Raw genomic sequence first — 144,179 nt, 5'->3', positions numbered from 1 at the left:
TGCCCTGAAGATACCTAAATAACACTCTTTTCGACTGGCCTCTAGTCACTGTAGGCAGCCCTCTGGAAAGAAAAGTTTTCTCTAAGGAAACACGGTGCTTCCATAGCATGGGTGGGAGCTCATCCTGTCATGCTCTAGAGCTACAGGGAAACTTGACGTGAGAACTTGCCCCAACCTAAGGCCTGAAGATTCCTGCTGAAGCGAAAGCGTGTAGCAGTTTCCATTAGGTCGTATTCGCAGTTCTGCTTTACTTTAACGTTTCTTCACTTACCCAATCACTTAGCACCCTCAAGTAGGCACCCTTTGCCTACAAATACAGTGAGTACCTGCAGGCTCCTCTGCCCTTCTAAGAAACATCCAGCCCCAGGAGCCTTTCCAAGGCACTGTATGTATTCAGAGATTAGGGTAACACACTGCACCCTTCCTTTGGAAAGCTAGATGTCCTCAGCACTCCAACAGCTCCAGGGATTCTGTTCTCTCACGTCCTACATGCCTTGGACGTCTGCCTCACTGCCCTTTATGGAGCCGGACATAGAAACACAATCTGCTTCGCCTTCCTTCTAGGAAGTCTTACCCAAGGACCCCATACCTACAGGAGAAAGGAAGCTTGCATTCCTACTGGAACCAAAGCACAGTTTTTAGTTTTACACTGCAGGATTTTACTATAGGCTTAGGATCGATAGCACACATAGAGCATTCCAAGGATGAGGGAATACGCTAAATGCAGAACACCCTGTGAAGAAAAGTTGATTCAGCAAGGGACCAGGATGTAGCTATAGTCTCTTTTGACTTGTTAGAAATCAGAAGGATTTTGGCCTCTTGCTCAACGGAAAAAAAGACCCGAAGGCACAAGCCTTGCTTTCCCATTTTAAAAGCCCTATCCATGCTGCCCTGAAGATACCTAAATAACACTCTTTTCGACTGGCCTCTTGTCACTGTAGGCAGCCCTCTGGAAAGAAAAGGAGTTGTCTCTAAGGAAACAAGGTGCTTCCATAGCATAGGTGGGACCTCATCCTGTTATGCTCTAGAGCTACAGGGAAACTTTACCTGAGAACTTGCCTCAAGCTAAGGCCTGAAAAGCCCTGTTGAAGCGAAAGCGTGTAGCAGCTTCCATTAGGTCGTATTCGCAGTTCTGCTTTACTTTAACGTTTCTTCACTTATCCAGACACTTAGCACCCTCGTGTAGGCATCCTTTTGCCTACAAATACAGTGAGCACCAGCAGGCTCCTCTGCCCTTCTAAGAAACATCCAAACCAAGAAGCCTTTCCCAGTCACTCTATATATTCAGAGATTAGGGAAACACACTGCACCCTTCCTTGAGAAAGCTAGATGTCCTCAGCTCTCCAACAGCTCCAGGGATTCTGTTCTCTCACGTCCTACATGCCATGGAAGTCTGCCTCATTGCCCTCATTGGAGCAGCACTTTGAAACACAATCGGCTTCGCCTTCCTTCTAGGAAGTCTTAGCCAAGGACCCCATACCTACAGGAGAAAGGAGGCTTGCATTCCCACTGGAACAAAAGCACAGTTTTTACTTTTACCCTGCAGGATTTTAGAATTGTCTTAGGACCGATAGCCCACATAGAGCATTCCAAGGAAGAGAGAATTCACTACATGCAGAACACCCTGTGAAGAAAACGATTCAGCAAGGGACCAGGATGTAGCTATAGTCTCTTTTGACTTTTTCGAAATCAGAAGGATTTTGGCCTCTTGTTCAACGGAAAAAAAGACCTGAAGGCACAAGCCTTGCTTTCCCATTTTAAAAGCCCTATCCATGCTGTCCTGAAGATACCTAAATAACACTGTTTTCGACTGGCCTCTACTCACTGTAGGCACCCTCTGGAAAGAAAAAGAGTTTTCTCTAAAGAAACACGGTGCTTCCATAGCATGGGTGGGAGCTTATCCTGTCATGCTCTAGAGCTACAGGGAAACTTGACGTGAGAACTTGCCTCAAGCTAAGGCCTGAAAACCCCTGCTGAAGCGACAGCGTGTAGCAGTTTCCATTAGGTCGTATTCGCAGTTCTGCTTTACTTTAACGTTTCTTCACTTTTCCAGACACTTAGCACCCTCGTCTAGGCACCCTTTTGCTTACAAATACAGTGAGTACCAGCAGGCTCCTCTGCCCTTCTAGGAAACATCCAGAGCCAGAAGCCTTTCCCAGTCAGTCTAAGTATTCAGAGATTAGGGCAACACACTGCACCCTTCCTTTGGAAAGCTAGATGTTCTCAGCTCTCCAACAGCTCCAGGGATTCTGTTCTCTCACGTCCTACATGCCACGGAAGTCTGCCTCATTGCACTCATTGGAGCAGCACTTAGAAACACAATCTGCTTCGCCTTCCTTCTAGGAACTCTTACCTTAGGACCCCATACCTACAGGAGAAAGGAGGCTTGCATTCCTACTGAAACCAAAGCACAGTTTTTCCTCTCACACTGCAGGAGTTTAGAATAAGATTACCCCGATAGCATACTCTGAGCGTTCCAAGGAAGAGGGAGTACGCTAAATGCAAAACAACCTGTGAAGGAAAGTTGATTCAGGCAAGGGACCAGGGTGTAGCTAGGGTCTCTTTTCACTTGTTAGAAGTCAGAAGGGTGTCGGCTGCAGGTTCACCGGAAAAGAAGACCTGATGGCACAAGCCTTGCTTTCCCAGTTTAAAAGATCTATCCATGCTGCCCTGAAGATACCTAAATAACACTGTTTTCGACTGGCTTCTAGTCACTGTAGGCAGCCCTCTGGAAAGAAAAGTTTTCTCTAAGGAAACACGGTGCTTCCATAGCATGGGTGGGGGCTCATTCTGTCATGCTCTAGAGCTACAGGGAAGCTTGACGTGAGAACATGCCCCAAGCTAAGGACTGAAGAGCCCTGCTGAAGCAAAAGCGTGTAGCAGTTTCCATTAGGTCGTATTCGCAGTTCTGCTTTACTTTAACGTTATTTCACTTATCCAACACTTAGCACCCTCGTGTAGGCACCCTTTTGCCTACAAATAGAGTGAGTACCAGCAGGCTCCTCTGCCCTTCTAAGAAACGTCCAGAGCCAGTAGCCTCTCCCAGTCACTCTATGTATTCAGACATTAGAGCAACACACTGCACCCTTCCTTTGGAAAGCTAGATGTCCTCACTCTCCAACAGTTCCAGGGTTTTTGTTCTCTCACGTCCTACATGCCATGGAAGTCTGCCTCATTGCCCTCATTGGAGCAGCACTTAGAAACACAATCTGCTTCGCCTTCCTTCTAGGAAGTCTTACCCAAGGACCCCGTACTTACAGGAGAATGGAGGCTTGCATTCCTACTGGAACGAAAGCACAGTTTTTCCTGTTACACTGGAGGACTGTAGAATAGGATTAGCCCGATAGCACACATAGAGCGTTCCAAGGAAGAGGGAATACACTAAATGCAGAACACCCTGTAAAGAAATGTTGATTCAGGCAAGGGACCAGGGTGTAGCTAGGGTCTTTTTTGACTTCTTAGAAATCAGAAGGGTTTCGGCTGGCAGGTTCACCGGAAAAGAAGACCTGATGGCACAAGCCTTGCTTTCCCATTTTAAAAGCTGTATCCATGCTGCCCTGAAGATACCTAAATCACACTCTTTTCGACTGGCCTCTAGTCACTCTAGGAAGCCCTCTGGAAAGAAAAGTTTTCTCTAAGGAAACACGGTGCTTCCATATCATGGGTGGGAGCTCATCCTGTCATGCTCTAGAGCTACAGGGAAACTTGACGTGAGAACTTGCCTCAAGCTAAGGCCTGAAGTTTCCTGCTGAAGCGAAAGCGTGTAGCAGTTTCCATTAGGTCGTATTCGCAGTTCTGCTTTACTTTAACGTTTCTTCACTTATCCAGACACTTAGCACCCTCGTGTAGGCATCCTTTTGCCTACAAATACAGTGAGTACCAGCAGGCTCCTCTGCCCTGCTAAGAAACATCCAGAGCCAGTAGCCTCTCCCAGTCACTCTATATATTCAGAGATTAGGGAAACACACTGCACCCTTCCTTGAGAAAGCTAGATGTCCTCAGCTCTCCAGCAGCTCCAGGGATTCTGTTCTCTCACGTCCTACATGCCACGGAAGTCTGCCTCATTGCCCTCATTGGAGCAGCACTTAGAAACACAATCTGCTTCGCCTTCCTTCTAGGAAGTCTTACCCAAGGACCCCGTACTTACAGGAAAAAGGAGGCTTGCATTCCTACTGGAACGAAAGCACAGTTTTTCCTGTTACACTGGAGGACTGTAGAATAGGATTAGCCCGATAGTACACATAGATCGTTCCAAGGAAGAGAGAATACGCTAAATGCAGAACACCCTGTGAAGAAAAGTTGATGCAGGCAAGGGACCAGGGTGTAGCTAGGGTCTTTTTTGACTTCTTAGAAATCAGAAGGGTTTCGGCTGCAGGTTCACCGGAAAAGAAGACCTGATGGCACAAGCCTTGCTTTCCCATTTTAAAAGCTGTATCCATGCTGCCCTGAAGATACCTAAATAACACTCTTTTCGACTGGCCTCTAGTCACTGTAGGCAGCCCTCTGGAAAGAAAAGTTTTCTCTAAGGAAACACGGTGCTTCCATAGCATGGGTGGGAGCTCATCCTGTCATGCTCTAGAGCTACAGGGAAACTTGACGTGAGAACTTGCCCCAACCTAAGGCCTGAAGATTCCTGCTGAAGCGAAAGCGTGTAGCAGTTTCCATTAGGTCGTATTCGCAGTTCTGCTTTACTTTAACGTTTCTTCACTTACCCAATCACTTAGCACCCTCAAGTAGGCACCCTTTGCCTACAAATACAGTGAGTACCAGCAGGCTCCTCTGCCCTTCTAAGAAACATCCAGCCCCAGGAGCCTTTCCAAGGCACTGTATGTATTCAGAGATTAGGGTAACACACTGCACCCTTCCTTTGGAAAGCTAGATGTCCTCAGCACTCCAACAGCTCCAGGGATTCTGTTCTCTCACGTCCTACATGCCTTGGACGTCTGCCTCACTGCCCTTTATGGAGCCGGACATAGAAACACAATCTGCTTCGCCTTCCTTCTAGGAAGTCTTACCCAAGGACCCCATACCTACAGGAGAAAGGAAGCTTGCATTCCTACTGGAACCAAAGCACAGTTTTTAGTTTTACACTGCAGGATTTTACTATAGGCTTAGGATCGATAGCACACATAGAGCATTCCAAGGATGAGGGAATACGCTAAATGCAGAACACCCTGTGAAGAAAAGTTGATTCAGCAAGGGACCAGGATGTAGCTATAGTCTCTTTTGACTTGTTAGAAATCAGAAGGATTTTGGCCTCTTGCTCAACGGAAAAAAAGACCCGAAGGCACAAGCCTTGCTTTCCCATTTTAAAAGCCCTATCCATGCTGCCCTGAAGATACCTAAATAACACTCTTTTCGACTGGCCTCTTGTCACTGTAGGCAGCCCTCTGGAAAGAAAAGGAGTTGTCTCTAAGGAAACAAGGTGCTTCCATAGCATAGGTGGGACCTCATCCTGTTATGCTCTAGAGCTACAGGGAAACTTTACCTGAGAACTTGCCTCAAGCTAAGGCCTGAAAAGCCCTGTTGAAGCGAAAGCGTGTAGCAGCTTCCATTAGGTCGTATTCGCAGTTCTGCTTTACTTTAACGTTTCTTCACTTATCCAGACACTTAGCACCCTCGTGTAGGCATCCTTTTGCCTACAAATACAGTGAGCACCAGCAGGCTCCTCTGCCCTTCTAAGAAACATCCAAACCAAGAAGCCTTTCCCAGTCACTCTATATATTCAGAGATTAGGGAAACACACTGCACCCTTCCTTGAGAAAGCTAGATGTCCTCAGCTCTCCAACAGCTCCAGGGATTCTGTTCTCTCACGTCCTACATGCCATGGAAGTCTGCCTCATTGCCCTCATTGGAGCAGCACTTTGAAACACAATCGGCTTCGCCTTCCTTCTAGGAAGTCTTAGCCAAGGACCCCATACCTACAGGAGAAAGGAGGCTTGCATTCCCACTGGAACAAAAGCACAGTTTTTACTTTTACCCTGCAGGATTTTAGAATTGTCTTAGGACCGATAGCCCACATAGAGCATTCCAAGGAAGAGGGAATTCACTACATGCAGAACACCCTGTGAAGAAAACGATTCAGCAAGGGACCAGGATGTAGCTATAGTCTCTTTTGACTTCTTAGAAATCAGAAGGATTTTGGCCTCTTGTTCAACGGAAAAAAAGACCCGAAGGCACAAGCCTTGCTTTCCCATTTTAAAAGCCCTATCCATGCTGTCCTGAAGATACCTAAATAACACTGTTTTCGACTGGCCTCTACTCACTGTAGGCACCCTCTGGAAAGAAAAAGAGTTTTCTCTAAAGAAACACGGTGCTTCCATAGCATGGGTGGGAGCTTATCCTGTCATGCTCTAGAGCTACAGGGAAACTTGACGTGAGAACTTGCCTCAAGCTAAGGCCTGAAAACCCCTGCTGAAGCGACAGCGTGTAGCAGTTTCCATTAGGTCGTATTCGCAGTTCTGCTTTACTTTAACGTTTCTTCAATTTTCCAGACACTTAGCACCCTCGTCTAGGCACCCTTTTGCTTACAAATACAGTGAGTACCAGCAGGCTCCTCTGCCCTTCTAGGAAACATCCAGAGCCAGAAGCCTTTCCCAGTCAGTCTAAGTATTCAGAGATTAGGGCAACACACTGCACCCTTCCTTTGGAAAGCTAGATGTTCTCAGCTCTCCAACAGCTCCAGGGATTCTGTTCTCTCACGTCCTACATGCCACGGAAGTCTGCCTCATTGCACTCATTGGAGCAGCACTTAGAAACACAATCTGCTTCGCCTTCCTTCTAGGAACTCTTACCTTAGGACCCCATACCTACAGGAGAAAGGAGGCTTGCATTCCTACTGAAACCAAAGCACAGTTTTTCCTCTTACACTGCAGGAGTTTAGAATAAGATTACCCCGATAGCATACTCTGAGCGTTCCAAGGAAGAGGGAGTACGCTAAATGCAAAACAACCTGTGAAGGAAAGTTGATTCAGGCAAGGGACCAGGGTGTAGCTAGGGTCTCTTTTCACTTGTTAGAAGTCAGAAGGGTGTCGGCTGCAGGTTCACCGGAAAAGAAGACCTGATGGCACAAGCCTTGCTTTCCCAGTTTAAAAGATCTATCCATGCTGCCCTGAAGATACCTAAATAACACTGTTTTCGACTGGCTTCTAGTCACTGTAGGCAGCCCTCTGGAAAGAAAAGTTTTCTCTAAGGAAACACGGTGCTTCCATAGCATGGGTGGGGGCTCATTCTGTCATGCTCTAGAGCTACAGGGAAGCTTGACGTGAGAACATGCCCCAAGCTAAGGACTGAAGAGCCCTGCTGAAGCAAAAGCGTGTAGCAGTTTCCATTAGGTCGTATTCGCAGTTCTGCTTTACTTTAACGTTATTTCACTTATCCAACACTTAGCACCCTCGTGTAGGCACCCTTTTGCCTACAAATAGAGTGAGTACCAGCAGGCTCCTCTGCCCTTCTAAGAAACATCCAGAGCCAGTAGCCTCTCCCAGTCACTCTATGTATTCAGACATTAGAGCAACACACTGCACCCTTCCTTTGGAAAGCTAGATGTCCTCACTCTCCAACAGTTCCAGGGTTTTTGTTCTCTCACGTCCTACATGCCATGGAAGTCTGCCTCATTGCCCTCATTGGAGCAGCACTTAGAAACACAATCTGCTTCGCCTTCCTTCTAGGAAGTCTTACCCAAGGACCCCGTACTTACAGGAGAATGGAGGCTTGCATTCCTACTGGAACGAAAGCACAGTTTTTCCTGTTACACTGGAGGACTGTAGAATAGGATTAGCCCGATAGCACACATAGAGCGTTCCAAGGAAGAGGGAATACACTAAATGCAGAACACCCTGTAAAGAAATGTTGATTCAGGCAAGGGACCAGGGTGTAGCTAGGGTCTTTTTTGACTTCTTAGAAATCAGAAGGGTTTCGGCTGGCAGGTTCACCGGAAAAGAAGACCTGATGGCACAAGCCTTGCTTTCCCATTTTAAAAGCTGTATCCATGCTGCCCTGAAGATACCTAAATCACACTCTTTTCGACTGGCCTCTAGTCACTCTAGGAAGCCCTCTGGAAAGAAAAGTTTTCTCTAAGGAAACACGGTGCTTCCATAGCATGGGTGGGAGCTCATCCTGTCATGCTCTAGAGCTACAGGGAAACTTGACGTGAGAACTTGCCTCAAGCTAAGGCCTGAAGTTTCCTGCTGAAGCGAAAGCGTGTAGCAGTTTCCATTAGGTCGTATTCGCAGTTCTGCTTTACTTTAACGTTTCTTCACTTATCCAGACACTTAGCACCCTCGTGTAGGCATCCTTTTGCCTACAAATACAGTGAGTACCAGCAGGCTCCTCTGCCCTGCTAAGAAACATCCAGAGCCAGTAGCCTCTCCCAGTCACTCTATATATTCAGAGATTAGGGAAACACACTGCACCCTTCCTTGAGAAAGCTAGATGTCCTCAGCTCTCCAGCAGCTCCAGGGATTCTGTTCTCTCACGTCCTACATGCCACGGAAGTCTGCCTCATTGCCCTCATTGGAGCAGCACTTAGAAACACAATCTGCTTCGCCTTCCTTCTAGGAAGTCTTACCCAAGGACCCCGTACTTACAGGAAAAAGGAGGCTTGCATTCCTACTGGAACAAAAGCACAGTTTTTCCTGTTACACTGGAGGACTGTAGAATAGGATTAGCCCGATAGTACACATAGATCGTTCCAAGGAAGAGAGAATACGCTAAATGCAGAACACCCTGTGAAGAAAAGTTGATTCAGGCAAGGGACCAGGGTGTAGCTAGGGTCTTTTTTGACTTCTTAGAAATCAGAAGGGTTTCGGCTGCAGGTTCACCGGAAAAGAAGACCTGATGGCACAAGCCTTGCTTTCCCATTTTAAAAGCTGTATCCATGCTGCCCTGAAGATACCTAAATAACACTCTTTTCGACTGGCCTCTAGTCACTGTAGGCAGCCCTCTGGAAAGAAAAGTTTTCTCTAAGGAAACACGGTGCTTCCATAGCATGGGTGGGAGCTCATCCTGTCATGCTCTAGAGCTACAGGGAAACTTGACGTGAGAACTTGCCCCAACCTAAGGCCTGAAGATTCCTGCTGAAGCGAAAGCGTGTAGCAGTTTCCATTAGGTCGTATTCGCAGTTCTGCTTTACTTTAACGTTTCTTCACTTACCCAATCACTTAGCACCCTCAAGTAGGCACCCTTTGCCTACAAATACAGTGAGTACCAGCAGGCTCCTCTGCCCTTCTAAGAAACATCCAGCCCCAGGAGCCTTTCCAAGGCACTGTATGTATTCAGAGATTAGGGTAACACACTGCACCCTTCCTTTGGAAAGCTAGATGTCCTCAGCACTCCAACAGCTCCAGGAATTCTGTTCTCTCACGTCCTACATGCCTTGGACGTCTGCCTCACTGCCCTTTATGGAGCCGGACATAGAAACACAATCTGCTTCGCCTTCCTTCTAGGAAGTCTTACCCAAGGACCCCATACCTACAGGAGAAAGGAAGCTTGCATTCCTACTGGAACCAAAGCACAGTTTTTAGTTTTACACTGCAGGATTTTACTATAGGCTTAGGATCGATAGCACACATAGAGCATTCCAAGGATGAGGGAATACGCTAAATGCAGAACACCCTGTGAAGAAAAGTTGATTCAGCAAGGGACCAGGATGTAGCTATAGTCTCTTTTGACTTGTTAGAAATCAGAAGGATTTTGGCCTCTTGCTCAACGGAAAAAAAGACCCGAAGGCACAAGCCTTGCTTTCCCATTTTAAAAGCCCTATCCATGCTGCCCTGAAGATACCTAAATAACACTCTTTTCGACTGGCCTCTTGTCACTGTAGGCAGCCCTCTGGAAAGAAAAGGAGTTGTCTCTAAGGAAACAAGGTGCTTCCATAGCATAGGTGGGACCTCATCCTGTTATGCTCTAGAGCTACAGGGAAACTTTACCTGAGAACTTGCCTCAAGCTAAGGCCTGAAAAGCCCTGTTGAAGCGAAAGCGTGTAGCAGCTTCCATTAGGTCGTATTCGCAGTTCTGCTTTACTTTAACGTTTCTTCACTTATCCAGACACTTAGCACCCTCGTGTAGGCATCCTTTTGCCTACAAATACAGTGAGCACCAGCAGGCTCCTCTGCCCTTCTAAGAAACATCCAAACCAAGAAGCCTTTCCCAGTCACTCTATATATTCAGAGATTAGGGAAACACACTGCACCCTTCCTTGAGAAAGCTAGATGTCCTCAGCTCTCCAACAGCTCCAGGGATTCTGTTCTCTCACGTCCTACATGCCATGGAAGTCTGCCTCATTGCCCTCATTGGAGCAGCATTTTGAAACACAATCGGCTTCGCCTTCCTTCTAGGAAGTCTTAGCCAAGGACCCCATACCTACAGGAGAAAGGAGGCTTGCATTCCCACTGGAACAAAAGCACAGTTTTTACTTTTACCCTGCAGGATTTTAGAATTGTCTTAGGACCGATAGCCCACATAGAGCATTCCAAGGAAGAGGGAATTCACTACATGCAGAACACCCTGTGAAGAAAACGATTCAGCAAGGGACCAGGATGTAGCTATAGTCTCTTTTGACTTCTTAGAAATCAGAAGGATTTTGGCCTCTTGTTCAACGGAAAAAAAGACCCGAAGGCACAAGCCTTGCTTTCCCATTTTAAAAGCCCTATCCATGCTGTCCTGAAGATACCTAAATAACACTGTTTTCGACTGGCCTCTACTCACTGTAGGCACCCTCTGGAAAGAAAAAGAGTTTTCTCTAAAGAAACACGGTGCTTCCATAGCATGGGTGGGAGCTTATCCTGTCATGCTCTAGAGCTACAGGGAAACTTGACGTGAGAACTTGCCTCAAGCTAAGGCCTGAAAACCCCTGCTGAAGCGACAGCGTGTAGCAGTTTCCATTAGGTCGTATTCGCAGTTCTGCTTTACTTTAACGTTTCTTCAATTTTCCAAACACTTAGCACCCTCGTCTAGGCACCCTTTTGCTTACAAATACAGTGAGTACCAGCAGGCTCCTCTGCCCTTCTAGGAAACATCCAGAGCCAGAAGCCTTTCCCAGTCAGTCTAAGTATTCAGAGATTAGGGCAACACACTGCACCCTTCCTTTGGAAAGCTAGATGTTCTCAGCTCTCCAACAGCTCCAGGGATTCTGTTCTCTCACGTCCTACATGCCACGGAAGTCTGCCTCATTGCACTCATTGGAGCAGCACTTAGAAACACAATCTGCTTCGCCTTCCTTCTAGGAACTCTTACCTTAGGACCCCATACCTACAGGAGAAAGGAGGCTTGCATTCCTACTGAAACCAAAGCACAGTTTTTCCTCTTACACTGCAGGAGTTTAGAATAAGATTACCCCGATAGCATACTCTGAGCGTTCCAAGGAAGAGGGAGTACGCTAAATGCAAAACAACCTGTGAAGGAAAGTTGATTCAGGCAAGGGACCAGGGTGTAGCTAGGGTCTCTTTTCACTTGTTAGAAGTCAGAAGGGTGTCGGCTGCAGGTTCACCGGAAAAGAAGACCTGATGGCACAAGCCTTGCTTTCCCAGTTTAAAAGATCTATCCATGCTGCCCTGAAGATACCTAAATAACACTGTTTTCGACTGGCTTCTAGTCACTGTAGGCAGCCCTCTGGAAAGAAAAGTTTTCTCTAAGGAAACACGGTGCTTCCATAGCATGGGTGGGGGCTCATTCTGTCATGCTCTAGAGCTACAGGGAAGCTTGACGTGAGAACATGCCCCAAGCTAAGGACTGAAGAGCCCTGCTGAAGCAAAAGCGTGTAGCAGTTTCCATTAGGTCGTATTCGCAGTTCTGCTTTACTTTAACGTTATTTCACTTATCCAACACTTAGCACCCTCGTGTAGGCACCCTTTTGCCTACAAATAGAGTGAGTACCAGCAGGCTCCTCTGCCCTTCTAAGAAACATCCAGAGCCAGTAGCCTCTCCCAGTCACTCTATGTATTCAGACATTAGAGCAACACACTGCACCCTTCCTTTGGAAAGCTAGATGTCCTCACTCTCCAACAGTTCCAGGGTTTTTGTTCTCTCACGTCCTACATGCCATGGAAGTCTGCCTCATTGCCCTCATTGGAGCAGCACTTAGAAACACAATCTGCTTCGCCTTCCTTCTAGGAAGTCTTACCCAAGGACCCCGTACTTACAGGAGAATGGAGGCTTGCATTCCTACTGGAACGAAAGCACAGTTTTTCCTGTTACACTGGAGGACTGTAGAATAGGATTAGCCCGATAGCACACATAGAGCGTTCCAAGGAAGAGGGAATACACTAAATGCAGAACACCCTGTAAAGAAATGTTGATTCAGGCAAGGGACCAGGGTGTAGCTAGGGTCTTTTTTGACTTCTTAGAAATCAGAAGGGTTTCGGCTGGCAGGTTCACCGGAAAAGAAGACCTGATGGCACAAGCCTTGCTTTCCCATTTTAAAAGCTGTATCCATGCTGCCCTGAAGATACCTAAATCACACTCTTTTCGACTGGCCTCTAGTCACTCTAGGAAGCCCTCTGGAAAGAAAAGTTTTCTCTAAGGAAACACGGTGCTTCCATAGCATGGGTGGGAGCTCATCCTGTCATGCTCTAGAGCTACAGGGAAACTTGACGTGAGAACTTGCCTCAAGCTAAGGCCTGAAGTTTCCTGCTGAAGCGAAAGCGTGTAGCAGTTTCCATTAGGTCGTATTCGCAGTTCTGCTTTACTTTAACGTTTCTTCACTTATCCAGACACTTAGCACCCTCGTGTAGGCATCCTTTTGCCTACAAATACAGTGAGTACCAGCAGGCTCCTCTGCCCTGCTAAGAAACATCCAGAGCCAGTAGCCTCTCCCAGTCACTCTATATATTCAGAGATTAGGGAAACACACTGCACCCTTCCTTGAGAAAGCTAGATGTCCTCAGCTCTCCAGCAGCTCCAGGGATTCTGTTCTCTCACGTCCTACATGCCACGGAAGTCTGCCTCATTGCCCTCATTGGAGCAGCACTTAGAAACACAATCTGCTTCGCCTTCCTTCTAGGAAGTCTTACCCAAGGACCCCGTACTTACAGGAAAAAGGAGGCTTGCATTCCTACTGGAACAAAAGCACAGTTTTTCCTGTTACACTGGAGGACTGTAGAATAGGATTAGCCCGATAGTACACATAGATCGTTCCAAGGAAGAGAGAATACGCTAAATGCAGAACACCCTGTGAAGAAAAGTTGATTCAGGCAAGGGACCAGGGTGTAGCTAGGGTCTTTTTTGACTTCTTAGAAATCAGAAGGGTTTCGGCTGCAGGTTCACCGGAAAAGAAGACCTGATGGCACAAGCCTTGCTTTCCCATTTTAAAAGCTGTATCCATGCTGCCCTGAAGATACCTAAATAACACTGTTTTCGACTGGCCTCTAGTCACTGTAGGCAGCCCTCTGGAAAGAAAAGTTTTCTCTAAGGAAACACGGTGCTTCCATAGCATGGGTGGGAGCTCATCCTGTCATGCTCTAGAGCTACAGGGAAACTTGACGTGAGAACTTGCCCCAACCTAAGGCCTGAAGATTCCTGCTGAAGCGAAAGCGTGTAGCAGTTTCCATTAGGTCGTATTCGCAGTTCTGCTTTACTTTAACGTTTCTTCACTTACCCAATCACTTAGCACCCTCAAGTAGGCACCCTTTGCCTACAAATACAGTGAGTACCTGCAGGCTCCTCTGCCCTTCTAAGAAACATCCAGCCCCAGGAGCCTTTCCAAGGCACTGTATGTATTCAGAGATTAGGGTAACACACTGCACCCTTCCTTTGGAAAGCTAGATGTCCTCAGCACTCCAACAGCTCCAGGGATTCTGTTCTCTCACGTCCTACATGCCTTGGACGTCTGCCTCACTGCCCTTTATGGAGCCGGACATAGAAACACAATCTGCTTCGCCTTCCTTCTAGGAAGTCTTACCCAAGGACCCCATACCTACAGGAGAAAGGAAGCTTGCATTCCTACTGGAACCAAAGCACAGTTTTTAGTTTTACACTGCAGGATTTTACTATAGGCTTAGGATCGATAGCACACATAGAGCATTCCAAGGATGAGGGAATACGCTAAATGCAGAACACCCTGTGAAGAAAAGTTGATTCAGCAAGGGACCAGGATGTAGCTATAGTCTCTTTTGACTTGTTAGAAATCAGAAGGATTTTGGCCTCTTGCTCAACGGAAAAAAAGACCCGAAGGCACAAGCCTTGCTTTCCCATTTTAAAAGCCCTATCCATGCTGCCCTGAAGATACCTAAATAACACTCTTTTCGACTGGCCTCTTGTCACTGTAGGCAGCCCTCTGGAAAGAAAAGGAGTTGTCTCTAAGGAAACAAGGTGCTTCCATAGCATAGGTGGGACCTCATCCTGTTATGCTCTAGAGCTACAGGGAAACTTTACCTGAGAACTTGCCTCAAGCTAAGGCCTGAAAAGCCCTGTTGAAGCGAAAGCGTGTAGCAGCTTCCATTAGGTCGTATTCGCAGTTCTGCTTTACTTTAACGTTTCTTCACTTATCCAGACACTTAGCACCCTCGTGTAGGCATCCTTTTGCCTACAAATACAGTGAGCACCAGCAGGCTCCTCTGCCCTTCTAAGAAACATCCAAACCAAGAAGCCTTTCCCAGTCACTCTATATATTCAGAGATTAGGGAAACACACTGCACCCTTCCTTGAGAAAGCTAGATGTCCTCAGCTCTCCAACAGCTCCAGGGATTCTGTTCTCTCACGTCCTACATGCCATGGAAGTCTGCCTCATTGCCCTCATTGGAGCAGCACTTTGAAACACAATCGGCTTCGCCTTCCTTCTAGGAAGTCTTAGCCAAGGACCCCATACCTACAGGAGAAAGGAGGCTTGCATTCCCACTGGAACAAAAGCACAGTTTTTACTTTTACCCTGCAGGATTTTAGAATTGTCTTAGGACCGATAGCCCACATAGAGCATTCCAAGGAAGAGGGAATTCACTACATGCAGAACACCCTGTGAAGAAAACGATTCAGCAAGGGACCAGGATGTAGCTATAGTCTCTTTTGACTTCTTAGAAATCAGAAGGATTTTGGCCTCTTGTTCAACGGAAAAAAAGACCCGAAGGCACAAGCCTTGCTTTCCCATTTTAAAAGCCCTATCCATGCTGTCCTGAAGATACCTAAATAACACTGTTTTCGACTGGCCTCTACTCACTGTAGGCACCCTCTGGAAAGAAAAAGAGTTTTCTCTAAAGAAACACGGTGCTTCCATAGCATGGGTGGGAGCTTATCCTGTCATGCTCTAGAGCTACAGGGAAACTTGACGTGAGAACTTGCCTCAAGCTAAGGCCTGAAAACCCCTGCTGAAGCGACAGCGTGTAGCAGTTTCCATTAGGTCGTATTCGCAGTTCTGCTTTACTTTAACGTTTCTTCACTTTTCCAGACACTTAGCACCCTCGTCTAGGCACCCTTTTGCTTACAAATACAGTGAGTACCAGCAGGCTCCTCTGCCCTTCTAGGAAACATCCAGAGCCAGAAGCCTTTCCCAGTCAGTCTAAGTATTCAGAGATTAGGGCAACACACTGCACCCTTCCTTTGGAAAGCTAGATGTTCTCAGCTCTCCAACAGCTCCAGGGATTCTGTTCTCTCACGTCCTACATGCCACGAAAGTCTGCCTCATTGCACTCATTGGAGCAGCACTTAGAAACACAATCTGCTTCGCCTTCCTTCTAGGAACTCTTACCTTAGGACCCCATACCTACAGGAGAAAGGAGGCTTGCATTCCTACTGAAACCAAAGCACAGTTTTTCCTCTTACACTGCAGGAGTTTAGAATAAGATTACCCCGATAGCATACTCTGAGCGTTCCAAGGAAGAGGGAGTACGCTAAATGCAAAACAACCTGTGAAGGAAAGTTGATTCAGGCAAGGGACCAGGGTGTAGCTAGGGTCTCTTTTCACTTGTTAGAAGTCAGAAGGGTGTCGGCTGCAGGTTCACCGGAAAAGAAGACCTGATGGCACAAGCCTTGCTTTCCCAGTTTAAAAGATCTATCCATGCTGCCCTGAAGATACCTAAATAACACTGTTTTCGACTGGCTTCTAGTCACTGTAGGCAGCCCTCTGGAAAGAAAAGTTTTCTCTAAGGAAACACGGTGCTTCCATAGCATGGGTGGGGGCTCATTCTGTCATGCTCTAGAGCTACAGGGAAGCTTGACGTGAGAACATGCCCCAAGCTAAGGACTGAAGAGCCCTGCTGAAGCAAAAGCGTGTAGCAGTTTCCATTAGGTCGTATTCGCAGTTCTGCTTTACTTTAACGTTATTTCACTTATCCAACACTTAGCACCCTCGTGTAGGCACCCTTTTGCCTACAAATAGAGTGAGTACCAGCAGGCTCCTCTGCCCTTCTAAGAAACATCCAGAGCCAGTAGCCTCTCCCAGTCACTCTATGTATTCAGACATTAGAGCAACACACTGCACCCTTCCTTTGGAAAGCTAGATGTCCTCACTCTCCAACAGCTCCAGGGTTTTTGTTCTCTCACGTCCTACATGCCATGGAAGTCTGCCTCATTGCCCTCATTGGAGCAGCACTTAGAAACACAATCTGCTTCGCCTTCCTTCTAGGAAGTCTTACCCAAGGACCCCGTACTTAGAGGAGAATGGAGGCTTGCATTCCTACTGGAACGAAAGCACAGTTTTTCCTGTTACACTGGAGGACTGTAGAATAGGATTAGCCCGATAGCACACATAGAGCGTTCCAAGGAAGAGGGAATACACTAAATGCAGAACACCCTGTAAAGAAATGTTGATTCAGGCAAGGGACCAGGGTGTAGCTAGGGTCTTTTTTGACTTCTTAGAAATCAGAAGGGTTTCGGCTGGCAGGTTCACCGGAAAAGCAGACCTGATGGCACAAGCCTTGCTTTCCCATTTTAAAAGCTGTATCCATGCTGCCCTGAAGATACCTAAATCACACTCTTTTCGACTGGCCTCTAGTCACTCTAGGAAGCCCTCTGGAAAGAAAAGTTTTCTCTAAGGAAACACGGTGCTTCCATAGCATGGGTGGGAGCTCATCCTGTCATGCTCTAGAGCTACAGGGAAACTTGACGTGAGAACTTGCCTCAAGCTAAGGCCTGAAGTTTCCTGCTGAAGCGAAAGCGTGTAGCAGTTTCCATTAGGTCGTATTCGCAGTTCTGCTTTACTTTAACGTTTCTTCACTTATCCAGACACTTAGCACCCTCGTGTAGGCATCCTTTTGCCTACAAATACAGTGAGTACCAGCAGGCTCCTCTGCCCTGCTAAGAAACATCCAGAGCCAGTAGCCTCTCCCAGTCACTCTATATATTCAGAGATTAGGGAAACACACTGCACCCTTCCTTGAGAAAGCTAGATGTCCTCAGCTCTCCAGCAGCTCCAGGGATTCTGTTCTCTCACGTCCTACATGCCACGGAAGTCTGCCTCATTGCCCTCATTGGAGCAGCACTTAGAAACACAATCTGCTTCGCCTTCCTTCTAGGAAGTCTTACCCAAGGACCCCGTACTTACAGGAAAAAGGAGGCTTGCATTCCTACTGGAACAAAAGCACAGTTTTTCCTGTTACACTGGAGGACTGTAGAATAGGATTAGCCCGATAGTACACATAGATCGTTCCAAGGAAGAGAGAATACGCTAAATGCAGAACACCCTGTGAAGAAAAGTTGATTCAGGCAAGGGACCAGGGTGTAGCTAGGGTCTTTTTTGACTTCTTAGAAATCAGAAGGGTTTCGGCTGCAGGTTCACCGGAAAAGAAGACCTGATGGCACAAGCCTTGCTTTCCCATTTTAAAAGCTGTATCCATGCTGCCCTGAAGATACCTAAATAACACTCTTTTCGACTGGCCTCTAGTCACTGTAGGCAGCCCTCTGGAAAGAAAAGTTTTCTCTAAGGAAACACGGTGCTTCCATAGCATGGGTGGGAGCTCATCCTGTCATGCTCTAGAGCTACAGGGAAACTTGACGTGAGAACTTGCCCCAACCTAAGGCCTGAAGATTCCTGCTGAAGCGAAAGCGTGTAGCAGTTTCCATTAGGTCGTATTCGCAGTTCTGCTTTACTTTAACGTTTCTTCACTTACCCAATCACTTAGCACCCTCAAGTAGGCACCCTTTGCCTACAAATACAGTGAGTACCAGCAGGCTCCTCTGCCCTTCTAAGAAACATCCAGCCCCAGGAGCCTTTCCAAGGCACTGTATGTATTCAGAGATTAGGGTAACACACTGCACCCTTCCTTTGGAAAGCTAGATGTCCTCAGCACTCCAACAGCTCCAGGGATTCTGTTCTCTCACGTCCTACATGCCTTGGACGTCTGCCTCACTGCCCTTTATGGAGCCGGACATAGAAACACAATCTGCTTCGCCTTCCTTCTAGGAAGTCTTACCCAAGGACCCCATACCTACAGGAGGAAGGAAGCTTGCATTCCTACTGGAACCAAAGCACAGTTTTTAGTTTTACACTGCAGGATTTTACTATAGGCTTAGGATCGATAGCACACATAGAGCATTCCAAGGATGAGGGAATACGCTAAATGCAGAACACCCTGTGAAGAAAAGTTGATTCAGCAAGGGACCAGGATGTAGCTATAGTCTCTTTTGACTTGTTAGAAATCAGAAGGATTTTGGCCTCTTGCTCAACGGAAAAAAAGACCCGAAGGCACAAGCCTTGCTTTCCCATTTTAAAAGCCCTATCCATGCTGCCCTGAAGATACCTAAATAACACTCTTTTCGACTGGCCTCTTGTCACTGTAGGCAGCCCTCTGGAAAGAAAAGGAGTTGTCTCTAAGGAAACAAGGTGCTTCCATAGCATAGGTGGGACCTCATCCTGTTATGCTCTAGAGCTACAGGGAAACTTTACCTGAGAACTTGCCTCAAGCTAAGGCCTGAAAAGCCCTGTTGAAGCGAAAGCGTGTAGCAGCTTCCATTAGGTCGTATTCGCAGTTCTGCTTTACTTTAACGTTTCTTCACTTATCCAGACACTTAGCACCCTCGTGTAGGCATCCTTTTGCCTACAAATACAGTGAGCACCAGCAGGCTCCTCTGCCCTTCTAAGAAACATCCAAACCAAGAAGCCTTTCCCAGTCACTCTATATATTCAGAGATTAGGGAAACACACTGCACCCTTCCTTGAGAAAGCTAGATGTCCTCAGCTCTCCAACAGCTCCAGGGATTCTGTTCTCTCACGTCCTACATGCCATGGAAGTCTGCCTCATTGCCCTCATTGGAGCAGCACTTAGAAACACAATCTGCTTCGCCTTCCTTCTAGGAAGTCTTAGCCAAGGACCCCATACCTACAGGAGAAAGGAGGCTTGCATTCCCACTGGAACAAAAGCACAGTTTTTACTTTTACCCTGCAGGATTTTAGAATTGTCTTAGGACCGATAGCCCACATAGAGCATTCCAAGGAAGAGGGAATTCACTACATGCAGAACACCCTGTGAAGAAAACGATTCAGCAAGGGACCAGGATGTAGCTATAGTCTCTTTTGACTTTTTAGAAATCAGAAGGATTTTGGCCTCTTGTTCAACGGAAAAAAAGACCCGAAGGCACAAGCCTTGCTTTCCCATTTTAAAAGCCCTATCCATGCTGTCCTGAAGATACCTAAATAACACTGTTTTCGACTGGCCTCTACTCACTGTAGGCACCCTCTGGAAAGAAAAAGAGTTTTCTCTAAAGAAACACGGTGCTTCCATAGCATGGGTGGGAGCTTATCCTGTCATGCTCTAGAGCTACAGGGAAACTTGACGTGAGAACTTGCCTCAAGCTAAGGCCTGAAAACCCCTGCTGAAGCGACAGCGTGTAGCAGTTTCCATTAGGTCGTATTCGCAGTTCTGCTTTACTTTAACGTTTCTTCACTTTTCCAGACACTTAGCACCCTCGTCTAGGCACCCTTTTGCTTACAAATACAGTGAGTACCAGCAGGCTCCTCTGCCCTTCTAGGAAACATCCAGAGCCAGAAGCCTTTCCCAGTCAGTCTAAGTATTCAGAGATTAGGGCAACACACTGCACCCTTCCTTTGGAAAGCTAGATGTTCTCAGCTCTCCAACAGCTCCAGGGATTCTGTTCTCTCACGTCCTACATGCCACGGAAGTCTGCCTCATTGCACTCATTGGAGCAGCACTTAGAAACACAATCTGCTTCGCCTTCCTTCTAGGAAGTCTTACCCAAGGACCCCGTACTTACAGGAGAATGGAGGCTTGCATTCCTACTGGAACGAAAGCACAGTTTTTCCTGTTACACTGGAGGACTGTAGAATAGGATTAGCCCGATAGCACACATAGAGCGTTCCAAGGAAGAGGGAATACACTAAATGCAGAACACCCTGTAAAGAAATGTTGATTCAGGCAAGGGACCAGGGTGTAGCTAGGGTCTTTTTTGACTTTTTAGAAATCAGAAGGGTTTCGGCTGGCAGGTTCACCGGAAAAGAAGACCTGATGGCACAAGCCTTGCTTTCCCATTTTAAAAGCTGTATCCATGCTGCCCTGAAGATACCTAAATCACACGCTTTTCGACTGGCCTCTAGTCACTCTAGGAAGCCCTCTGGAAAGAAAAGTTTTCTCTAAGGAAACACGGTGCTTCCATAGCATGGGTGGGAGCTCATCCTGTCATGCTCTAGAGCTACAGGGAAACTTGACGTGAGAACTTGCCTCAAGCTAAGGCCTGAAGTTTCCTGCTGAAGCGAAAGCGTGTAGCAGTTTCCATTAGGTCGTATTCGCAGTTCTGCTTTACTTTAACGTTTCTTCAATTTTCCAAACACTTAGCACCCTCGTCTAGGCACCCTTTTGCTTACAAATACAGTGAGTACCAGCAGGCTCCTCTGCCCTTCTAGGAAACATCCAGAGCCAGAAGCCTTTCCCAGTCAGTCTAAGTATTCAGAGATTAGGGCAACACACTGCACCCTTCCTTTGGAAAGCTAGATGTTCTCAGCTCTCCAACAGCTCCAGGGATTCTGTTCTCTCACGTCCTACATGCCACGGAAGTCTGCCTCATTGCACTCATTGGAGCAGCACTTAGAAACACAATCTGCTTCGCCTTCCTTCTAGGAACTCTTACCTTAGGACCCCATACCTACAGGAGAAAGGAGGCTTGCATTCCTACTGAAACCAAAGCACAGTTTTTCCTCTTACACTGCAGGAGTTTAGAATAAGATTACCCCGATAGCATACTCTGAGCGTTCCAAGGAAGAGGGAGTACGCTAAATGCAAAACAACCTGTGAAGGAAAGTTGATTCAGGCAAGGGACCAGGGTGTAGCTAGGGTCTCTTTTCACTTGTTAGAAGTCAGAAGGGTGTCGGCTGCAGGTTCACCGGAAAAGAAGACCTGATGGCACAAGCCTTGCTTTCCCAGTTTAAAAGATCTATCCATGCTGCCCTGAAGATACCTAAATAACACTGTTTTCGACTGGCTTCTAGTCACTGTAGGCAGCCCTCTGGAAAGAAAAGTTTTCTCTAAGGAAACACGGTGCTTCCATAGCATGGGTGGGGGCTCATTCTGTCATGCTCTAGAGCTACAGGGAAGCTTGACGTGAGAACATGCCCCAAGCTAAGGACTGAAGAGCCCTGCTGAAGCAAAAGCGTGTAGCAGTTTCCATTAGGTCGTATTCGCAGTTCTGCTTTACTTTAACGTTATTTCACTTATCCAACACTTAGCACCCTCGTGTAGGCACCCTTTTGCCTACAAATAGAGTGAGTACCAGCAGGCTCCTCTGCCCTTCTAAGAAACATCCAGAGCCAGTAGCCTCTCCCAGTCACTCTATGTATTCAGACATTAGAGCAACACACTGCACCCTTCCTATGGAAAGCTAGATGTCCTCACTCTCCAACAGCTCCAGGGTTTTTGTTCTCTCACGTCCTACATGCCATGGAAGTCTGCCTCATTGCCCTCATTGGAGCAGCACTTAGAAACACAATCTGCTTCGCCTTCCTTCTAGGAAGTCTTACCCAAGGACCCCGTACTTAGAGGAGAATGGAGGCTTGCATTCCTACTGGAACGAAAGCACAGTTTTTCCTGTTACACTGGAGGACTGTAGAATAGGATTAGCCCGATAGCACACATAGAGCGTTCCAAGGAAGAGGGAATACACTAAATGCAGAACACCCTGTAAAGAAATGTTGATTCAGGCAAGGGACCAGGGTGTAGCTAGGGTCTTTTTTGACTTCTTAGAAATCAGAAGGGTTTCGGCTGGCAGGTTCACCGGAAAAGCAGACCTGATGGCACAAGCCTTGCTTTCCCATTTTAAAAGCTGTATCCATGCTGCCCTGAAGATACCTAAATCACACTCTTTTCGACTGGCCTCTAGTCACTCTAGGAAGCCCTCTGGAAAGAAAAGTTTTCTCTAAGGAAACACGGTGCTTCCATAGCATGGGTGGGAGCTCATCCTGTCATGCTCTAGAGCTACAGGGAAACTTGACGTGAGAACTTGCCTCAAGCTAAGGCCTGAAGTTTCCTGCTGAAGCGAAAGCGTGTAGCAGTTTCCATTAGGTCGTATTCGCAGTTCTGCTTTACTTTAACGTTTCTTCACTTATCCAGACACTTAGCACCCTCGTGTAGGCATCCTTTTGCCTACAAATACAGTGAGTACCAGCAGGCTCCTCTGCCCTGCTAAGAAACATCCAGAGCCAGTAGCCTCTCCCAGTCACTCTATATATTCAGAGATTAGGGAAACACACTGCACCCTTCCTTGAGAAAGCTAGATGTCCTCAGCTCTCCAGCAGCTCCAGGGATTCTGTTCTCTCACGTCCTACATGCCACGGAAGTCTGCCTCATTGCCCTCATTGGAGCAGCACTTAGAAACACAATCTGCTTCGCCTTCCTTCTAGGAAGTCTTACCCAAGGACCCCGTACTTACAGGAAAAAGGAGGCTTGCATTCCTACTGGAACAAAAGCACAGTTTTTCCTGTTACACTGGAGGACTGTAGAATAGGATTAGCCCGATAGTACACATAGATCGTTCCAAGGAAGAGAGAATACGCTAAATGCAGAACACCCTGTGAAGAAAAGTTGATTCAGGCAAGGGACCAGGGTGTAGCTAGGGTCTTTTTTGACTTCTTAGAAATCAGAAGGGTTTCGGCTGCAGGTTCACCGGAAAAGAAGACCTGATGGCACAAGCCTTGCTTTCCCATTTTAAAAGCTGTATCCATGCTGCCCTGAAGATACCTAAATAACACTCTTTTCGACTGGCCTCTAGTCACTGTAGGCAGCCCTCTGGAAAGAAAAGTTTTCTCTAAGGAAACACGGTGCTTCCATAGCATGGGTGGGAGCTCATCCTGTCATGCTCTAGAGCTACAGGGAAACTTGACGTGAGAACTTGCCCCAACCTAAGGCCTGAAGATTCCTGCTGAAGCGAAAGCGTGTAGCAGTTTCCATTAGGTCGTATTCGCAGTTCTGCTTTACTTTAACGTTTCTTCACTTACCCAATCACTTAGCACCCTCAAGTAGGCACCCTTTGCCTACAAATACAGTGAGTACCAGCAGGCTCCTCTGCCCTTCTAAGAAACATCCAGCCCCAGGAGCCTTTCCAAGGCACTGTATGTATTCAGAGATTAGGGTAACACACTGCACCCTTCCTTTGGAAAGCTAGATGTCCTCAGCACTCCAACAGCTCCAGGGATTCTGTTCTCTCACGTCCTACATGCCTTGGACGTCTGCCTCACTGCCCTTTATGGAGCCGGACATAGAAACACAATCTGCTTCGCCTTCCTTCTAGGAAGTCTTACCCAAGGACCCCATACCTACAGGAGGAAGGAAGCTTGCATTCCTACTGGAACCAAAGCACAGTTTTTAGTTTTACACTGCAGGATTTTACTATAGGCTTAGGATCGATAGCACACATAGAGCATTCCAAGGATGAGGGAATACGCTAAATGCAGAACACCCTGTGAAGAAAAGTTGATTCAGCAAGGGACCAGGATGTAGCTATAGTCTCTTTTGACTTGTTAGAAATCAGAAGGATTTTGGCCTCTTGCTCAACGGAAAAAAAGACCCGAAGGCACAAGCCTTGCTTTCCCATTTTAAAAGCCCTATCCATGCTGCCCTGAAGATACCTAAATAACACTCTTTTCGACTGGCCTCTTGTCACTGTAGGCAGCCCTCTGGAAAGAAAAGGAGTTGTCTCTAAGGAAACAAGGTGCTTCCATAGCATAGGTGGGACCTCATCCTGTTATGCTCTAGAGCTACAGGGAAACTTTACCTGAGAACTTGCCTCAAGCTAAGGCCTGAAAAGCCCTGTTGAAGCGAAAGCGTGTAGCAGCTTCCATTAGGTCGTATTCGCAGTTCTGCTTTACTTTAACGTTTCTTCACTTATCCAGACACTTAGCACCCTCGTGTAGGCATCCTTTTGCCTACAAATACAGTGAGCACCAGCAGGCTCCTCTGCCCTTCTAAGAAACATCCAAACCAAGAAGCCTTTCCCAGTCACTCTATATATTCAGAGATTAGGGAAACACACTGCACCCTTCCTTGAGAAAGCTAGATGTCCTCAGCTCTCCAACAGCTCCAGGGATTCTGTTCTCTCACGTCCTACATGCCATGGAAGTCTGCCTCATTGCCCTCATTGGAGCAGCACTTAGAAACACAATCTGCTTCGCCTTCCTTCTAGGAAGTCTTAGCCAAGGACCCCATACCTACAGGAGAAAGGAGGCTTGCATTCCCACTGGAACAAAAGCACAGTTTTTACTTTTACCCTGCAGGATTTTAGAATTGTCTTAGGACCGATAGCCCACATAGAGCATTCCAAGGAAGAGGGAATTCACTACATGCAGAACACCCTGTGAAGAAAACGATTCAGCAAGGGACCAGGATGTAGCTATAGTCTCTTTTGACTTTTTAGAAATCAGAAGGATTTTGGCCTCTTGTTCAACGGAAAAAAAGACCCGAAGGCACAAGCCTTGCTTTCCCATTTTAAAAGCCCTATCCATGCTGTCCTGAAGATACCTAAATAACACTGTTTTCGACTGGCCTCTACTCACTGTAGGCACCCTCTGGAAAGAAAAAGAGTTTTCTCTAAAGAAACACGGTGCTTCCATAGCATGGGTGGGAGCTTATCCTGTCATGCTCTAGAGCTACAGGGAAACTTGACGTGAGAACTTGCCTCAAGCTAAGGCCTGAAAACCCCTGCTGAAGCGACAGCGTGTAGCAGTTTCCATTAGGTCGTATTCGCAGTTCTGCTTTACTTTAACGTTTCTTCACTTTTCCAGACACTTAGCACCCTCGTCTAGGCACCCTTTTGCTTACAAATACAGTGAGTACCAGCAGGCTCCTCTGCCCTTCTAGGAAACATCCAGAGCCAGAAGCCTTTCCCAGTCAGTCTAAGTATTCAGAGATTAGGGCAACACACTGCACCCTTCCTTTGGAAAGCTAGATGTTCTCAGCTCTCCAACAGCTCCAGGGATTCTGTTCTCTCACGTCCTACATGCCACGGAAGTCTGCCTCATTGCACTCATTGGAGCAGCACTTAGAAACACAATCTGCTTCGCCTTCCTTCTAGGAAGTCTTACCCAAGGACCCCGTACTTACAGGAGAATGGAGGCTTGCATTCCTACTGGAACGAAAGCACAGTTTTTCCTGTTACACTGGAGGACTGTAGAATAGGATTAGCCCGATAGCACACATAGAGCGTTCCAAGGAAGAGGGAATACACTAAATGCAGAACACCCTGTAAAGAAATGTTGATTCAGGCAAGGGACCAGGGTGTAGCTAGGGTCTTTTTTGACTTTTTAGAAATCAGAAGGGTTTCGGCTGGCAGGTTCACCGGAAAAGAAGACCTGATGGCACAAGCCTTGCTTTCCCATTTTAAAAGCTGTATCCATGCTGCCCTGAAGATACCTAAATCACACGCTTTTCGACTGGCCTCTAGTCACTCTAGGAAGCCCTCTGGAAAGAAAAGTTTTCTCTAAGGAAACACGGTGCTTCCATAGCATGGGTGGGAGCTCATCCTGTCATGCTCTAGAGCTACAGGGAAACTTGACGTGAGAACTTGCCTCAAGCTAAGGCCTGAAGTTTCCTGCTGAAGCGAAAGCGTGTAGCAGTTTCCATTAGGTCGTATTCGCAGTTCTGCTTTACTTTAACGTTTCTTCACTTATCCAGACACTTAGCACCCTCGTGTAGGCATCCTTTTGCCTACAAATACAGTGAGTACCAGCAGGCTCCTCTGCCCTGCTAAGAAACATCCAGAGCCAGTAGCCTCTCCCAGTCACTCTATATATTCAGAGATTAGGGAAACACACTGCACCCTTCCTTGAGAAAGCTAGATGTCCTCAGCTCTCCAGCAGCTCCAGGGATTCTGTTCTCTCACGTCCTACATGCCACGGAAGTCTGCCTCATTGCCCTCATTGGAGCAGCACTTAGAAACACAATCTGCTTCGCCTTCCTTCTAGGAAGTCTTACCCAAGGACCCCGTACTTACAGGAAAAAGGAGGCTTGCATTCCTACTGGAACGAAAGCACAGTTTTTCCTGTTACACTGGAGGACTGTAGAATAGGATTAGCCCGATAGTACACATAGATCGTTCCAAGGAAGAGAGAATACGCTAAATGCAGAACACCCTGTGAAGAAAAGTTGATGCAGGCAAGGGACCAGGGTGTAGCTAGGGTCTTTTTTGACTTCTTAGAAATCAGAAGGGTTTCGGCTGCAGGTTCACCGGAAAAGAAGACCTGATGGCACAAGCCTTGCTTTCCCATTTTAAAAGCTGTATCCATGCTGCCCTGAAGATACCTAAATAACACTCTTTTCGACTGGCCTCTAGTCACTGTAGGCAGCCCTCTGGAAAGAAAAGTTTTCTCTAAGGAAACACGGTGCTTCCATAGCATGGGTGGGAGCTCATCCTGTCATGCTCTAGAGCTACAGGGAAACTTGACGTGAGAACTTGCCCCAACCTAAGGCCTGAAGATTCCTGCTGAAGCGAAAGCGTGTAGCAGTTTCCATTAGGTCGTATTCGCAGTTCTGCTTTACTTTAACGTTTCTTCACTTACCCAATCACTTAGCACCCTCAAGTAGGCACCCTTTGCCTACAAATACAGTGAGTACCAGCAGGCTCCTCTGCCCTTCTAAGAAACATCCAGCCCCAGGAGCCTTTCCAAGGCACTGTATGTATTCAGAGATTAGGGTAACACACTGCACCCTTCCTTTGGAAAGCTAGATGTCCTCAGCACTCCAACAGCTCCAGGGATTCTGTTCTCTCACGTCCTACATGCCTTGGACGTCTGCCTCACTGCCCTTTATGGAGCCGGACATAGAAACACAATCTGCTTCGCCTTCCTTCTAGGAAGTCTTACCCAAGGACCCCATACCTACAGGAGAAAGGAAGCTTGCATTCCTACTGGAACCAAAGCACAGTTTTTAGTTTTACACTGCAGGATTTTACTATAGGCTTAGGATCGATAGCACACATAGAGCATTCCAAGGATGAGGGAATACGCTAAATGCAGAACACCCTGTGAAGAAAAGTTGATTCAGCAAGGGACCAGGATGTAGCTATAGTCTCTTTTGACTTGTTAGAAATCAGAAGGATTTTGGCCTCTTGCTCAACGGAAAAAAAGACCCGAAGGCACAAGCCTTGCTTTCCCATTTTAAAAGCCCTATCCATGCTGCCCTGAAGATACCTAAATAACACTCTTTTCGACTGGCCTCTTGTCACTGTAGGCAGCCCTCTGGAAAGAAAAGGAGTTGTCTCTAAGGAAACAAGGTGCTTCCATAGCATAGGTGGGACCTCATCCTGTTATGCTCTAGAGCTACAGGGAAACTTTACCTGAGAACTTGCCTCAAGCTAAGGCCTGAAAAGCCCTGTTGAAGCGAAAGCGTGTAGCAGCTTCCATTAGGTCGTATTCGCAGTTCTGCTTTACTTTAACGTTTCTTCACTTATCCAGACACTTAGCACCCTCGTGTAGGCATCCTTTTGCCTACAAATACAGTGAGCACCAGCAGGCTCCTCTGCCCTTCTAAGAAACATCCAAACCAAGAAGCCTTTCCCAGTCACTCTATATATTCAGAGATTAGGGAAACACACTGCACCCTTCCTTGAGAAAGCTAGATGTCCTCAGCTCTCCAACAGCTCCAGGGATTCTGTTCTCTCACGTCCTACATGCCATGGAAGTCTGCCTCATTGCCCTCATTGGAGCAGCACTTTGAAACACAATCGGCTTCGCCTTCCTTCTAGGAAGTCTTAGCCAAGGACCCCATACCTACAGGAGAAAGGGGGCTTGCATTCCCACTGGAACAAAAGCACAGTTTTTACTTTTACCCTGCAGGATTTTAGAATTGTCTTAGGACCGATAGCCCACATAGAGCATTCCAAGGAAGAGGGAATTCACTACATGCAGAACACCCTGTGAAGAAAACGATTCAGCAAGGGACCAGGATGTAGCTATAGTCTCTTTTGACTTTTTAGAAATCAGAAGGATTTTGGCCTCTTGTTCAACGGAAAAAAAGACCTGAAGGCACAAGCCTTGCTTTCCCATTTTAAAAGCCCTATCCATGCTGTCCTGAAGATACCTAAATAACACTGTTTTCGACTGGCCTCTACTCACTGTAGGCACCCTCTGGAAAGAAAAAGAGTTTTCTCTAAAGAAACACGGTGCTTCCATAGCATGGGTGGGAGCTTATCCTGTCATGCTCTAGAGCTACAGGGAAACTTGACGTGAGAACTTGCCTCAAGCTAAGGCCTGAAAACCCCTGCTGAAGCGACAGCGTGTAGCAGTTTCCATTAGGTCGTATTCGCAGTTCTGCTTTACTTTAACGTTTCTTCAATTTTCCAGACACTTAGCACCCTCGTCTAGGCACCCTTTTGCTTACAAATACAGTGAGTACCAGCAGGCTCCTCTGCCCTTCTAGGAAACATCCAGAGCCAGAAGCCTTTCCCAGTCAGTCTAAGTATTCAGAGATTAGGGCAACACACTGCACCCTTCCTTTGGAAAGCTAGATGTTCTCAGCTCTCCAACAGCTCCAGGGATTCTGTTCTCTCACGTCCTACATGCCACGGAAGTCTGCCTCATTGCACTCATTGGAGCAGCACTTAGAAACACAATCTGCTTCGCCTTCCTTCTAGGAACTCTTACCTTAGGACCCCATACCTACAGGAGAAAGGAGGCTTGCATTCCTACTGAAACCAAAGCACAGTTTTTCCTCTCACACTGCAGGAGTTTAGAATAAGATTACCCCGATAGCATACTCTGAGCGTTCCAAGGAAGAGGGAGTACGCTAAATGCAAAACAACCTGTGAAGGAAAGTTGATTCAGGCAAGGGACCAGGGTGTAGCTAGGGTCTCTTTTCACTTGTTAGAAGTCAGAAGGGTGTCGGCTGCAGGTTCACCGGAAAAGAAGACCTGATGGCACAAGCCTTGCTTTCCCAGTTTAAAAGATCTATCCATGCTGCCCTGAAGATACCTAAATAACACTGTTTTCGACTGGCTTCTAGTCACTGTAGGCAGCCCTCTGGAAAGAAAAGTTTTCTCTAAGGAAACACGGTGCTTCCATAGCATGGGTGGGGGCTCATTCTGTCATGCTCTAGAGCTACAGGGAAGCTTGACGTGAGAACATGCCCCAAGCTAAGGACTGAAGAGCCCTGCTGAAGCAAAAGCGTGTAGCAGTTTCCATTAGGTCGTATTCGCAGTTCTGCTTTACTTTAACGTTATTTCACTTATCCAACACTTAGCACCCTCGTGTAGGCACCCTTTTGCCTACAAATAGAGTGAGTACCAGCAGGCTCCTCTGCCCTTCTAAGAAACATCCAGAGCCAGTAGCCTCTCCCAGTCACTCTATGTATTCAGACATTAGAGCAACACACTGCACCCTTCCTTTGGAAAGCTAGATGTCCTCACTCTCCAACAGTTCCAGGGTTTTTGTTCTCTCACGTCCTACATGCCATGGAAGTCTGCCTCATTGCCCTCATTGGAGCAGCACTTAGAAACACAATCTGCTTCGCCTTCCTTCTAGGAAGTCTTACCCAAGGACCCCGTACTTACAGGAGAATGGAGGCTTGCATTCCTACTGGAACGAAAGCACAGTTTTTCCTGTTACACTGGAGGACTGTAGAATAGGATTAGCCCGATAGCACACATAGAGCGTTCCAAGGAAGAGGGAATACACTAAATGCAGAACACCCTGTAAAGAAATGTTGATTCAGGCAAGGGACCAGGGTGTAGCTAGGGTCTTTTTTGACTTCTTAGAAATCAGAAGGGTTTCGGCTGGCAGGTTCACCGGAAAAGAAGACCTGATGGCACAAGCCTTGCTTTCCCATTTTAAAAGCTGTATCCATGCTGCCCTGAAGATACCTAAATCACACTCTTTTCGACTGGCCTCTAGTCACTCTAGGAAGCCCTCTGGAAAGAAAAGTTTTCTCTAAGGAAACACGGTGCTTCCATAGCATGGGTGGGAGCTCATCCTGTCATGCTCTAGAGCTACAGGGAAACTTGACGTGAGAACTTGCCTCAAGCTAAGGCCTGAAGTTTCCTGCTGAAGCGAAAGCGTGTAGCAGTTTCCATTAGGTCGTATTCGCAGTTCTGCTTTACTTTAACGTTTCTTCACTTATCCAGACACTTAGCACCCTCGTGTAGGCATCCTTTTGCCTACAAATACAGTGAGTACCAGCAGGCTCCTCTGCCCTGCTAAGAAACATCCAGAGCCAGTAGCCTCTCCCAGTCACTCTATATATTCAGAGATTAGGGAAACACACTGCACCCTTCCTTGAGAAAGCTAGATGTCCTCAGCTCTCCAGCAGCTCCAGGGATTCTGTTCTCTCACGTCCTACATGCCACGGAAGTCTGCCTCATTGCCCTCATTGGAGCAGCACTTAGAAACACAATCTGCTTCGCCTTCCTTCTAGGAAGTCTTACCCAAGGACCCCGTACTTACAGGAAAAAGGAGGCTTGCATTCCTACTGGAACGAAAGCACAGTTTTTCCTGTTACACTGGAGGACTGTAGAATAGGATTAGCCCGATAGTACACATAGATCGTTCCAAGGAAGAGAGAATACGCTAAATGCAGAACACCCTGTGAAGAAAAGTTGATGCAGGCAAGGGACCAGGGTGTAGCTAGGGTCTTTTTTGACTTCTTAGAAATCAGAAGGGTTTCGGCTGCAGGTTCACCGGAAAAGAAGACCTGATGGCACAAGCCTTGCTTTCCCATTTTAAAAGCTGTATCCATGCTGCCCTGAAGATACCTAAATCACACTCTTTTCGACTGGCCTCTAGTCACTGTAGGCAGCCCTCTGGAAAGAAAAGTTTTCTCTAAGGAAACACGGTGCTTCCATAGCATGGGTGGGAGCTCATCCTGTCATGCTCTAGAGCTACAGGGAAACTTGACGTGAGAACTTGCCCCAACCTAAGGCCTGAAGATTCCTGCTGAAGCGAAAGCGTGTAGCAGTTTCCATTAGGTCGTATTCGCAGTTCTGCTTTACTTTAACGTTTCTTCACTTACCCAATCACTTAGCACCCTCAAGTAGGCACCCTTTGCCTACAAATACAGTGAGTACCAGCAGGCTCCTCTGCCCTTCTAAGAAACATCCAGCCCCAGGAGCCTTTCCAAGGCACTGTATGTATTCAGAGATTAGGGTAACACACTGCACCCTTCCTTTGGAAAGCTAGATGTCCTCAGCACTCCAACAGCTCCAGGGATTCTGTTCTCTCACGTCCTACATGCCTTGGACGTCTGCCTCACTGCCCTTTATGGAGCCGGACATAGAAACACAATCTGCTTCGCCTTCCTTCTAGGAAGTCTTACCCAAGGACCCCATACCTACAGGAGAAAGGAAGCTTGCATTCCTACTGGAACCAAAGCACAGTTTTTAGTTTTACACTGCAGGATTTTACTATAGGCTTAGGATCGATAGCACACATAGAGCATTCCAAGGATGAGGGAATACGCTAAATGCAGAACACCCTGTGAAGAAAAGTTGATTCAGCAAGGGACCAGGATGTAGCTATAGTCTCTTTTGACTTGTTAGAAATCAGAAGGATTTTGGCCTCTTGCTCAACGGAAAAAAAGACCCGAAGGCACAAGCCTTGCTTTCCCATTTTAAAAGCCCTATCCATGCTGCCCTGAAGATACCTAAATAACACTCTTTTCGACTGGCCTCTTGTCACTGTAGGCAGCCCTCTGGAAAGAAAAGGAGTTGTCTCTAAGGAAACAAGGTGCTTCCATAGCATAGGTGGGACCTCATCCTGTTATGCTCTAGAGCTACAGGGAAACTTTACCTGAGAACTTGCCTCAAGCTAAGGCCTGAAAAGCCCTGTTGAAGCGAAAGCGTGTAGCAGCTTCCATTAGGTCGTATTCGCAGTTCTGCTTTACTTTAACGTTTCTTCACTTATCCAGACACTTAGCACCCTCGTGTAGGCATCCTTTTGCCTACAAATACAGTGAGCACCAGCAGGCTCCTCTGCCCTTCTAAGAAACATCCAAACCAAGAAGCCTTTCCCAGTCACTCTATATATTCAGAGATTAGGGAAACACACTGCACCCTTCCTTGAGAAAGCTAGATGTCCTCAGCTCTCCAACAGCTCCAGGGATTCTGTTCTCTCACGTCCTACATGCCATGGAAGTCTGCCTCATTGCCCTCATTGGAGCAGCACTTTGAAACACAATCGGCTTCGCCTTCCTTCTAGGAAGTCTTAGCCAAGGACCCCATACCTACAGGAGAAAGGAGGCTTGCATTCCCACTGGAACAAAAGCACAGTTTTTACTTTTACCCTGCAGGATTTTAGAATTGTCTTAGGACCGATAGCCCACATAGAGCATTCCAAGGAAGAGGGAATTCACTACATGCAGAACACCCTGTGAAGAAAACGATTCAGCAAGGGACCAGGATGTAGCTATAGTCTCTTTTGACTTCTTAGAAATCAGAAGGATTTTGGCCTCTTGTTCAACGGAAAAAAAGACCCGAAGGCACAAGCCTTGCTTTCCCATTTTAAAAGCCCTATCCATGCTGTCCTGAAGATACCTAAATAACACTGTTTTCGACTGGCCTCTACTCACTGTAGGCACCCTCTGGAAAGAAAAAGAGTTTTCTCTAAAGAAACACGGTGCTTCCATAGCATGGGTGGGAGCTTATCCTGTCATGCTCTAGAGCTACAGGGAAACTTGACGTGAGAACTTGCCTCAAGCTAAGGCCTGAAAACCCCTGCTGAAGCGACAGCGTGTAGCAGTTTCCATTAGGTCGTATTCGCAGTTCTGCTTTACTTTAACGTTTCTTCACTTTTCCAAACACTTAGCACCCTCGTCTAGGCACCCTTTTGCTTACAAATACAGTGAGTACCAGCAGGCTCCTCTGCCCTTCTAGGAAACATCCAGAGCCAGAAGCCTTTCCCAGTCAGTCTAAGTATTCAGAGATTAGGGCAACACACTGCACCCTTCCTTTGGAAAGCTAGATGTTCTCAGCTCTCCAACAGCTCCAGGGATTCTGTTCTCTCACGTCCTACATGCCACGGAAGTCTGCCTCATTGCACTCATTGGAGCAGCACTTAGAAACACAATCTGCTTCGCCTTCCTTCTAGGAACTCTTACCTTAGGACCCCATACCTACAGGAGAAAGGAGGCTTGCATTCCTACTGAAACCAAAGCACAGTTTTTCCTCTTACACTGCAGGAGTTTAGAATAAGATTACCCCGATAGCATACTCTGAGCGTTCCAAGGAAGAGGGAGTACGCTAAATGCAAAACAACCTGTGAAGGAAAGTTGATTCAGGCAAGGGACCAGGGTGTAGCTAGGGTCTCTTTTCACTTGTTAGAAGTCAGAAGGGTGTCGGCTGCAGGTTCACCGGAAAAGAAGACCTGATGGCACAAGCCTTGCTTTCCCAGTTTAAAAGATCTATCCATGCTGCCCTGAAGATACCTAAATAACACTGTTTTCGACTGGCTTCTAGTCACTGTAGGCAGCCCTCTGGAAAGAAAAGTTTTCTCTAAGGAAACACGGTGCTTCCATAGCATGGGTGGGGGCTCATTCTGTCATGCTCTAGAGCTACAGGGAAGCTTGACGTGAGAACATGCCCCAAGCTAAGGACTGAAGAGCCCTGCTGAAGCAAAAGCGTGTAGCAGTTTCCATTAGGTCGTATTCGCAGTTCTGCTTTACTTTAACGTTATTTCACTTATCCAACACTTAGCACCCTCGTGTAGGCACCCTTTTGCCTACAAATAGAGTGAGTACCAGCAGGCTCCTCTGCCCTTCTAAGAAACATCCAGAGCCAGTAGCCTCTCCCAGTCACTCTATGTATTCAGACATTAGAGCAACACACTGCACCCTTCCTTTGGAAAGCTAGATGTCCTCACTCTCCAACAGTTCCAGGGTTTTTGTTCTCTCACGTCCTACATGCCATGGAAGTCTGCCTCATTGCCCTCATTGGAGCAGCACTTAGAAACACAATCTGCTTCGCCTTCCTTCTAGGAAGTCTTACCCAAGGACCCCGTACTTACAGGAGAATGGAGGCTTGCATTCCTACTGGAACGAAAGCACAGTTTTTCCTGTTACACTGGAGGACTGTAGAATAGGATTAGCCCGATAGCACACATAGAGCGTTCCAAGGAAGAGGGAATACACTAAATGCAGAACACCCTGTAAAGAAATGTTGATTCAGGCAAGGGACCAGGGTGTAGCTAGGGTCTTTTTTGACTTCTTAGAAATCAGAAGGGTTTCGGCTGGCAGGTTCACCGGAAAAGAAGACCTGATGGCACAAGCCTTGCTTTCCCATTTTAAAAGCTGTATCCATGCTGCCCTGAAGATACCTAAATCACACTCTTTTCGACTGGCCTCTAGTCACTCTAGGAAGCCCTCTGGAAAGAAAAGTTTTCTCTAAGGAAACACGGTGCTTCCATAGCATGGGTGGGAGCTCATCCTGTCATGCTCTAGAGCTACAGGGAAACTTGACGTGAGAACTTGCCTCAAGCTAAGGCCTGAAGTTTCCTGCTGAAGCGAAAGCGTGTAGCAGTTTCCATTAGGTCGTATTCGCAGTTCTGCTTTACTTTAACGTTTCTTCACTTATCCAGACACTTAGCACCCTCGTGTAGGCATCCTTTTGCCTACAAATACAGTGAGTACCAGCAGGCTCCTCTGCCCTGCTAAGAAACATCCAGAGCCAGTAGCCTCTCCCAGTCACTCTATATATTCAGAGATTAGGGAAACACACTGCACCCTTCCTTGAGAAAGCTAGATGTCCTCAGCTCTCCAGCAGCTCCAGGGATTCTGTTCTCTCACGTCCTACATGCCACGGAAGTCTGCCTCATTGCCCTCATTGGAGCAGCACTTAGAAACACAATCTGCTTCGCCTTCCTTCTAGGAAGTCTTACCCAAGGACCCCGTACTTACAGGAAAAAGGAGGCTTGCATTCCTACTGGAACAAAAGCACAGTTTTTCCTGTTACACTGGAGGACTGTAGAATAGGATTAGCCCGATAGTACACATAGATCGTTCCAAGGAAGAGAGAATACGCTAAATGCAGAACACCCTGTGAAGAAAAGTTGATTCAGGCAAGGGACCAGGGTGTAGCTAGGGTCTTTTTTGACTTCTTAGAAATCAGAAGGGTTTCGGCTGCAGGTTCACCGGAAAAGAAGACCTGATGGCACAAGCCTTGCTTTCCCATTTTAAAAGCTGTATCCATGCTGCCCTGAAGATACCTAAATAACACTCTTTTCGACTGGCCTCTAGTCACTGTAGGCAGCCCTCTGGAAAGAAAAGTTTTCTCTAAGGAAACACGGTGCTTCCATAGCATGGGTGGGAGCTCATCCTGTCATGCTCTAGAGCTACAGGGAAACTTGACGTGAGAACTTGCCCCAACCTAAGGCCTGAAGATTCCTGCTGAAGCGAAAGCGTGTAGCAGTTTCCATTAGGTCGTATTCGCAGTTCTGCTTTACTTTAACGTTTCTTCACTTACCCAATCACTTAGCACCCTCAAGTAGGCACCCTTTGCCTACAAATACAGTGAGTACCAGCAGGCTCCTCTGCCCTTCTAAGAAACATCCAGCCCCAGGAGCCTTTCCAAGGCACTGTATGTATTCAGAGATTAGGGTAACACACTGCACCCTTCCTTTGGAAAGCTAGATGTCCTCAGCACTCCAACAGCTCCAGGAATTCTGTTCTCTCACGTCCTACATGCCTTGGACGTCTGCCTCACTGCCCTTTATGGAGCCGGACATAGAAACACAATCTGCTTCGCCTTCCTTCTAGGAAGTCTTACCCAAGGACCCCATACCTACAGGAGAAAGGAAGCTTGCATTCCTACTGGAACCAAAGCACAGTTTTTAGTTTTACACTGCAGGATTTTACTATAGGCTTAGGATCGATAGCACACATAGAGCATTCCAAGGATGAGGGAATACGCTAAATGCAGAACACCCTGTGAAGAAAAGTTGATTCAGCAAGGGACCAGGATGTAGCTATAGTCTCTTTTGACTTGTTAGAAATCAGAAGGATTTTGGCCTCTTGCTCAACGGAAAAAAAGACCCGAAGGCACAAGCCTTGCTTTCCCATTTTAAAAGCCCTATCCATGCTGCCCTGAAGATACCTAAATAACACTCTTTTCGACTGGCCTCTTGTCACTGTAGGCAGCCCTCTGGAAAGAAAAGGAGTTGTCTCTAAGGAAACAAGGTGCTTCCATAGCATAGGTGGGACCTCATCCTGTTATGCTCTAGAGCTACAGGGAAACTTTACCTGAGAACTTGCCTCAAGCTAAGGCCTGAAAAGCCCTGTTGAAGCGAAAGCGTGTAGCAGCTTCCATTAGGTCGTATTCGCAGTTCTGCTTTACTTTAACGTTTCTTCACTTATCCAGACACTTAGCACCCTCGTGTAGGCATCCTTTTGCCTACAAATACAGTGAGCACCAGCAGGCTCCTCTGCCCTTCTAAGAAACATCCAAACCAAGAAGCCTTTCCCAGTCACTCTATATATTCAGAGATTAGGGAAACACACTGCACCCTTCCTTGAGAAAGCTAGATGTCCTCAGCTCTCCAACAGCTCCAGGGATTCTGTTCTCTCACGTCCTACATGCCATGGAAGTCTGCCTCATTGCCCTCATTGGAGCAGCACTTTGAAACACAATCGGCTTCGCCTTCCTTCTAGGAAGTCTTAGCCAAGGACCCCATACCTACAGGAGAAAGGAGGCTTGCATTCCCACTGGAACAAAAGCACAGTTTTTACTTTTACCCTGCAGGATTTTAGAATTGTCTTAGGACCGATAGCCCACATAGAGCATTCCAAGGAAGAGGGAATTCACTACATGCAGAACACCCTGTGAAGAAAACGATTCAGCAAGGGACCAGGATGTAGCTATAGTCTCTTTTGACTTCTTAGAAATCAGAAGGATTTTGGCCTCTTGTTCAACGGAAAAAAAGACCTGAAGGCACAAGCCTTGCTTTCCCATTTTAAAAGCCCTATCCATGCTGTCCTGAAGATACCTAAATAACACTGTTTTCGACTGGCCTCTACTCACTGTAGGCACCCTCTGGAAAGAAAAAGAGTTTTCTCTAAAGAAACACGGTGCTTCCATAGCATGGGTGGGAGCTTATCCTGTCATGCTCTAGAGCTACAGGGAAACTTGACGTGAGAACTTGCCTCAAGCTAAGGCCTGAAAACCCCTGCTGAAGCGACAGCGTGTAGCAGTTTCCATTAGGTCGTATTCGCAGTTCTGCTTTACTTTAACGTTTCTTCAATTTTCCAAACACTTAGCACCCTCGTCTAGGCACCCTTTTGCTTACAAATACAGTGAGTACCAGCAGGCTCCTCTGCCCTTCTAGGAAACATCCAGAGCCAGAAGCCTTTCCCAGTCAGTCTAAGTATTCAGAGATTAGGGCAACACACTGCACCCTTCCTTTGGAAAGCTAGATGTTCTCAGCTCTCCAACAGCTCCAGGGATTCTGTTCTCTCACGTCCTACATGCCACGGAAGTCTGCCTCATTGCACTCATTGGAGCAGCACTTAGAAACACAATCTGCTTCGCCTTCCTTCTAGGAACTCTTACCTTAGGACCCCATACCTACAGGAGAAAGGAGGCTTGCATTCCTACTGAAACCAAAGCACAGTTTTTCCTCTTACACTGCAGGAGTTTAGAATAAGATTACCCCGATAGCATACTCTGAGCGTTCCAAGGAAGAGGGAGTACGCTAAATGCAAAACAACCTGTGAAGGAAAGTTGATTCAGGCAAGGGACCAGGGTGTAGCTAGGGTCTCTTTTCACTTGTTAGAAGTCAGAAGGGTGTCGGCTGCAGGTTCACCGGAAAAGAAGACCTGATGGCACAAGCCTTGCTTTCCCAGTTTAAAAGATCTATCCATGCTGCCCTGAAGATACCTAAATAACACTGTTTTCGACTGGCTTCTAGTCACTGTAGGCAGCCCTCTGGAAAGAAAAGTTTTCTCTAAGGAAACACGGTGCTTCCATAGCATGGGTGGGGGCTCATTCTGTCATGCTCTAGAGCTACAGGGAAGCTTGACGTGAGAACATGCCCCAAGCTAAGGACTGAAGAGCCCTGCTGAAGCAAAAGCGTGTAGCAGTTTCCATTAGGTCGTATTCGCAGTTCTGCTTTACTTTAACGTTATTTCACTTATCCAACACTTAGCACCCTCGTGTAGGCACCCTTTTGCCTACAAATAGAGTGAGTACCAGCAGGCTCCTCTGCCCTTCTAAGAAACATCCAGAGCCAGTAGCCTCTCCCAGTCACTCTATGTATTCAGACATTAGAGCAACACACTGCACCCTTCCTTTGGAAAGCTAGATGTCCTCACTCTCCAACAGTTCCAGGGTTTTTGTTCTCTCACGTCCTACATGCCATGGAAGTCTGCCTCATTGCCCTCATTGGAGCAGCACTTAGAAACACAATCTGCTTCGCCTTCCTTCTAGGAAGTCTTACCCAAGGACCCCGTACTTACAGGAGAATGGAGGCTTGCATTCCTACTGGAACGAAAGCACAGTTTTTCCTGTTACACTGGAGGACTGTAGAATAGGATTAGCCCGATAGCACACATAGAGCGTTCCAAGGAAGAGGGAATACACTAAATGCAGAACACCCTGTAAAGAAATGTTGATTCAGGCAAGGGACCAGGGTGTAGCTAGGGTCTTTTTTGACTTCTTAGAAATCAGAAGGGTTTCGGCTGGCAGGTTCACCGGAAAAGAAGACCTGATGGCACAAGCCTTGCTTTCCCATTTTAAAAGCTGTATCCATGCTGCCCTGAAGATACCTAAATAACACTCTTTTCGACTGGCCTCTAGTCACTGTAGGCAGCCCTCTGGAAAGAAAAGTTTTCTCTAAGGAAACACGGTGCTTCCATAGCATGGGTGGGAGCTCATCCTGTCATGCTCTAGAGCTACAGGGAAACTTGACGTGAGAACTTGCCCCAACCTAAGGCCTGAAGATTCCTGCTGAAGCGAAAGCGTGTAGCAGTTTCCATTAGGTCGTATTCGCAGTTCTGCTTTACTTTAACGTTTCTTCACTTACCCAATCACTTAGCACCCTCAAGTAGGCACCCTTTGCCTACAAATACAGTGAGTACCAGCAGGCTCCTCTGCCCTTCTAAGAAACATCCAGCCCCAGGAGCCTTTCCAAGGCACTGTATGTATTCAGAGATTAGGGTAACACACTGCACCCTTCCTTTGGAAAGCTAGATGTCCTCAGCACTCCAACAGCTCCAGGGATTCTGTTCTCTCACGTCCTACATGCCTTGGACGTCTGCCTCACTGCCCTTTATGGAGCCGGACATAGAAACACAATCTGCTTCGCCTTCCTTCTAGGAAGTCTTACCCAAGGACCCCATACCTACAGGAGAAAGGAAGCTTGCATTCCTACTGGAACCAAAGCACAGTTTTTAGTTTTACACTGCAGGATTTTACTATAGGCTTAGGATCGATAGCACACATAGAGCATTCCAAGGATGAGGGAATACGCTAAATGCAGAACACCCTGTGAAGAAAAGTTGATTCAGCAAGGGACCAGGATGTAGCTATAGTCTCTTTTGACTTGTTAGAAATCAGAAGGATTTTGGCCTCTTGCTCAACGGAAAAAAAGACCCGAAGGCACAAGCCTTGCTTTCCCATTTTAAAAGCCCTATCCATGCTGCCCTGAAGATACCTAAATAACACTCTTTTCGACTGGCCTCTTGTCACTGTAGGCAGCCCTCTGGAAAGAAAAGGAGTTGTCTCTAAGGAAACAAGGTGCTTCCATAGCATAGGTGGGACCTCATCCTGTTATGCTCTAGAGCTACAGGGAAACTTTACCTGAGAACTTGCCTCAAGCTAAGGCCTGAAAAGCCCTGTTGAAGCGAAAGCGTGTAGCAGCTTCCATTAGGTCGTATTCGCAGTTCTGCTTTACTTTAACGTTTCTTCACTTATCCAGACACTTAGCACCCTCGTGTAGGCATCCTTTTGCCTACAAATACAGTGAGCACCAGCAGGCTCCTCTGCCCTTCTAAGAAACATCCAAACCAAGAAGCCTTTCCCAGTCACTCTATATATTCAGAGATTAGGGAAACACACTGCACCCTTCCTTGAGAAAGCTAGATGTCCTCAGCTCTCCAACAGCTCCAGGGATTCTGTTCTCTCACGTCCTACATGCCATGGAAGTCTGCCTCATTGCCCTCATTGGAGCAGCACTTTGAAACACAATCGGCTTCGCCTTCCTTCTAGGAAGTCTTAGCCAAGGACCCCATACCTACAGGAGAAAGGAGGCTTGCATTCCCACTGGAACAAAAGCACAGTTTTTACTTTTACCCTGCAGGATTTTAGAATTGTCTTAGGACCGATAGCCCACATAGAGCATTCCAAGGAAGAGGGAATTCACTACATGCAGAACACCCTGTGAAGAAAACGATTCAGCAAGGGACCAGGATGTAGCTATAGTCTCTTTTGACTTCTTAGAAATCAGAAGGATTTTGGCCTCTTGTTCAACGGAAAAAAAGACCCGAAGGCACAAGCCTTGCTTTCCCATTTTAAAAGCCCTATCCATGCTGTCCTGAAGATACCTAAATAACACTGTTTTCGACTGGCCTCTACTCACTGTAGGCACCCTCTGGAAAGAAAAAGAGTTTTCTCTAAAGAAACACGGTGCTTCCATAGCATGGGTGGGAGCTTATCCTGTCATGCTCTAGAGCTACAGGGAAACTTGACGTGAGAACTTGCCTCAAGCTAAGGCCTGAAAACCCCTGCTGAAGCGACAGCGTGTAGCAGTTTCCATTAGGTCGTATTCGCAGTTCTGCTTTACTTTAACGTTTCTTCAATTTTCCAAACACTTAGCACCCTCGTCTAGGCACCCTTTTGCTTACAAATACAGTGAGTACCAGCAGGCTCCTCTGCCCTTCTAGGAAACATCCAGAGCCAGAAGCCTTTCCCAGTCAGTCTAAGTATTCAGAGATTAGGGCAACACACTGCACCCTTCCTTTGGAAAGCTAGATGTTCTCAGCTCTCCAACAGCTCCAGGGATTCTGTTCTCTCACGTCCTACATGCCACGGAAGTCTGCCTCATTGCACTCATTGGAGCAGCACTTAGAAACACAATCTGCTTCGCCTTCCTTCTAGGAACTCTTACCTTAGGACCCCATACCTACAGGAGAAAGGAGGCTTGCATTCCTACTGAAACCAAAGCACAGTTTTTCCTCTTACACTGCAGGAGTTTAGAATAAGATTACCCCGATAGCATACTCTGAGCGTTCCAAGGAAGAGGGAGTACGCTAAATGCAAAACAACCTGTGAAGGAAAGTTGATTCAGGCAAGGGACCAGGGTGTAGCTAGGGTCTCTTTTCACTTGTTAGAAGTCAGAAGGGTGTCGGCTGCAGGTTCACCGGAAAAGAAGACCTGATGGCACAAGCCTTGCTTTCCCAGTTTAAAAGATCTATCCATGCTGCCCTGAAGATACCTAAATAACACTGTTTTCGACTGGCTTCTAGTCACTGTAGGCAGCCCTCTGGAAAGAAAAGTTTTCTCTAAGGAAACACGGTGCTTCCATAGCATGGGTGGGGGCTCATTCTGTCATGCTCTAGAGCTACAGGGAAGCTTGACGTGAGAACATGCCCCAAGCTAAGGACTGAAGAGCCCTGCTGAAGCAAAAGCGTGTAGCAGTTTCCATTAGGTCGTATTCGCAGTTCTGCTTTACTTTAACGTTATTTCACTTATCCAACACTTAGCACCCTCGTGTAGGCACCCTTTTGCCTACAAATAGAGTGAGTACCAGCAGGCTCCTCTGCCCTTCTAAGAAACATCCAGAGCCAGTAGCCTCTCCCAGTCACTCTATGTATTCAGACATTAGAGCAACACACTGCACCCTTCCTTTGGAAAGCTAGATGTCCTCACTCTCCAACAGTTCCAGGGTTTTTGTTCTCTCACGTCCTACATGCCATGGAAGTCTGCCTCATTGCCCTCATTGGAGCAGCACTTAGAAACACAATCTGCTTCGCCTTCCTTCTAGGAAGTCTTACCCAAGGACCCCGTACTTACAGGAGAATGGAGGCTTGCATTCCTACTGGAACGAAAGCACAGTTTTTCCTGTTACACTGGAGGACTGTAGAATAGGATTAGCCCGATAGCACACATAGAGCGTTCCAAGGAAGAGGGAATACACTAAATGCAGAACACCCTGTAAAGAAATGTTGATTCAGGCAAGGGACCAGGGTGTAGCTAGGGTCTTTTTTGACTTCTTAGAAATCAGAAGGGTTTCGGCTGGCAGGTTCACCGGAAAAGAAGACCTGATGGCACAAGCCTTGCTTTCCCATTTTAAAAGCTGTATCCATGCTGCCCTGAAGATACCTAAATCACACTCTTTTCGACTGGCCTCTAGTCACTCTAGGAAGCCCTCTGGAAAGAAAAGTTTTCTCTAAGGAAACACGGTGCTTCCATAGCATGGGTGGGAGCTCATCCTGTCATGCTCTAGAGCTACAGGGAAACTTGACGTGAGAACTTGCCTCAAGCTAAGGCCTGAAGTTTCCTGCTGAAGCGAAAGCGTGTAGCAGTTTCCATTAGGTCGTATTCGCAGTTCTGCTTTACTTTAACGTTTCTTCACTTATCCAGACACTTAGCACCCTCGTGTAGGCATCCTTTTGCCTACAAATACAGTGAGTACCAGCAGGCTCCTCTGCCCTGCTAAGAAACATCCAGAGCCAGTAGCCTCTCCCAGTCACTCTATATATTCAGAGATTAGGGAAACACACTGCACCCTTCCTTGAGAAAGCTAGATGTCCTCAGCTCTCCAGCAGCTCCAGGGATTCTGTTCTCTCACGTCCTACATGCCACGGAAGTCTGCCTCATTGCCCTCATTGGAGCAGCACTTAGAAACACAATCTGCTTCGCCTTCCTTCTAGGAAGTCTTACCCAAGGACCCCGTACTTACAGGAAAAAGGAGGCTTGCATTCCTACTGGAACAAAAGCACAGTTTTTCCTGTTACACTGGAGGACTGTAGAATAGGATTAGCCCGATAGTACACATAGATCGTTCCAAGGAAGAGAGAATACGCTAAATGCAGAACACCCTGTGAAGAAAAGTTGATTCAGGCAAGGGACCAGGGTGTAGCTAGGGTCTTTTTTGACTTCTTAGAAATCAGAAGGGTTTCGGCTGCAGGTTCACCGGAAAAGAAGACCTGATGGCACAAGCCTTGCTTTCCCATTTTAAAAGCTGTATCCATGCTGCCCTGAAGATACCTAAATAACACTCTTTTCGACTGGCCTCTAGTCACTGTAGGCAGCCCTCTGGAAAGAAAAGTTTTCTCTAAGGAAACACGGTGCTTCCATAGCATGGGTGGGAGCTCATCCTGTCATGCTCTAGAGCTACAGGGAAACTTGACGTGAGAACTTGCCCCAACCTAAGGCCTGAAGATTCCTGCTGAAGCGAAAGCGTGTAGCAGTTTCCATTAGGTCGTATTCGCAGTTCTGCTTTACTTTAACGTTTCTTCACTTACCCAATCACTTAGCACCCTCAAGTAGGCACCCTTTGCCTACAAATACAGTGAGTACCAGCAGGCTCCTCTGCCCTTCTAAGAAACATCCAGCCCCAGGAGCCTTTCCAAGGCACTGTATGTATTCAGAGATTAGGGTAACACACTGCACCCTTCCTTTGGAAAGCTAGATGTCCTCAGCACTCCAACAGCTCCAGGAATTCTGTTCTCTCACGTCCTACATGCCTTGGACGTCTGCCTCACTGCCCTTTATGGAGCCGGACATAGAAACACAATCTGCTTCGCCTTCCTTCTAGGAAGTCTTACCCAAGGACCCCATACCTACAGGAGAAAGGAAGCTTGCATTCCTACTGGAACCAAAGCACAGTTTTTAGTTTTACACTGCAGGATTTTACTATAGGCTTAGGATCGATAGCACACATAGAGCATTCCAAGGATGAGGGAATACGCTAAATGCAGAACACCCTGTGAAGAAAAGTTGATTCAGCAAGGGACCAGGATGTAGCTATAGTCTCTTTTGACTTGTTAGAAATCAGAAGGATTTTGGCCTCTTGCTCAACGGAAAAAAAGACCCGAAGGCACAAGCCTTGCTTTCCCATTTTAAAAGCCCTATCCATGCTGCCCTGAAGATACCTAAATAACACTCTTTTCGACTGGCCTCTTGTCACTGTAGGCAGCCCTCTGGAAAGAAAAGGAGTTGTCTCTAAGGAAACAAGGTGCTTCCATAGCATAGGTGGGACCTCATCCTGTTATGCTCTAGAGCTACAGGGAAACTTTACCTGAGAACTTGCCTCAAGCTAAGGCCTGAAAAGCCCTGTTGAAGCGAAAGCGTGTAGCAGCTTCCATTAGGTCGTATTCGCAGTTCTGCTTTACTTTAACGTTTCTTCACTTATCCAGACACTTAGCACCCTCGTGTAGGCATCCTTTTGCCTACAAATACAGTGAGCACCAGCAGGCTCCTCTGCCCTTCTAAGAAACATCCAAACCAAGAAGCCTTTCCCAGTCACTCTATATATTCAGAGATTAGGGAAACACACTGCACCCTTCCTTGAGAAAGCTAGATGTCCTCAGCTCTCCAACAGCTCCAGGGATTCTGTTCTCTCACGTCCTACATGCCATGGAAGTCTGCCTCATTGCCCTCATTGGAGCAGCACTTTGAAACACAATCGGCTTCGCCTTCCTTCTAGGAAGTCTTAGCCAAGGACCCCATACCTACAGGAGAAAGGAGGCTTGCATTCCCACTGGAACAAAAGCACAGTTTTTACTTTTACCCTGCAGGATTTTAGAATTGTCTTAGGACCGATAGCCCACATAGAGCATTCCAAGGAAGAGGGAATTCACTACATGCAGAACACCCTGTGAAGAAAACGATTCAGCAAGGGACCAGGATGTAGCTATAGTCTCTTTTGACTTCTTAGAAATCAGAAGGATTTTGGCCTCTTGTTCAACGGAAAAAAAGACCCGAAGGCACAAGCCTTGCTTTCCCATTTTAAAAGCCCTATCCATGCTGTCCTGAAGATACCTAAATAACACTGTTTTCGACTGGCCTCTACTCACTGTAGGCACCCTCTGGAAAGAAAAAGAGTTTTCTCTAAAGAAACACGGTGCTTCCATAGCATGGGTGGGAGCTTATCCTGTCATGCTCTAGAGCTACAGGGAAACTTGACGTGAGAACTTGCCTCAAGCTAAGGCCTGAAAACCCCTGCTGAAGCGACAGCGTGTAGCAGTTTCCATTAGGTCGTATTCGCAGTTCTGCTTTACTTTAACGTTTCTTCAATTTTCCAAACACTTAGCACCCTCGTCTAGGCACCCTTTTGCTTACAAATACAGTGAGTACCAGCAGGCTCCTCTGCCCTTCTAGGAAACATCCAGAGCCAGAAGCCTTTCCCAGTCAGTCTAAGTATTCAGAGATTAGGGCAACACACTGCACCCTTCCTTTGGAAAGCTAGATGTTCTCAGCTCTCCAACAGCTCCAGGGATTCTGTTCTCTCACGTCCTACATGCCACGGAAGTCTGCCTCATTGCACTCATTGGAGCAGCACTTAGAAACACAATCTGCTTCGCCTTCCTTCTAGGAACTCTTACCTTAGGACCCCATACCTACAGGAGAAAGGAGGCTTGCATTCCTACTGAAACCAAAGCACAGTTTTTCCTCTTACACTGCAGGAGTTTAGAATAAGATTACCCCGATAGCATACTCTGAGCGTTCCAAGGAAGAGGGAGTACGCTAAATGCAAAACAACCTGTGAAGGAAAGTTGATTCAGGCAAGGGACCAGGGTGTAGCTAGGGTCTCTTTTCACTTGTTAGAAGTCAGAAGGGTGTCGGCTGCAGGTTCACCGGAAAAGAAGACCTGATGGCACAAGCCTTGCTTTCCCAGTTTAAAAGATCTATCCATGCTGCCCTGAAGATACCTAAATAACACTGTTTTCGACTGGCTTCTAGTCACTGTAGGCAGCCCTCTGGAAAGAAAAGTTTTCTCTAAGGAAACACGGTGCTTCCATAGCATGGGTGGGGGCTCATTCTGTCATGCTCTAGAGCTACAGGGAAGCTTGACGTGAGAACATGCCCCAAGCTAAGGACTGAAGAGCCCTGCTGAAGCAAAAGCGTGTAGCAGTTTCCATTAGGTCGTATTCGCAGTTCTGCTTTACTTTAACGTTATTTCACTTATCCAACACTTAGCACCCTCGTGTAGGCACCCTTTTGCCTACAAATAGAGTGAGTACCAGCAGGCTCCTCTGCCCTTCTAAGAAACATCCAGAGCCAGTAGCCTCTCCCAGTCACTCTATGTATTCAGACATTAGAGCAACACACTGCACCCTTCCTTTGGAAAGCTAGATGTCCTCACTCTCCAACAGTTCCAGGGTTTTTGTTCTCTCACGTCCTACATGCCATGGAAGTCTGCCTCATTGCCCTCATTGGAGCAGCACTTAGAAACACAATCTGCTTCGCCTTCCTTCTAGGAAGTCTTACCCAAGGACCCCGTACTTACAGGAGAATGGAGGCTTGCATTCCTACTGGAACGAAAGCACAGTTTTTCCTGTTACACTGGAGGACTGTAGAATAGGATTAGCCCGATAGCACACATAGAGCGTTCCAAGGAAGAGGGAATACACTAAATGCAGAACACCCTGTAAAGAAATGTTGATTCAGGCAAGGGACCAGGGTGTAGCTAGGGTCTTTTTTGACTTCTTAGAAATCAGAAGGGTTTCGGCTGGCAGGTTCACCGGAAAAGAAGACCTGATGGCACAAGCCTTGCTTTCCCATTTTAAAAGCTGTATCCATGCTGCCCTGAAGATACCTAAATAACACTCTTTTCGACTGGCCTCTAGTCACTGTAGGCAGCCCTCTGGAAAGAAAAGTTTTCTCTAAGGAAACACGGTGCTTCCATAGCATGGGTGGGAGCTCATCCTGTCATGCTCTAGAGCTACAGGGAAACTTGACGTGAGAACTTGCCCCAACCTAAGGCCTGAAGATTCCTGCTGAAGCGAAAGCGTGTAGCAGTTTCCATTAGGTCGTATTCGCAGTTCTGCTTTACTTTAACGTTTCTTCACTTACCCAATCACTTAGCACCCTCAAGTAGGCACCCTTTGCCTACAAATACAGTGAGTACCAGCAGGCTCCTCTGCCCTTCTAAGAAACATCCAGCCCCAGGAGCCTTTCCAAGGCACTGTATGTATTCAGAGATTAGGGTAACACACTGCACCCTTCCTTTGGAAAGCTAGATGTCCTCAGCACTCCAACAGCTCCAGGGATTCTGTTCTCTCACGTCCTACATGCCTTGGACGTCTGCCTCACTGCCCTTTATGGAGCCGGACATAGAAACACAATCTGCTTCGCCTTCCTTCTAGGAAGTCTTACCCAAGGACCCCATACCTACAGGAGAAAGGAAGCTTGCATTCCTACTGGAACCAAAGCACAGTTTTTAGTTTTACACTGCAGGATTTTACTATAGGCTTAGGATCGATAGCACACATAGAGCATTCCAAGGATGAGGGAATACGCTAAATGCAGAACACCCTGTGAAGAAAAGTTGATTCAGCAAGGGACCAGGATGTAGCTATAGTCTCTTTTGACTTGTTAGAAATCAGAAGGATTTTGGCCTCTTGCTCAACGGAAAAAAAGACCCGAAGGCACAAGCCTTGCTTTCCCATTTTAAAAGCCCTATCCATGCTGCCCTGAAGATACCTAAATAACACTCTTTTCGACTGGCCTCTTGTCACTGTAGGCAGCCCTCTGGAAAGAAAAGGAGTTGTCTCTAAGGAAACAAGGTGCTTCCATAGCATAGGTGGGACCTCATCCTGTTATGCTCTAGAGCTACAGGGAAACTTTACCTGAGAACTTGCCTCAAGCTAAGGCCTGAAAAGCCCTGTTGAAGCGAAAGCGTGTAGCAGCTTCCATTAGGTCGTATTCGCAGTTCTGCTTTACTTTAACGTTTCTTCACTTATCCAGACACTTAGCACCCTCGTGTAGGCATCCTTTTGCCTACAAATACAGTGAGCACCAGCAGGCTCCTCTGCCCTTCTAAGAAACATCCAAACCAAGAAGCCTTTCCCAGTCACTCTATATATTCAGAGATTAGGGAAACACACTGCACCCTTCCTTGAGAAAGCTAGATGTCCTCAGCTCTCCAACAGCTCCAGGGATTCTGTTCTCTCACGTCCTACATGCCATGGAAGTCTGCCTCATTGCCCTCATTGGAGCAGCACTTTGAAACACAATCGGCTTCGCCTTCCTTCTAGGAAGTCTTAGCCAAGGACCCCATACCTACAGGAGAAAGGAGGCTTGCATTCCCACTGGAACAAAAGCACAGTTTTTACTTTTACCCTGCAGGATTTTAGAATTGTCTTAGGACCGATAGCCCACATAGAGCATTCCAAGGAAGAGGGAATTCACTACATGCAGAACACCCTGTGAAGAAAACGATTCAGCAAGGGACCAGGATGTAGCTATAGTCTCTTTTGACTTCTTAGAAATCAGAAGGATTTTGGCCTCTTGTTCAACGGAAAAAAAGACCCGAAGGCACAAGCCTTGCTTTCCCATTTTAAAAGCCCTATCCATGCTGTCCTGAAGATACCTAAATAACACTGTTTTCGACTGGCCTCTACTCACTGTAGGCACCCTCTGGAAAGAAAAAGAGTTTTCTCTAAAGAAACACGGTGCTTCCATAGCATGGGTGGGAGCTTATCCTGTCATGCTCTAGAGCTACAGGGAAACTTGACGTGAGAACTTGCCTCAAGCTAAGGCCTGAAAACCCCTGCTGAAGCGACAGCGTGTAGCAGTTTCCATTAGGTCGTATTCGCAGTTCTGCTTTACTTTAACGTTTCTTCAATTTTCCAAACACTTAGCACCCTCGTCTAGGCACCCTTTTGCTTACAAATACAGTGAGTACCAGCAGGCTCCTCTGCCCTTCTAGGAAACATCCAGAGCCAGAAGCCTTTCCCAGTCAGTCTAAGTATTCAGAGATTAGGGCAACACACTGCACCCTTCCTTTGGAAAGCTAGATGTTCTCAGCTCTCCAACAGCTCCAGGGATTCTGTTCTCTCACGTCCTACATGCCACGGAAGTCTGCCTCATTGCACTCATTGGAGCAGCACTTAGAAACACAATCTGCTTCGCCTTCCTTCTAGGAACTCTTACCTTAGGACCCCATACCTACAGGAGAAAGGAGGCTTGCATTCCTACTGAAACCAAAGCACAGTTTTTCCTCTTACACTGCAGGAGTTTAGAATAAGATTACCCCGATAGCATACTCTGAGCGTTCCAAGGAAGAGGGAGTACGCTAAATGCAAAACAACCTGTGAAGGAAAGTTGATTCAGGCAAGGGACCAGGGTGTAGCTAGGGTCTCTTTTCACTTGTTAGAAGTCAGAAGGGTGTCGGCTGCAGGTTCACCGGAAAAGAAGACCTGATGGCACAAGCCTTGCTTTCCCAGTTTAAAAGATCTATCCATGCTGCCCTGAAGATACCTAAATAACACTGTTTTCGACTGGCTTCTAGTCACTGTAGGCAGCCCTCTGGAAAGAAAAGTTTTCTCTAAGGAAACACGGTGCTTCCATAGCATGGGTGGGGGCTCATTCTGTCATGCTCTAGAGCTACAGGGAAGCTTGACGTGAGAACATGCCCCAAGCTAAGGACTGAAGAGCCCTGCTGAAGCAAAAGCGTGTAGCAGTTTCCATTAGGTCGTATTCGCAGTTCTGCTTTACTTTAACGTTATTTCACTTATCCAACACTTAGCACCCTCGTGTAGGCACCCTTTTGCCTACAAATAGAGTGAGTACCAGCAGGCTCCTCTGCCCTTCTAAGAAACATCCAGAGCCAGTAGCCTCTCCCAGTCACTCTATGTATTCAGACATTAGAGCAACACACTGCACCCTTCCTTTGGAAAGCTAGATGTCCTCACTCTCCAACAGTTCCAGGGTTTTTGTTCTCTCACGTCCTACATGCCATGGAAGTCTGCCTCATTGCCCTCATTGGAGCAGCACTTAGAAACACAATCTGCTTCGCCTTCCTTCTAGGAAGTCTTACCCAAGGACCCCGTACTTACAGGAGAATGGAGGCTTGCATTCCTACTGGAACGAAAGCACAGTTTTTCCTGTTACACTGGAGGACTGTAGAATAGGATTAGCCCGATAGCACACATAGAGCGTTCCAAGGAAGAGGGAATACACTAAATGCAGAACACCCTGTAAAGAAATGTTGATTCAGGCAAGGGACCAGGGTGTAGCTAGGGTCTTTTTTGACTTCTTAGAAATCAGAAGGGTTTCGGCTGGCAGGTTCACCGGAAAAGAAGACCTGATGGCACAAGCCTTGCTTTCCCATTTTAAAAGCTGTATCCATGCTGCCCTGAAGATACCTAAATCACACTCTTTTCGACTGGCCTCTAGTCACTCTAGGAAGCCCTCTGGAAAGAAAAGTTTTCTCTAAGGAAACACGGTGCTTCCATAGCATGGGTGGGAGCTCATCCTGTCATGCTCTAGAGCTACAGGGAAACTTGACGTGAGAACTTGCCTCAAGCTAAGGCCTGAAGTTTCCTGCTGAAGCGAAAGCGTGTAGCAGTTTCCATTAGGTCGTATTCGCAGTTCTGCTTTACTTTAACGTTTCTTCACTTATCCAGACACTTAGCACCCTCGTGTAGGCATCCTTTTGCCTACAAATACAGTGAGTACCAGCAGGCTCCTCTGCCCTGCTAAGAAACATCCAGAGCCAGTAGCCTCTCCCAGTCACTCTATATATTCAGAGATTAGGGAAACACACTGCACCCTTCCTTGAGAAAGCTAGATGTCCTCAGCTCTCCAGCAGCTCCAGGGATTCTGTTCTCTCACGTCCTACATGCCACGGAAGTCTGCCTCATTGCCCTCATTGGAGCAGCACTTAGAAACACAATCTGCTTCGCCTTCCTTCTAGGAAGTCTTACCCAAGGACCCCGTACTTACAGGAAAAAGGAGGCTTGCATTCCTACTGGAACAAAAGCACAGTTTTTCCTGTTACACTGGAGGACTGTAGAATAGGATTAGCCCGATAGTACACATAGATCGTTCCAAGGAAGAGAGAATACGCTAAATGCAGAACACCCTGTGAAGAAAAGTTGATTCAGGCAAGGGACCAGGGTGTAGCTAGGGTCTTTTTTGACTTCTTAGAAATCAGAAGGGTTTCGGCTGCAGGTTCACCGGAAAAGAAGACCTGATGGCACAAGCCTTGCTTTCCCATTTTAAAAGCTGTATCCATGCTGCCCTGAAGATACCTAAATAACACTCTTTTCGACTGGCCTCTAGTCACTGTAGGCAGCCCTCTGGAAAGAAAAGTTTTCTCTAAGGAAACACGGTGCTTCCATAGCATGGGTGGGAGCTCATCCTGTCATGCTCTAGAGCTACAGGGAAACTTGACGTGAGAACTTGCCCCAACCTAAGGCCTGAAGATTCCTGCTGAAGCGAAAGCGTGTAGCAGTTTCCATTAGGTCGTATTCGCAGTTCTGCTTTACTTTAACGTTTCTTCACTTACCCAATCACTTAGCACCCTCAAGTAGGCACCCTTTGCCTACAAATACAGTGAGTACCAGCAGGCTCCTCTGCCCTTCTAAGAAACATCCAGCCCCAGGAGCCTTTCCAAGGCACTGTATGTATTCAGAGATTAGGGTAACACACTGCACCCTTCCTTTGGAAAGCTAGATGTCCTCAGCACTCCAACAGCTCCAGGAATTCTGTTCTCTCACGTCCTACATGCCTTGGACGTCTGCCTCACTGCCCTTTATGGAGCCGGACATAGAAACACAATCTGCTTCGCCTTCCTTCTAGGAAGTCTTACCCAAGGACCCCATACCTACAGGAGAAAGGAAGCTTGCATTCCTACTGGAACCAAAGCACAGTTTTTAGTTTTACACTGCAGGATTTTACTATAGGCTTAGGATCGATAGCACACATAGAGCATTCCAAGGATGAGGGAATACGCTAAATGCAGAACACCCTGTGAAGAAAAGTTGATTCAGCAAGGGACCAGGATGTAGCTATAGTCTCTTTTGACTTGTTAGAAATCAGAAGGATTTTGGCCTCTTGCTCAACGGAAAAAAAGACCCGAAGGCACAAGCCTTGCTTTCCCATTTTAAAAGCCCTATCCATGCTGCCCTGAAGATACCTAAATAACACTCTTTTCGACTGGCCTCTTGTCACTGTAGGCAGCCCTCTGGAAAGAAAAGGAGTTGTCTCTAAGGAAACAAGGTGCTTCCATAGCATAGGTGGGACCTCATCCTGTTATGCTCTAGAGCTACAGGGAAACTTTACCTGAGAACTTGCCTCAAGCTAAGGCCTGAAAAGCCCTGTTGAAGCGAAAGCGTGTAGCAGCTTCCATTAGGTCGTATTCGCAGTTCTGCTTTACTTTAACGTTTCTTCACTTATCCAGACACTTAGCACCCTCGTGTAGGCATCCTTTTGCCTACAAATACAGTGAGCACCAGCAGGCTCCTCTGCCCTTCTAAGAAACATCCAAACCAAGAAGCCTTTCCCAGTCACTCTATATATTCAGAGATTAGGGAAACACACTGCACCCTTCCTTGAGAAAGCTAGATGTCCTCAGCTCTCCAACAGCTCCAGGGATTCTGTTCTCTCACGTCCTACATGCCATGGAAGTCTGCCTCATTGCCCTCATTGGAGCAGCACTTTGAAACACAATCGGCTTCGCCTTCCTTCTAGGAAGTCTTAGCCAAGGACCCCATACCTACAGGAGAAAGGAGGCTTGCATTCCCACTGGAACAAAAGCACAGTTTTTACTTTTACCCTGCAGGATTTTAGAATTGTCTTAGGACCGATAGCCCACATAGAGCATTCCAAGGAAGAGGGAATTCACTACATGCAGAACACCCTGTGAAGAAAACGATTCAGCAAGGGACCAGGATGTAGCTATAGTCTCTTTTGACTTCTTAGAAATCAGAAGGATTTTGGCCTCTTGTTCAACGGAAAAAAAGACCCGAAGGCACAAGCCTTGCTTTCCCATTTTAAAAGCCCTATCCATGCTGTCCTGAAGATACCTAAATAACACTGTTTTCGACTGGCCTCTACTCACTGTAGGCACCCTCTGGAAAGAAAAAGAGTTTTCTCTAAAGAAACACGGTGCTTCCATAGCATGGGTGGGAGCTTATCCTGTCATGCTCTAGAGCTACAGGGAAACTTGACGTGAGAACTTGCCTCAAGCTAAGGCCTGAAAACCCCTGCTGAAGCGACAGCGTGTAGCAGTTTCCATTAGGTCGTATTCGCAGTTCTGCTTTACTTTAACGTTTCTTCAATTTTCCAAACACTTAGCACCCTCGTCTAGGCACCCTTTTGCTTACAAATACAGTGAGTACCAGCAGGCTCCTCTGCCCTTCTAGGAAACATCCAGAGCCAGAAGCCTTTCCCAGTCAGTCTAAGTATTCAGAGATTAGGGCAACACACTGCACCCTTCCTTTGGAAAGCTAGATGTTCTCAGCTCTCCAACAGCTCCAGGGATTCTGTTCTCTCACGTCCTACATGCCACGGAAGTCTGCCTCATTGCACTCATTGGAGCAGCACTTAGAAACACAATCTGCTTCGCCTTCCTTCTAGGAACTCTTACCTTAGGACCCCATACCTACAGGAGAAAGGAGGCTTGCATTCCTACTGAAACCAAAGCACAGTTTTTCCTCTTACACTGCAGGAGTTTAGAATAAGATTACCCCGATAGCATACTCTGAGCGTTCCAAGGAAGAGGGAGTACGCTAAATGCAAAACAACCTGTGAAGGAAAGTTGATTCAGGCAAGGGACCAGGGTGTAGCTAGGGTCTCTTTTCACTTGTTAGAAGTCAGAAGGGTGTCGGCTGCAGGTTCACCGGAAAAGAAGACCTGATGGCACAAGCCTTGCTTTCCCAGTTTAAAAGATCTATCCATGCTGCCCTGAAGATACCTAAATAACACTGTTTTCGACTGGCTTCTAGTCACTGTAGGCAGCCCTCTGGAAAGAAAAGTTTTCTCTAAGGAAACACGGTGCTTCCATAGCATGGGTGGGGGCTCATTCTGTCATGCTCTAGAGCTACAGGGAAGCTTGACGTGAGAACATGCCCCAAGCTAAGGACTGAAGAGCCCTGCTGAAGCAAAAGCGTGTAGCAGTTTCCATTAGGTCGTATTCGCAGTTCTGCTTTACTTTAACGTTATTTCACTTATCCAACACTTAGCACCCTCGTGTAGGCACCCTTTTGCCTACAAATAGAGTGAGTACCAGCAGGCTCCTCTGCCCTTCTAAGAAACATCCAGAGCCAGTAGCCTCTCCCAGTCACTCTATGTATTCAGACATTAGAGCAACACACTGCACCCTTCCTTTGGAAAGCTAGATGTCCTCACTCTCCAACAGTTCCAGGGTTTTTGTTCTCTCACGTCCTACATGCCATGGAAGTCTGCCTCATTGCCCTCATTGGAGCAGCACTTAGAAACACAATCTGCTTCGCCTTCCTTCTAGGAAGTCTTACCCAAGGACCCCGTACTTACAGGAGAATGGAGGCTTGCATTCCTACTGGAACGAAAGCACAGTTTTTCCTGTTACACTGGAGGACTGTAGAATAGGATTAGCCCGATAGCACACATAGAGCGTTCCAAGGAAGAGGGAATACACTAAATGCAGAACACCCTGTAAAGAAATGTTGATTCAGGCAAGGGACCAGGGTGTAGCTAGGGTCTTTTTTGACTTCTTAGAAATCAGAAGGGTTTCGGCTGGCAGGTTCACCGGAAAAGAAGACCTGATGGCACAAGCCTTGCTTTCCCATTTTAAAAGCTGTATCCATGCTGCCCTGAAGATACCTAAATCACACTCTTTTCGACTGGCCTCTAGTCACTCTAGGAAGCCCTCTGGAAAGAAAAGTTTTCTCTAAGGAAACACGGTGCTTCCATAGCATGGGTGGGAGCTCATCCTGTCATGCTCTAGAGCTACAGGGAAACTTGACGTGAGAACTTGCCTCAAGCTAAGGCCTGAAGTTTCCTGCTGAAGCGAAAGCGTGTAGCAGTTTCCATTAGGTCGTATTCGCAGTTCTGCTTTACTTTAACGTTTCTTCACTTATCCAGACACTTAGCACCCTCGTGTAGGCATCCTTTTGCCTACAAATACAGTGAGTACCAGCAGGCTCCTCTGCCCTGCTAAGATACATCCAGAGCCAGTAGCCTCTCCCAGTCACTCTATATATTCAGAGATTAGGGAAACACACTGCACCCTTCCTTGAGAAAGCTAGATGTCCTCAGCTCTCCAGCAGCTCCAGGGATTCTGTTCTCTCACGTCCTACATGCCACGGAAGTCTGCCTCATTGCCCTCATTGGAGCAGCACTTAGAAACACAATCTGCTTCGCCTTCCTTCTAGGAAGTCTTACCCAAGGACCCCGTACTTACAGGAAAAAGGAGGCTTGCATTCCTACTGGAACAAAAGCACAGTTTTTCCTGTTACACTGGAGGACTGTAGAATAGGATTAGCCCGATAGTACACATAGATCGTTCCAAGGAAGAGAGAATACGCTAAATGCAGAACACCCTGTGAAGAAAAGTTGATTCAGGCAAGGGACCAGGGTGTAGCTAGGGTCTTTTTTGACTTCTTAGAAATCAGAAGGGTTTCGGCTGCAGGTTCACCGGAAAAGAAGACCTGATGGCACAAGCCTTGCTTTCCCATTTTAAAAGCTGTATCCTTGCTGCCCTGAAGATACCTAAATAACACTGTTTTCGACTGGCCTCTAGTCACTGTAGGCAGCCCTCTGGAAAGAAAAGTTTTCTCTAAGGAAACACGGTGCTTCCATAGCATGGGTGGGAGCTCATCCTGTCATGCTCTAGAGCTACAGGGAAACTTGACGTGAGAACTTGCCCCAACCTAAGGCCTGAAGATTCCTGCTGAAGCGAAAGCGTGTAGCAGTTTCCATTAGGTCGTATTCGCAGTTCTGCTTTACTTTAACGTTTCTTCACTTACCCAATCACTTAGCACCCTCAAGTAGGCACCCTTTGCCTACAAATACAGTGAGTACCTGCAGGCTCCTCTGCCCTTCTAAGAAACATCCAGCCCCAGGAGCCTTTCCAAGGCACTGTATGTATTCAGAGATTAGGGTAACACACTGCACCCTTCCTTTGGAAAGCTAGATGTCCTCAGCACTCCAACAGCTCCAGGGATTCTGTTCTCTCACGTCCTACATGCCTTGGACGTCTGCCTCACTGCCCTTTATGGAGCCGGACATAGAAACACAATCTGCTTCGCCTTCCTTCTAGGAAGTCTTACCCAAGGACCCCATACCTACAGGAGAAAGGAAGCTTGCATTCCTACTGGAACCAAAGCACAGTTTTTAGTTTTACACTGCAGGATTTTACTATAGGCTTAGGATCGATAGCACACATAGAGCATTCCAAGGATGAGGGAATACGCTAAATGCAGAACACCCTGTGAAGAAAAGTTGATTCAGCAAGGGACCAGGATGTAGCTATAGTCTCTTTTGACTTGTTAGAAATCAGAAGGATTTTGGCCTCTTGCTCAACGGAAAAAAAGACCCGAAGGCACAAGCCTTGCTTTCCCATTTTAAAAGCCCTATCCATGCTGCCCTGAAGATACCTAAATAACACTCTTTTCGACTGGCCTCTTGTCACTGTAGGCAGCCCTCTGGAAAGAAAAGGAGTTGTCTCTAAGGAAACAAGGTGCTTCCATAGCATAGGTGGGACCTCATCCTGTTATGCTCTAGAGCTACAGGGAAACTTTACCTGAGAACTTGCCTCAAGCTAAGGCCTGAAAAGCCCTGTTGAAGCGAAAGCGTGTAGCAGCTTCCATTAGGTCGTATTCGCAGTTCTGCTTTACTTTAACGTTTCTTCACTTATCCAGACACTTAGCACCCTCGTGTAGGCATCCTTTTGCCTACAAATACAGTGAGCACCAGCAGGCTCCTCTGCCCTTCTAAGAAACATCCAAACCAAGAAGCCTTTCCCAGTCACTCTATATATTCAGAGATTAGGGAAACACACTGCACCCTTCCTTGAGAAAGCTAGATGTCCTCAGCTCTCCAACAGCTCCAGGGATTCTGTTCTCTCACGTCCTACATGCCATGGAAGTCTGCCTCATTGCCCTCATTGGAGCAGCACTTTGAAACACAATCGGCTTCGCCTTCCTTCTAGGAAGTCTTAGCCAAGGACCCCATACCTACAGGAGAAAGGAGGCTTGCATTCCCACTGGAACAAAAGCACAGTTTTTACTTTTACCCTGCAGGATTTTAGAATTGTCTTAGGACCGATAGCCCACATAGAGCATTCCAAGGAAGAGGGAATTCACTACATGCAGAACACCCTGTGAAGAAAACGATTCAGCAAGGGACCAGGATGTAGCTATAGTCTCTTTTGACTTCTTAGAAATCAGAAGGATTTTGGCCTCTTGTTCAACGGAAAAAAAGACCCGAAGGCACAAGCCTTGCTTTCCCATTTTAAAAGCCCTATCCATGCTGTCCTGAAGATACCTAAATAACACTGTTTTCGACTGGCCTCTACTCACTGTAGGCACCCTCTGGAAAGAAAAAGAGTTTTCTCTAAAGAAACACGGTGCTTCCATAGCATGGGTGGGAGCTTATCCTGTCATGCTCTAGAGCTACAGGGAAACTTGACGTGAGAACTTGCCTCAAGCTAAGGCCTGAAAACCCCTGCTGAAGCGACAGCGTGTAGCAGTTTCCATTAGGTCGTATTCGCAGTTCTGCTTTACTTTAACGTTTCTTCACTTTTCCAGACACTTAGCACCCTCGTCTAGGCACCCTTTTGCTTACAAATACAGTGAGTACCAGCAGGCTCCTCTGCCCTTCTAGGAAACATCCAGAGCCAGAAGCCTTTCCCAGTCAGTCTAAGTATTCAGAGATTAGGGCAACACACTGCACCCTTCCTTTGGAAAGCTAGATGTTCTCAGCTCTCCAACAGCTCCAGGGATTCTGTTCTCTCACGTCCTACATGCCACGGAAGTCTGCCTCATTGCACTCATTGGAGCAGCACTTAGAAACACAATCTGCTTCGCCTTCCTTCTAGGAACTCTTACCTTAGGACCCCATACCTACAGGAGAAAGGAGGCTTGCATTCCTACTGAAACCAAAGCACAGTTTTTCCTCTTACACTGCAGGAGTTTAGAATAAGATTACCCCGATAGCATACTCTGAGCGTTCCAAGGAAGAGGGAGTACGCTAAATGCAAAACAACCTGTGAAGGAAAGTTGATTCAGGCAAGGGACCAGGGTGTAGCTAGGGTCTCTTTTCACTTGTTAGAAGTCAGAAGGGTGTCGGCTGCAGGTTCACCGGAAAAGAAGACCTGATGGCACAAGCCTTGCTTTCCCAGTTTAAAAGATCTATCCATGCTGCCCTGAAGATACCTAAATAACACTGTTTTCGACTGGCTTCTAGTCACTGTAGGCAGCCCTCTGGAAAGAAAAGTTTTCTCTAAGGAAACACGGTGCTTCCATAGCATGGGTGGGGGCTCATTCTGTCATGCTCTAGAGCTACAGGGAAGCTTGACGTGAGAACATGCCCCAAGCTAAGGACTGAAGAGCCCTGCTGAAGCAAAAGCGTGTAGCAGTTTCCATTAGGTCGTATTCGCAGTTCTGCTTTACTTTAACGTTATTTCACTTATCCAACACTTAGCACCCTCGTGTAGGCACCCTTTTGCCTACAAATAGAGTGAGTACCAGCAGGCTCCTCTGCCCTTCTAAGAAACATCCAGAGCCAGTAGCCTCTCCCAGTCACTCTATGTATTCAGACATTAGAGCAACACACTGCACCCTTCCTTTGGAAAGCTAGATGTCCTCACTCTCCAACAGCTCCAGGGTTTTTGTTCTCTCACGTCCTACATGCCATGGAAGTCTGCCTCATTGCCCTCATTGGAGCAGCACTTAGAAACACAATCTGCTTCGCCTTCCTTCTAGGAAGTCTTACCCAAGGACCCCGTACTTAGAGGAGAATGGAGGCTTGCATTCCTACTGGAACGAAAGCACAGTTTTTCCTGTTACACTGGAGGACTGTAGAATAGGATTAGCCCGATAGCACACATAGAGCGTTCCAAGGAAGAGGGAATACACTAAATGCAGAACACCCTGTAAAGAAATGTTGATTCAGGCAAGGGACCAGGGTGTAGCTAGGGTCTTTTTTGACTTCTTAGAAATCAGAAGGGTTTCGGCTGGCAGGTTCACCGGAAAAGCAGACCTGATGGCACAAGCCTTGCTTTCCCATTTTAAAAGCTGTATCCATGCTGCCCTGAAGATACCTAAATCACACTCTTTTCGACTGGCCTCTAGTCACTCTAGGAAGCCCTCTGGAAAGAAAAGTTTTCTCTAAGGAAACACGGTGCTTCCATAGCATGGGTGGGAGCTCATCCTGTCATGCTCTAGAGCTACAGGGAAACTTGACGTGAGAACTTGCCTCAAGCTAAGGCCTGAAGTTTCCTGCTGAAGCGAAAGCGTGTAGCAGTTTCCATTAGGTCGTATTCGCAGTTCTGCTTTACTTTAACGTTTCTTCACTTATCCAGACACTTAGCACCCTCGTGTAGGCATCCTTTTGCCTACAAATACAGTGAGTACCAGCAGGCTCCTCTGCCCTGCTAAGAAACATCCAGAGCCAGTAGCCTCTCCCAGTCACTCTATATATTCAGAGATTAGGGAAACACACTGCACCCTTCCTTGAGAAAGCTAGATGTCCTCAGCTCTCCAGCAGCTCCAGGGATTCTGTTCTCTCACGTCCTACATGCCACGGAAGTCTGCCTCATTGCCCTCATTGGAGCAGCACTTAGAAACACAATCTGCTTCGCCTTCCTTCTAGGAAGTCTTACCCAAGGACCCCGTACTTACAGGAAAAAGGAGGCTTGCATTCCTACTGGAACAAAAGCACAGTTTTTCCTGTTACACTGGAGGACTGTAGAATAGGATTAGCCCGATAGTACACATAGATCGTTCCAAGGAAGAGAGAATACGCTAAATGCAGAACACCCTGTGAAGAAAAGTTGATTCAGGCAAGGGACCAGGGTGTAGCTAGGGTCTTTTTTGACTTCTTAGAAATCAGAAGGGTTTCGGCTGCAGGTTCACCGGAAAAGAAGACCTGATGGCACAAGCCTTGCTTTCCCATTTTAAAAGCTGTATCCATGCTGCCCTGAAGATACCTAAATAACACTCTTTTCGACTGGCCTCTAGTCACTGTAGGCAGCCCTCTGGAAAGAAAAGTTTTCTCTAAGGAAACACGGTGCTTCCATAGCATGGGTGGGAGCTCATCCTGTCATGCTCTAGAGCTACAGGGAAACTTGACGTGAGAACTTGCCCCAACCTAAGGCCTGAAGATTCCTGCTGAAGCGAAAGCGTGTAGCAGTTTCCATTAGGTCGTATTCGCAGTTCTGCTTTACTTTAATGTTTCTTCACTTACCCAATCACTTAGCACCCTCAAGTAGGCACCCTTTGCCTACAAATACAGTGAGTACCAGCAGGCTCCTCTGCCCTTCTAAGAAACATCCAGCCCCAGGAGCCTTTCCAAGGCACTGTATGTATTCAGAGATTAGGGTAACACACTGCACCCTTCCTTTGGAAAGCTAGATGTCCTCAGCACTCCAACAGCTCCAGGGATTCTGTTCTCTCACGTCCTACATGCCTTGGACGTCTGCCTCACTGCCCTTTATGGAGCCGGACATAGAAACACAATCTGCTTCGCCTTCCTTCTAGGAAGTCTTACCCAAGGACCCCATACCTACAGGAGGAAGGAAGCTTGCATTCCTACTGGAACCAAAGCACAGTTTTTAGTTTTACACTGCAGGATTTTACTATAGGCTTAGGATCGATAGCACACATAGAGCATTCCAAGGATGAGGGAATACGCTAAATGCAGAACACCCTGTGAAGAAAAGTTGATTCAGCAAGGGACCAGGATGTAGCTATAGTCTCTTTTGACTTGTTAGAAATCAGAAGGATTTTGGCCTCTTGCTCAACGGAAAAAAAGACCCGAAGGCACAAGCCTTGCTTTCCCATTTTAAAAGCCCTATCCATGCTGCCCTGAAGATACCTAAATAACACTCTTTTCGACTGGCCTCTTGTCACTGTAGGCAGCCCTCTGGAAAGAAAAGGAGTTGTCTCTAAGGAAACAAGGTGCTTCCATAGCATAGGTGGGACCTCATCCTGTTATGCTCTAGAGCTACAGGGAAACTTTACCTGAGAACTTGCCTCAAGCTAAGGCCTGAAAAGCCCTGTTGAAGCGAAAGCGTGTAGCAGCTTCCATTAGGTCGTATTCGCAGTTCTGCTTTACTTTAACGTTTCTTCACTTATCCAGACACTTAGCACCCTCGTGTAGGCATCCTTTTGCCTACAAATACAGTGAGCACCAGCAGGCTCCTCTGCCCTTCTAAGAAACATCCAAACCAAGAAGCCTTTCCCAGTCACTCTATATATTCAGAGATTAGGGAAACACACTGCACCCTTCCTTGAGAAAGCTAGATGTCCTCAGCTCTCCAACAGCTCCAGGGATTCTGTTCTCTCACGTCCTACATGCCATGGAAGTCTGCCTCATTGCCCTCATTGGAGCAGCACTTAGAAACACAATCTGCTTCGCCTTCCTTCTAGGAAGTCTTAGCCAAGGACCCCATACCTACAGGAGAAAGGAGGCTTGCATTCCCACTGGAACAAAAGCACAGTTTTTACTTTTACCCTGCAGGATTTTAGAATTGTCTTAGGACCGATAGCCCACATAGAGCATTCCAAGGAAGAGGGAATTCACTACATGCAGAACACCCTGTGAAGAAAACGATTCAGCAAGGGACCAGGATGTAGCTATAGTCTCTTTTGACTTTTTAGAAATCAGAAGGATTTTGGCCTCTTGTTCAACGGAAAAAAAGACCCGAAGGCACAAGCCTTGCTTTCCCATTTTAAAAGCCCTATCCATGCTGTCCTGAAGATACCTAAATAACACTGTTTTCGACTGGCCTCTACTCACTGTAGGCACCCTCTGGAAAGAAAAAGAGTTTTCTCTAAAGAAACACGGTGCTTCCATAGCATGGGTGGGAGCTTATCCTGTCATGCTCTAGAGCTACAGGGAAACTTGACGTGAGAACTTGCCTCAAGCTAAGGCCTGAAAACCCCTGCTGAAGCGACAGCGTGTAGCAGTTTCCATTAGGTCGTATTCGCAGTTCTGCTTTACTTTAACGTTTCTTCACTTTTCCAGACACTTAGCACCCTCGTCTAGGCACCCTTTTGCTTACAAATACAGTGAGTACCAGCAGGCTCCTCTGCCCTTCTAGGAAACATCCAGAGCCAGAAGCCTTTCCCAGTCAGTCTAAGTATTCAGAGATTAGGGCAACACACTGCACCCTTCCTTTGGAAAGCTAGATGTTCTCAGCTCTCCAACAGCTCCAGGGATTCTGTTCTCTCACGTCCTACATGCCACGGAAGTCTGCCTCATTGCACTCATTGGAGCAGCACTTAGAAACACAATCTGCTTCGCCTTCCTTCTAGGAAGTCTTACCCAAGGACCCCGTACTTACAGGAGAATGGAGGCTTGCATTCCTACTGGAACGAAAGCACAGTTTTTCCTGTTACACTGGAGGACTGTAGAATAGGATTAGCCCGATAGCACACATAGAGCGTTCCAAGGAAGAGGGAATACACTAAATGCAGAACACCCTGTAAAGAAATGTTGATTCAGGCAAGGGACCAGGGTGTAGCTAGGGTCTTTTTTGACTTCTTAGAAATCAGAAGGGTTTCGGCTGGCAGGTTCACCGGAAAAGAAGACCTGATGGCACAAGCCTTGCTTTCCCATTTTAAAAGCTGTATCCATGCTGCCCTGAAGATACCTAAATCACACTCTTTTCGACTGGCCTCTAGTCACTCTAGGAAGCCCTCTGGAAAGAAAAGTTTTCTCTAAGGAAACACGGTGCTTCCATAGCATGGGTGGGAGCTCATCCTGTCATGCTCTAGAGCTACAGGGAAACTTGACGTGAGAACTTGCCTCAAGCTAAGGCCTGAAGTTTCCTGCTGAAGCGAAAGCGTGTAGCAGTTTCCATTAGGTCGTATTCGCAGTTCTGCTTTACTTTAACGTTTCTTCACTTATCCAGACACTTAGCACCCTCGTGTAGGCATCCTTTTGCCTACAAATACAGTGAGTACCAGCAGGCTCCTCTGCCCTGCTAAGAAACATCCAGAGCCAGTAGCCTCTCCCAGTCACTCTATATATTCAGAGATTAGGGAAACACACTGCACCCTTCCTTGAGAAAGCTAGATGTCCTCAGCTCTCCAGCAGCTCCAGGGATTCTGTTCTCTCACGTCCTACATGCCACGGAAGTCTGCCTCATTGCCCTCATTGGAGCAGCACTTAGAAACACAATCTGCTTCGCCTTCCTTCTAGGAAGTCTTACCCAAGGACCCCGTACTTACAGGAAAAAGGAGGCTTGCATTCCTACTGGAACGAAAGCACAGTTTTTCCTGTTACACTGGAGGACTGTAGAATAGGATTAGCCCGATAGTACACATAGATCGTTCCAAGGAAGAGAGAATACGCTAAATGCAGAACACCCTGTGAAGAAAAGTTGATGCAGGCAAGGGACCAGGGTGTAGCTAGGGTCTTTTTTGACTTCTTAGAAATCAGAAGGGTTTCGGCTGCAGGTTCACCGGAAAAGAAGACCTGATGGCACAAGCCTTGCTTTCCCATTTTAAAAGCTGTATCCATGCTGCCCTGAAGATACCTAAATAACACTCTTTTCGACTGGCCTCTAGTCACTGTAGGCAGCCCTCTGGAAAGAAAAGTTTTCTCTAAGGAAACACGGTGCTTCCATAGCATGGGTGGGAGCTCATCCTGTCATGCTCTAGAGCTACAGGGAAACTTGACGTGAGAACTTGCCCCAACCTAAGGCCTGAAGATTCCTGCTGAAGCGAAAGCGTGTAGCAGTTTCCATTAGGTCGTATTCGCAGTTCTGCTTTACTTTAACGTTTCTTCACTTACCCAATCACTTAGCACCCTCAAGTAGGCACCCTTTGCCTACAAATACAGTGAGTACCAGCAGGCTCCTCTGCCCTTCTAAGAAACATCCAGCCCCAGGAGCCTTTCCAAGGCACTGTATGTATTCAGAGATTAGGGTAACACACTGCACCCTTCCTTTGGAAAGCTAGATGTCCTCAGCACTCCAACAGCTCCAGGGATTCTGTTCTCTCACGTCCTACATGCCTTGGACGTCTGCCTCACTGCCCTTTATGGAGCCGGACATAGAAACACAATCTGCTTCGCCTTCCTTCTAGGAAGTCTTACCCAAGGACCCCATACCTACAGGAGAAAGGAAGCTTGCATTCCTACTGGAACCAAAGCACAGTTTTTAGTTTTACACTGCAGGATTTTACTATAGGCTTAGGATCGATAGCACACATAGAGCATTCCAAGGATGAGGGAATACGCTAAATGCAGAACACCCTGTGAAGAAAAGTTGATTCAGCAAGGGACCAGGATGTAGCTATAGTCTCTTTTGACTTGTTAGAAATCAGAAGGATTTTGGCCTCTTGCTCAACGGAAAAAAAGACCCGAAGGCACAAGCCTTGCTTTCCCATTTTAAAAGCCCTATCCATGCTGCCCTGAAGATACCTAAATAACACTGTTTTCGACTGGCCTCTTGTCACTGTAGGCAGCCCTCTGGAAAGAAAAGGAGTTGTCTCTAAGGAAACAAGGTGCTTCCATAGCATAGGTGGGACCTCATCCTGTTATGCTCTAGAGCTACAGGGAAACTTTACCTGAGAACTTGCCTCAAGCTAAGGCCTGAAAAGCCCTGTTGAAGCGAAAGCGTGTAGCAGCTTCCATTAGGTCGTATTCGCAGTTCTGCTTTACTTTAACGTTTCTTCACTTATCCAGACACTTAGCACCCTCGTGTAGGCATCCTTTTGCCTACAAATACAGTGAGCACCAGCAGGCTCCTCTGCCCTTCTAAGAAACATCCAAACCAAGAAGCCTTTCCCAGTCACTCTATATATTCAGAGATTAGGGAAACACACTGCACCCTTCCTTGAGAAAGCTAGATGTCCTCAGCTCTCCAACAGCTCCAGGGATTCTGTTCTCTCACGTCCTACATGCCATGGAAGTCTGCCTCATTGCCCTCATTGGAGCAGCACTTTGAAACACAATCGGCTTCGCCTTCCTTCTAGGAAGTCTTAGCCAAGGACCCCATACCTACAGGAGAAAGGGGGCTTGCATTCCCACTGGAACAAAAGCACAGTTTTTACTTTTACCCTGCAGGATTTTAGAATTGTCTTAGGACCGATAGCCCACATAGAGCATTCCAAGGAAGAGGGAATTCACTACATGCAGAACACCCTGTGAAGAAAACGATTCAGCAAGGGACCAGGATGTAGCTATAGTCTCTTTTGACTTTTTAGAAATCAGAAGGATTTTGGCCTCTTGTTCAACGGAAAAAAAGACCTGAAGGCACAAGCCTTGCTTTCCCATTTTAAAAGCCCTATCCATGCTGTCCTGAAGATACCTAAATAACACTGTTTTCGACTGGCCTCTACTCACTGTAGGCACCCTCTGGAAAGAAAAAGAGTTTTCTCTAAAGAAACACGGTGCTTCCATAGCATGGGTGGGAGCTTATCCTGTCATGCTCTAGAGCTACAGGGAAACTTGACGTGAGAACTTGCCTCAAGCTAAGGCCTGAAAACCCCTGCTGAAGCGACAGCGTGTAGCAGTTTCCATTAGGTCGTATTCGCAGTTCTGCTTTACTTTAACGTTTCTTCAATTTTCCAGACACTTAGCACCCTCGTCTAGGCACCCTTTTGCTTACAAATACAGTGAGTACCAGCAGGCTCCTCTGCCCTTCTAGGAAACATCCAGAGCCAGAAGCCTTTCCCAGTCAGTCTAAGTATTCAGAGATTAGGGCAACACACTGCACCCTTCCTTTGGAAAGCTAGATGTTCTCAGCTCTCCAACAGCTCCAGGGATTCTGTTCTCTCACGTCCTACATGCCACGGAAGTCTGCCTCATTGCACTCATTGGAGCAGCACTTAGAAACACAATCTGCTTCGCCTTCCTTCTAGGAACTCTTACCTTAGGACCCCATACCTACAGTAGAAAGGAGGCTTGCATTCCTACTGAAACCAAAGCACAGTTTTTCCTCTTACACTGCAGGAGTTTAGAATAAGATTACCCCGATAGCATACTCTGAGCGTTCCAAGGAAGAGGGAGTACGCTAAATGCAAAACAACCTGTGAAGGAAAGTTGATTCAGGCAAGGGACCAGGGTGTAGCTAGGGTCTCTTTTCACTTGTTAGAAGTCAGAAGGGTGTCGGCTGCAGGTTCACCGGAAAAGAAGACCTGATGGCACAAGCCTTGCTTTCCCAGTTTAAAAGATCTATCCATGCTGCCCTGAAGATACCTAAATAACACTGTTTTCGACTGGCTTCTAGTCACTGTAGGCAGCCCTCTGGAAAGAAAAGTTTTCTCTAAGGAAACACGGTGCTTCCATAGCATGGGTGGGGGCTCATTCTGTCATGCTCTAGAGCTACAGGGAAGCTTGACGTGAGAACATGCCCCAAGCTAAGGACTGAAGAGCCCTGCTGAAGCAAAAGCGTGTAGCAGTTTCCATTAGGTCGTATTCGCAGTTCTGCTTTACTTTAACGTTATTTCACTTATCCAACACTTAGCACCCTCGTGTAGGCACCCTTTTGCCTACAAATAGAGTGAGTACCAGCAGGCTCCTCTGCCCTTCTAAGAAACATCCAGAGCCAGTAGCCTCTCCCAGTCACTCTATGTATTCAGACATTAGAGCAACACACTGCACCCTTCCTTTGGAAAGCTAGATGTCCTCACTCTCCAACAGTTCCAGGGTTTTTGTTCTCTCACGTCCTACATGCCATGGAAGTCTGCCTCATTGCCCTCATTGGAGCAGCACTTAGAAACACAATCTGCTTCGCCTTCCTTCTAGGAAGTCTTACCCAAGGACCCCGTACTTACAGGAGAATGGAGGCTTGCATTCCTACTGGAACGAAAGCACAGTTTTTCCTGTTACACTGGAGGACTGTAGAATAGGATTAGCCCGATAGCACACATAGAGCGTTCCAAGGAAGAGGGAATACACTAAATGCAGAACACCCTGTAAAGAAATGTTGATTCAGGCAAGGGACCAGGGTGTAGCTAGGGTCTTTTTTGACTTCTTAGAAATCAGAAGGGTTTCGGCTGGCAGGTTCACCGGAAAAGAAGACCTGATGGCACAAGCCTTGCTTTCCCATTTTAAAAGCTGTATCCATGCTGCCCTGAAGATACCTAAATCACACTCTTTTCGACTGGCCTCTAGTCACTCTAGGAAGCCCTCTGGAAAGAAAAGTTTTCTCTAAGGAAACACGGTGCTTCCATAGCATGGGTGGGAGCTCATCCTGTCATGCTCTAGAGCTACAGGGAAACTTGACGTGAGAACTTGCCTCAAGCTAAGGCCTGAAGTTTCCTGCTGAAGCGAAAGCGTGTAGCAGTTTCCATTAGGTCGTATTCGCAGTTCTGCTTTACTTTAACGTTTCTTCACTTATCCAGACACTTAGCACCCTCGTGTAGGCATCCTTTTGCCTACAAATACAGTGAGTACCAGCAGGCTCCTCTGCCCTGCTAAGAAACATCCAGAGCCAGTAGCCTCTCCCAGTCACTCTATATATTCAGAGATTAGGGAAACACACTGCACCCTTCCTTGAGAAAGCTAGATGTCCTCAGCTCTCCAGCAGCTCCAGGGATTCTGTTCTCTCACGTCCTACATGCCACGGAAGTCTGCCTCATTGCCCTCATTGGAGCAGCACTTAGAAACACAATCTGCTTCGCCTTCCTTCTAGGAAGTCTTACCCAAGGACCCCGTACTTACAGGAAAAAGGAGGCTTGCATTCCTACTGGAACGAAAGCACAGTTTTTCCTGTTACACTGGAGGACTGTAGAATAGGATTAGCCCGATAGTACACATAGATCGTTCCAAGGAAGAGAGAATACGCTAAATGCAGAACACCCTGTGAAGAAAAGTTGATGCAGGCAAGGGACCAGGGTGTAGCTAGGGTCTTTTTTGACTTCTTAGAAATCAGAAGGATTTCGGCTGCAGGTTCACCGGAAAAGAAGACCTGATGGCACAAGCCTTGCTTTCCCATTTTAAAAGCTGTATCCATGCTGCCCTGAAGATACCTAAATAACACTCTTTTCGACTGGCCTCTAGTCACTGTAGGCAGCCCTCTGGAAAGAAAAGTTTTCTCTAAGGAAACACGGTGCTTCCATAGCATGGGTGGGAGCTCATCCTGTCATGCTCTAGAGCTACAGGGAAACTTGACGTGAGAACTTGCCCCAACCTAAGGCCTGAAGATTCCTGCTGAAGCGAAAGCGTGTAGCAGTTTCCATTAGGTCGTATTCGCAGTTCTGCTTTACTTTAACGTTTCTTCACTTACCCAATCACTTAGCACCCTCAAGTAGGCACCCTTTGCCTACAAATACAGTGAGTACCAGCAGGCTCCTCTGCCCTTCTAAGAAACATCCAGCCCCAGGAGCCTTTCCAAGGCACTGTATGTATTCAGAGATTAGGGTAACACACTGCACCCTTCCTTTGGAAAGCTAGATGTCCTCAGCACTCCAACAGCTCCAGGGATTCTGTTCTCTCACGTCCTACATGCCTTGGACGTCTGCCTCACTGCCCTTTATGGAGCCGGACATAGAAACACAATCTGCTTCGCCTTCCTTCTAGGAAGTCTTACCCAAGGACCCCATACCTACAGGAGAAAGGAAGCTTGCATTCCTACTGGAACCAAAGCACAGTTTTTAGTTTTACACTGCAGGATTTTACTATAGGCTTAGGATCGATAGCACACATAGAGCATTCCAAGGATGAGGGAATACGCTAAATGCAGAACACCCTGTGAAGAAAAGTTGATTCAGCAAGGGACCAGGATGTAGCTATAGTCTCTTTTGACTTGTTAGAAATCAGAAGGATTTTGGCCTCTTGCTCAACGGAAAAAAAGACCCGAAGGCACAAGCCTTGCTTTCCCATTTTAAAAGCCCTATCCATGCTGCCCTGAAGATACCTAAATAACACTCTTTTCGACTGGCCTCTTGTCACTGTAGGCAGCCCTCTGGAAAGAAAAGGAGTTGTCTCTAAGGAAACAAGGTGCTTCCATAGCATAGGTGGGACCTCATCCTGTTATGCTCTAGAGCTACAGGGAAACTTTACCTGAGAACTTGCCTCAAGCTAAGGCCTGAAAAGCCCTGTTGAAGCGAAAGCGTGTAGCAGCTTCCATTAGGTCGTATTCGCAGTTCTGCTTTACTTTAACGTTTCTTCACTTATCCAGACACTTAGCACCCTCGTGTAGGCATCCTTTTGCCTACAAATACAGTGAGCACCAGCAGGCTCCTCTGCCCTTCTAAGAAACATCCAAACCAAGAAGCCTTTCCCAGTCACTCTATATATTCAGAGATTAGGGAAACACACTGCACCCTTCCTTGAGAAAGCTAGATGTCCTCAGCTCTCCAACAGCTCCAGGGATTCTGTTCTCTCACGTCCTACATGCCATGGAAGTCTGCCTCATTGCCCTCATTGGAGCAGCACTTTGAAACACAATCGGCTTCGCCTTCCTTCTAGGAAGTCTTAGCCAAGGACCCCATACCTACAGGAGAAAGGAGGCTTGCATTCCCACTGGAACAAAAGCACAGTTTTTACTTTTACCCTGCAGGATTTTAGAATTGTCTTAGGACCGATAGCCCACATAGAGCATTCCAAGGAAGAGGGAATTCACTACATGCAGAACACCCTGTGAAGAAAACGATTCAGCAAGGGACCAGGATGTAGCTATAGTCTCTTTTGACTTCTTAGAAATCAGAAGGATTTTGGCCTCTTGTTCAACGGAAAAAAAGACCCGAAGGCACAAGCCTTGCTTTCCCATTTTAAAAGCCCTATCCATGCTGTCCTGAAGATACCTAAATAACACTGTTTTCGACTGGCCTCTACTCACTGTAGGCACCCTCTGGAAAGAAAAAGAGTTTTCTCTAAAGAAACACGGTGCTTCCATAGCATGGGTGGGAGCTTATCCTGTCATGCTCTAGAGCTACAGGGAAACTTGACGTGAGAACTTGCCTCAAGCTAAGGCCTGAAAACCCCTGCTGAAGCGACAGCGTGTAGCAGTTTCCATTAGGTCGTATTCGCAGTTCTGCTTTACTTTAACGTTTCTTCAATTTTCCAAACACTTAGCACCCTCGTCTAGGCACCCTTTTGCTTACAAATACAGTGAGTACCAGCAGGCTCCTCTGCCCTTCTAGGAAACATCCAGAGCCAGAAGCCTTTCCCAGTCAGTCTAAGTATTCAGAGATTAGGGCAACACACTGCACCCTTCCTTTGGAAAGCTAGATGTTCTCAGCTCTCCAACAGCTCCAGGGATTCTGTTCTCTCACGTCCTACATGCCACGGAAGTCTGCCTCATTGCACTCATTGGAGCAGCACTTAGAAACACAATCTGCTTCGCCTTCCTTCTAGGAACTCTTACCTTAGGACCCCATACCTACAGGAGAAAGGAGGCTTGCATTCCTACTGAAACCAAAGCACAGTTTTTCCTCTTACACTGCAGGAGTTTAGAATAAGATTACCCCGATAGCATACTCTGAGCGTTCCAAGGAAGAGGGAGTACGCTAAATGCAAAACAACCTGTGAAGGAAAGTTGATTCAGGCAAGGGACCAGGGTGTAGTAGCTAGGGTCTCTTTTCACTTGTTAGAAGTCAGAAGGGTGTCGGCTGCAGGTTCACCGGAAAAGAAGACCTGATGGCACAAGCCTTGCTTTCCCAGTTTAAAAGATCTATCCATGCTGCCCTGAAGATACCTAAATAACACTGTTTTCGACTGGCTTCTAGTCACTGTAGGCAGCCCTCTGGAAAGAAAAGTTTTCTCTAAGGAAACACGGTGCTTCCATAGCATGGGTGGGGGCTCATTCTGTCATGCTCTAGAGCTACAGGGAAGCTTGACGTGAGAACATGCCCCAAGCTAAGGACTGAAGAGCCCTGCTGAAGCAAAAGCGTGTAGCAGTTTCCATTAGGTCGTATTCGCAGTTCTGCTTTACTTTAACGTTATTTCACTTATCCAACACTTAGCACCCTCGTGTAGGCACCCTTTTGCCTACAAATAGAGTGAGTACCAGCAGGCTCCTCTGCCCTTCTAAGAAACATCCAGAGCCAGTAGCCTCTCCCAGTCACTCTATGTATTCAGACATTAGAGCAACACACTGCACCCTTCCTTTGGAAAGCTAGATGTCCTCACTCTCCAACAGTTCCAGGGTTTTTGTTCTCTCACGTCCTACATGCCATGGAAGTCTGCCTCATTGCCCTCATTGGAGCAGCACTTAGAAACACAATCTGCTTCGCCTTCCTTCTAGGAAGTCTTACCCAAGGACCCCGTACTTACAGGAGAATGGAGGCTTGCATTCCTACTGGAACGAAAGCACAGTTTTTCCTGTTACACTGGAGGACTGTAGAATAGGATTAGCCCGATAGCACACATAGAGCGTTCCAAGGAAGAGGGAATACACTAAATGCAGAACACCCTGTAAAGAAATGTTGATTCAGGCAAGGGACCAGGGTGTAGCTAGGGTCTTTTTTGACTTCTTAGAAATCAGAAGGGTTTCGGCTGGCAGGTTCACCGGAAAAGAAGACCTGATGGCACAAGCCTTGCTTTCCCATTTTAAAAGCTGTATCCATGCTGCCCTGAAGATACCTAAATCACACTCTTTTCGACTGGCCTCTAGTCACTGTAGGCAGCCCTCTGGAAAGAAAAGTTTTCTCTAAGGAAACACGGTGCTTCCATAGCATGGGTGGGAGCTCATCCTGTCATGCTCTAGAGCTACAGGGAAACTTGACGTGAGAACTTGCCCCAACCTAAGGCCTGAAGATTCCTGCTGAAGCGAAAGCGTGTAGCAGTTTCCATTAGGTCGTATTCGCAGTTCTGCTTTACTTTAACGTTTCTTCACTTACCCAATCACTTAGCACCCTCAAGTAGGCACCCTTTGCCTACAAATACAGTGAGTACCAGCAGCCTCCTCTGCCCTTCTAAGAAACATCCAGCCCCAGGAGCCTTTCCAAGGCACTGTATGTATTCAGAGATTAGGGTAACACACTGCACCCTTCCTTTGGAAAGCTAGATGTCCTCAGCACTCCAACAGCTCCAGGGATTCTGTTCTCTCACGTCCTACATGCCTTGGACGTCTGCCTCACTGCCCTTTATGGAGCCGGACATAGAAACACAATCTGCTTCGCCTTCCTTCTAGGAAGTCTTACCCAAGGACCCCATACCTACAGGAGAAAGGAAGCTTGCATTCCTACTGGAACCTAAGCACAGTTTTTAGTTTTACACTGCAGGATTTTACTATAGGCTTAGGATCGATAGCACACATAGAGCATTCCAAGGATGAGGGAATACGCTAAATGCAGAACACCCTGTGAAGAAAAGTTGATTCAGCAAGGGACCAGGATGTAGCTATAGTCTCTTTTGACTTGTTAGAAATCAGAAGGATTTTGGCCTCTTGCTCAACGGAAAAAAAGACCCGAAGGCACAAGCCTTGCTTTCCCATTTTAAAAGCCCTATCCATGCTGCCCTGAAGATACCTAAATAACACTCTTTTCGACTGGCCTCTTGTCACTGTAGGCAGCCCTCTGGAAAGAAAAGGAGTTGTCTCTAAGGAAACAAGGTGCTTCCATAGCATAGGTGGGACCTCATCCTGTTATGCTCTAGAGCTACAGGGAAACTTTACCTGAGAACTTGCCTCAAGCTAAGGCCTGAAAAGCCCTGTTGAAGCGAAAGCGTGTAGCAGCTTCCATTAGGTCGTATTCGCAGTTCTGCTTTACTTTAACGTTTCTTCACTTATCCAGACACTTAGCACCCTCGTGTAGGCATCCTTTTGCCTACAAATACAGTGAGCACCAGCAGGCTCCTCTGCCCTTCTAAGAAACATCCAAACCAAGAAGCCTTTCCCAGTCACTCTATATATTCAGAGATTAGGGAAACACACTGCACCCTTCCTTGAGAAAGCTAGATGTCCTCAGCTCTCCAACAGCTCCAGGGATTCTGTTCTCTCACGTCCTACATGCCATGGAAGTCTGCCTCATTGCCCTCATTGGAGCAGCACTTTGAAACACAATCGGCTTCGCCTTCCTTCTAGGAAGTCTTAGCCAAGGACCCCATACCTACAGGAGAAAGGAGGCTTGCATTCCCACTGGAACAAAAGCACAGTTTTTACTTTTACCCTGCAGGATTTTAGAATTGTCTTAGGACCGATAGCCCACATAGAGCATTCCAAGGAAGAGGGAATTCACTACATGCAGAACACCCTGTGAAGAAAACGATTCAGCAAGGGACCAGGATGTAGCTATAGTCTCTTTTGACTTCTTAGAAATCAGAAGGATTTTGGCCTCTTGTTCAACGGAAAAAAAGACCCGAAGGCACAAGCCTTGCTTTCCCATTTTAAAAGCCCTATCCATGCTGTCCTGAAGATACCTAAATAACACTGTTTTCGACTGGCCTCTACTCACTGTAGGCACCCTCTGGAAAGAAAAAGAGTTTTCTCTAAAGAAACACGGTGCTTCCATAGCATGGGTGGGAGCTTATCCTGTCATGCTCTAGAGCTACAGGGAAACTTGACGTGAGAACTTGCCTCAAGCTAAGGCCTGAAAACCCCTGCTGAAGCGACAGCGTGTAGCAGTTTCCATTAGGTCGTATTCGCAGTTCTGCTTTACTTTAACGTTTCTTCAATTTTCCAAACACTTAGCACCCTCGTCTAGGCACCCTTTTGCTTACAAATACAGTGAGTACCAGCAGGCTCCTCTGCCCTTCTAGGAAACATCCAGAGCCAGAAGCCTTTCCCAGTCAGTCTAAGTATTCAGAGATTAGGGCAACACACTGCACCCTTCCTTTGGAAAGCTAGATGTTCTCAGCTCTCCAACAGCTCCAGGGATTCTGTTCTCTCACGTCCTACATGCCACGGAAGTCTGCCTCATTGCACTCATTGGAGCAGCACTTAGAAACACAATCTGCTTCGCCTTCCTTCTAGGAACTCTTACCTTAGGACCCCATACCTACAGGAGAAAGGAGGCTTGCATTCCTACTGAAACCAAAGCACAGTTTTTCCTCTTACACTGCAGGAGTTTAGAATAAGATTACCCCGATAGCATACTCTGAGCGTTCCAAGGAAGAGGGAGTACGCTAAATGCAAAACAACCTGTGAAGGAAAGTTGATTCAGGCAAGGGACCAGGGTGTAGTAGCTAGGGTCTCTTTTCACTTGTTAGAAGTCAGAAGGGTGTCGGCTGCAGGTTCACCGGAAAAGAAGACCTGATGGCACAAGCCTTGCTTTCCCAGTTTAAAAGATCTATCCATGCTGCCCTGAAGATACCTAAATAACACTGTTTTCGACTGGCTTCTAGTCACTGTAGGCAGCCCTCTGGAAAGAAAAGTTTTCTCTAAGGAAACACGGTGCTTCCATAGCATGGGTGGGGGCTCATTCTGTCATGCTCTAGAGCTACAGGGAAGCTTGACGTGAGAACATGCCCCAAGCTAAGGACTGAAGAGCCCTGCTGAAGCAAAAGCGTGTAGCAGTTTCCATTAGGTCGTATTCGCAGTTCTGCTTTACTTTAACGTTATTTCACTTATCCAACACTTAGCACCCTCGTGTAGGCACCCTTTTGCCTACAAATAGAGTGAGTACCAGCAGGCTCCTCTGCCCTTCTAAGAAACATCCAGAGCCAGTAGCCTCTCCCAGTCACTCTATGTATTCAGACATTAGAGCAACACACTGCACCCTTCCTTTGGAAAGCTAGATGTCCTCACTCTCCAACAGTTCCAGGGTTTTTGTTCTCTCACGTCCTACATGCCATGGAAGTCTGCCTCATTGCCCTCATTGGAGCAGCACTTAGAAACACAATCTGCTTCGCCTTCCTTCTAGGAAGTCTTACCCAAGGACCCCGTACTTACAGGAGAATGGAGGCTTGCATTCCTACTGGAACGAAAGCACAGTTTTTCCTGTTACACTGGAGGACTGTAGAATAGGATTAGCCCGATAGCACACATAGAGCGTTCCAAGGAAGAGGGAATACACTAAATGCAGAACACCCTGTAAAGAAATGTTGATTCAGGCAAGGGACCAGGGTGTAGCTAGGGTCTTTTTTGACTTCTTAGAAATCAGAAGGGTTTCGGCTGGCAGGTTCACCGGAAAAGAAGACCTGATGGCACAAGCCTTGCTTTCCCATTTTAAAAGCTGTATCCATGCTGCCCTGAAGATACCTAAATCACACTCTTTTCGACTGGCCTCTAGTCACTGTAGGCAGCCCTCTGGAAAGAAAAGTTTTCTCTAAGGAAACACGGTGCTTCCATAGCATGGGTGGGAGCTCATCCTGTCATGCTCTAGAGCTACAGGGAAACTTGACGTGAGAACTTGCCCCAACCTAAGGCCTGAAGATTCCTGCTGAAGCGAAAGCGTGTAGCAGTTTCCATTAGGTCGTATTCGCAGTTCTGCTTTACTTTAACGTTTCTTCACTTACCCAATCACTTAGCACCCTCAAGTAGGCACCCTTTGCCTACAAATACAGTGAGTACCAGCAGGCTCCTCTGCCCTTCTAAGAAACATCCAGCCCCAGGAGCCTTTCCAAGGCACTGTATGTATTCAGAGATTAGGGTAACACACTGCACCCTTCCTTTGGAAAGCTAGATGTCCTCAGCACTCCAACAGCTCCAGGGATTCTGTTCTCTCACGTCCTACATGCCTTGGACGTCTGCCTCACTGCCCTTTATGGAGCCGGACATAGAAACACAATCTGCTTCGCCTTCCTTCTAGGAAGTCTTACCCAAGGACCCCATACCTACAGGAGAAAGGAAGCTTGCATTCCTACTGGAACCTAAGCACAGTTTTTAGTTTTACACTGCAGGATTTTACTATAGGCTTAGGATCGATAGCACACATAGAGCATTCCAAGGATGAGGGAATACGCTAAATGCAGAACACCCTGTGAAGAAAAGTTGATTCAGCAAGGGACCAGGATGTAGCTATAGTCTCTTTTGACTTGTTAGAAATCAGAAGGATTTTGGCCTCTTGCTCAACGGAAAAAAAGACCCGAAGGCACAAGCCTTGCTTTCCCATTTTAAAAGCCCTATCCATGCTGCCCTGAAGATACCTAAATAACACTCTTTTCGACTGGCCTCTTGTCACTGTAGGCAGCCCTCTGGAAAGAAAAGGAGTTGTCTCTAAGGAAACAAGGTGCTTCCATAGCATAGGTGGGACCTCATCCTGTTATGCTCTAGAGCTACAGGGAAACTTTACCTGAGAACTTGCCTCAAGCTAAGGCCTGAAAAGCCCTGTTGAAGCGAAAGCGTGTAGCAGCTTCCATTAGGTCGTATTCGCAGTTCTGCTTTACTTTAACGTTTCTTCACTTATCCAGACACTTAGCACCCTCGTGTAGGCATCCTTTTGCCTACAAATACAGTGAGCACCAGCAGGCTCCTCTGCCCTTCTAAGAAACATCCAAACCAAGAAGCCTTTCCCAGTCACTCTATATATTCAGAGATTAGGGAAACACACTGCACCCTTCCTTGAGAAAGCTAGATGTCCTCAGCTCTCCAACAGCTCCAGGGATTCTGTTCTCTCACGTCCTACATGCCATGGAAGTCTGCCTCATTGCCCTCATTGGAGCAGCACTTTGAAACACAATCGGCTTCGCCTTCCTTCTAGGAAGTCTTAGCCAAGGACCCCATACCTACAGGAGAAAGGAGGCTTGCATTCCCACTGGAACAAAAGCACAGTTTTTACTTTTACCCTGCAGGATTTTAGAATTGTCTTAGGACCGATAGCCCACATAGAGCATTCCAAGGAAGAGGGAATTCACTACATGCAGAACACCCTGTGAAGAAAACGATTCAGCAAGGGACCAGGATGTAGCTATAGTCTCTTTTGACTTCTTAGAAATCAGAAGGATTTTGGCCTCTTGTTCAACGGAAAAAAAGACCCGAAGGCACAAGCCTTGCTTTCCCATTTTAAAAGCCCTATCCATGCTGTCCTGAAGATACCTAAATAACACTGTTTTCGACTGGCCTCTACTCACTGTAGGCACCCTCTGGAAAGAAAAAGAGTTTTCTCTAAAGAAACACGGTGCTTCCATAGCATGGGTGGGAGCTTATCCTGTCATGCTCTAGAGCTACAGGGAAACTTGACGTGAGAACTTGCCTCAAGCTAAGGCCTGAAAACCCCTGCTGAAGCGACAGCGTGTAGCAGTTTCCATTAGGTCGTATTCGCAGTTCTGCTTTACTTTAACGTTTCTTCAATTTTCCAAACACTTAGCACCCTCGTCTAGGCACCCTTTTGCTTACAAATACAGTGAGTACCAGCAGGCTCCTCTGCCCTTCTAGGAAACATCCAGAGCCAGAAGCCTTTCCCAGTCAGTCTAAGTATTCAGAGATTAGGGCAACACACTGCACCCTTCCTTTGGAAAGCTAGATGTTCTCAGCTCTCCAACAGCTCCAGGGATTCTGTTCTCTCACGTCCTACATGCCACGGAAGTCTGCCTCATTGCACTCATTGGAGCAGCACTTAGAAACACAATCTGCTTCGCCTTCCTTCTAGGAACTCTTACCTTAGGACCCCATACCTACAGGAGAAAGGAGGCTTGCATTCCTACTGAAACCAAAGCACAGTTTTTCCTCTTACACTGCAGGAGTTTAGAATAAGATTACCCCGATAGCATACTCTGAGCGTTCCAAGGAAGAGGGAGTACGCTAAATGCAAAACAACCTGTGAAGGAAAGTTGATTCAGGCAAGGGACCAGGGTGTAGTAGCTAGGGTCTCTTTTCACTTGTTAGAAGTCAGAAGGGTGTCGGCTGCAGGTTCACCGGAAAAGAAGACCTGATGGCACAAGCCTTGCTTTCCCAGTTTAAAAGATCTATCCATGCTGCCCTGAAGATACCTAAATAACACTGTTTTCGACTGGCTTCTAGTCACTGTAGGCAGCCCTCTGGAAAGAAAAGTTTTCTCTAAGGAAACACGGTGCTTCCATAGCATGGGTGGGGGCTCATTCTGTCATGCTCTAGAGCTACAGGGAAGCTTGACGTGAGAACATGCCCCAAGCTAAGGACTGAAGAGCCCTGCTGAAGCAAAAGCGTGTAGCAGTTTCCATTAGGTCGTATTCGCAGTTCTGCTTTACTTTAACGTTATTTCACTTATCCAACACTTAGCACCCTCGTGTAGGCACCCTTTTGCCTACAAATAGAGTGAGTACCAGCAGGCTCCTCTGCCCTTCTAAGAAACATCCAGAGCCAGTAGCCTCTCCCAGTCACTCTATGTATTCAGACATTAGAGCAACACACTGCACCCTTCCTTTGGAAAGCTAGATGTCCTCACTCTCCAACAGTTCCAGGGTTTTTGTTCTCTCACGTCCTACATGCCATGGAAGTCTGCCTCATTGCCCTCATTGGAGCAGCACTTAGAAACACAATCTGCTTCGCCTTCCTTCTAGGAAGTCTTACCCAAGGACCCCGTACTTACAGGAGAATGGAGGCTTGCATTCCTACTGGAACGAAAGCACAGTTTTTCCTGTTACACTGGAGGACTGTAGAATAGGATTAGCCCGATAGCACACATAGAGCGTTCCAAGGAAGAGGGAATACACTAAATGCAGAACACCCTGTAAAGAAATGTTGATTCAGGCAAGGGACCAGGGTGTAGCTAGGGTCTTTTTTGACTTCTTAGAAATCAGAAGGGTTTCGGCTGGCAGGTTCACCGGAAAAGAAGACCTGATGGCACAAGCCTTGCTCTCCCATTTTAAAAGCTGTATCCATGCTGCCCTGAAGATACCTAAATCACACTCTTTTCGACTGGCCTCTAGTCACTCTAGGAAGCCCTCTGGAAAGAAAAGTTTTCTCTAAGGAAACACGGTGCTTCCATAGCATGGGTGGGAGCTCATCCTGTCATGCTCTAGAGCTACAGGGAAACTTGACGTGAGAACTTGCCTCAAGCTAAGGCCTGAAGTTTCCTGCTGAAGCGAAAGCGTGTAGCAGTTTCCATTAGGTCGTATTCGCAGTTCTGCTTTACTTTAACGTTTCTTCACTTATCCAGACACTTAGCACCCTCGTGTAGGCATCCTTTTGCCTACAAATACAGTGAGTACCAGCAGGCTCCTCTGCCCTGCTAAGAAACATCCAGAGCCAGTAGCCTCTCCCAGTCACTCTATATATTCAGAGATTAGGGAAACACACTGCACCCTTCCTTGAGAAAGCTAGATGTCCTCAGCTCTCCAGCAGCTCCAGGGATTCTGTTCTCTCACGTCCTACATGCCACGGAAGTCTGCCTCATTGCCCTCATTGGAGCAGCACTTAGAAACACAATCTGCTTCGCCTTCCTTCTAGGAAGTCTTACCCAAGGACCCCGTACTTACAGGAAAAAGGAGGCTTGCATTCCTACTGGAACGAAAGCACAGTTTTTCCTGTTACACTGGAGGACTGTAGAATAGGATTAGCCCGATAGTACACATAGATCGTTCCAAGGAAGAGAGAATACGCTAAATGCAGAACACCCTGTGAAGAAAAGTTGATTCAGGCAAGGGACCAGGGTGTAGCTAGGGTCTTTTTTGACTTCTTAGAAATCAGAAGGGTTTCGGCTGCAGGTTCACCGGAAAAGAAGACCTGATGGCACAAGCCTTGCTTTCCCATTTTAAAAGCTGTATCCATGCTGCCCTGAAGATACCTAAATAACACTCTTTTCGACTGGCCTCTAGTCACTGTAGGCAGCCCTCTGGAAAGAAAAGTTTTCTCTAAGGAAACACGGTGCTTCCATAGCATGGGTGGGAGCTCATCCTGTCATGCTCTAGAGCTACAGGGAAACTTGACGTGAGAACTTGCCCCAACCTAAGGCCTGAAGATTCCTGCTGAAGCGAAAGCGTGTAGCAGTTTCCATTAGGTCGTATTCGCAGTTCTGCTTTACTTTAACGTTTCTTCACTTACCCAATCACTTAGCACCCTCAAGTAGGCACCCTTTGCCTACAAATACAGTGAGTACCAGCAGGCTCCTCTGCCCTTCTAAGAAACATCCAGCCCCAGGAGCCTTTCCAAGGCACTGTATGTATTCAGAGATTAGGGTAACACACTGCACCCTTCCTTTGGAAAGCTAGATGTCCTCAGCACTCCAACAGCTCCAGGGATTCTGTTCTCTCACGTCCTACATGCCTTGGACGTCTGCCTCACTGCCCTTTATGGAGCCGGACATAGAAACACAATCTGCTTCGCCTTCCTTCTAGGAAGTCTTACCCAAGGACCCCATACCTACAGGAGAAAGGAAGCTTGCATTCCTACTGGAACCTAAGCACAGTTTTTAGTTTTACACTGCAGGATTTTACTATAGGCTTAGGATCGATAGCACACATAGAGCATTCCAAGGATGAGGGAATACGCTAAATGCAGAACACCCTGTGAAGAAAAGTTGATTCAGCAAGGGACCAGGATGTAGCTATAGTCTCTTTTGACTTGTTAGAAATCAGAAGGATTTTGGCCTCTTGCTCAACGGAAAAAAAGACCCGAAGGCACAAGCCTTGCTTTCCCATTTTAAAAGCCCTATCCATGCTGCCCTGAAGATACCTAAATAACACTCTTTTCGACTGGCCTCTTGTCACTGTAGGCAGCCCTCTGGAAAGAAAAGGAGTTGTCTCTAAGGAAACAAGGTGCTTCCATAGCATAGGTGGGACCTCATCCTGTTATGCTCTAGAGCTACAGGGAAACTTTACCTGAGAACTTGCCTCAAGCTAAGGCCTGAAAAGCCCTGTTGAAGCGAAAGCGTGTAGCAGCTTCCATTAGGTCGTATTCGCAGTTCTGCTTTACTTTAACGTTTCTTCACTTATCCAGACACTTAGCACCCTCGTGTAGGCATCCTTTTGCCTACAAATACAGTGAGCACCAGCAGGCTCCTCTGCCCTTCTAAGAAACATCCAAACCAAGAAGCCTTTCCCAGTCACTCTATATATTCAGAGATTAGGGAAACACACTGCACCCTTCCTTGAGAAAGCTAGATGTCCTCAGCTCTCCAACAGCTCCAGGGATTCTGTTCTCTCACGTCCTACATGCCATGGAAGTCTGCCTCATTGCCCTCATTGGAGCAGCACTTTGAAACACAATCGGCTTCGCCTTCCTTCTAGGAAGTCTTAGCCAAGGACCCCATACCTACAGGAGAAAGGAGGCTTGCATTCCCACTGGAACAAAAGCACAGTTTTTACTTTTACCCTGCAGGATTTTAGAATTGTCTTAGGACCGATAGCCCACATAGAGCATTCCAAGGAAGAGGGAATTCACTACATGCAGAACACCCTGTGAAGAAAACGATTCAGCAAGGGACCAGGATGTAGCTATAGTCTCTTTTGACTTCTTAGAAATCAGAAGGATTTTGGCCTCTTGTTCAACGGAAAAAAAGACCCGAAGGCACAAGCCTTGCTTTCCCATTTTAAAAGCCCTATCCATGCTGTCCTGAAGATACCTAAATAACACTGTTTTCGACTGGCCTCTACTCACTGTAGGCACCCTCTGGAAAGAAAAAGAGTTTTCTCTAAAGAAACACGGTGCTTCCATAGCATGGGTGGGAGCTTATCCTGTCATGCTCTAGAGCTACAGGGAAACTTGACGTGAGAACTTGCCTCAAGCTAAGGCCTGAAAACCCCTGCTGAAGCGACAGCGTGTAGCAGTTTCCATTAGGTCGTATTCGCAGTTCTGCTTTACTTTAACGTTTCTTCAATTTTCCAGACACTTAGCACCCTCGTCTAGGCACCCTTTTGCTTACAAATACAGTGAGTACCAGCAGGCTCCTCTGCCCTTCTAGGAAACATCCAGAGCCAGAAGCCTTTCCCAGTCAGTCTAAGTATTCAGAGATTAGGGCAACACACTGCACCCTTCCTTTGGAAAGCTAGATGTTCTCAGCTCTCCAACAGCTCCAGGGATTCTGTTCTCTCACGTCCTACATGCCACGGAAGTCTGCCTCATTGCACTCATTGGAGCAGCACTTAGAAACACAATCTGCTTCGCCTTCCTTCTAGGAACTCTTACCTTAGGACCCCATACCTACAGGAGAAAGGAGGCTTGCATTCCTACTGAAACCAAAGCACAGTTTTTCCTCTTACACTGCAGGAGTTTAGAATAAGATTACCCCGATAGCATACTCTGAGCGTTCCAAGGAAGAGGGAGTACGCTAAATGCAAAACAACCTGTGAAGGAAAGTTGATTCAGGCAAGGGACCAGGGTGTAGTAGCTAGGGTCTCTTTTCACTTGTTAGAAGTCAGAAGGGTGTCGGCTGCAGGTTCACCGGAAAAGAAGACCTGATGGCACAAGCCTTGCTTTCCCAGTTTAAAAGATCTATCCATGCTGCCCTGAAGATACCTAAATAACACTGTTTTCGACTGGCTTCTAGTCACTGTAGGCAGCCCTCTGGAAAGAAAAGTTTTCTCTAAGGAAACACGGTGCTTCCATAGCATGGGTGGGGGCTCATTCTGTCATGCTCTAGAGCTACAGGGAAGCTTGACGTGAGAACATGCCCCAAGCTAAGGACTGAAGAGCCCTGCTGAAGCAAAAGCGTGTAGCAGTTTCCATTAGGTCGTATTCGCAGTTCTGCTTTACTTTAACGTTATTTCACTTATCCAACACTTAGCACCCTCGTGTAGGCACCCTTTTGCCTACAAATAGAGTGAGTACCAGCAGGCTCCTCTGCCCTTCTAAGAAACATCCAGAGCCAGTAGCCTCTCCCAGTCACTCTATGTATTCAGACATTAGAGCAACACACTGCACCCTTCCTTTGGAAAGCTAGATGTCCTCACTCTCCAACAGTTCCAGGGTTTTTGTTCTCTCACGTCCTACATGCCATGGAAGTCTGCCTCATTGCCCTCATTGGAGCAGCACTTAGAAACACAATCTGCTTCGCCTTCCTTCTAGGAAGTCTTACCCAAGGACCCCGTACTTACAGGAGAATGGAGGCTTGCATTCCTACTGGAACGAAAGCACAGTTTTTCCTGTTACACTGGAGGACTGTAGAATAGGATTAGCCCGATAGCACACATAGAGCGTTCCAAGGAAGAGGGAATACACTAAATGCAGAACACCCTGTAAAGAAATGTTGATTCAGGCAAGGGACCAGGGTGTAGCTAGGGTCTTTTTTGACTTCTTAGAAATCAGAAGGGTTTCGGCTGGCAGGTTCACCGGAAAAGAAGACCTGATGGCACAAGCCTTGCTCTCCCATTTTAAAAGCTGTATCCATGCTGCCCTGAAGATACCTAAATCACACTCTTTTCGACTGGCCTCTAGTCACTCTAGGAAGCCCTCTGGAAAGAAAAGTTTTCTCTAAGGAAACACGGTGCTTCCATAGCATGGGTGGGAGCTCATCCTGTCATGCTCTAGAGCTACAGGGAAACTTGACGTGAGAACTTGCCTCAAGCTAAGGCCTGAAGTTTCCTGCTGAAGCGAAAGCGTGTAGCAGTTTCCATTAGGTCGTATTCGCAGTTCTGCTTTACTTTAACGTTTCTTCACTTATCCAGACACTTAGCACCCTCGTGTAGGCATCCTTTTGCCTACAAATACAGTGAGTACCAGCAGGCTCCTCTGCCCTGCTAAGAAACATCCAGAGCCAGTAGCCTCTCCCTGTCACTCTATATATTCAGAGATTAGGGAAACACACTGCACCCTTCCTTGAGAAAGCTAGATGTCCTCAGCTCTCCAGCAGCTCCAGGGATTCTGTTCTCTCACGTCCTACATGCCACGGAAGTCTGCCTCATTGCCCTCATTGGAGCAGCACTTAGAAACACAATCTGCTTCGCCTTCCTTCTAGGAAGTCTTACCCAAGGACCCCGTACTTACAGGAAAAAGGAGGCTTGCATTCCTACTGGAACGAAAGCACAGTTTTTCCTGTTACACTGGAGGACTGTAGAATAGGATTAGCCCGATAGTACACATAGATCGTTCCAAGGAAGAGAGAATACGCTAAATGCAGAACACCCTGTGAAGAAAAGTTGATTCAGGCAAGGGACCAGGGTGTAGCTAGGGTCTTTTTTGACTTCTTAGAAATCAGAAGGGTTTCGGCTGCAGGTTCACCGGAAAAGAAGACCTGATGGCACAAGCCTTGCTTTCCCATTTTAAAAGCTGTATCCATGCTGCCCTGAAGATACCTAAATAACACTCTTTTCGACTGGCCTCTAGTCACTGTAGGCAGCCCTCTGGAAAGAAAAGTTTTCTCTAAGGAAACACGGTGCTTCCATAGCATGGGTGGGAGCTCATCCTGTCATGCTCTAGAGCTACAGGGAAACTTGACGTGAGAACTTGCCCCAACCTAAGGCCTGAAGATTCCTGCTGAAGCGAAAGCATGTAGCAGTTTCCATTAGGTCGTATTCGCAGTTCTGCTTTACTTTAACGTTTCTTCACTTACCCAATCACTTAGCACCCTCAAGTAGGCACCCTTTGCCTACAAATACAGTGAGTACCAGCAGGCTCCTCTGCCCTTCTAAGAAACATCCAGCCCCAGGAGCCTTTCCAAGGCACTGTATGTATTCAGAGATTAGGGTAACACACTGCACCCTTCCTTTGGAAAGCTAGATGTCCTCAGCACTCCAACAGCTCCAGGGATTCTGTTCTCTCACGTCCTACATGCCTTGGACGTCTGCCTCACTGCCCTTTATGGAGCCGGACATAGAAACACAATCTGCTTCGCCTTCCTTCTAGGAAGTCTTACCCAAGGACCCCATACCTACAGGAGAAAGGAAGCTTGCATTCCTACTGGAACCTAAGCACAGTTTTTAGTTTTACACTGCAGGATTTTACTATAGGCTTAGGATCGATAGCACACATAGAGCATTCCAAGGATGAGGGAATACGCTAAATGCAGAACACCCTGTGAAGAAAAGTTGATTCAGCAAGGGACCAGGATGTAGCTATAGTCTCTTTTGACTTGTTAGAAATCAGAAGGATTTTGGCCTCTTGCTCAACGGAAAAAAAGACCCGAAGGCACAAGCCTTGCTTTCCCATTTTAAAAGCCCTATCCATGCTGCCCTGAAGATACCTAAATAACACTCTTTTCGACTGGCCTCTTGTCACTGTAGGCAGCCCTCTGGAAAGAAAAGGAGTTGTCTCTAAGGAAACAAGGTGCTTCCATAGCATAGGTGGGACCTCATCCTGTTATGCTCTAGAGCTACAGGGAAACTTTACCTGAGAACTTGCCTCAAGCTAAGGCCTGAAAAGCCCTGTTGAAGCGAAAGCGTGTAGCAGCTTCCATTAGGTCGTATTCGCAGTTCTGCTTTACTTTAACGTTTCTTCACTTATCCAGACACTTAGCACCCTCGTGTAGGCATCCTTTTGCCTACAAATACAGTGAGCACCAGCAGGCTCCTCTGCCCTTCTAAGAAACATCCAAACCAAGAAGCCTTTCCCAGTCACTCTATATATTCAGAGATTAGGGAAACACACTGCACCCTTCCTTGAGAAAGCTAGATGTCCTCAGCTCTCCAACAGCTCCAGGGATTCTGTTCTCTCACGTCCTACATGCCATGGAAGTCTGCCTCATTGCCCTCATTGGAGCAGCACTTTGAAACACAATCGGCTTCGCCTTCCTTCTAGGAAGTCTTAGCCAAGGACCCCATACCTACAGGAGAAAGGAGGCTTGCATTCCCACTGGAACAAAAGCACAGTTTTTACTTTTACCCTGCAGGATTTTAGAATTGTCTTAGGACCGATAGCCCACATAGAGCATTCCAAGGAAGAGGGAATTCACTACATGCAGAACACCCTGTGAAGAAAACGATTCAGCAAGGGACCAGGATGTAGCTATAGTCTCTTTTGACTTCTTAGAAATCAGAAGGATTTTGGCCTCTTGTTCAACGGAAAAAAAGACCCGAAGGCACAAGCCTTGCTTTCCCATTTTAAAAGCCCTATCCATGCTGTCCTGAAGATACCTAAATAACACTGTTTTCGACTGGCCTCTACTCACTGTAGGCACCCTCTGGAAAGAAAAAGAGTTTTCTCTAAAGAAACACGGTGCTTCCATAGCATGGGTGGGAGCTTATCCTGTCATGCTCTAGAGCTACAGGGAAACTTGACGTGAGAACTTGCCTCAAGCTAAGGCCTGAAAACCCCTGCTGAAGCGACAGCGTGTAGCAGTTTCCATTAGGTCGTATTCGCAGTTCTGCTTTACTTTAACGTTTCTTCAATTTTCCAAACACTTAGCACCCTCGTCTAGGCACCCTTTTGCTTACAAATACAGTGAGTACCAGCAGGCTCCTCTGCCCTTCTAGGAAACATCCAGAGCCAGAAGCCTTTCCCAGTCAGTCTAAGTATTCAGAGATTAGGGCAACACACTGCACCCTTCCTTTGGAAAGCTAGATGTTCTCAGCTCTCCAACAGCTCCAGGGATTCTGTTCTCTCACGTCCTACATGCCACGGAAGTCTGCCTCATTGCACTCATTGGAGCAGCACTTAGAAACACAATCTGCTTCGCCTTCCTTCTAGGAACTCTTACCTTAGGACCCCATACCTACAGGAGAAAGGAGGCTTGCATTCCTACTGAAACCAAAGCACAGTTTTTCCTCTTACACTGCAGGAGTTTAGAATAAGATTACCCCGATAGCATACTCTGAGCGTTCCAAGGAAGAGGGAGTACGCTAAATGCAAAACAACCTGTGAAGGAAAGTTGATTCAGGCAAGGGACCAGGGTGTAGTAGCTAGGGTCTCTTTTCACTTGTTAGAAGTCAGAAGGGTGTCGGCTGCAGGTTCACCGGAAAAGAAGACCTGATGGCACAAGCCTTGCTTTCCCAGTTTAAAAGATCTATCCATGCTGCCCTGAAGATACCTAAATAACACTGTTTTCGACTGGCTTCTAGTCACTGTAGGCAGCCCTCTGGAAAGAAAAGTTTTCTCTAAGGAAACACGGTGCTTCCATAGCATGGGTGGGGGCTCATTCTGTCATGCTCTAGAGCTACAGGGAAGCTTGACGTGAGAACATGCCCCAAGCTAAGGACTGAAGAGCCCTGCTGAAGCAAAAGCGTGTAGCAGTTTCCATTAGGTCGTATTCGCAGTTCTGCTTTACTTTAACGTTATTTCACTTATCCAACACTTAGCACCCTCGTGTAGGCACCCTTTTGCCTACAAATAGAGTGAGTACCAGCAGGCTCCTCTGCCCTTCTAAGAAACATCCAGAGCCAGTAGCCTCTCCCAGTCACTCTATGTATTCAGACATTAGAGCAACACACTGCACCCTTCCTTTGGAAAGCTAGATGTCCTCACTCTCCAACAGTTCCAGGGTTTTTGTTCTCTCACCTCCTACATGCCATGGAAGTCTGCCTCATTGCCCTCATTGGAGCAGCACTTAGAAACACAATCTGCTTCGCCTTCCTTCTAGGAAGTCTTACCCAAGGACCCCGTACTTACAGGAGAATGGAGGCTTGCATTCCTACTGGAACGAAAGCACAGTTTTTCCTGTTACACTGGAGGACTGTAGAATAGGATTAGCCCGATAGCACACATAGAGCGTTCCAAGGAAGAGGGAATACACTAAATGCAGAACACCCTGTAAAGAAATGTTGATTCAGGCAAGGGACCAGGGTGTAGCTAGGGTCTTTTTTGACTTCTTAGAAATCAGAAGGGTTTCGGCTGGCAGGTTCACCGGAAAAGAAGACCTGATGGCACAAGCCTTGCTCTCCCATTTTAAAAGCTGTATCCATGCTGCCCTGAAGATACCTAAATCACACTCTTTTCGACTGGCCTCTAGTCACTCTAGGAAGCCCTCTGGAAAGAAAAGTTTTCTCTAAGGAAACACGGTGCTTCCATAGCATGGGTGGGAGCTCATCCTGTCATGCTCTAGAGCTACAGGGAAACTTGACGTGAGAACTTGCCTCAAGCTAAGGCCTGAAGTTTCCTGCTGAAGCGAAAGCGTGTAGCAGTTTCCATTAGGTCGTATTCGCAGTTCTGCTTTACTTTAACGTTTCTTCACTTATCCAGACACTTAGCACCCTCGTGTAGGCATCCTTTTGCCTACAAATACAGTGAGTACCAGCAGGCTCCTCTGCCCTGCTAAGAAACATCCAGAGCCAGTAGCCTCTCCCAGTCACTCTATATATTCAGAGATTAGGGAAACACACTGCACCCTTCCTTGAAAAAGCTAGATGTCCTCAGCTCTCCAGCAGCTCCAGGGATTCTGTTCTCTCACGTCCTACATGCCACGGAAGTCTGCCTCATTGCCCTCATTGGAGCAGCACTTAGAAACACAATCTGCTTCGCCTTCCTTCTAGGAAGTCTTACCCAAGGACCCCGTACTTACAGGAAAAAGGAGGCTTGCATTCCTACTGGAACGAAAGCACAGTTTTTCCTGTTACACTGGAGGACTGTAGAATAGGATTAGCCCGATAGTACACATAGATCGTTCCAAGGAAGAGAGAATACGCTAAATGCAGAACACCCTGTGAAGAAAAGTTGATTCAGGCAAGGGACCAGGGTGTAGCTAGGGTCTTTTTTGACTTCTTAGAAATCAGAAGGGTTTCGGCTGCAGGTTCACCGGAAAAGAAGACCTGATGGCACAAGCCTTGCTTTCCCATTTTAAAAGCTGTATCCATGCTGCCCTGAAGATACCTAAATAACACTCTTTTCGACTGGCCTCTAGTCACTGTAGGCAGCCCTCTGGAAAGAAAAGTTTTCTCTAAGGAAACACGGTGCTTCCATAGCATGGGTGGGAGCTCATCCTGTCATGCTCTAGAGCTACAGGGAAACTTGACGTGAGAACTTGCCCCAACCTAAGGCCTGAAGATTCCTGCTGAAGCGAAAGCGTGTAGCAGTTTCCATTAGGTCGTATTCGCAGTTCTGCTTTACTTTAACGTTTCTTCACTTACCCAATCACTTAGCACCCTCAAGTAGGCACCCTTTGCCTACAAATACAGTGAGTACCAGCAGGCTCCTCTGCCCTTCTAAGAAACATCCAGCCCCAGGAGCCTTTCCAAGGCACTGTATGTATTCAGAGATTAGGGTAACACACTGCACCCTTCCTTTGGAAAGCTAGATGTCCTCAGCACTCCAACAGCTCCAGGGATTCTGTTCTCTCACGTCCTACATGCCTTGGACGTCTGCCTCACTGCCCTTTATGGAGCCGGACATAGAAACACAATCTGCTTCGCCTTCCTTCTAGGAAGTCTTACCCAAGGACCCCATACCTACAGGAGAAAGGAAGCTTGCATTCCTACTGGAACCAAAGCACAGTTTTTAGTTTTACACTGCAGGATTTTACTATAGGCTTAGGATCGATAGCACACATAGAGCATTCCAAGGATGAGGGAATACGCTAAATGCAGAACACCCTGTGAAGAAAAGTTGATTCAGCAAGGGACCAGGATGTAGCTATAGTCTCTTTTGACTTGTTAGAAATCAGAAGGATTTTGGCCTCTTGCTCAACGGAAAAAAAGACCCGAAGGCACAAGCCTTGCTTTCCCATTTTAAAAGCCCTATCCATGCTGCCCTGAAGATACCTAAATAACACTCTTTTCGACTGGCCTCTTGTCACTGTAGGCAGCCCTCTGGAAAGAAAAGGAGTTGTCTCTAAGGAAACAAGGTGCTTCCATAGCATAGGTGGGACCTCATCCTGTTATGCTCTAGAGCTACAGGGAAACTTTACCTGAGAACTTGCCTCAAGCTAAGGCCTGAAAAGCCCTGTTGAAGCGAAAGCGTGTAGCAGCTTCCATTAGGTCGTATTCGCAGTTCTGCTTTACTTTAACGTTTCTTCACTTATCCAGACACTTAGCACCCTCGTGTAGGCATCCTTTTGCCTACAAATACAGTGAGCACCAGCAGGCTCCTCTGCCCTTCTAAGAAACATCCAAACCAAGAAGCCTTTCCCAGTCACTCTATATATTCAGAGATTAGGGAAACACACTGCACCCTTCCTTGAGAAAGCTAGATGTCCTCAGCTCTCCAACAGCTCCAGGGATTCTGTTCTCTCACGTCCTACATGCCATGGAAGTCTGCCTCATTGCCCTCATTGGAGCAGCACTTTGAAACACAATCGGCTTCGCCTTCCTTCTAGGAAGTCTTAGCCAAGGACCCCATACCTACAGGAGAAAGGAGGCTTGCATTCCCACTGGAACAAAAGCACAGTTTTTACTTTTACCCTGCAGGATTTTAGAATTGTCTTAGGACCGATAGCCCACATAGAGCATTCCAAGGAAGAGGGAATTCACTACATGCAGAACACCCTGTGAAGAAAACGATTCAGCAAGGGACCAGGATGTAGCTATAGTCTCTTTTGACTTCTTAGAAATCAGAAGGATTTTGGCCTCTTGTTCAACGGAAAAAAAGACCCGAAGGCACAAGCCTTGCTTTCCCATTTTAAAAGCCCTATCCATGCTGTCCTGAAGATACCTAAATAACACTGTTTTCGACTGGCCTCTACTCACTGTAGGCACCCTCTGGAAAGAAAAAGAGTTTTCTCTAAAGAAACACGGTGCTTCCATAGCATGGGTGGGAGCTTATCCTGTCATGCTCTAGAGCTACAGGGAAACTTGACGTGAGAACTTGCCTCAAGCTAAGGCCTGAAAACCCCTGCTGAAGCGACAGCGTGTAGCAGTTTCCATTAGGTCGTATTCGCAGTTCTGCTTTACTTTAACGTTTCTTCAATTTTCCAAACACTTAGCACCCTCGTCTAGGCACCCTTTTGCTTACAAATACAGTGAGTACCAGCAGGCTCCTCTGCCCTTCTAGGAAACATCCAGAGCCAGAAGCCTTTCCCAGTCAGTCTAAGTATTCAGAGATTAGGGCAACACACTGCACCCTTCCTTTGGAAAGCTAGATGTTCTCAGCTCTCCAACAGCTCCAGGGATTCTGTTCTCTCACGTCCTACATGCCACGGAAGTCTGCCTCATTGCACTCATTGGAGCAGCACTTAGAAACACAATCTGCTTCGCCTTCCTTCTAGGAACTCTTACCTTAGGACCCCATACCTACAGGAGAAAGGAGGCTTGCATTCCTACTGAAACCAAAGCACAGTTTTTCCTCTTACACTGCAGGAGTTTAGAATAAGATTACCCCGATAGCATACTCTGAGCGTTCCAAGGAAGAGGGAGTACGCTAAATGCAAAACAACCTGTGAAGGAAAGTTGATTCAGGCAAGGGACCAGGGTGTAGTAGCTAGGGTCTCTTTTCACTTGTTAGAAGTCAGAAGGGTGTCGGCTGCAGGTTCACCGGAAAAGAAGACCTGATGGCACAAGCCTTGCTTTCCCAGTTTAAAAGATCTATCCATGCTGCCCTGAAGATACCTAAATAACACTGTTTTCGACTGGCTTCTAGTCACTGTAGGCAGCCCTCTGGAAAGAAAAGTTTTCTCTAAGGAAACACGGTGCTTCCATAGCATGGGTGGGGGCTCATTCTGTCATGCTCTAGAGCTACAGGGAAGCTTGACGTGAGAACATGCCCCAAGCTAAGGACTGAAGAGCCCTGCTGAAGCAAAAGCGTGTAGCAGTTTCCATTAGGTCGTATTCGCAGTTCTGCTTTACTTTAACGTTATTTCACTTATCCAACACTTAGCACCCTCGTGTAGGCACCCTTTTGCCTACAAATAGAGTGAGTACCAGCAGGCTCCTCTGCCCTTCTAAGAAACATCCAGAGCCAGTAGCCTCTCCCAGTCACTCTATGTATTCAGACATTAGAGCAACACACTGCACCCTTCCTTTGGAAAGCTAGATGTCCTCACTCTCCAACAGTTCCAGGGTTTTTGTTCTCTCACGTCCTACATGCCATGGAAGTCTGCCTCATTGCCCTCATTGGAGCAGCACTTAGAAACACAATCTGCTTCGCCTTCCTTCTAGGAAGTTTTACCCAAGGACCCCGTACTTACAGGAGAATGGAGGCTTGCATTCCTACTGGAACGAAAGCACAGTTTTTCCTGTTACACTGGAGGACTGTAGAATAGGATTAGCCCGATAGCACACATAGAGCGTTCCAAGGAAGAGGGAATACACTAAATGCAGAACACCCTGTAAAGAAATGTTGATTCAGGCAAGGGACCAGGGTGTAGCTAGGGTCTTTTTTGACTTCTTAGAAATCAGAAGGGTTTCGGCTGGCAGGTTCACCGGAAAAGAAGACCTGATGGCACAAGCCTTGCTCTCCCATTTTAAAAGCTGTATCCATGCTGCCCTGAAGATACCTAAATCACACTCTTTTCGACTGGCCTCTAGTCACTCTAGGAAGCCCTCTGGAAAGAAAAGTTTTCTCTAAGGAAACACGGTGCTTCCATAGCATGGGTGGGAGCTCATCCTGTCATGCTCTAGAGCTACAGGGAAACTTGACGTGAGAACTTGCCTCAAGCTAAGGCCTGAAGTTTCCTGCTGAAGCGAAAGCGTGTAGCAGTTTCCATTAGGTCGTATTCGCAGTTCTGCTTTACTTTAACGTTTCTTCACTTATCCAGACACTTAGCACCCTCGTGTAGGCATCCTTTTGCCTACAAATACAGTGAGTACCAGCAGGCTCCTCTGCCCTGCTAAGAAACATCCAGAGCCAGTAGCCTCTCCCAGTCACTCTATATATTCAGAGATTAGGGAAACACACTGCACCCTTCCTTGAAAAAGCTAGATGTCCTCAGCTCTCCAGCAGCTCCAGGGATTCTGTTCTCTCACGTCCTACATGCCACGGAAGTCTGCCTCATTGCCCTCATTGGAGCAGCACTTAGAAACACAATCTGCTTCGCCTTCCTTCTAGGAAGTCTTACCCAAGGACCCCGTACTTACAGGAAAAAGGAGGCTTGCATTCCTACTGGAACGAAAGCACAGTTTTTCCTGTTACACTGGAGGACTGTAGAATAGGATTAGCCCGATAGTACACATAGATCGTTCCAAGGAAGAGAGAATACGCTAAATGCAGAACACCCTGTGAAGAAAAGTTGATTCAGGCAAGGGACCAGGGTGTAGCTAGGGTCTTTTTTGACTTCTTAGAAATCAGAAGGGTTTCGGCTGCAGGTTCACCGGAAAAGAAGACCTGATGGCACAAGCCTTGCTTTCCCATTTTAAAAGCTGTATCCATGCTGCCCTGAAGATACCTAAATAACACTCTTTTCGACTGGCCTCTAGTCACTGTAGGCAGCCCTCTGGAAAGAAAAGTTTTCTCTAAGGAAACACGGTGCTTCCATAGCATGGGTGGGAGCTCATCCTGTCATGCTCTAGAGCTACAGGGAAACTTGACGTGAGAACTTGCCCCAACCTAAGGCCTGAAGATTCCTGCTGAAGCGAAAGCGTGTAGCAGTTTCCATTAGGTCGTATTCGCAGTTCTGCTTTACTTTAACGTTTCTTCACTTACCCAATCACTTAGCACCCTCAAGTAGGCACCCTTTGCCTACAAATACAGTGAGTACCAGCAGGCTCCTCTGCCCTTCTAAGAAACATCCAGCCCCAGGAGCCTTTCCAAGGCACTGTATGTATTCAGAGATTAGGGTAACACACTGCACCCTTCCTTTGGAAAGCTAGATGTCCTCAGCACTCCAACAGCTCCAGGGATTCTGTTCTCTCACGTCCTACATGCCTTGGACGTCTGCCTCACTGCCCTTTATGGAGCCGGACATAGAAACACAATCTGCTTCGCCTTCCTTCTAGGAAGTCTTACCCAAGGACCCCATACCTACAGGAGAAAGGAAGCTTGCATTCCTACTGGAACAAAAGCACAGTTTTTAGTTTTACACTGCAGGATTTTACTATAGGCTTAGGATCGATAGCACACATAGAGCATTCCAAGGATGAGGGAATACGCTAAATGCAGAACACCCTGTGAAGAAAAGTTGATTCAGCAAGGGACCAGGATGTAGCTATAGTCTCTTTTGACTTGTTAGAAATCAGAAGGATTTTGGCCTCTTGCTCAACGGAAAAAAAGACCCGAAGGCACAAGCCTTGCTTTCCCATTTTAAAAGCCCTATCCATGCTGCCCTGAAGATACCTAAATAACACTCTTTTCGACTGGCCTCTTGTCACTGTAGGCAGCCCTCTGGAAAGAAAAGGAGTTGTCTCTAAGGAAACAAGGTGCTTCCATAGCATAGGTGGGACCTCATCCTGTTATGCTCTAGAGCTACAGGGAAACTTTACCTGAGAACTTGCCTCAAGCTAAGGCCTGAAAAGCCCTGTTGAAGCGAAAGCGTGTAGCAGCTTCCATTAGGTCGTATTCGCAGTTCTGCTTTACTTTAACGTTTCTTCACTTATCCAGACACTTAGCACCCTCGTGTAGGCATCCTTTTGCCTACAAATACAGTGAGCACCAGCAGGCTCCTCTGCCCTTCTAAGAAACATCCAAACCAAGAAGCCTTTCCCAGTCACTCTATATATTCAGAGATTAGGGAAACACACTGCACCCTTCCTTGAGAAAGCTAGATGTCCTCAGCTCTCCAACAGCTCCAGGGATTCTGTTCTCTCACGTCCTACATGCCATGGAAGTCTGCCTCATTGCCCTCATTGGAGCAGCACTTTGAAACACAATCGGCTTCGCCTTCCTTCTAGGAAGTCTTAGCCAAGGACCCCATACCTACAGGAGAAAGGAGGCTTGCATTCCCACTGGAACAAAAGCACAGTTTTTACTTTTACCCTGCAGGATTTTAGAATTGTCTTAGGACCGATAGCCCACATAGAGCATTCCAAGGAAGAGGGAATTCACTACATGCAGAACACCCTGTGAAGAAAACGATTCAGCAAGGGACCAGGATGTAGCTATAGTCTCTTTTGACTTCTTAGAAATCAGAAGGATTTTGGCCTCTTGTTCAACGGAAAAAAAGACCCGAAGGCACAAGCCTTGCTTTCCCATTTTAAAAGCCCTATCCATGCTGTCCTGAAGATACCTAAATAACACTGTTTTCGACTGGCCTCTACTCACTGTAGGCACCCTCTGGAAAGAAAAAGAGTTTTCTCTAAAGAAACACGGTGCTTCCATAGCATGGGTGGGAGCTTATCCTGTCATGCTCTAGAGCTACAGGGAAACTTGACGTGAGAACTTGCCTCAAGCTAAGGCCTGAAAACCCCTGCTGAAGCGACAGCGTGTAGCAGTTTCCATTAGGTCGTATTCGCAGTTCTGCTTTACTTTAACGTTTCTTCAATTTTCCAAACACTTAGCACCCTCGTCTAGGCACCCTTTTGCTTACAAATACAGTGAGTACCAGCAGGCTCCTCTGCCCTTCTAGGAAACATCCAGAGCCAGAAGCCTTTCCCAGTCAGTCTAAGTATTCAGAGATTAGGGCAACACACTGCACCCTTCCTTTGGAAAGCTAGATGTTCTCAGCTCTCCAACAGCTCCAGGGATTCTGTTCTCTCACGTCCTACATGCCACGGAAGTCTGCCTCATTGCACTCATTGGAGCAGCACTTAGAAACACAATCTGCTTCGCCTTCCTTCTAGGAACTCTTACCTTAGGACCCCATACCTACAGGAGAAAGGAGGCTTGCATTCCTACTGAAACCAAAGCACAGTTTTTCCTCTTACACTGCAGGAGTTTAGAATAAGATTACCCCGATAGCATACTCTGAGCGTTCCAAGGAAGAGGGAGTACGCTAAATGCAAAACAACCTGTGAAGGAAAGTTGATTCAGGCAAGGGACCAGGGTGTAGTAGCTAGGGTCTCTTTTCACTTGTTAGAAGTCAGAAGGGTGTCGGCTGCAGGTTCACCGGAAAAGAAGACCTGATGGCACAAGCCTTGCTTTCCCAGTTTAAAAGATCTATCCATGCTGCCCTGAAGATACCTAAATAACACTGTTTTCGACTGGCTTCTAGTCACTGTAGGCAGCCCTCTGGAAAGAAAAGTTTTCTCTAAGGAAACACGGTGCTTCCATAGCATGGGTGGGGGCTCATTCTGTCATGCTCTAGAGCTACAGGGAAGCTTGACGTGAGAACATGCCCCAAGCTAAGGACTGAAGAGCCCTGCTGAAGCAAAAGCGTGTAGCAGTTTCCATTAGGTCGTATTCGCAGTTCTGCTTTACTTTAACGTTATTTCACTTATCCAACACTTAGCACCCTCGTGTAGGCACCCTTTTGCCTACAAATAGAGTGAGTACCAGCAGGCTCCTCTGCCCTTCTAAGAAACATCCAGAGCCAGTAGCCTCTCCCAGTCACTCTATGTATTCAGACATTAGAGCAACACACTGCACCCTTCCTTTGGAAAGCTAGATGTCCTCACTCTCCAACAGTTCCAGGGTTTTTGTTCTCTCACGTCCTACATGCCATGGAAGTCTGCCTCATTGCCCTCATTGGAGCAGCACTTAGAAACACAATCTGCTTCGCCTTCCTTCTAGGAAGTCTTACCCAAGGACCCCGTACTTACAGGAGAATGGAGGCTTGCATTCCTACTGGAACGAAAGCACAGTTTTTCCTGTTACACTGGAGGACTGTAGAATAGGATTAGCCCGATAGCACACATAGAGCGTTCCAAGGAAGAGGGAATACACTAAATGCAGAACACCCTGTAAAGAAATGTTGATTCAGGCAAGGGACCAGGGTGTAGCTAGGGTCTTTTTTGACTTCTTAGAAATCAGAAGGGTTTCGGCTGGCAGGTTCACCGGAAAAGAAGACCTGATGGCACAAGCCTTGCTCTCCCATTTTAAAAGCTGTATCCATGCTGCCCTGAAGATACCTAAATCACACTCTTTTCGACTGGCCTCTAGTCACTCTAGGAAGCCCTCTGGAAAGAAAAGTTTTCTCTAAGGAAACACGGTGCTTCCATAGCATGGGTGGGAGCTCATCCTGTCATGCTCTAGAGCTACAGGGAAACTTGACGTGAGAACTTGCCTCAAGCTAAGGCCTGAAGTTTCCTGCTGAAGCGAAAGCGTGTAGCAGTTTCCATTAGGTCGTATTCGCAGTTCTGCTTTACTTTAACGTTTCTTCACTTATCCAGACACTTAGCACCCTCGTGTAGGCATCCTTTTGCCTACAAATACAGTGAGTACCAGCAGGCTCCTCTGCCCTGCTAAGAAACATCCAGAGCCAGTAGCCTCTCCCAGTCACTCTATATATTCAGAGATTAGGGAAACACACTGCACCCTTCCTTGAGAAAGCTAGATGTCCTCAGCTCTCCAGCAGCTCCAGGGATTCTGTTCTCTCACGTCCTACATGCCACGGAAGTCTGCCTCATTGCCCTCATTGGAGCAGCACTTAGAAACACAATCTGCTTCGCCTTCCTTCTAGGAAGTCTTACCCAAGGACCCCGTACTTACAGGAAAAAGGAGGCTTGCATTCCTACTGGAACAAAAGCACAGTTTTTCCTGTTACACTGGAGGACTGTAGAATAGGATTAGCCCGATAGTACACATAGATCGTTCCAAGGAAGAGAGAATACGCTAAATGCAGAACACCCTGTGAAGAAAAGTTGATTCAGGCAAGGGACCAGGGTGTAGCTAGGGTCTTTTTTGACTTCTTAGAAATCAGAAGGGTTTCGGCTGCAGGTTCACCGGAAAAGAAGACCTGATGGCACAAGCCTTGCTTTCCCATTTTAAAAGCTGTATCCATGCTGCCCTGAAGATACCTAAATAACACTCTTTTCGACTGGCCTCTAGTCACTGTAGGCAGCCCTCTGGAAAGAAAAGTTTTCTCTAAGGAAACACGGTGCTTCCATAGCATGGGTGGGAGCTCATCCTGTCATGCTCTAGAGCTACAGGGAAACTTGACGTGAGAACTTGCCCCAACCTAAGGCCTGAAGATTCCTGCTGAAGCGAAAGCGTGTAGCAGTTTCCATTAGGTCGTATTCGCAGTTCTGCTTTACTTTAACGTTTCTTCACTTACCCAATCACTTAGCACCCTCAAGTAGGCACCCTTTGCCTACAAATACAGTGAGTACCAGCAGGCTCCTCTGCCCTTCTAAGAAACATCCAGCCCCAGGAGCCTTTCCAAGGCACTGTATGTATTCAGAGATTAGGGTAACACACTGCACCCTTCCTTTGGAAAGCTAGATGTCCTCAGCACTCCAACAGCTCCAGGGATTCTGTTCTCTCACGTCCTACATGCCTTGGACGTCTGCCTCACTGCCCTTTATGGAGCCGGACATAGAAACACAATCTGCTTCGCCTTCCTTCTAGGAAGTCTTACCCAAGGACCCCATACCTACAGGAGAAAGGAAGCTTGCATTCCTACTGGAACCAAAGCACAGTTTTTAGTTTTACACTGCAGGATTTTACTATAGGCTTAGGATCGATAGCACACATAGAGCATTCCAAGGATGAGGGAATACGCTAAATGCAGAACACCCTGTGAAGAAAAGTTGATTCAGCAAGGGACCAGGATGTAGCTATAGTCTCTTTTGACTTGTTAGAAATCAGAAGGATTTTGGCCTCTTGCTCAACGGAAAAAAAGACCCGAAGGCACAAGCCTTGCTTTCCCATTTTAAAAGCCCTATCCATGCTGCCCTGAAGATACCTAAATAACACTCTTTTCGACTGGCCTCTTGTCACTGTAGGCAGCCCTCTGGAAAGAAAAGGAGTTGTCTCTAAGGAAACAAGGTGCTTCCATAGCATAGGTGGGACCTCATCCTGTTATGCTCTAGAGCTACAGGGAAACTTTACCTGAGAACTTGCCTCAAGCTAAGGCCTGAAAAGCCCTGTTGAAGCGAAAGCGTGTAGCAGCTTCCATTAGGTCGTATTCGCAGTTCTGCTTTACTTTAACGTTTCTTCACTTATCCAGACACTTAGCACCCTCGTGTAGGCATCCTTTTGCCTACAAATACAGTGAGCACCAGCAGGCTCCTCTGCCCTTCTAAGAAACATCCAAACCAAGAAGCCTTTCCCAGTCACTCTATATATTCAGAGATTAGGGAAACACACTGCACCCTTCCTTGAGAAAGCTAGATGTCCTCAGCTCTCCAACAGCTCCAGGGATTCTGTTCTCTCACGTCCTACATGCCATGGAAGTCTGCCTCATTGCCCTCATTGGAGCAGCACTTTGAAACACAATCGGCTTCGCCTTCCTTCTAGGAAGTCTTAGCCAAGGACCCCATACCTACAGGAGAAAGGAGGCTTGCATTCCCACTGGAACAAAAGCACAGTTTTTACTTTTACCCTGCAGGATTTTAGAATTGTCTTAGGACCGATAGCCCACATAGAGCATTCCAAGGAAGAGGGAATTCACTACATGCAGAACACCCTGTGAAGAAAACGATTCAGCAAGGGACCAGGATGTAGCTATAGTCTCTTTTGACTTCTTAGAAATCAGAAGGATTTTGGCCTCTTGTTCAACGGAAAAAAAGACCCGAAGGCACAAGCCTTGCTTTCCCATTTTAAAAGCCCTATCCATGCTGTCCTGAAGATACCTAAATAACACTGTTTTCGACTGGCCTCTACTCACTGTAGGCACCCTCTGGAAAGAAAAAGAGTTTTCTCTAAAGAAACACGGTGCTTCCATAGCATGGGTGGGAGCTTATCCTGTCATGCTCTAGAGCTACAGGGAAACTTGACGTGAGAACTTGCCTCAAGCTAAGGCCTGAAAACCCCTGCTGAAGCGACAGCGTGTAGCAGTTTCCATTAGGTCGTATTCGCAGTTCTGCTTTACTTTAACGTTTCTTCAATTTTCCAAACACTTAGCACCCTCGTCTAGGCACCCTTTTGCTTACAAATACAGTGAGTACCAGCAGGCTCCTCTGCCCTTCTAGGAAACATCCAGAGCCAGAAGCCTTTCCCAGTCAGTCTAAGTATTCAGAGATTAGGGCAACACACTGCACCCTTCCTTTGGAAAGCTAGATGTTCTCAGCTCTCCAACAGCTCCAGGGATTCTGTTCTCTCACGTCCTACATGCCACGGAAGTCTGCCTCATTGCACTCATTGGAGCAGCACTTAGAAACACAATCTGCTTCGCCTTCCTTCTAGGAACTCTTACCTTAGGACCCCATACCTACAGGAGAAAGGAGGCTTGCATTCCTACTGAAACCAAAGCACAGTTTTTCCTCTTACACTGCAGGAGTTTAGAATAAGATTACCCCGATAGCATACTCTGAGCGTTCCAAGGAAGAGGGAGTACGCTAAATGCAAAACAACCTGTGAAGGAAAGTTGATTCAGGCAAGGGACCAGGGTGTAGTAGCTAGGGTCTCTTTTCACTTGTTAGAAGTCAGAAGGGTGTCGGCTGCAGGTTCACCGGAAAAGAAGACCTGATGGCACAAGCCTTGCTTTCCCAGTTTAAAAGATCTATCCATGCTGCCCTGAAGATACCTAAATAACACTGTTTTCGACTGGCTTCTAGTCACTGTAGGCAGCCCTCTGGAAAGAAAAGTTTTCTCTAAGGAAACACGGTGCTTCCATAGCATGGGTGGGGGCTCATTCTGTCATGCTCTAGAGCTACAGGGAAGCTTGACGTGAGAACATGCCCCAAGCTAAGGACTGAAGAGCCCTGCTGAAGCAAAAGCGTGTAGCAGTTTCCATTAGGTCGTATTCGCAGTTCTGCTTTACTTTAACGTTATTTCACTTATCCAACACTTAGCACCCTCGTGTAGGCACCCTTTTGCCTACAAATAGAGTGAGTACCAGCAGGCTCCTCTGCCCTTCTAAGAAACATCCAGAGCCAGTAGCCTCTCCCAGTCACTCTATGTATTCAGACATTAGAGCAACACACTGCACCCTTCCTTTGGAAAGCTAGATGTCCTCACTCTCCAACAGTTCCAGGGTTTTTGTTCTCTCACGTCCTACATGCCATGGAAGTCTGCCTCATTGCCCTCATTGGAGCAGCACTTAGAAACACAATCTGCTTCGCCTTCCTTCTAGGAAGTCTTACCCAAGGACCCCGTACTTACAGGAGAATGGAGGCTTGCATTCCTACTGGAACGAAAGCACAGTTTTTCCTGTTACACTGGAGGACTGTAGAATAGGATTAGCCCGATAGCACACATAGAGCGTTCCAAGGAAGAGGGAATACACTAAATGCAGAACACCCTGTAAAGAAATGTTGATTCAGGCAAGGGACCAGGGTGTAGCTAGGGTCTTTTTTGACTTCTTAGAAATCAGAAGGGTTTCGGCTGGCAGGTTCACCGGAAAAGAAGACCTGATGGCACAAGCCTTGCTCTCCCATTTTAAAAGCTGTATCCATGCTGCCCTGAAGATACCTAAATCACACTCTTTTCGACTGGCCTCTAGTCACTCTAGGAAGCCCTCTGGAAAGAAAAGTTTTCTCTAAGGAAACACGGTGCTTCCATAGCATGGGTGGGAGCTCATCCTGTCATGCTCTAGAGCTACAGGGAAACTTGACGTGAGAACTTGCCTCAAGCTAAGGCCTGAAGTTTCCTGCTGAAGCGAAAGCGTGTAGCAGTTTCCATTAGGTCGTATTCGCAGTTCTGCTTTACTTTAACGTTTCTTCACTTATCCAGACACTTAGCACCCTCGTGTAGGCATCCTTTTGCCTACAAATACAGTGAGTACCAGCAGGCTCCTCTGCCCTGCTAAGAAACATCCAGAGCCAGTAGCCTCTCCCAGTCACTCTATATATTCAGAGATTAGGGAAACACACTGCACCCTTCCTTGAGAAAGCTAGATGTCCTCAGCTCTCCAGCAGCTCCAGGGATTCTGTTCTCTCACGTCCTACATGCCACGGAAGTCTGCCTCATTGCCCTCATTGGAGCAGCACTTAGAAACACAATCTGCTTCGCCTTCCTTCTAGGAAGTCTTACCCAAGGACCCCGTACTTACAGGAAAAAGGAGGCTTGCATTCCTACTGGAACAAAAGCACAGTTTTTCCTGTTACACTGGAGGACTGTAGAATAGGATTAGCCCGATAGTACACATAGATCGTTCCAAGGAAGAGAGAATACGCTAAATGCAGAACACCCTGTGAAGAAAAGTTGATTCAGGCAAGGGACCAGGGTGTAGCTAGGGTCTTTTTTGACTTCTTAGAAATCAGAAGGGTTTCGGCTGCAGGTTCACCGGAAAAGAAGACCTGATGGCACAAGCCTTGCTTTCCCATTTTAAAAGCTGTATCCATGCTGCCCTGAAGATACCTAAATAACACTCTTTTCGACTGGCCTCTAGTCACTGTAGGCAGCCCTCTGGAAAGAAAAGTTTTCTCTAAGGAAACACGGTGCTTCCATAGCATGGGTGGGAGCTCATCCTGTCATGCTCTAGAGCTACAGGGAAACTTGACGTGAGAACTTGCCCCAACCTAAGGCCTGAAGATTCCTGCTGAAGCGAAAGCGTGTAGCAGTTTCCATTAGGTCGTATTCGCAGTTCTGCTTTACTTTAACGTTTCTTCACTTACCCAATCACTTAGCACCCTCAAGTAGGCACCCTTTGCCTACAAATACAGTGAGTACCAGCAGGCTCCTCTGCCCTTCTAAGAAACATCCAGCCCCAGGAGCCTTTCCAAGGCACTGTATGTATTCAGAGATTAGGGTAACACACTGCACCCTTCCTTTGGAAAGCTAGATGTCCTCAGCACTCCAACAGCTCCAGGGATTCTGTTCTCTCACGTCCTACATGCCTTGGACGTCTGCCTCACTGCCCTTTATGGAGCCGGACATAGAAACACAATCTGCTTCGCCTTCCTTCTAGGAAGTCTTACCCAAGGACCCCATACCTACAGGAGAAAGGAAGCTTGCATTCCTACTGGAACCAAAGCACAGTTTTTAGTTTTACACTGCAGGATTTTAGTATAGGCTTAGGATCGATAGCACACATAGAGCATTCCAAGGATGAGGGAATACGCTAAATGCAGAACACCCTGTGAAGAAAAGTTGATTCAGCAAGGGACCAGGATGTAGCTATAGTCTCTTTTGACTTGTTAGAAATCAGAAGGATTTTGGCCTCTTGCTCAACGGAAAAAAAGACCCGAAGGCACAAGCCTTGCTTTCCCATTTTAAAAGCCCTATCCATGCTGCCCTGAAGATACCTAAATAACACTCTTTTCGACTGGCCTCTTGTCACTGTAGGCAGCCCTCTGGAAAGAAAAGGAGTTGTCTCTAAGGAAACAAGGTGCTTCCATAGCATAGGTGGGACCTCATCCTGTTATGCTCTAGAGCTACAGGGAAACTTTACCTGAGAACTTGCCTCAAGCTAAGGCCTGAAAAGCCCTGTTGAAGCGAAAGCGTGTAGCAGCTTCCATTAGGTCGTATTCGCAGTTCTGCTTTACTTTAACGTTTCTTCACTTATCCAGACACTTAGCACCCTCGTGTAGGCATCCTTTTGCCTACAAATACAGTGAGCACCAGCAGGCTCCTCTGCCCTTCTAAGAAACATCCAAACCAAGAAGCCTTTCCCAGTCACTCTATATATTCAGAGATTAGGGAAACACACTGCACCCTTCCTTGAGAAAGCTAGATGTCCTCAGCTCTCCAACAGCTCCAGGGATTCTGTTCTCTCACGTCCTACATGCCATGGAAGTCTGCCTCATTGCCCTCATTGGAGCAGCACTTTGAAACACAATCGGCTTCGCCTTCCTTCTAGGAAGTCTTAGCCAAGGACCCCATACCTACAGGAGAAAGGAGGCTTGCATTCCCACTGGAACAAAAGCACAGTTTTTACTTTTACCCTGCAGGATTTTAGAATTGTCTTAGGACCGATAGCCCACATAGAGCATTCCAAGGAAGAGGGAATTCACTACATGCAGAACACCCTGTGAAGAAAACGATTCAGCAAGGGACCAGGATGTAGCTATAGTCTCTTTTGACTTCTTAGAAATCAGAAGGATTTTGGCCTCTTGTTCAACGGAAAAAAAGACCCGAAGGCACAAGCCTTGCTTTCCCATTTTAAAAGCCCTATCCATGCTGTCCTGAAGATACCTAAATAACACTGTTTTCGACTGGCCTCTACTCACTGTAGGCACCCTCTGGAAAGAAAAAGAGTTTTCTCTAAAGAAACACGGTGCTTCCATAGCATGGGTGGGAGCTTATCCTGTCATGCTCTAGAGCTACAGGGAAACTTGACGTGAGAACTTGCCTCAAGCTAAGGCCTGAAAACCCCTGCTGAAGCGACAGCGTGTAGCAGTTTCCATTAGGTCGTATTCGCAGTTCTGCTTTACTTTAACGTTTCTTCAATTTTCCAAACACTTAGCACCCTCGTCTAGGCACCCTTTTGCTTACAAATACAGTGAGTACCAGCAGGCTCCTCTGCCCTTCTAGGAAACATCCAGAGCCAGAAGCCTTTCCCAGTCAGTCTAAGTATTCAGAGATTAGGGCAACACACTGCACCCTTCCTTTGGAAAGCTAGATGTTCTCAGCTCTCCAACAGCTCCAGGGATTCTGTTCTCTCACGTCCTACATGCCACGGAAGTCTGCCTCATTGCACTCATTGGAGCAGCACTTAGAAACACAATCTGCTTCGCCTTCCTTCTAGGAACTCTTACCTTAGGACCCCATACCTACAGGAGAAAGGAGGCTTGCATTCCTACTGAAACCAAAGCACAGTTTTTCCTCTTACACTGCAGGAGTTTAGAATAAGATTACCCCGATAGCATACTCTGAGCGTTCCAAGGAAGAGGGAGTACGCTAAATGCAAAACAACCTGTGAAGGAAAGTTGATTCAGGCAAGGGACCAGGGTGTAGTAGCTAGGGTCTCTTTTCACTTGTTAGAAGTCAGAAGGGTGTCGGCTGCAGGTTCACCGGAAAAGAAGACCTGATGGCACAAGCCTTGCTTTCCCAGTTTAAAAGATCTATCCATGCTGCCCTGAAGATACCTAAATAACACTGTTTTCGACTGGCTTCTAGTCACTGTAGGCAGCCCTCTGGAAAGAAAAGTTTTCTCTAAGGAAACACGGTGCTTCCATAGCATGGGTGGGGGCTCATTCTGTCATGCTCTAGAGCTACAGGGAAGCTTGACGTGAGAACATGCCCCAAGCTAAGGACTGAAGAGCCCTGCTGAAGCAAAAGCGTGTAGCAGTTTCCATTAGGTCGTATTCGCAGTTCTGCTTTACTTTAACGTTATTTCACTTATCCAACACTTAGCACCCTCGTGTAGGCACCCTTTTGCCTACAAATAGAGTGAGTACCAGCAGGCTCCTCTGCCCTTCTAAGAAACATCCAGAGCCAGTAGCCTCTCCCAGTCACTCTATGTATTCAGACATTAGAGCAACACACTGCACCCTTCCTTTGGAAAGCTAGATGTCCTCACTCTCCAACAGTTCCAGGGTTTTTGTTCTCTCACGTCCTACATGCCATGGAAGTCTGCCTCATTGCCCTCATTGGAGCAGCACTTAGAAACACAATCTGCTTCGCCTTCCTTCTAGGAAGTCTTACCCAAGGACCCCGTACTTACAGGAGAATGGAGGCTTGCATTCCTACTGGAACGAAAGCACAGTTTTTCCTGTTACACTGGAGGACTGTAGAATAGGATTAGCCCGATAGCACACATAGAGCGTTCCAAGGAAGAGGGAATACACTAAATGCAGAACACCCTGTAAAGAAATGTTGATTCAGGCAAGGGACCAGGGTGTAGCTAGGGTCTTTTTTGACTTCTTAGAAATCAGAAGGGTTTCGGCTGGCAGGTTCACCGGAAAAGAAGACCTGATGGCACAAGCCTTGCTCTCCCATTTTAAAAGCTGTATCCATGCTGCCCTGAAGATACCTAAATCACACTCTTTTCGACTGGCCTCTAGTCACTCTAGGAAGCCCTCTGGAAAGAAAAGTTTTCTCTAAGGAAACACGGTGCTTCCATAGCATGGGTGGGAGCTCATCCTGTCATGCTCTAGAGCTACAGGGAAACTTGACGTGAGAACTTGCCTCAAGCTAAGGCCTGAAGTTTCCTGCTGAAGCGAAAGCGTGTAGCAGTTTCCATTAGGTCGTATTCGCAGTTCTGCTTTACTTTAACGTTTCTTCACTTATCCAGACACTTAGCACCCTCGTGTAGGCATCCTTTTGCCTACAAATACAGTGAGTACCAGCAGGCTCCTCTGCCCTGCTAAGAAACATCCAGAGCCAGTAGCCTCTCCCAGTCACTCTATATATTCAGAGATTAGGGAAACACACTGCACCCTTCCTTGAGAAAGCTAGATGTCCTCAGCTCTCCAGCAGCTCCAGGGATTCTGTTCTCTCACGTCCTACATGCCACGGAAGTCTGCCTCATTGCCCTCATTGGAGCAGCACTTAGAAACACAATCTGCTTCGCCTTCCTTCTAGGAAGTCTTACCCAAGGACCCCGTACTTACAGGAAAAAGGAGGCTTGCATTCCTACTGGAACAAAAGCACAGTTTTTCCTGTTACACTGGAGGACTGTAGAATAGGATTAGCCCGATAGTACACATAGATCGTTCCAAGGAAGAGAGAATACGCTAAATGCAGAACACCCTGTGAAGAAAAGTTGATTCAGGCAAGGGACCAGGGTGTAGCTAGGGTCTTTTTTGACTTCTTAGAAATCAGAAGGGTTTCGGCTGCAGGTTCACCGGAAAAGAAGACCTGATGGCACAAGCCTTGCTTTCCCATTTTAAAAGCTGTATCCATGCTGCCCTGAAGATACCTAAATAACACTCTTTTCGACTGGCCTCTAGTCACTGTAGGCAGCCCTCTGGAAAGAAAAGTTTTCTCTAAGGAAACACGGTGCTTCCATAGCATGGGTGGGAGCTCATCCTGTCATGCTCTAGAGCTACAGGGAAACTTGACGTGAGAACTTGCCCCAACCTAAGGCCTGAAGATTCCTGCTGAAGCGAAAGCGTGTAGCAGTTTCCATTAGGTCGTATTCGCAGTTCTGCTTTACTTTAACGTTTCTTCACTTACCCAATCACTTAGCACCCTCAAGTAGGCACCCTTTGCCTACAAATACAGTGAGTACCAGCAGGCTCCTCTGCCCTTCTAAGAAACATCCAGCCCCAGGAGCCTTTCCAAGGCACTGTATGTATTCAGAGATTAGGGTAACACACTGCACCCTTCCTTTGGAAAGCTAGATGTCCTCAGCACTCCAACAGCTCCAGGGATTCTGTTCTCTCACGTCCTACATGCCTTGGACGTCTGCCTCACTGCCCTTTATGGAGCCGGACATAGAAACACAATCTGCTTCGCCTTCCTTCTAGGAAGTCTTACCCAAGGACCCCATACCTACAGGAGAAAGGAAGCTTGCATTCCTACTGGAACCAAAGCACAGTTTTTAGTTTTACACTGCAGGATTTTACTATAGGCTTAGGATCGATAGCACACATAGAGCATTCCAAGGATGAGGGAATACGCTAAATGCAGAACACCCTGTGAAGAAAAGTTGATTCAGCAAGGGACCAGGATGTAGCTATAGTCTCTTTTGACTTGTTAGAAATCAGAAGGATTTTGGCCTCTTGCTCAACGGAAAAAAAGACCCGAAGGCACAAGCCTTGCTTTCCCATTTTAAAAGCCCTATCCATGCTGCCCTGAAGATACCTAAATAACACTCTTTTCGACTGGCCTCTTGTCACTGTAGGCAGCCCTCTGGAAAGAAAAGGAGTTGTCTCTAAGGAAACAAGGTGCTTCCATAGCATAGGTGGGACCTCATCCTGTTATGCTCTAGAGCTACAGGGAAACTTTACCTGAGAACTTGCCTCAAGCTAAGGCCTGAAAAGCCCTGTTGAAGCGAAAGCGTGTAGCAGCTTCCATTAGGTCGTATTCGCAGTTCTGCTTTACTTTAACGTTTCTTCACTTATCCAGACACTTAGCACCCTCGTGTAGGCATCCTTTTGCCTACAAATACAGTGAGCACCAGCAGGCTCCTCTGCCCTTCTAAGAAACATCCAAACCAAGAAGCCTTTCCCAGTCACTCTATATATTCAGAGATTAGGGAAACACACTGCACCCTTCCTTGAGAAAGCTAGATGTCCTCAGCTCTCCAACAGCTCCAGGGATTCTGTTCTCTCACGTCCTACATGCCATGGAAGTCTGCCTCATTGCCCTCATTGGAGCAGCACTTTGAAACACAATCGGCTTCGCCTTCCTTCTAGGAAGTCTTAGCCAAGGACCCCATACCTACAGGAGAAAGGAGGCTTGCATTCCCACTGGAACAAAAGCACAGTTTTTACTTTTACCCTGCAGGATTTTAGAATTGTCTTAGGACCGATAGCCCACATAGAGCATTCCAAGGAAGAGGGAATTCACTACATGCAGAACACCCTGTGAAGAAAACGATTCAGCAAGGGACCAGGATGTAGCTATAGTCTCTTTTGACTTCTTAGAAATCAGAAGGATTTTGGCCTCTTGTTCAACGGAAAAAAAGACCCGAAGGCACAAGCCTTGCTTTCCCATTTTAAAAGCCCTATCCATGCTGTCCTGAAGATACCTAAATAACACTGTTTTCGACTGGCCTCTACTCACTGTAGGCACCCTCTGGAAAGAAAAAGAGTTTTCTCTAAAGAAACACGGTGCTTCCATAGCATGGGTGGGAGCTTATCCTGTCATGCTCTAGAGCTACAGGGAAACTTGACGTGAGAACTTGCCTCAAGCTAAGGCCTGAAAACCCCTGCTGAAGCGACAGCGTGTAGCAGTTTCCATTAGGTCGTATTCGCAGTTCTGCTTTACTTTAACGTTTCTTCAATTTTCCAAACACTTAGCACCCTCGTCTAGGCACCCTTTTGCTTACAAATACAGTGAGTACCAGCAGGCTCCTCTGCCCTTCTAGGAAACATCCAGAGCCAGAAGCCTTTCCCAGTCAGTCTAAGTATTCAGAGATTAGGGCAACACACTGCACCCTTCCTTTGGAAAGCTAGATGTTCTCAGCTCTCCAACAGCTCCAGGGATTCTGTTCTCTCACGTCCTACATGCCACGGAAGTCTGCCTCATTGCACTCATTGGAGCAGCACTTAGAAACACAATCTGCTTCGCCTTCCTTCTAGGAACTCTTACCTTAGGACCCCATACCTACAGGAGAAAGGAGGCTTGCATTCCTACTGAAACCAAAGCACAGTTTTTCCTCTTACACTGCAGGAGTTTAGAATAAGATTACCCCGATAGCATACTCTGAGCGTTCCAAGGAAGAGGGAGTACGCTAAATGCAAAACAACCTGTGAAGGAAAGTTGATTCAGGCAAGGGACCAGGGTGTAGTAGCTAGGGTCTCTTTTCACTTGTTAGAAGTCAGAAGGGTGTCGGCTGCAGGTTCACCGGAAAAGAAGACCTGATGGCACAAGCCTTGCTTTCCCAGTTTAAAAGATCTATCCATGCTGCCCTGAAGATACCTAAATAACACTGTTTTCGACTGGCTTCTAGTCACTGTAGGCAGCCCTCTGGAAAGAAAAGTTTTCTCTAAGGAAACACGGTGCTTCCATAGCATGGGTGGGGGCTCATTCTGTCATGCTCTAGAGCTACAGGGAAGCTTGACGTGAGAACATGCCCCAAGCTAAGGACTGAAGAGCCCTGCTGAAGCAAAAGCGTGTAGCAGTTTCCATTAGGTCGTATTCGCAGTTCTGCTTTACTTTAACGTTATTTCACTTATCCAACACTTAGCACCCTCGTGTAGGCACCCTTTTGCCTACAAATAGAGTGAGTACCAGCAGGCTCCTCTGCCCTTCTAAGAAACATCCAGAGCCAGTAGCCTCTCCCAGTCACTCTATGTATTCAGACATTAGAGCAACACACTGCACCCTTCCTTTGGAAAGCTAGATGTCCTCACTCTCCAACAGTTCCAGGGTTTTTGTTCTCTCACGTCCTACATGCCATGGAAGTCTGCCTCATTGCCCTCATTGGAGCAGCACTTAGAAACACAATCTGCTTCGCCTTCCTTCTAGGAAGTCTTACCCAAGGACCCCGTACTTACAGGAGAATGGAGGCTTGCATTCCTACTGGAACGAAAGCACAGTTTTTCCTGTTACACTGGAGGACTGTAGAATAGGATTAGCCCGATAGCACACATAGAGCGTTCCAAGGAAGAGGGAATACACTAAATGCAGAACACCCTGTAAAGAAATGTTGATTCAGGCAAGGGACCAGGGTGTAGCTAGGGTCTTTTTTGACTTCTTAGAAATCAGAAGGGTTTCGGCTGGCAGGTTCACCGGAAAAGAAGACCTGATGGCACAAGCCTTGCTCTCCCATTTTAAAAGCTGTATCCATGCTGCCCTGAAGATACCTAAATCACACTCTTTTCGACTGGCCTCTAGTCACTCTAGGAAGCCCTCTGGAAAGAAAAGTTTTCTCTAAGGAAACACGGTGCTTCCATAGCATGGGTGGGAGCTCATCCTGTCATGCTCTAGAGCTACAGGGAAACTTGACGTGAGAACTTGCCTCAAGCTAAGGCCTGAAGTTTCCTGCTGAAGCGAAAGCGTGTAGCAGTTTCCATTAGGTCGTATTCGCAGTTCTGCTTTACTTTAACGTTTCTTCACTTATCCAGACACTTAGCACCCTCGTGTAGGCATCCTTTTGCCTACAAATACAGTGAGTACCAGCAGGCTCCTCTGCCCTGCTAAGAAACATCCAGAGCCAGTAGCCTCTCCCAGTCACTCTATATATTCAGAGATTAGGGAAACACACTGCACCCTTCCTTGAGAAAGCTAGATGTCCTCAGCTCTCCAGCAGCTCCAGGGATTCTGTTCTCTCACGTCCTACATGCCACGGAAGTCTGCCTCATTGCCCTCATTGGAGCAGCACTTAGAAACACAATCTGCTTCGCCTTCCTTCTAGGAAGTCTTACCCAAGGACCCCGTACTTACAGGAAAAAGGAGGCTTGCATTCCTACTGGAACAAAAGCACAGTTTTTCCTGTTACACTGGAGGACTGTAGAATAGGATTAGCCCGATAGTACACATAGATCGTTCCAAGGAAGAGAGAATACGCTAAATGCAGAACACCCTGTGAAGAAAAGTTGATTCAGGCAAGGGACCAGGGTGTAGCTAGGGTCTTTTTTGACTTCTTAGAAATCAGAAGGGTTTCGGCTGCAGGTTCACCGGAAAAGAAGACCTGATGGCACAAGCCTTGCTTTCCCATTTTAAAAGCTGTATCCATGCTGCCCTGAAGATACCTAAATAACACTCTTTTCGACTGGCCTCTAGTCACTGTAGGCAGCCCTCTGGAAAGAAAAGTTTTCTCTAAGGAAACACGGTGCTTCCATAGCATGGGTGGGAGCTCATCCTGTCATGCTCTAGAGCTACAGGGAAACTTGACGTGAGAACTTGCCCCAACCTAAGGCCTGAAGATTCCTGCTGAAGCGAAAGCGTGTAGCAGTTTCCATTAGGTCGTATTCGCAGTTCTGCTTTACTTTAACGTTTCTTCACTTACCCAATCACTTAGCACCCTCAAGTAGGCACCCTTTGCCTACAAATACAGTGAGTACCAGCAGGCTCCTCTGCCCTTCTAAGAAACATCCAGCCCCAGGAGCCTTTCCAAGGCACTGTATGTATTCAGAGATTAGGGTAACACACTGCACCCTTCCTTTGGAAAGCTAGATGTCCTCAGCACTCCAACAGCTCCAGGGATTCTGTTCTCTCACGTCCTACATGCCTTGGACGTCTGCCTCACTGCCCTTTATGGAGCCGGACATAGAAACACAATCTGCTTCGCCTTCCTTCTAGGAAGTCTTACCCAAGGACCCCATACCTACAGGAGAAAGGAAGCTTGCATTCCTACTGGAACCAAAGCACAGTTTTTAGTTTTACACTGCAGGATTTTAGTATAGGCTTAGGATCGATAGCACACATAGAGCATTCCAAGGATGAGGGAATACGCTAAATGCAGAACACCCTGTGAAGAAAAGTTGATTCAGCAAGGGACCAGGATGTAGCTATAGTCTCTTTTGACTTGTTAGAAATCAGAAGGATTTTGGCCTCTTGCTCAACGGAAAAAAAGACCCGAAGGCACAAGCCTTGCTTTCCCATTTTAAAAGCCCTATCCATGCTGCCCTGAAGATACCTAAATAACACTCTTTTCGACTGGCCTCTTGTCACTGTAGGCAGCCCTCTGGAAAGAAAAGGAGTTGTCTCTAAGGAAACAAGGTGCTTCCATAGCATAGGTGGGACCTCATCCTGTTATGCTCTAGAGCTACAGGGAAACTTTACCTGAGAACTTGCCTCAAGCTAAGGCCTGAAAAGCCCTGTTGAAGCGAAAGCGTGTAGCAGCTTCCATTAGGTCGTATTCGCAGTTCTGCTTTACTTTAACGTTTCTTCACTTATCCAGACACTTAGCACCCTCGTGTAGGCATCCTTTTGCCTACAAATACAGTGAGCACCAGCAGGCTCCTCTGCCCTTCTAAGAAACATCCAAACCAAGAAGCCTTTCCCAGTCACTCTATATATTCAGAGATTAGGGAAACACACTGCACCCTTCCTTGAGAAAGCTAGATGTCCTCAGCTCTCCAACAGCTCCAGGGATTCTGTTCTCTCACGTCCTACATGCCATGGAAGTCTGCCTCATTGCCCTCATTGGAGCAGCACTTTGAAACACAATCGGCTTCGCCTTCCTTCTAGGAAGTCTTAGCCAAGGACCCCATACCTACAGGAGAAAGGAGGCTTGCATTCCCACTGGAACAAAAGCACAGTTTTTACTTTTACCCTGCAGGATTTTAGAATTGTCTTAGGACCGATAGCCCACATAGAGCATTCCAAGGAAGAGGGAATTCACTACATGCAGAACACCCTGTGAAGAAAACGATTCAGCAAGGGACCAGGATGTAGCTATAGTCTCTTTTGACTTCTTAGAAATCAGAAGGATTTTGGCCTCTTGTTCAACGGAAAAAAAGACCCGAAGGCACAAGCCTTGCTTTCCCATTTTAAAAGCCCTATCCATGCTGTCCTGAAGATACCTAAATAACACTGTTTTCGACTGGCCTCTACTCACTGTAGGCACCCTCTGGAAAGAAAAAGAGTTTTCTCTAAAGAAACACGGTGCTTCCATAGCATGGGTGGGAGCTTATCCTGTCATGCTCTAGAGCTACAGGGAAACTTGACGTGAGAACTTGCCTCAAGCTAAGGCCTGAAAACCCCTGCTGAAGCGACAGCGTGTAGCAGTTTCCATTAGGTCGTATTCGCAGTTCTGCTTTACTTTAACGTTTCTTCAATTTTCCAAACACTTAGCACCCTCGTCTAGGCACCCTTTTGCTTACAAATACAGTGAGTACCAGCAGGCTCCTCTGCCCTTCTAGGAAACATCCAGAGCCAGAAGCCTTTCCCAGTCAGTCTAAGTATTCAGAGATTAGGGCAACACACTGCACCCTTCCTTTGGAAAGCTAGATGTTCTCAGCTCTCCAACAGCTCCAGGGATTCTGTTCTCTCACGTCCTACATGCCACGGAAGTCTGCCTCATTGCACTCATTGGAGCAGCACTTAGAAACACAATCTGCTTCGCCTTCCTTCTAGGAACTCTTACCTTAGGACCCCATACCTACAGGAGAAAGGAGGCTTGCATTCCTACTGAAACCAAAGCACAGTTTTTCCTCTTACACTGCAGGAGTTTAGAATAAGATTACCCCGATAGCATACTCTGAGCGTTCCAAGGAAGAGGGAGTACGCTAAATGCAAAACAACCTGTGAAGGAAAGTTGATTCAGGCAAGGGACCAGGGTGTAGTAGCTAGGGTCTCTTTTCACTTGTTAGAAGTCAGAAGGGTGTCGGCTGCAGGTTCACCGGAAAAGAAGACCTGATGGCACAAGCCTTGCTTTCCCAGTTTAAAAGATCTATCCATGCTGCCCTGAAGATACCTAAATAACACTGTTTTCGACTGGCTTCTAGTCACTGTAGGCAGCCCTCTGGAAAGAAAAGTTTTCTCTAAGGAAACACGGTGCTTCCATAGCATGGGTGGGGGCTCATTCTGTCATGCTCTAGAGCTACAGGGAAGCTTGACGTGAGAACATGCCCCAAGCTAAGGACTGAAGAGCCCTGCTGAAGCAAAAGCGTGTAGCAGTTTCCATTAGGTCGTATTCGCAGTTCTGCTTTACTTTAACGTTATTTCACTTATCCAACACTTAGCACCCTCGTGTAGGCACCCTTTTGCCTACAAATAGAGTGAGTACCAGCAGGCTCCTCTGCCCTTCTAAGAAACATCCAGAGCCAGTAGCCTCTCCCAGTCACTCTATGTATTCAGACATTAGAGCAACACACTGCACCCTTCCTTTGGAAAGCTAGATGTCCTCACTCTCCAACAGTTCCAGGGTTTTTGTTCTCTCACGTCCTACATGCCATGGAAGTCTGCCTCATTGCCCTCATTGGAGCAGCACTTAGAAACACAATCTGCTTCGCCTTCCTTCTAGGAAGTCTTACCCAAGGACCCCGTACTTACAGGAGAATGGAGGCTTGCATTCCTACTGGAACGAAAGCACAGTTTTTCCTGTTACACTGGAGGACTGTAGAATAGGATTAGCCCGATAGCACACATAGAGCGTTCCAAGGAAGAGGGAATACACTAAATGCAGAACACCCTGTAAAGAAATGTTGATTCAGGCAAGGGACCAGGGTGTAGCTAGGGTCTTTTTTGACTTCTTAGAAATCAGAAGGGTTTCGGCTGGCAGGTTCACCGGAAAAGAAGACCTGATGGCACAAGCCTTGCTCTCCCATTTTAAAAGCTGTATCCATGCTGCCCTGAAGATACCTAAATCACACTCTTTTCGACTGGCCTCTAGTCACTCTAGGAAGCCCTCTGGAAAGAAAAGTTTTCTCTAAGGAAACACGGTGCTTCCATAGCATGGGTGGGAGCTCATCCTGTCATGCTCTAGAGCTACAGGGAAACTTGACGTGAGAACTTGCCTCAAGCTAAGGCCTGAAGTTTCCTGCTGAAGCGAAAGCGTGTAGCAGTTTCCATTAGGTCGTATTCGCAGTTCTGCTTTACTTTAACGTTTCTTCACTTATCCAGACACTTAGCACCCTCGTGTAGGCATCCTTTTGCCTACAAATACAGTGAGTACCAGCAGGCTCCTCTGCCCTGCTAAGAAACATCCAGAGCCAGTAGCCTCTCCCAGTCACTCTATATATTCAGAGATTAGGGAAACACACTGCACCCTTCCTTGAGAAAGCTAGATGTCCTCAGCTCTCCAGCAGCTCCAGGGATTCTGTTCTCTCACGTCCTACATGCCACGGAAGTCTGCCTCATTGCCCTCATTGGAGCAGCACTTAGAAACACAATCTGCTTCGCCTTCCTTCTAGGAAGTCTTACCCAAGGACCCCGTACTTACAGGAAAAAGGAGGCTTGCATTCCTACTGGAACAAAAGCACAGTTTTTCCTGTTACACTGGAGGACTGTAGAATAGGATTAGCCCGATAGTACACATAGATCGTTCCAAGGAAGAGAGAATACGCTAAATGCAGAACACCCTGTGAAGAAAAGTTGATTCAGGCAAGGGACCAGGGTGTAGCTAGGGTCTTTTTTGACTTCTTAGAAATCAGAAGGGTTTCGGCTGCAGGTTCACCGGAAAAGAAGACCTGATGGCACAAGCCTTGCTTTCCCATTTTAAAAGCTGTATCCATGCTGCCCTGAAGATACCTAAATAACACTCTTTTCGACTGGCCTCTAGTCACTGTAGGCAGCCCTCTGGAAAGAAAAGTTTTCTCTAAGGAAACACGGTGCTTCCATAGCATGGGTGGGAGCTCATCCTGTCATGCTCTAGAGCTACAGGGAAACTTGACGTGAGAACTTGCCCCAACCTAAGGCCTGAAGATTCCTGCTGAAGCGAAAGCGTGTAGCAGTTTCCATTAGGTCGTATTCGCAGTTCTGCTTTACTTTAACGTTTCTTCACTTACCCAATCACTTAGCACCCTCAAGTAGGCACCCTTTGCCTACAAATACAGTGAGTACCAGCAGGCTCCTCTGCCCTTCTAAGAAACATCCAGCCCCAGGAGCCTTTCCAAGGCACTGTATGTATTCAGAGATTAGGGTAACACACTGCACCCTTCCTTTGGAAAGCTAGATGTCCTCAGCACTCCAACAGCTCCAGGGATTCTGTTCTCTCACGTCCTACATGCCTTGGACGTCTGCCTCACTGCCCTTTATGGAGCCGGACATAGAAACACAATCTGCTTCGCCTTCCTTCTAGGAAGTCTTACCCAAGGACCCCATACCTACAGGAGAAAGGAAGCTTGCATTCCTACTGGAACCAAAGCACAGTTTTTAGTTTTACACTGCAGGATTTTACTATAGGCTTAGGATCGATAGCACACATAGAGCATTCCAAGGATGAGGGAATACGCTAAATGCAGAACACCCTGTGAAGAAAAGTTGATTCAGCAAGGGACCAGGATGTAGCTATAGTCTCTTTTGACTTGTTAGAAATCAGAAGGATTTTGGCCTCTTGCTCAACGGAAAAAAAGACCCGAAGGCACAAGCCTTGCTTTCCCATTTTAAAAGCCCTATCCATGCTGCCCTGAAGATACCTAAATAACACTCTTTTCGACTGGCCTCTTGTCACTGTAGGCAGCCCTCTGGAAAGAAAAGGAGTTGTCTCTAAGGAAACAAGGTGCTTCCATAGCATAGGTGGGACCTCATCCTGTTATGCTCTAGAGCTACAGGGAAACTTTACCTGAGAACTTGCCTCAAGCTAAGGCCTGAAAAGCCCTGTTGAAGCGAAAGCGTGTAGCAGCTTCCATTAGGTCGTATTCGCAGTTCTGCTTTACTTTAACGTTTCTTCACTTATCCAGACACTTAGCACCCTCGTGTAGGCATCCTTTTGCCTACAAATACAGTGAGCACCAGCAGGCTCCTCTGCCCTTCTAAGAAACATCCAAACCAAGAAGCCTTTCCCAGTCACTCTATATATTCAGAGATTAGGGAAACACACTGCACCCTTCCTTGAGAAAGCTAGATGTCCTCAGCTCTCCAACAGCTCCAGGGATTCTGTTCTCTCACGTCCTACATGCCATGGAAGTCTGCCTCATTGCCCTCATTGGAGCAGCACTTTGAAACACAATCGGCTTCGCCTTCCTTCTAGGAAGTCTTAGCCAAGGACCCCATACCTACAGGAGAAAGGAGGCTTGCATTCCCACTGGAACAAAAGCACAGTTTTTACTTTTACCCTGCAGGATTTTAGAATTGTCTTAGGACCGATAGCCCACATAGAGCATTCCAAGGAAGAGGGAATTCACTACATGCAGAACACCCTGTGAAGAAAACGATTCAGCAAGGGACCAGGATGTAGCTATAGTCTCTTTTGACTTCTTAGAAATCAGAAGGATTTTGGCCTCTTGTTCAACGGAAAAAAAGACCCGAAGGCACAAGCCTTGCTTTCCCATTTTAAAAGCCCTATCCATGCTGTCCTGAAGATACCTAAATAACACTGTTTTCGACTGGCCTCTACTCACTGTAGGCACCCTCTGGAAAGAAAAAGAGTTTTCTCTAAAGAAACACGGTGCTTCCATAGCATGGGTGGGAGCTTATCCTGTCATGCTCTAGAGCTACAGGGAAACTTGACGTGAGAACTTGCCTCAAGCTAAGGCCTGAAAACCCCTGCTGAAGCGACAGCGTGTAGCAGTTTCCATTAGGTCGTATTCGCAGTTCTGCTTTACTTTAACGTTTCTTCAATTTTCCAAACACTTAGCACCCTCGTCTAGGCACCCTTTTGCTTACAAATACAGTGAGTACCAGCAGGCTCCTCTGCCCTTCTAGGAAACATCCAGAGCCAGAAGCCTTTCCCAGTCAGTCTAAGTATTCAGAGATTAGGGCAACACACTGCACCCTTCCTTTGGAAAGCTAGATGTTCTCAGCTCTCCAACAGCTCCAGGGATTCTGTTCTCTCACGTCCTACATGCCACGGAAGTCTGCCTCATTGCACTCATTGGAGCAGCACTTAGAAACACAATCTGCTTCGCCTTCCTTCTAGGAACTCTTACCTTAGGACCCCATACCTACAGGAGAAAGGAGGCTTGCATTCCTACTGAAACCAAAGCACAGTTTTTCCTCTTACACTGCAGGAGTTTAGAATAAGATTACCCCGATAGCATACTCTGAGCGTTCCAAGGAAGAGGGAGTACGCTAAATGCAAAACAACCTGTGAAGGAAAGTTGATTCAGGCAAGGGACCAGGGTGTAGTAGCTAGGGTCTCTTTTCACTTGTTAGAAGTCAGAAGGGTGTCGGCTGCAGGTTCACCGGAAAAGAAGACCTGATGGCACAAGCCTTGCTTTCCCAGTTTAAAAGATCTATCCATGCTGCCCTGAAGATACCTAAATAACACTGTTTTCGACTGGCTTCTAGTCACTGTAGGCAGCCCTCTGGAAAGAAAAGTTTTCTCTAAGGAAACACGGTGCTTCCATAGCATGGGTGGGGGCTCATTCTGTCATGCTCTAGAGCTACAGGGAAGCTTGACGTGAGAACATGCCCCAAGCTAAGGACTGAAGAGCCCTGCTGAAGCAAAAGCGTGTAGCAGTTTCCATTAGGTCGTATTCGCAGTTCTGCTTTACTTTAACGTTATTTCACTTATCCAACACTTAGCACCCTCGTGTAGGCACCCTTTTGCCTACAAATAGAGTGAGTACCAGCAGGCTCCTCTGCCCTTCTAAGAAACATCCAGAGCCAGTAGCCTCTCCCAGTCACTCTATGTATTCAGACATTAGAGCAACACACTGCACCCTTCCTTTGGAAAGCTAGATGTCCTCACTCTCCAACAGTTCCAGGGTTTTTGTTCTCTCACGTCCTACATGCCATGGAAGTCTGCCTCATTGCCCTCATTGGAGCAGCACTTAGAAACACAATCTGCTTCGCCTTCCTTCTAGGAAGTCTTACCCAAGGACCCCGTACTTACAGGAGAATGGAGGCTTGCATTCCTACTGGAACGAAAGCACAGTTTTTCCTGTTACACTGGAGGACTGTAGAATAGGATTAGCCCGATAGCACACATAGAGCGTTCCAAGGAAGAGGGAATACACTAAATGCAGAACACCCTGTAAAGAAATGTTGATTCAGGCAAGGGACCAGGGTGTAGCTAGGGTCTTTTTTGACTTCTTAGAAATCAGAAGGGTTTCGGCTGGCAGGTTCACCGGAAAAGAAGACCTGATGGCACAAGCCTTGCTCTCCCATTTTAAAAGCTGTATCCATGCTGCCCTGAAGATACCTAAATCACACTCTTTTCGACTGGCCTCTAGTCACTCTAGGAAGCCCTCTGGAAAGAAAAGTTTTCTCTAAGGAAACACGGTGCTTCCATAGCATGGGTGGGAGCTCATCCTGTCATGCTCTAGAGCTACAGGGAAACTTGACGTGAGAACTTGCCTCAAGCTAAGGCCTGAAGTTTCCTGCTGAAGCGAAAGCGTGTAGCAGTTTCCATTAGGTCGTATTCGCAGTTCTGCTTTACTTTAACGTTTCTTCACTTATCCAGACACTTAGCACCCTCGTGTAGGCATCCTTTTGCCTACAAATACAGTGAGTACCAGCAGGCTCCTCTGCCCTGCTAAGAAACATCCAGAGCCAGTAGCCTCTCCCAGTCACTCTATATATTCAGAGATTAGGGAAACACACTGCACCCTTCCTTGAGAAAGCTAGATGTCCTCAGCTCTCCAGCAGCTCCAGGGATTCTGTTCTCTCACGTCCTACATGCCACGGAAGTCTGCCTCATTGCCCTCATTGGAGCAGCACTTAGAAACACAATCTGCTTCGCCTTCCTTCTAGGAAGTCTTACCCAAGGACCCCGTACTTACAGGAAAAAGGAGGCTTGCATTCCTACTGGAACGAAAGCACAGTTTTTCCTGTTACACTGGAGGACTGTAGAATAGGATTAGCCCGATAGTACACATAGATCGTTCCAAGGAAGAGAGAATACGCTAAATGCAGAACACCCTGTGAAGAAAAGTTGATGCAGGCAAGGGACCAGGGTGTAGCTAGGGTCTTTTTTGACTTCTTAGAAATCAGAAGGGTTTCGGCTGCAGGTTCACCGGAAAAGAAGACCTGATGGCACAAGCCTTGCTTTCCCATTTTAAAAGCTGTATCCATGCTGCCCTGAAGATACCTAAATAACACTCTTTTCGACTGGCCTCTAGTCACTGTAGGCAGCCCTCTGGAAAGAAAAGTTTTCTCTAAGGAAACACGGTGCTTCCATAGCATGGGTGGGAGCTCATCCTGTCATGCTCTAGAGCTACAGGGAAACTTGACGTGAGAACTTGCCCCAACCTAAGGCCTGAAGATTCCTGCTGAAGCGAAAGCGTGTAGCAGTTTCCATTAGGTCGTATTCGCAGTTCTGCTTTACTTTAACGTTTCTTCACTTACCCAATCACTTAGCACCCTCAAGTAGGCACCCTTTGCCTACAAATACAGTGAGTACCAGCAGGCTCCTCTGCCCTTCTAAGAAACATCCAGCCCCAGGAGCCTTTCCAAGGCACTGTATGTATTCAGAGATTAGGGTAACACACTGCACCCTTCCTTTGGAAAGCTAGATGTCCTCAGCACTCCAACAGCTCCAGGGATTCTGTTCTCTCACGTCCTACATGCCTTGGACGTCTGCCTCACTGCCCTTTATGGAGCCGGACATAGAAACACAATCTGCTTCGCCTTCCTTCTAGGAAGTCTTACCCAAGGACCCCATACCTACAGGAGAAAGGAAGCTTGCATTCCTACTGGAACCAAAGCACAGTTTTTAGTTTTACACTGCAGGATTTTACTATAGGCTTAGGATCGATAGCACACATAGAGCATTCCAAGGATGAGGGAATACGCTAAATGCAGAACACCCTGTGAAGAAAAGTTGATTCAGCAAGGGACCAGGATGTAGCTATAGTCTCTTTTGACTTGTTAGAAATCAGAAGGATTTTGGCCTCTTGCTCAACGGAAAAAAAGACCCGAAGGCACAAGCCTTGCTTTCCCATTTTAAAAGCCCTATCCATGCTGCCCTGAAGATACCTAAATAACACTCTTTTCGACTGGCCTCTTGTCACTGTAGGCAGCCCTCTGGAAAGAAAAGGAGTTGTCTCTAAGGAAACAAGGTGCTTCCATAGCATAGGTGGGACCTCATCCTGTTATGCTCTAGAGCTACAGGGAAACTTTACCTGAGAACTTGCCTCAAGCTAAGGCCTGAAAAGCCCTGTTGAAGCGAAAGCGTGTAGCAGCTTCCATTAGGTCGTATTCGCAGTTCTGCTTTACTTTAACGTTTCTTCACTTATCCAGACACTTAGCACCCTCGTGTAGGCATCCTTTTGCCTACAAATACAGTGAGCACCAGCAGGCTCCTCTGCCCTTCTAAGAAACATCCAAACCAAGAAGCCTTTCCCAGTCCCTCTATATATTCAGAGATTAGGGAAACACACTGCACCCTTCCTTGAGAAAGCTAGATGTCCTCAGCTCTCCAACAGCTCCAGGGATTCTGTTCTCTCACGTCCTACATGCCATGGAAGTCTGCCTCATTGCCCTCATTGGAGCAGCACTTTGAAACACAATCGGCTTCGCCTTCCTTCTAGGAAGTCTTAGCCAAGGACCCCATACCTACAGGAGAAAGGAGGCTTGCATTCCCACTGGAACAAAAGCACAGTTTTTACTTTTACCCTGCAGGATTTTAGAATTGTCTTAGGACCGATAGCCCACATAGAGCATTCCAAGGAAGAGGGAATTCACTACATGCAGAACACCCTGTGAAGAAAACGATTCAGCAAGGGACCAGGATGTAGCTATAGTCTCTTTTGACTTCTTAGAAATCAGAAGGATTTTGGCCTCTTGTTCAACGGAAAAAAAGACCCGAAGGCACAAGCCTTGCTTTCCCATTTTAAAAGCCCTATCCATGCTGTCCTGAAGATACCTAAATAACACTGTTTTCGACTGGCCTCTACTCACTGTAGGCACCCTCTGGAAAGAAAAAGAGTTTTCTCTAAAGAAACACGGTGCTTCCATAGCATGGGTGGGAGCTTATCCTGTCATGCTCTAGAGCTACAGGGAAACTTGACGTGAGAACTTGCCTCAAGCTAAGGCCTGAAAACCCCTGCTGAAGCGACAGCGTGTAGCAGTTTCCATTAGGTCGTATTCGCAGTTCTGCTTTACTTTAACGTTTCTTCAATTTTCCAAACACTTAGCACCCTCGTCTAGGCACCCTTTTGCTTACAAATACAGTGAGTACCAGCAGGCTCCTCTGCCCTTCTAGGAAACATCCAGAGCCAGAAGCCTTTCCCAGTCAGTCTAAGTATTCAGAGATTAGGGCAACACACTGCACCCTTCCTTTGGAAAGCTAGATGTTCTCAGCTCTCCAACAGCTCCAGGGATTCTGTTCTCTCACGTCCTACATGCCACGGAAGTCTGCCTCATTGCACTCATTGGAGCAGCACTTAGAAACACAATCTGCTTCGCCTTCCTTCTAGGAACTCTTACCTTAGGACCCCATACCTACAGGAGAAAGGAGGCTTGCATTCCTACTGAAACCAAAGCACAGTTTTTCCTCTTACACTGCAGGAGTTTAGAATAAGATTACCCCGATAGCATACTCTGAGCGTTCCAAGGAAGAGGGAGTACGCTAAATGCAAAACAACCTGTGAAGGAAAGTTGATTCAGGCAAGGGACCAGGGTGTAGTAGCTAGGGTCTCTTTTCACTTGTTAGAAGTCAGAAGGGTGTCGGCTGCAGGTTCACCGGAAAAGAAGACCTGATGGCACAAGCCTTGCTTTCCCAGTTTAAAAGATCTATCCATGCTGCCCTGAAGATACCTAAATAACACTGTTTTCGACTGGCTTCTAGTCACTGTAGGCAGCCCTCTGGAAAGAAAAGTTTTCTCTAAGGAAACACGGTGCTTCCATAGCATGGGTGGGGGCTCATTCTGTCATGCTCTAGAGCTACAGGGAAGCTTGACGTGAGAACATGCCCCAAGCTAAGGACTGAAGAGCCCTGCTGAAGCAAAAGCGTGTAGCAGTTTCCATTAGGTCGTATTCGCAGTTCTGCTTTACTTTAACGTTATTTCACTTATCCAACACTTAGCACCCTCGTGTAGGCACCCTTTTGCCTACAAATAGAGTGAGTACCAGCAGGCTCCTCTGCCCTTCTAAGAAACATCCAGAGCCAGTAGCCTCTCCCAGTCACTCTATGTATTCAGACATTAGAGCAACACACTGCACCCTTCCTTTGGAAAGCTAGATGTCCTCACTCTCCAACAGTTCCAGGGTTTTTGTTCTCTCACGTCCTACATGCCATGGAAGTCTGCCTCATTGCCCTCATTGGAGCAGCACTTAGAAACACAATCTGCTTCGCCTTCCTTCTAGGAAGTCTTACCCAAGGACCCCGTACTTACAGGAGAATGGAGGCTTGCATTCCTACTGGAACGAAAGCACAGTTTTTCCTGTTACACTGGAGGACTGTAGAATAGGATTAGCCCGATAGCACACATAGAGCGTTCCAAGGAAGAGGGAATACACTAAATGCAGAACACCCTGTAAAGAAATGTTGATTCAGGCAAGGGACCAGGGTGTAGCTAGGGTCTTTTTTGACTTCTTAGAAATCAGAAGGGTTTCGGCTGGCAGGTTCACCGGAAAAGAAGACCTGATGGCACAAGCCTTGCTCTCCCATTTTAAAAGCTGTATCCATGCTGCCCTGAAGATACCTAAATCACACTCTTTTCGACTGGCCTCTAGTCACTCTAGGAAGCCCTCTGGAAAGAAAAGTTTTCTCTAAGGAAACACGGTGCTTCCATAGCATGGGTGGGAGCTCATCCTGTCATGCTCTAGAGCTACAGGGAAACTTGACGTGAGAACTTGCCTCAAGCTAAGGCCTGAAGTTTCCTGCTGAAGCGAAAGCGTGTAGCAGTTTCCATTAGGTCGTATTCGCAGTTCTGCTTTACTTTAACGTTTCTTCACTTATCCAGACACTTAGCACCCTCGTGTAGGCATCCTTTTGCCTACAAATACAGTGAGTACCAGCAGGCTCCTCTGCCCTGCTAAGAAACATCCAGAGCCAGTAGCCTCTCCCAGTCACTCTATATATTCAGAGATTAGGGAAACACACTGCACCCTTCCTTGAGAAAGCTAGATGTCCTCAGCTCTCCAGCAGCTCCAGGGATTCTGTTCTCTCACGTCCTACATGCCACGGAAGTCTGCCTCATTGCCCTCATTGGAGCAGCACTTAGAAACACAATCTGCTTCGCCTTCCTTCTAGGAAGTCTTACCCAAGGACCCCGTACTTACAGGAAAAAGGAGGCTTGCATTCCTACTGGAACGAAAGCACAGTTTTTCCTGTTACACTGGAGGACTGTAGAATAGGATTAGCCCGATAGTACACATAGATCGTTCCAAGGAAGAGAGAATACGCTAAATGCAGAACACCCTGTGAAGAAAAGTTGATGCAGGCAAGGGACCAGGGTGTAGCTAGGGTCTTTTTTGACTTCTTAGAAATCAGAAGGGTTTCGGCTGCAGGTTCACCGGAAAAGAAGACCTGATGGCACAAGCCTTGCTTTCCCATTTTAAAAGCTGTATCCATGCTGCCCTGAAGATACCTAAATAACACTCTTTTCGACTGGCCTCTAGTCACTGTAGGCAGCCCTCTGGAAAGAAAAGTTTTCTCTAAGGAAACACGGTGCTTCCATAGCATGGGTGGGAGCTCATCCTGTCATGCTCTAGAGCTACAGGGAAACTTGACGTGAGAACTTGCCCCAACCTAAGGCCTGAAGATTCCTGCTGAAGCGAAAGCGTGTAGCAGTTTCCATTAGGTCGTATTCGCAGTTCTGCTTTACTTTAACGTTTCTTCACTTACCCAATCACTTAGCACCCTCAAGTAGGCACCCTTTGCCTACAAATACAGTGAGTACCTGCAGGCTCCTCTGCCCTTCTAAGAAACATCCAGCCCCAGGAGCCTTTCCAAGGCACTGTATGTATTCAGAGATTAGGGTAACACACTGCACCCTTCCTTTGGAAAGCTAGATGTCCTCAGCACTCCAACAGCTCCAGGGATTCTGTTCTCTCACGTCCTACATGCCTTGGACGTCTGCCTCACTGCCCTTTATGGAGCCGGGCATAGAAACACAATCTGCTTCGCCTTCCTTCTAGGAAGTCTTACCCAAGGACCCCATACCTACAGGAGAAAGGAAGCTTGCATTCCTACTGGAACCAAAGCACAGTTTTTAGTTTTACACTGCAGGATTTTACTATAGGCTTAGGATCGATAGCACACATAGAGCATTCCAAGGATGAGGGAATACGCTAAATGCAGAACACCCTGTGAAGAAAAGTTGATTCAGCAAGGGACCAGGATGTAGCTATAGTCTCTTTTGACTTGTTAGAAATCAGAAGGATTTTGGCCTCTTGCTCAACGGAAAAAAAGACCCGAAGGCACAAGCCTTGCTTTCCCATTTTAAAAGCCCTATCCATGCTGCCCTGAAGATACCTAAATAACACTCTTTTCGACTGGCCTCTTGTCACTGTAGGCAGCCCTCTGGAAAGAAAAGGAGTTGTCTCTAAGGAAACAAGGTGCTTCCATAGCATAGGTGGGACCTCATCCTGTTATGCTCTAGAGCTACAGGGAAACTTTACCTGAGAACTTGCCTCAAGCTAAGGCCTGAAAAGCCCTGTTGAAGCGAAAGCGTGTAGCAGCTTCCATTAGGTCGTATTCGCAGTTCTGCTTTACTTTAACGTTTCTTCACTTATCCAGACACTTAGCACCCTCGTGTAGGCATCCTTTTGCCTACAAATACAGTGAGCACCAGCAGGCTCCTCTGCCCTTCTAAGAAACATCCAAACCAAGAAGCCTTTCCCAGTCACTCTATATATTCAGAGATTAGGGAAACACACTGCACCCTTCCTTGAGAAAGCTAGATGTCCTCAGCTCTCCAACAGCTCCAGGGATTCTGTTCTCTCACGTCCTACATGCCATGGAAGTCTGCCTCATTGCCCTCATTGGAGCAGCACTTTGAAACACAATCGGCTTCGCCTTCCTTCTAGGAAGTCTTAGCCAAGGACCCCATACCTACAGGAGAAAGGAGGCTTGCATTCCCACTGGAACAAAAGCACAGTTTTTACTTTTACCCTGCAGGATTTTAGAATTGTCTTAGGACCGATAGCCCACATAGAGCATTCCAAGGAAGAGGGAATTCACTACATGCAGAACACCCTGTGAAGAAAACGATTCAGCAAGGGACCAGGATGTAGCTATAGTCTCTTTTGACTTTTTCGAAATCAGAAGGATTTTGGCCTCTTGTTCAACGGAAAAAAAGACCCGAAGGCACAAGCCTTGCTTTCCCATTTTAAAAGCCCTATCCATGCTGTCCTGAAGATACCTAAATAACACTGTTTTCGACTGGCCTCTACTCACTGTAGGCACCCTCTGGAAAGAAAAAGAGTTTTCTCTAAAGAAACACGGTGCTTCCATAGCATGGGTGGGAGCTTATCCTGTCATGCTCTAGAGCTACAGGGAAACTTGACGTGAGAACTTGCCTCAAGCTAAGGCCTGAAAACCCCTGCTGAAGCGACAGCGTGTAGCAGTTTCCATTAGGTCGTATTCGCAGTTCTGCTTTACTTTAACGTTTCTTCAATTTTCCAAACACTTAGCACCCTCGTCTAGGCACCCTTTTGCTTACAAATACAGTGAGTACCAGCAGGCTCCTCTGCCCTTCTAGGAAACATCCAGAGCCAGAAGCCTTTCCCAGTCAGTCTAAGTATTCAGAGATTAGGGCAACACACTGCACCCTTCCTTTGGAAAGCTAGATGTTCTCAGCTCTCCAACAGCTCCAGGGATTCTGTTCTCTCACGTCCTACATGCCACGGAAGTCTGCCTCATTGCACTCATTGGAGCAGCACTTAGAAACACAATCTGCTTCGCCTTCCTTCTAGGAACTCTTACCTTAGGACCCCATACCTACAGGAGAAAGGAGGCTTGCATTCCTACTGAAACCAAAGCACAGTTTTTCCTCTTACACTGCAGGAGTTTAGAATAAGATTACCCCGATAGCATACTCTGAGCGTTCCAAGGAAGAGGGAGTACGCTAAATGCAAAACAACCTGTGAAGGAAAGTTGATTCAGGCAAGGGACCAGGGTGTAGTAGCTAGGGTCTCTTTTCACTTGTTAGAAGTCAGAAGGGTGTCGGCTGCAGGTTCACCGGAAAAGAAGACCTGATGGCACAAGCCTTGCTTTCCCAGTTTAAAAGATCTATCCATGCTGCCCTGAAGATACCTAAATAACACTGTTTTCGACTGGCTTCTAGTCACTGTAGGCAGCCCTCTGGAAAGAAAAGTTTTCTCTAAGGAAACACGGTGCTTCCATAGCATGGGTGGGGGCTCATTCTGTCATGCTCTAGAGCTACAGGGAAGCTTGACGTGAGAACATGCCCCAAGCTAAGGACTGAAGAGCCCTGCTGAAGCAAAAGCGTGTAGCAGTTTCCATTAGGTCGTATTCGCAGTTCTGCTTTACTTTAACGTTATTTCACTTATCCAACACTTAGCACCCTCGTGTAGGCACCCTTTTGCCTACAAATAGAGTGAGTACCAGCAGGCTCCTCTGCCCTTCTAAGAAACATCCAGAGCCAGTAGCCTCTCCCAGTCACTCTATGTATTCAGACATTAGAGCAACACACTGCACCCTTCCTTTGGAAAGCTAGATGTCCTCACTCTCCAACAGTTCCAGGGTTTTTGTTCTCTCACGTCCTACATGCCATGGAAGTCTGCCTCATTGCCCTCATTGGAGCAGCACTTAGAAACACAATCTGCTTCGCCTTCCTTCTAGGAAGTCTTACCCAAGGACCCCGTACTTACAGGAGAATGGAGGCTTGCATTCCTACTGGAACGAAAGCACAGTTTTTCCTGTTACACTGGAGGACTGTAGAATAGGATTAGCCCGATAGCACACATAGAGCGTTCCAAGGAAGAGGGAATACACTAAATGCAGAACACCCTGTAAAGAAATGTTGATTCAGGCAAGGGACCAGGGTGTAGCTAGGGTCTTTTTTGACTTCTTAGAAATCAGAAGGGTTTCGCCTGGCAGGTTCACCGGAAAAGAAGACCTGATGGCACAAGCCTTGCTCTCCCATTTTAAAAGCTGTATCCATGCTGCCCTGAAGATACCTAAATCACACTCTTTTCGACTGGCCTCTAGTCACTCTAGGAAGCCCTCTGGAAAGAAAAGTTTTCTCTAAGGAAACACGGTGCTTCCATAGCATGGGTGGGAGCTCATCCTGTCATGCTCTAGAGCTACAGGGAAACTTGACGTGAGAACTTGCCTCAAGCTAAGGCCTGAAGTTTCCTGCTGAAGCGAAAGCGTGTAGCAGTTTCCATTAGGTCGTATTCGCAGTTCTGCTTTACTTTAACGTTTCTTCACTTATCCAGACACTTAGCACCCTCGTGTAGGCATCCTTTTGCCTACAAATACAGTGAGTACCAGCAGGCTCCTCTGCCCTGCTAAGAAACATCCAGAGCCAGTAGCCTCTCCCAGTCACTCTATATATTCAGAGATTAGGGAAACACACTGCACCCTTCCTTGAGAAAGCTAGATGTCCTCAGCTCTCCAGCAGCTCCAGGGATTCTGTTCTCTCACGTCCTACATGCCACGGAAGTCTGCCTCATTGCCCTCATTGGAGCAGCACTTAGAAACACAATCTGCTTCGCCTTCCTTCTAGGAAGTCTTACCCAAGGACCCCGTACTTACAGGAAAAAGGAGGCTTGCATTCCTACTGGAACAAAAGCACAGTTTTTCCTGTTACACTGGAGGACTGTAGAATAGGATTAGCCCGATAGTACACATAGATCGTTCCAAGGAAGAGAGAATACGCTAAATGCAGAACACCCTGTGAAGAAAAGTTGATTCAGGCAAGGGACCAGGGTGTAGCTAGGGTCTTTTTTGACTTCTTAGAAATCAGAAGGGTTTCGGCTGCAGGTTCACCGGAAAAGAAGACCTGATGGCACAAGCCTTGCTTTCCCATTTTAAAAGCTGTATCCATGCTGCCCTGAAGATACCTAAATAACACTCTTTTCGACTGGCCTCTAGTCACTGTAGGCAGCCCTCTGGAAAGAAAAGTTTTCTCTAAGGAAACACGGTGCTTCCATAGCATGGGTGGGAGCTCATCCTGTCATGCTCTAGAGCTACAGGGAAACTTGACGTGAGAACTTGCCCCAACCTAAGGCCTGAAGATTCCTGCTGAAGCGAAAGCGTGTAGCAGTTTCCATTAGGTCGTATTCGCAGTTCTGCTTTACTTTAACGTTTCTTCACTTACCCAATCACTTAGCACCCTCAAGTAGGCACCCTTTGCCTACAAATACAGTGAGTACCAGCAGGCTCCTCTGCCCTTCTAAGAAACATCCAGCCCCAGGAGCCTTTCCAAGGCACTGTATGTATTCAGAGATTAGGGTAACACACTGCACCCTTCCTTTGGAAAGCTAGATGTCCTCAGCACTCCAACAGCTCCAGGGATTCTGTTCTCTCACGTCCTACATGCCTTGGACGTCTGCCTCACTGCCCTTTATGGAGCCGGACATAGAAACACAATCTGCTTCGCCTTCCTTCTAGGAAGTCTTACCCAAGGACCCCATACCTACAGGAGAAAGGAAGCTTGCATTCCTACTGGAACCTAAGCACAGTTTTTAGTTTTACACTGCAGGATTTTACTATAGGCTTAGGATCGATAGCACACATAGAGCATTCCAAGGATGAGGGAATACGCTAAATGCAGAACACCCTGTGAAGAAAAGTTGATTCAGCAAGGGACCAGGATGTAGCTATAGTCTCTTTTGACTTGTTAGAAATCAGAAGGATTTTGGCCTCTTGCTCAACGGAAAAAAAGACCCGAAGGCACAAGCCTTGCTTTCCCATTTTAAAAGCCCTATCCATGCTGTCCTGAAGATACCTAAATAACACTGTTTTCGACTGGCCTCTACTCACTGTAGGCACCCTCTGGAAAGAAAAAGAGTTTTCTCTAAAGAAACACGGTGCTTCCATAGCATGGGTGGGAGCTTATCCTGTCATGCTCTAGAGCTACAGGGAAACTTGACGTGAGAACTTGCCTCAAGCTAAGGCCTGAAAACCCCTGCTGAAGCGACAGCGTGTAGCAGTTTCCATTAGGTCGTATTCGCAGTTCTGCTTTACTTTAACGTTTCTTCACTTTTCCAGACACTTAGCACCCTCGTCTAGGCACCCTTTTGCTTACAAATACAGTGAGTACCAGCAGGCTCCTCTGCCCTTCGAGGAAACATCCAGAGCCAGAAGCCTTTCCCAGTCAGTCTAAGTATTCAGAGATTAGGGCAACACACTGCACCCTTCCTTTGGAAAGCTAGATGTTCTCAGCTCTCCAACAGCTCCAGGGATTCTGTTCTCTCACGTCCTACATGCCACGGAAGTCTGCCTCATTGCACTCATTGGAGCAGCACTTAGAAACACAATCTGCTTCGCCTTCCTTCTAGGAAGTCTTACCCAAGGACCCCGTACTTACAGGAGAATGGAGGCTTGCATTCCTACTGGAACGAAAGCACAGTTTTTCCTGTTACACTGGAGGACTGTAGAATAGGATTAGCCCGATAGCACACATAGAGCGTTCCAAGGAAGAGGGAATACACTAAATGCAGAACACCCTGTAAAGAAATGTTGATTCAGGCAAGGGACCAGGGTGTAGCTAGGGTCTTTTTTGACTTCTTAGAAATCAGAAGGGTTTCGGCTGGCAGGTTCACCGGAAAAGAAGACCTGATGGCACAAGCCTTGCTTTCCCATTTTAAAAGCTGTATCCATGCTGCCCTGAAGATACCTAAATCACACTCTTTTCGACTGGCCTCTAGTCACTCTAGGAAGCCCTCTGGAAAGAAAAGTTTTCTCTAAGGAAACACGGTGCTTCCATAGCATGGGTGGGAGCTCATCCTGTCATGCTCTAGAGCTACAGGGAAACTTGACGTGAGAACTTGCCTCAAGCTAAGGCCTGAAGTTTCCTGCTGAAGCGAAAGCGTGTAGCAGTTTCCATTAGGTCGTATTCGCAGTTCTGCTTTACTTTAACGTTTCTTCACTTATCCAGACACTTAGCACCCTCGTGTAGGCATCCTTTTGCCTACAAATACAGTGAGTACCAGCAGGCTCCTCTGCCCTGCTAAGAAACATCCAGAGCCAGTAGCCTCTCCCAGTCACTCTATATATTCAGAGATTAGGGAAACACACTGCACCCTTCCTTGAGAAAGCTAGATGTCCTCAGCTCTCCAGCAGCTCCAGGGATTCTGTTCTCTCACGTCCTACATGCCACGGAAGTCTGCCTCATTGCCCTCATTGGAGCAGCACTTAGAAACACAATCTGCTTCGCCTTCCTTCTAGGAAGTCTTACCCAAGGACCCCGTACTTACAGGAAAAAGGAGGCTTGCATTCCTACTGGAACGAAAGCACAGTTTTTCCTGTTACACTGGAGGACTGTAGAATAGGATTAGCCCGATAGTACACATAGATCGTTCCAAGGAAGAGAGAATACGCTAAATGCAGAACACCCTGTGAAGAAAAGTTGATGCAGGCAAGGGACCAGGGTGTAGCTAGGGTCTTTTTTGACTTCTTAGAAATCAGAAGGGTTTCGGCTGCAGGTTCACCGGAAAAGAAGACCTGATGGCACAAGCCTTGCTTTCCCATTTTAAAAGCTGTATCCATGCTGCCCTGAAGATACCTAAATAACACTCTTTTCGACTGGCCTCTAGTCACTGTAGGCAGCCCTCTGGAAAGAAAAGTTTTCTCTAAGGAAACACGGTGCTTCCATAGCATGGGTGGGAGCTCATCCTGTCATGCTCTAGAGCTACAGGGAAACTTGACGTGAGAACTTGCCCCAACCTAAGGCCTGAAGATTCCTGCTGAAGCGAAAGCGTGTAGCAGTTTCCATTAGGTCGTATTCGCAGTTCTGCTTTACTTTAACGTTTCTTCACTTACCCAATCACTTAGCACCCTCAAGTAGGCACCCTTTGCCTACAAATACAGTGAGTACCAGCAGGCTCCTCTGCCCTTCTAAGAAACATCCAGCCCCAGGAGCCTTTCCAAGGCACTGTATGTATTCAGAGATTAGGGTAACACACTGCACCCTTCCTTTGGAAAGCTAGATGTCCTCAGCACTCCAACAGCTCCAGGGATTCTGTTCTCTCACGTCCTACATGCCTTGGACGTCTGCCTCACTGCCCTTTATGGAGCCGGACATAGAAACACAATCTGCTTCGCCTTCCTTCTAGGAAGTCTTACCCAAGGACCCCATACCTACAGGAGAAAGGAAGCTTGCATTCCTACTGGAACCAAAGCACAGTTTTTAGTTTTACACTGCAGGATTTTACTATAGGCTTAGGATCGATAGCACACATAGAGCATTCCAAGGATGAGGGAATACGCTAAATGCAGAACACCCTGTGAAGAAAAGTTGATTCAGCAAGGGACCAGGATGTAGCTATAGTCTCTTTTGACTTGTTAGAAATCAGAAGGATTTTGGCCTCTTGTTCAACGGAAAAAAAGACCCGAAGGCACAAGCCTTGCTTTCCCATTTTAAAAGCCCTATCCATGCTGCCCTGAAGATACCTAAATAACACTGTTTTCGACTGGCCTCTTGTCACTGTAGGCAGCCCTCTGGAAAGAAAAGGAGTTGTCTCTAAGGAAACAAGGTGCTTCCATAGCATAGGTGGGACCTCATCCTGTTATGCTCTAGAGCTACAGGGAAACTTTACCTGAGAACTTGCCTCAAGCTAAGGCCTGAAAAGCCCTGTTGAAGCGAAAGCGTGTAGCAGCTTCCATTAGGTCGTATTCGCAGTTCTGCTTTACTTTAACGTTTCTTCACTTATCCAGACACTTAGCACCCTCGTGTAGGCATCCTTTTGCCTACAAATACAGTGAGCACCAGCAGGCTCCTCTGCCCTTCTAAGAAACATCCAAACCAAGAAGCCTTTCCCAGTCACTCTATATATTCAGAGATTAGGGAAACACACTGCACCCTTCCTTGAGAAAGCTAGATGTCCTCAGCTCTCCAACAGCTCCAGGGATTCTGTTCTCTCACGTCCTACATGCCATGGAAGTCTGCCTCATTGCCCTCATTGGAGCAGCACTTTGAAACACAATCGGCTTCGCCTTCCTTCTAGGAAGTCTTAGCCAAGGACCCCATACCTACAGGAGAAAGGAGGCTTGCATTCCCACTGGAACAAAAGCACAGTTTTTACTTTTACCCTGCAGGATTTTAGAATTGTCTTAGGACCGATAGCCCACATAGAGCATTCCAAGGAAGAGGGAATTCACTACATGCAGAACACCCTGTGAAGAAAACGATTCAGCAAGGGACCAGGATGTAGCTATAGTCTCTTTTGACTTCTTAGAAATCAGAAGGATTTTGGCCTCTTGTTCAACGGAAAAAAAGACCCGAAGGCACAAGCCTTGCTTTCCCATTTTAAAAGCCCTATCCATGCTGTCCTGAAGATACCTAAATAACACTGTTTTCGACTGGCCTCTACTCACTGTAGGCACCCTCTGGAAAGAAAAAGAGTTTTCTCTAAAGAAACACGGTGCTTCCATAGCATGGGTGGGAGCTTATCCTGTCATGCTCTAGAGCTACAGGGAAACTTGACGTGAGAACTTGCCTCAAGCTAAGGCCTGAAAACCCCTGCTGAAGCGACAGCGTGTAGCAGTTTCCATTAGGTCGTATTCGCAGTTCTGCTTTACTTTAACGTTTCTTCAATTTTCCAGACACTTAGCACCCTCGTCTAGGCACCCTTTTGCTTACAAATACAGTGAGTACCAGCAGGCTCCTCTGCCCTTCTAGGAAACATCCAGAGCCAGAAGCCTTTCCCAGTCAGTCTAAGTATTCAGAGATTAGGGCAACACACTGCACCCTTCCTTTGGAAAGCTAGATGTTCTCAGCTCTCCAACAGCTCCAGGGATTCTGTTCTCTCACGTCCTACATGCCACGGAAGTCTGCCTCATTGCACTCATTGGAGCAGCACTTAGAAACACAATCTGCTTCGCCTTCCTTCTAGGAACTCTTACCTTAGGACCCCATACCTACAGGAGAAAGGAGGCTTGCATTCCTACTGAAACCAAAGCACAGTTTTTCCTCTTACACTGCAGGAGTTTAGAATAAGATTACCCCGATAGCATACTCTGAGCGTTCCAAGGAAGAGGGAGTACGCTAAATGCAAAACAACCTGTGAAGGAAAGTTGATTCAGGCAAGGGACCAGGGTGTAGTAGCTAGGGTCTCTTTTCACTTGTTAGAAGTCAGAAGGGTGTCGGCTGCAGGTTCACCGGAAAAGAAGACCTGATGGCACAAGCCTTGCTTTCCCAGTTTAAAAGATCTATCCATGCTGCCCTGAAGATACCTAAATAACACTGTTTTCGACTGGCTTCTAGTCACTGTAGGCAGCCCTCTGGAAAGAAAAGTTTTCTCTAAGGAAACACGGTGCTTCCATAGCATGGGTGGGGGCTCATTCTGTCATGCTCTAGAGCTACAGGGAAGCTTGACGTGAGAACATGCCCCAAGCTAAGGACTGAAGAGCCCTGCTGAAGCAAAAGCGTGTAGCAGTTTCCATTAGGTCGTATTCGCAGTTCTGCTTTACTTTAACGTTATTTCACTTATCCAACACTTAGCACCCTCGTGTAGGCACCCTTTTGCCTACAAATAGAGTGAGTACCAGCAGGCTCCTCTGCCCTTCTAAGAAACATCCAGAGCCAGTAGCCTCTCCCAGTCACTCTATGTATTCAGACATTAGAGCAACACACTGCACCCTTCCTTTGGAAAGCTAGATGTCCTCACTCTCCAACAGTTCCAGGGTTTTTGTTCTCTCACGTCCTACATGCCATGGAAGTCTGCCTCATTGCCCTCATTGGAGCAGCACTTAGAAACACAATCTGCTTCGCCTTCCTTCTAGGAAGTCTTACCCAAGGACCCCGTACTTACAGGAGAATGGAGGCTTGCATTCCTACTGGAACGAAAGCACAGTTTTTCCTGTTACACTGGAGGACTGTAGAATAGGATTAGCCCGATAGCACACATAGAGCGTTCCAAGGAAGAGGGAATACACTAAATGCAGAACACCCTGTAAAGAAATGTTGATTCAGGCAAGGGACCAGGGTGTAGCTAGGGTCTTTTTTGACTTCTTAGAAATCAGAAGGGTTTCGGCTGGCAGGTTCACCGGAAAAGAAGACCTGATGGCACAAGCCTTGCTCTCCCATTTTAAAAGCTGTATCCATGCTGCCCTGAAGATACCTAAATCACACTCTTTTCGACTGGCCTCTAGTCACTGTAGGCAGCCCTCTGGAAAGAAAAGTTTTCTCTAAGGAAACACGGTGCTTCCATAGCATGGGTGGGAGCTCATCCTGTCATGCTCTAGAGCTACAGGGAAACTTGACGTGAGAACTTGCCCCAACCTAAGGCCTGAAGATTCCTGCTGAAGCGAAAGCGTGTAGCAGTTTCCATTAGGTCGTATTCGCAGTTCTGCTTTACTTTAACGTTTCTTCACTTACCCAATCACTTAGCACCCTCAAGTAGGCACCCTTTGCCTACAAATACAGTGAGTACCTGCAGGCTCCTCTGCCCTTCTAAGAAACATCCAGCCCCAGGAGCCTTTCCAAGGCACTGTATGTATTCAGAGATTAGGGTAACACACTGCACCCTTCCTTTGGAAAGCTAGATGTCCTCAGCACTCCAACAGCTCCAGGGATTCTGTTCTCTCACGTCCTACATGCCTTGGACGTCTGCCTCACTGCCCTTTATGGAGCCGGGCATAGAAACACAATCTGCTTCGCCTTCCTTCTAGGAAGTCTTACCCAAGGACCCCATACCTACAGGAGAAAGGAAGCTTGCATTCCTACTGGAACCAAAGCACAGTTTTTAGTTTTACACTGCAGGATTTTACTATAGGCTTAGGATCGATAGCACACATAGAGCATTCCAAGGATGAGGGAATACGCTAAATGCAGAACACCCTGTGAAGAAAAGTTGATTCAGCAAGGGACCAGGATGTAGCTATAGTCTCTTTTGACTTGTTAGAAATCAGAAGGATTTTGGCCTCTTGCTCAACGGAAAAAAAGACCCGAAGGCACAAGCCTTGCTTTCCCATTTTAAAAGCCCTATCCATGCTGCCCTGAAGATACCTAAATAACACTCTTTTCGACTGGCCTCTTGTCACTGTAGGCAGCCCTCTGGAAAGAAAAGGAGTTGTCTCTAAGGAAACAAGGTGCTTCCATAGCATAGGTGGGACCTCATCCTGTTATGCTCTAGAGCTACAGGGAAACTTTACCTGAGAACTTGCCTCAAGCTAAGGCCTGAAAAGCCCTGTTGAAGCGAAAGCGTGTAGCAGCTTCCATTAGGTCGTATTCGCAGTTCTGCTTTACTTTAACGTTTCTTCACTTATCCAGACACTTAGCACCCTCGTGTAGGCATCCTTTTGCCTACAAATACAGTGAGCACCAGCAGGCTCCTCTGCCCTTCTAAGAAACATCCAAACCAAGAAGCCTTTCCCAGTCACTCTATATATTCAGAGATTAGGGAAACACACTGCACCCTTCCTTGAGAAAGCTAGATGTCCTCAGCTCTCCAACAGCTCCAGGGATTCTGTTCTCTCACGTCCTACATGCCATGGAAGTCTGCCTCATTGCCCTCATTGGAGCAGCACTTTGAAACACAATCGGCTTCGCCTTCCTTCTAGGAAGTCTTAGCCAAGGACCCCATACCTACAGGAGAAAGGAGGCTTGCATTCCCACTGGAACAAAAGCACAGTTTTTACTTTTACCCTGCAGGATTTTAGAATTGTCTTAGGACCGATAGCCCACATAGAGCATTCCAAGGAAGAGGGAATTCACTACATGCAGAACACCCTGTGAAGAAAACGATTCAGCAAGGGACCAGGATGTAGCTATAGTCTCTTTTGACTTTTTCGAAATCAGAAGGATTTTGGCCTCTTGTTCAACGGAAAAAAAGACCCGAAGGCACAAGCCTTGCTTTCCCATTTTAAAAGCCCTATCCATGCTGTCCTGAAGATACCTAAATAACACTGTTTTCGACTGGCCTCTACTCACTGTAGGCACCCTCTGGAAAGAAAAAGAGTTTTCTCTAAAGAAACACGGTGCTTCCATAGCATGGGTGGGAGCTTATCCTGTCATGCTCTAGAGCTACAGGGAAACTTGACGTGAGAACTTGCCTCAAGCTAAGGCCTGAAAACCCCTGCTGAAGCGACAGCGTGTAGCAGTTTCCATTAGGTCGTATTCGCAGTTCTGCTTTACTTTAACGTTTCTTCAATTTTCCAAACACTTAGCACCCTCGTCTAGGCACCCTTTTGCTTACAAATACAGTGAGTACCAGCAGGCTCCTCTGCCCTTCTAGGAAACATCCAGAGCCAGAAGCCTTTCCCAGTCAGTCTAAGTATTCAGAGATTAGGGCAACACACTGCACCCTTCCTTTGGAAAGCTAGATGTTCTCAGCTCTCCAACAGCTCCAGGGATTCTGTTCTCTCACGTCCTACATGCCACGGAAGTCTGCCTCATTGCACTCATTGGAGCAGCACTTAGAAACACAATCTGCTTCGCCTTCCTTCTAGGAACTCTTACCTTAGGACCCCATACCTACAGGAGAAAGGAGGCTTGCATTCCTACTGAAACCAAAGCACAGTTTTTCCTCTTACACTGCAGGAGTTTAGAATAAGATTACCCCGATAGCATACTCTGAGCGTTCCAAGGAAGAGGGAGTACGCTAAATGCAAAACAACCTGTGAAGGAAAGTTGATTCAGGCAAGGGACCAGGGTGTAGTAGCTAGGGTCTCTTTTCACTTGTTAGAAGTCAGAAGGGTGTCGGCTGCAGGTTCACCGGAAAAGAAGACCTGATGGCACAAGCCTTGCTTTCCCAGTTTAAAAGATCTATCCATGCTGCCCTGAAGATACCTAAATAACACTGTTTTCGACTGGCTTCTAGTCACTGTAGGCAGCCCTCTGGAAAGAAAAGTTTTCTCTAAGGAAACACGGTGCTTCCATAGCATGGGTGGGGGCTCATTCTGTCATGCTCTAGAGCTACAGGGAAGCTTGACGTGAGAACATGCCCCAAGCTAAGGACTGAAGAGCCCTGCTGAAGCAAAAGCGTGTAGCAGTTTCCATTAGGTCGTATTCGCAGTTCTGCTTTACTTTAACGTTATTTCACTTATCCAACACTTAGCACCCTCGTGTAGGCACCCTTTTGCCTACAAATAGAGTGAGTACCAGCAGGCTCCTCTGCCCTTCTAAGAAACATCCAGAGCCAGTAGCCTCTCCCAGTCACTCTATGTATTCAGACATTAGAGCAACACACTGCACCCTTCCTTTGGAAAGCTAGATGTCCTCACTCTCCAACAGTTCCAGGGTTTTTGTTCTCTCACGTCCTACATGCCATGGAAGTCTGCCTCATTGCCCTCATTGGAGCAGCACTTAGAAACACAATCTGCTTCGCCTTCCTTCTAGGAAGTCTTACCCAAGGACCCCGTACTTACAGGAGAATGGAGGCTTGCATTCCTACTGGAACGAAAGCACAGTTTTTCCTGTTACACTGGAGGACTGTAGAATAGGATTAGCCCGATAGCACACATAGAGCGTTCCAAGGAAGAGGGAATACACTAAATGCAGAACACCCTGTAAAGAAATGTTGATTCAGGCAAGGGACCAGGGTGTAGCTAGGGTCTTTTTTGACTTCTTAGAAATCAGAAGGGTTTCGGCTGGCAGGTTCACCGGAAAAGAAGACCTGATGGCACAAGACTTGCTCTCCCATTTTAAAAGCTGTATCCATGCTGCCCTGAAGATACCTAAATCACACTCTTTTCGACTGGCCTCTAGTCACTCTAGGAAGCCCTCTGGAAAGAAAAGTTTTCTCTAAGGAAACACGGTGCTTCCATAGCATGGGTGGGAGCTCATCCTGTCATGCTCTAGAGCTACAGGGAAACTTGACGTGAGAACTTGCCTCAAGCTAAGGCCTGAAGTTTCCTGCTGAAGCGAAAGCGTGTAGCAGTTTCCATTAGGTCGTATTCGCAGTTCTGCTTTACTTTAACGTTTCTTCACTTATCCAGACACTTAGCACCCTCGTGTAGGCATCCTTTTGCCTACAAATACAGTGAGTACCAGCAGGCTCCTCTGCCCTGCTAAGAAACATCCAGAGCCAGTAGCCTCTCCCAGTCACTCTATATATTCAGAGATTAGGGAAACACACTGCACCCTTCCTTGAGAAAGCTAGATGTCCTCAGCTCTCCAGCAGCTCCAGGGATTCTGTTCTCTCACGTCCTACATGCCACGGAAGTCTGCCTCATTGCCCTCATTGGAGCAGCACTTAGAAACACAATCTGCTTCGCCTTCCTTCTAGGAAGTCTTACCCAAGGACCCCGTACTTACAGGAAAAAGGAGGCTTGCATTCCTACTGGAACAAAAGCACAGTTTTTCCTGTTACACTGGAGGACTGTAGAATAGGATTAGCCCGATAGTACACATAGATCGTTCCAAGGAAGAGAGAATACGCTAAATGCAGAACACCCTGTGAAGAAAAGTTGATTCAGGCAAGGGACCAGGGTGTAGCTAGGGTCTTTTTTGACTTCTTAGAAATCAGAAGGGTTTCGGCTGCAGGTTCACCGGAAAAGAAGACCTGATGGCACAAGCCTTGCTTTCCCATTTTAAAAGCTGTATCCATGCTGCCCTGAAGATACCTAAATAACACTCTTTTCGACTGGCCTCTAGTCACTGTAGGCAGCCCTCTGGAAAGAAAAGTTTTCTCTAAGGAAACACGGTGCTTCCATAGCATGGGTGGGAGCTCATCCTGTCATGCTCTAGAGCTACAGGGAAACTTGACGTGAGAACTTGCCCCAACCTAAGGCCTGAAGATTCCTGCTGAAGCGAAAGCGTGTAGCAGTTTCCATTAGGTCGTATTCGCAGTTCTGCTTTACTTTAACGTTTCTTCACTTACCCAATCACTTAGCACCCTCAAGTAGGCACCCTTTGCCTACAAATACAGTGAGTACCAGCAGGCTCCTCTGCCCTTCTAAGAAACATCCAGCCCCAGGAGCCTTTCCAAGGCACTGTATGTATTCAGAGATTAGGGTAACACACTGCACCCTTCCTTTGGAAAGCTAGATGTCCTCAGCACTCCAACAGCTCCAGGGATTCTGTTCTCTCACGTCCTACATGCCTTGGACGTCTGCCTAACTGCCCTTTATGGAGCCGGGCATAGAAACACAATCTGCTTCGCCTTCCTTCTAGGAAGTCTTACCCAAGGACCCCATACCTACAGGAGAAAGGAAGCTTGCATTCCTACTGGAACCAAAGCACAGTTTTTAGTTTTACACTGCAGGATTTTACTATAGGCTTAGGATCGATAGCACACATAGAGCATTCCAAGGATGAGGGAATACGCTAAATGCAGAACACCCTGTGAAGAAAAGTTGATTCAGCAAGGGACCAGGATGTAGCTATAGTCTCTTTTGACTTGTTAGAAATCAGAAGGATTTTGGCCTCTTGCTCAACGGAAAAAAAGACCCGAAGGCACAAGCCTTGCTTTCCCATTTTAAAAGCCCTATCCATGCTGTCCTGAAGATACCTAAATAACACTGTTTTCGACTGGCCTCTACTCACTGTAGGCACCCTCTGGAAAGAAAAAGAGTTTTCTCTAAAGAAACACGGTGCTTCCATAGCATGGGTGGGAGCTTATCCTGTCATGCTCTAGAGCTACAGGGAAACTTGACGTGAGAACTTGCCTCAAGCTAAGGCCTGAAAACCCCTGCTGAAGCGACAGCGTGTAGCAGTTTCCATTAGGTCGTATTCGCAGTTCTGCTTTACTTTAACGTTTCTTCACTTTTCCAGACACTTAGCACCCTCGTCTAGGCACCCTTTTGCTTACAAATACAGTGAGTACCAGCAGGCTCCTCTGCCCTTCGAGGAAACATCCAGAGCCAGAAGCCTTTCCCAGTCAGTCTAAGTATTCAGAGATTAGGGCAACACACTGCACCCTTCCTTTGGAAAGCTAGATGTTCTCAGCTCTCCAACAGCTCCAGGGATTCTGTTCTCTCACGTCCTACATGCCACGGAAGTCTGCCTCATTGCACTCATTGGAGCAGCACTTAGAAACACAATCTGCTTCGCCTTCCTTCTAGGAAGTCTTACCCAAGGACCCCGTACTTACAGGAGAATGGAGGCTTGCATTCCTACTGGAACGAAAGCACAGTTTTTCCTGTTACACTGGAGGACTGTAGAATAGGATTAGCCCGATAGCACACATAGAGCGTTCCAAGGAAGAGGGAATACACTAAATGCAGAACACCCTGTAAAGAAATGTTGATTCAGGCAAGGGACCAGGGTGTAGCTAGGGTCTTTTTTGACTTCTTAGAAATCAGAAGGGTTTCGGCTGGCAGGTTCACCGGAAAAGAAGACCTGATGGCACAAGCCTTGCTTTCCCATTTTAAAAGCTGTATCCATGCTGCCCTGAAGATACCTAAATCACACTCTTTTCGACTGGCCTCTAGTCACTCTAGGAAGCCCTCTGGAAAGAAAAGTTTTCTCTAAGGAAACACGGTGCTTCCATAGCATGGGTGGGAGCTCATCCTGTCATGCTCTAGAGCTACAGGGAAACTTGACGTGAGAACTTGCCTCAAGCTAAGGCCTGAAGTTTCCTGCTGAAGCGAAAGCGTGTAGCAGTTTCCATTAGGTCGTATTCGCAGTTCTGCTTTACTTTAACGTTTCTTCACTTATCCAGACACTTAGCACCCTCGTGTAGGCATCCTTTTGCCTACAAATACAGTGAGTACCAGCAGGCTCCTCTGCCCTGCTAAGAAACATCCAGAGCCAGTAGCCTCTCCCAGTCACTCTATATATTCAGAGATTAGGGAAACACACTGCACCCTTCCTTGAGAAAGCTAGATGTCCTCAGCTCTCCAGCAGCTCCAGGGATTCTGTTCTCTCACGTCCTACATGCCACGGAAGTCTGCCTCATTGCCCTCATTGGAGCAGCACTTAGAAACACAATCTGCTTCGCCTTCCTTCTAGGAAGTCTTACCCAAGGACCCCGTACTTACAGGAAAAAGGAGGCTTGCATTCCTACTGGAACGAAAGCACAGTTTTTCCTGTTACACTGGAGGACTGTAGAATAGGATTAGCCCGATAGTACACATAGATCGTTCCAAGGAAGAGAGAATACGCTAAATGCAGAACACCCTGTGAAGAAAAGTTGATGCAGGCAAGGGACCAGGGTGTAGCTAGGGTCTTTTTTGACTTCTTAGAAATCAGAAGGGTTTCGGCTGCAGGTTCACCGGAAAAGAAGACCTGATGGCACAAGCCTTGCTTTCCCATTTTAAAAGCTGTATCCATGCTGCCCTGAAGATACCTAAATAACACTCTTTTCGACTGGCCTCTAGTCACTGTAGGCAGCCCTCTGGAAAGAAAAGTTTTCTCTAAGGAAACACGGTGCTTCCATAGCATGGGTGGGAGCTCATCCTGTCATGCTCTAGAGCTACAGGGAAACTTGACGTGAGAACTTGCCCCAACCTAAGGCCTGAAGATTCCTGCTGAAGCGAAAGCGTGTAGCAGTTTCCATTAGGTCGTATTCGCAGTTCTGCTTTACTTTAACGTTTCTTCACTTACCCAATCACTTAGCACCCTCAAGTAGGCACCCTTTGCCTACAAATACAGTGAGTACCAGCAGGCTCCTCTGCCCTTCTAAGAAACATCCAGCCCCAGGAGCCTTTCCAAGGCACTGTATGTATTCAGAGATTAGGGTAACACACTGCACCCTTCCTTTGGAAAGCTAGATGTCCTCAGCACTCCAACAGCTCCAGGGATTCTGTTCTCTCACGTCCTACATGCCTTGGACGTCTGCCTCACTGCCCTTTATGGAGCCGGACATAGAAACACAATCTGCTTCGCCTTCCTTCTAGGAAGTCTTACCCAAGGACCCCATACCTACAGGAGAAAGGAAGCTTGCATTCCTACTGGAACCAAAGCACAGTTTTTAGTTTTACACTGCAGGATTTTACTATAGGCTTAGGATCGATAGCACACATAGAGCATTCCAAGGATGAGGGAATACGCTAAATGCAGAACACCCTGTGAAGAAAAGTTGATTCAGCAAGGGACCAGGATGTAGCTATAGTCTCTTTTGACTTGTTAGAAATCAGAAGGATTTTGGCCTCTTGTTCAACGGAAAAAAAGACCCGAAGGCACAAGCCTTGCTTTCCCATTTTAAAAGCCCTATCCATGCTGCCCTGAAGATACCTAAATAACACTCTTTTCGACTGGCCTCTTGTCACTGTAGGCAGCCCTCTGGAAAGAAAAGGAGTTGTCTCTAAGGAAACAAGGTGCTTCCATAGCATAGGTGGGACCTCATCCTGTTATGCTCTAGAGCTACAGGGAAACTTTACCTGAGAACTTGCCTCAAGCTAAGGCCTGAAAAGCCCTGTTGAAGCGAAAGCGTGTAGCAGCTTCCATTAGGTCGTATTCGCAGTTCTGCTTTACTTTAACGTTTCTTCACTTATCCAGACACTTAGCACCCTCGTGTAGGCATCCTTTTGCCTACAAATACAGTGAGCACCAGCAGGCTCCTCTGCCCTTCTAAGAAACATCCAAACCAAGAAGCCTTTCCCAGTCACTCTATATATTCAGAGATTAGGGAAACACACTGCACCCTTCCTTGAGAAAGCTAGATGTCCTCAGCTCTCCAACAGCTCCAGGGATTCTGTTCTCTCACGTCCTACATGCCATGGAAGTCTGCCTCATTGCCCTCATTGGAGCAGCACTTTGAAACACAATCGGCTTCGCCTTCCTTCTAGGAAGTCTTAGCCAAGGACCCCATACCTACAGGAGAAAGGAGGCTTGCATTCCCACTGGAACAAAAGCACAGTTTTTACTTTTACCCTGCAGGATTTTAGAATTGTCTTAGGACCGATAGCCCACATAGAGCATTCCAAGGAAGAGGGAATTCACTACATGCAGAACACCCTGTGAAGAAAACGATTCAGCAAGGGACCAGGATGTAGCTATAGTCTCTTTTGACTTCTTAGAAATCAGAAGGATTTTGGCCTCTTGTTCAACGGAAAAAAAGACCCGAAGGCACAAGCCTTGCTTTCCCATTTTAAAAGCCCTATCCATGCTGTCCTGAAGATACCTAAATAACACTGTTTTCGACTGGCCTCTACTCACTGTAGGCACCCTCTGGAAAGAAAAAGAGTTTTCTCTAAAGAAACACGGTGCTTCCATAGCATGGGTGGGAGCTTATCCTGTCATGCTCTAGAGCTACAGGGAAACTTGACGTGAGAACTTGCCTCAAGCTAAGGCCTGAAAACCCCTGCTGAAGCGACAGCGTGTAGCAGTTTCCATTAGGTCGT

The sequence above is a fragment of the Eschrichtius robustus genome, chromosome 2 (genome assembly GCF_028021215.1).
Source record: "Eschrichtius robustus isolate mEscRob2 chromosome 2, mEscRob2.pri, whole genome shotgun sequence".
NCBI classification, from domain to species: Eukaryota; Metazoa; Chordata; class Mammalia; order Artiodactyla; family Eschrichtiidae; genus Eschrichtius; species Eschrichtius robustus.
The sequence above is the reverse complement of the archived record's forward strand: the minus strand, read 5'-3'. Positions refer to the sequence as shown.